The 121,896-nt window shown below is 38.3% G+C and overlaps 1 protein-coding gene across 3 annotated transcripts; it reads left to right on the top strand.

The window, feature by feature from the left end:
* The first annotated feature begins 275 nt into the window (after positions 1-275).
* Positions 276-105,567, top strand: LOC120523121 (cilia- and flagella-associated protein 44). Of its 3 annotated transcripts, XM_039744110.1 has the most exons (39): positions 276-306; positions 7,089-7,214; positions 8,330-8,455; positions 10,917-11,057; positions 16,766-16,864; positions 17,175-17,303; positions 17,422-17,529; positions 22,157-22,355; positions 26,210-26,372; positions 29,729-29,831; positions 31,669-31,885; positions 34,466-34,580; positions 35,779-35,943; positions 38,317-38,472; positions 39,539-39,586; positions 41,872-41,971; positions 46,478-46,572; positions 52,729-52,938; positions 54,171-54,281; positions 64,422-64,574; positions 64,806-65,033; positions 65,190-65,335; positions 67,665-67,944; positions 70,278-70,333; positions 70,420-70,582; positions 81,640-81,770; positions 82,284-82,480; positions 82,888-83,059; positions 87,668-87,845; positions 91,366-91,857; positions 93,609-93,812; positions 93,908-94,097; positions 95,994-96,104; positions 99,207-99,337; positions 99,427-99,543; positions 100,847-101,048; positions 102,029-102,189; positions 104,612-104,746; positions 104,842-105,567. In XM_039744110.1, the coding sequence occupies exons 2-39, from the start codon at positions 7,106-7,108 to the stop codon at positions 105,007-105,009; spliced, it is 6,009 nt and encodes a 2,002-aa protein (XP_039600044.1). In that variant the 5' UTR covers positions 276-306; positions 7,089-7,105; the 3' UTR covers positions 105,010-105,567. The 3 variants fall into 3 exon arrangements, with proteins under 3 accessions (XP_039600044.1, XP_039600045.1, XP_039600046.1); XM_039744111.1 differs by lacking the exon at positions 16,766-16,864; XM_039744112.1 differs by lacking the exon at positions 91,366-91,857.
* The last annotated feature ends 16,329 nt before the right edge of the window (positions 105,568-121,896 follow it).

Below are 121,896 nucleotides of genomic sequence, written 5' to 3'. Positions count from 1 at the left end.
AGGACCCACACGACCCAGTTTAGTTGCATTAAAGAACCTTTAAGTACAAGGTACAAAAAGAAGGGACTGTGTTTTTGATATTTTTTTTTTTTTTGCCCAGCTCTTTTGGAATTATCCAAGTCACTGAGCTCAGTAGCCATCCGTAATGTTAAAGCTATTGTAGGCTGCACGTTTTGCCCTACGAACTCCAATGACCAGCATGCTCCACTGCCGAGACGGAAGCGTCTTGCGCCGTTGCCTAGAAACGGGAGTAAACGCAGCGGGACTTAGTGAAACCGTGCAGAAAAAGGACGCTCGAAACTGAAGGTAAGTGGATACAAATGTTGAAAATCTTTTATAAACAAATCATTTGTGATTAATATATGATGTACCGAAATTTGTCTTCTGTGTTTGGAATGACAAACGGTGGAAGGGATGTGAGGAAGCTGAAGGTGTCTTCGATAATATTGCATGATGTGATGGTTCCTGCAACACAGCCAAGTGTGTAGTTGGTGTAGCGAGCACAGTAAGTCGGGGCAATGGGACATGGTTATGGGATTTCACTGCCGTTTGACTTTCATTGTTAGAGGTTAAATCTTTGAGAATCGTTGCAAACACGTTGTATTTTCTTGTCCTAAAAAAGTGATATTCCAAGTTGATCGAAATTGGAAATGCACAATGCGCAAGTTCTTACACTGTATTTTATAAAGGCTTATAATACACAAACATTTGTTTTATAAAAAGAATATATAGAATATGTATTAGAGCACCGCTCAGACCAGCATTTGTGCATCCGTCTTCTCCAGCCTTTTCCCCCTATCATGTGTTGCCTGCTCACGATGGAGTTGCCAGTGGGAGAAGGTGCACTAGTATGTCACAGTCTTTGGAGAAGTCCCAACAGGAGCTACACATGAGAGAAAGCCCACCCTGGTGAGCCGAGAGCCACTGCCAATGCTATTATTGATAGACAGGTGCTGCCCAGGGAGAGCCAGAAGGCAGAGAATACTTTAGAGGCAGATGTGTGTTGCATCTTCTGGTGGGAACACTCAGTGGCTGAATCATTACTGAATTAGTTTATTAAATCCAATAAGAAGTCTTAATCTCTTAAAGTGCATGCCACATTAGAACCTCCTGTCTCTCATATCCAACAAACTACCACCCACCCCTGTATCAAATTAGCTAGCATCACAACACCCGCTACTAATATCAGCTTGAACTGCAGATGGTTACATGGCTTACTTAAGTCTGTCCAGGATACTACACCCTGAGAGCACAGATGTGAGGGAGGTACCATGAGGACTGGCATGAAGCAAGAAAAAATAATTCAGCCTGACAAGCAAAGCAAAAGAGCACCTCCTGCGAAAGGTAGGAGCTGTGACCTGGTGGGCAAACATTGCTCTTTCTGCTCCAGTCTTTTAAAGCACATAAGGTCAGTCAGGAATATTGTGGTTCAGGAAGTCATCATGTGGAAGTGTAGACAGCCACCCCAGGGTGGCCTGGTGTTGGACAGTAAGAATAAAAGGGTATGGGGTCATTCTGAAGAAGGCGAAAAGTTGAGTGACAACCCCTGTAATACAGTCTGAGTAACCTAAGATATTTGATAGGCTCAGTTGGTTTTCTTTGTTTTTATTGGTTTCTGTATGTTTGCTTACTTTGATTATTCTTTCTTTTTATTTAATTAAGAAGTACTGTACGTTTGATATTTCATTTGTTAAGCCTTTTCTTCCAAGCTTGGGTGTCGCACAGACATTTTGGTCCATGTTTGCATTCTGCTGATTATGATTCTTTTTTTAGTTTGTCCCTTAACCTGTTTTGGATTGTCCCTAACCAGAGTTCAGTGGCACTGCCCCACCACCATTCCCCAGCAGATGGCATTGTTATGCAAGGAATAAAGAAGTCATAAATTTGCCTCAGTAATTCAGTGTATCGTTAAAATGTGTATGACAAACTAAACTTAATCACGATTTTCAATTTTTTCCCAATTTTCCACAATATTTTCAATGCAATATCTGATATAGGAAAATATTTTTTTTTGGAGTATATTAAATGCTCTTGGTGCCTGAGGCTGCTTGCCTATTTGTGGGTTGCTTGAGCAAGCCCTTCAATCCTGAGTCCTTTTACTTGCACATCTTGTTATTTTGGAGTAGTCATTGTCATCAACATGAATCGTGCTGATAACTTATGTACAACATGATTGAGCACTTTTGTCATTGAACAAAAACTGAAAATATATACCTTTATGCTTATTATTTGATGCTGGTGTTGAGATAGCTCTTAATAATTTTCTTTAGCGGTTGTATTGTATGACAAAATAATATGTTGATATATCATCATATTATGTTTTTTATGTAATATTATTTTGCTGTCATGTTATCATAACAGGTGCTGGCAGCCTAATAAATTGAGAAACACAGTGTCACTCCCTTTCTCCCTCACTTTAAACATTGTCTTTCTTGACCGACCACAACTCCCACCATCCACAGCTGCTTCTCTGTGGCTCCAGTGACCTTTTCTCTGCCCATATAGCCACTCTGCCAGCCCTGCTTTACTATGTCTACTCTGGGTCAGAGGCAGGGCCGGCACCTCCATTAAGCATTCACCGAGGGGACAGATCATAAGATGGGGAAAAACTCAGCCACACGGGTTAGCTACCGAACAGTTGATTGGCGCACTAATAAGCTTGGCCTAGGGTGCAAAATAACCTAGCACCGGCACTGGTCGGGGCAAAACCTTGTGCCCTCCATGCCTTCTAGACCTTGTCCCCTCTCTATCCTTCTAGAGCAGGGGTCCCCAACTCCGGTCCTGGAAGGCCCCAGTGGCTGCAGGTTTTCATCCTAACACTTTTCTTAATTAGTGACCTGTTTTTGCTGCTAATTCACTTCTTTTGAATTCATTTTATTTGAAGACTCAGACCACTTAATTGTTTCTTTTTCCTTAATTAGCAGCCAAACAATAATGAGATACAAAATGAACCAAAACAGACCAGCAAACTGTGACCATCATACAATATCTGAAAATAAAGAAAGGTGAGGGTCTTCAAAACATTTTACCAGTGCTCTTAGAACAGAGAATCGATATACTGTATATATAATTCACTAAGGCAAGACACCCATGGAAAGCTAAGCCACCGACAAGTAAGACACCTATGGCGCACACAGGAAGGAGCCACGCCGGAGGTGAGTCGCCATATGCAGCGTGTAAAACGGCTTGCGAGGGGTATCCCATGGGATCCTTAAAACAATCCTTTACAACTGAGGTTAAAACACAATGAAGTAAGCAGTCTTTAAAAACCGACTTTTCGGTTATGACGCACCATATGCACCATGTTTTACACGCTAAATACAGCAATTCGCATCCGCGACAAACATGCGTCTTCTTAGATGCTCCTGCAGGAACACGGAAAGTCTACGTGAGTCACAGGTGCATCTGGACTGTGCAAAGACGACAACGACTCAAGGGACGAGTTGGAGATGGGCACATGAGCAATGGCGGTCCGCCAGTTTTCAGTCACGGACGATTGTGTGTTGGTTCATTCCGTGCATTGTTACAATGTTGCTTTTGTTGCTGATTTATTACATTACCGATTTTTCAAATGTTAATTTTCTCCCTGTGCTTAAAAATCATTAAAAAACCGGCCTGATTACACACCGCGGATTGGCTAGTATCAACAATTTCGGTAATGTCTGCTATTGCACAACGAGAGCAGCAACAAGCCGTGGAATTAAAGAATGAGTTTAATTAACAACAAGAAGCAGTGCCAAATTAAGCAACTGGTTGGAGTGAAATTGGTTGGCGTTTGGTGCCCTGACTTAGTTGGTCTTCTGTTGGCTCACTCACTTCACGTTTCATTTCTGTGTGATTGCCATTTAAGGAAAGAAATGTTCAGAGGAACAGATGAAGAAATTCAGGGGAACAAATCTTAAAAAACAAATCAATTAAAATTAATTCAAAAGAAGTTAATCAGCAGCAAAAACTGGTCACTAATTAAGAAAAAGGTTAAAATGAAAACCTGCAGTCACTGGGGCACTTCAGGACCGGAGTTGTGGACCCCTGTACTAGAGACTTGCCTTGGCCATTTGTCCCGGTCAATGGATTTAAGTAGAGGAGTGGGCTTGCCGTTGTTTTAGTACTTAATGGGCTCCTTGTATTCCATTCACATACACACACAGACCCGCTGAACGGGTTCCTTTTATGGCTAATTTCCTCTCCCAACAAGCAGCAGACATCTTTGCAACATCTCTCCCCAACTCCATGTGGTTACAAATGCCACAGCCGGAGTTTAATTCACAAGTTGCTCTTTTCTTGTTTCGCTCCTTGTTAGGTGTGTTGAGGTATCTTATAGAGGCTGGTTCTGCAAACCTGGAGCTCAAGTATTTCTTGTATTTACTTCGTTTTATTCGAGATTTTGGCTTTCATCTCTGTTTTGGTGGAAGTTTTTCCAATTCAGTTTTAGGTTTTTCTCAATTGCAGTGTCAAAGGTGTAATAAAAGCTTTTCTTAAATTACGGGATTTTGCCAGTAGCCAAACCTCATGCATTTCAGAGCAGGCCATCCACCTGAAGCTACGCATGTTTGGGCCCAGTCAGTACTTGGATGGAGACCATCTAAGAAAAGCTTGGAAGAGACAAGCAGGTGGTCTTTTCCTGTGGCCTGAGTCTGGATCCCAATGCCCCAGCATAGTGATGGTTACGGTGTACTGAAAAAAATGCTCCGTCTTTCGGATGAGATGTAAATCTGAGGTCATGACTCTCTGTGGTCATAAATGATCTCTGGGCATCCTTAGTAATAAGTTCTGTGTCTCCCAATGTTCTACCTAAATTGCCCACCATTGTCTGGTCATTCTGGTCTCCTAATCACCCCCCTTCTCTAACTGTCTATCTCTCTCACTACTTCACCCCCTAATAGATAATGTGCGGTAAGCATACTGGCACAAAAATGGTTGCCATTGAATCATCCATGTGGATGTTGCACATTGGTGGTGGTTGAAGTGGCTTCCCCCTCTGTCTATGTAAGTGCATTGAGTGTCTTGAAAAGCGCTATATAAAAGCAATGTCTTCCTCTAATACAACAACAACAACAACATTTATTTATATAGCACATTTTCATACAAACAGTAGCTCAAAGTGCTTTACATATTAAAGAATAGAAAAATGAAAGACAATTATAAAACAAAATAAATCAACATTAACATCGAATAAGAGTAAGGTTCAATGGCCGGGGGGACAGAAAAAACAAAAAACAAAAAAACTCCAGACTCCTGGAGAAAAAAATAAAATCTGTAGGGATTCCAGACCATGAGACCGCCCAGTCCCCTCTGGGCATTCTGCCTAACATAAATGAAATGGATTTGAACCATTTGTAATTTCAGGTTTGCTTTGTCTTTTAGGGCAAAAATCTTCTGAAGTTTTAGTAATTAAGGTTTTGACATTATCCTTAAAGAAGTCTGTTTTATCTTGGTAGAGTAATATATATTGCTCTACTGTCCCCTATTGTATTATTAATATGTAGCCTTAGAATGCCTAATCTCACAGACTTACCACTGTATATAACTTATCCCCACCTTCCCTTCTATATCTATAACCTCAGGCAATTAGATGTAGTAAAAAGACAAGCAGGAGTTAAGTTACACATAAAATAATGTATTACTGATAATATTCATAAATAATAACAAAATGCAAAGTACATTTGAATATTGGCAACCATACAACCTGATAAAATGGTGATGTGTAATTCAGCTGGCACACAGACTTGTAGTTACTTAAAATGTCTCTAGTTAAGGCATCGTTGGTGCTCAGCTTTCAGCCACATGTCTGTTCAATATGGCTGCTGAGCTGTGCTCTTCATTGTGTTGTCTTCATCATCACAGGTTAGCAAGAGAGATGCTTCTTCGTCATATGTTGGTTAGAGAGAGAGAATGTGGTTGAGTAAGCACATTTATAGGTTCTCTCCAATTCCTAGAACCAATAGGAAATCATGGTACTTAAAGGCCTCTGAGACAAGCCAATTCCAAACAGCCATATCTCAGACCAATGAGAGAAATAGTACATTTTAACACCTCAACCCCCAAGACCATATGTTAAGCTAACCTGGCTTTGTATGGGGAATGAGACAAAGACTTTAGCAGAGAAATACTCATCAAACTGGTTTAAGACACATTCCCCCAAATCCTGTCATAAAATGACAAAGAGACAGTCGTAAAAAATGGGGGTGGGGACAAACACGAATACCTCTCACCACTTGGTTTGCCTAAATTATAAATAAAGGCATACAAAACATTTATCAAGTTATATGCAAAATCCCACATCACAACAAAGTCAAATTTCTTATAATGTTTCAGGATAGTCCAGCCTCATTTTTGCATTTATTTATGTTTTTATTTTTGTTCTAAACTGGAATAAAGGGAATTAAAGATTTGTTTTTAAATGCTACTTACTATATGTAGTTTCTAGTAAAGGGGCAAGAAAAACTTTTAATCTCGTGATTTCATGGAGAACAGACATAATAAAGTTTCTGATAGAATAGGATCCAATTGTGACCAATGCTGGATGGCAGCTAACAATTTTAAAAATGTCCACGAAAGAATCTCCTGTTACTGCTGTTACGTAATCCACATCAAGGAAATCTGATGGTATGCACATAACATGCAAAACACATGCATTTTTTGCTAAAATATTGTTAAATAAATAACTCTGGAAAAGGAAAGTAGTCTACAAACAGGAAACCCCCTCACACGGGGTCGCACTTTGAATTGAAGACAGGACTCTTGACCAATGAATGAGGGGAAGAGGTGAGTCTTCAATTCAAAAGCAACAAAAATGCATGCATTTTGCATGTTGTGAGCCTATGACTTGATGTGTAGATTACACAACATGAGTAAATTGAGATTCTTTCACAGATATTTTTGACATTGTTTGCTGTTGCCCAGTGTTGGTCATCATTGGGTATTACAGTAAGTAATACAGTAAGAGTCAATAATCTGAAATGTCTACAGTGCTAGACAAAGGGGCTGTGAAGAGCAATTTCCAAGCAGATGCTCATGTATGGAATTGCTTGCCTCTATCAAAGAAACCCCTGATTAGTAATGTTGGAACACATCCCTTTGTCATGCAGTATCAACAAAGGAATTTATGGAGAGCCAAGATCAAGATGCTGTTGAAAGTTCTGAACCTGCCTCAGTACCAGCTTCAGGAGAAGAGAACACTGAGTCTGCAAATATTCAAGAAGAAAATCCAGAAGGTGAGAATGTCTTAGTATTCTAAGTGGTGGCTCTGAGGCTAGGGATCTGCACTGGCAATCGGAAGGTTGCCGGTTCGAATCCCGTAAATGCCAATAGGGACTCTGCTCTGTTGGGCCCTTGAGCAAGGCCCTTAACCTGCAATTGCTGAGTGCTTTGAGTAGTGAGAAAAGCGCTATATAAATGCAAAGAATTATTATTATTCATGGAATGAACTGGCAGTGATGTAGAATATGTATGATATTTTTAAGAATATTATTTACTTTATTTTAATTTGAGCTTTATTCATTGGGTACAGTATATAGTAATATGTCTAAGTAGAGTCTAAGTCAGTTCTTGGCCAGCTTCTTTGTAACTGTTCAACAAAGAGTTAGTGGAGCTAAATGCCTTCTTCATTATTTAATGGGTATTACAAATAAGAGACTGCAGCAGTTAAAGTGTTGGGGTCCCAACATTGAGACCCTGTTTAATTTGATGGAAAAAAAAAGATTTGAAATAAAAAGGCAAATCAGGATGCATCTGGTCCAAAATATGGTTCCTCTTTGGTTGTTTTCATGTGCCTGGTAGATCAGACCAGGACATTCCCAGTGGTAAACTTTTGTGGTTTTGCTGTGTTGAGTTGTAATGGTGACCTCTTGACTCATATCATTATATAAACATATACATAAATAACCAGGTCAGCCAGAGATGTTTTTTTTGTGGCTGTTGGTACTTGCAGAATTGCAATATAAGTATGTTGTTTTATTTATTAATTACCTGATAATCATTAGCACTAATGTTTAATTGCCCTTTGTGCATATTGAGCAGTAAATCACTTGTGACTTTGCATTTCTCCTAAAACTCTGATCAGAAATGTGTGTGAATGGAGGAAAGTGGAACAGTGAGACGTCATAAATGTGATCTCTCTACACTTCGATAGCCAGTAAATGCAACCCTGTAATAAAAGGCAAGCTAGTTTATTCAGCTTGTTGCTTAACAGACCGCAGCCAGTAGTAAAGAACCCATAATCTGAAATGTCTGCACTGCTGGAAAAAGGGCAGGTGCTTGGGTATAGAATTGCTTGCCTCTTTCCAAGAGAATGTTGATTATTAATGTTGGAAAACATTTTATCATGCAGTATCTGCAAAAGAAGTGACGGAGACCCAAGATGAAGATGCTGTTGAAAATTCTGAACCTGCCTCAGCACCGGCTCCAGGAGAAGAGAACATTGAGTCTACAAGTATTCCAGACAAAACTCCCGAAGGTGAGAAAGTCATAATATTCCATAAGGATGCCGCTGTGTCAAACATACCCGAGATGAGCCGGCAGTGGTTTAGAGCAGCATGTTATCATCATCATCAGGAATGTGTAAAACATTTTTAAGATTATTTCTTATATTTTTGCTTTGTGCTCTCCCCCACCATAACCTATTGTCTATTGCGAGGAGCCAAAGCTTTGGATTCGTCAAACATTTTGATCTTCAGTTTGCAACGGATCTCGATGTTTTAGAGTCCCCTGATACTGAAAACATCGATATCTCCATGATGGGTGTGTTTCTGTGTGTCACAGTTTCTTGAGGACAGTCTAGAGGTAAAACGGCTGGATGGAAAAACACCAAATTTGAAACTTAAGCTTGTTATGAGATGATGACGTGCTAAATAGTTTTTGAGCCCAATCGTGCAAGAGAAAGATGCACTCTAGAGGAACCCTCAAATACAATAATTCTGCAATTAATGATGAGTTCTTCTCGTCACTTGCTATCGTATTGACATATTTTTGATAAGAAAGATCAGCATCAGAGCTGTAAATAATTACTGAAATATTATAGAATAGTTCAGCTAACTTGGTTCCTAAACAACAAAGTCTACTGACGCTCATATCCAAATTTTTAATTTCAGCTTTATTCAGTACTAGCACAGTGAAGTGCCCATTGAGTAAAATGGGCACCATGATAAGTCTGTTTCAATCACATCGTGTATTTAGTAACCTCTGTTTACCAGACATGTTAGCTCTTAAATCTGTCTTTGTGCATCTTGTTGCGTTTGTTCATCGGACATGCTGGCCCTTTTGTGGACGCCAGATGACATTATAGCCAGCCACAGACTGATGCCAGACACCATACATTTTGTCATTTTATATACAGTATGCAGTAATATATGTAATTAAGGTTAATTCTTGACCAATTCTCTTGTAATTACTCACCAAAGAATCAAAGGCGATCCATTCCTTCTCCATTATTTAACCTGTGTAACAAACAGAGACTATAACAGTTTAAAGGTTTGGATCTCAGCAGGGCTACACAGTGTATTTTGATGAAAAGAAAGCTAGGCATAGTGAAAATGCAGAGGTATGGGTCATCTGGTCCAAAATCTGTCCTTCTCTGTCATTAGGATTGTCATTGGTAGCAGGTCCCATCAGTGAATGGCAACTTCTTGTCTAAGTACTTCCTAAATAATGAATGGACCAGAAGGGAGTCTGGATGGACATTATAGCATAGGCCCCACAAGGCATCCACTTCCACTCTAAGGTAAAGGAGGAGAAGGAAGTTAATGACTGTGCTGCCATCTTATCATTTCCCCCATTTTCTTATCCAAACCAAGCCCTTCACATTCACATCTGCCATCACCTGCTTACATCATTTGAGTGTTCCGAGAGCAGACCCTCATTGTTGCTTTTGTTTAAAGTATTTCACAGTCACCATTCAAAGGAGTAAGTCATCTCATTTAATCACTTGACTGTCACCAATCCTCCATCAATCAGCAAGACATCATATTTACTACAGACCTGGTCTGTGGACACATGCCATAAATGTAGCAACAAATTATAAGTCCACCTAAACTTTTAAAATATAACATTTAGGACAGCAAGACCTGGAAATTGTCTACATGGAGCCTCTGTGTTCTCCTTGTGTCTGTGCAGGTCTTTCTTGAGGTATTTCCATTTTCCTCCCAGGCTCCGCAGACTTTAACTTGGCATAAATGAGTGAGTGTGGGTGTGTGTATGAGTGTAACATGGGGCCAGAACCAAGATGGGAACTCTATGACCCTGAATTGGATTTAGCAGGTTGATCATTAGTGGATGAGTAAGTGTACAAAATAGGATTAATTTGATTTGCTGCTCATGTAAAGAAGGAAATGCTCTTGATGTTGTTAGACATATTTAACTGTAAAGGCAAAAGATGTCAGCAGGAGGGGCACAAGAATAAAAACAAGAGGAAAAGGAAAGCTAGGACTGAAAAGTACAGCAGGCAAAGGACATGGCTTTTAGTCACAGGACATACGTCTGATTGTCTCTGTCGAACATTCAGTGCTACTTGTCTTGTTTTAGCGTAGTAATCAGTACCACACACAGTCCTTCAAATGTGGTCTCACTAGCACAGTGTAGAGTTAGAGCGTAACGTTCCTTGATATGTATTCAGCTGTTTTATAATGTGACTTAACATTTTAATATTGTTTTGCTTCTCTGCGTTGCAATTGCGTGGGTTGCTTGGTGGTCCATCTTTCAGTAGGTAATAATAATATATACAGAAAAAAGCTTGCTTCAAAATAAAATTGATAGTCTGCATCTTAGTATTATATACTGTATTTACACAGAACAGAAACGACCTTTAACAGATGTGTTTGACATAAAAGGATATATCACTGCTATTTCTTTGCTGGGTTTCTTGTAAGATTTTATTTTACCAAATAACAATATACACTGAGAACAATGTTTCTGGTATGAAGTTAAAGATACTGAGGAAGGTGAAGGGGAAACAAAACCTGATGAGACTCTTCCTAGTGCATCAGGAGATGAAGACTTGGCAGCTGTTGGAGAGGAGGAGAAAGTAAGCAGCCCAAAAGTAGAAGTCAAGGAGAGCCCGAGAGGTAAGCAATTCTGACATTGCAACATTACTTTATTTAACAATTTATGTAACAGAATTCTTTTTGTATGATTAAGTTATAAGTAGTAAATATGAATATATTATTATCCATATGTGTGGTATTTGCTATTAGGCCTATGGGCTTGTAGGTAGGAGTAACGTCTTTGTGGTGTTTGCATGTTGCTTGGTTATTAATGACTGCTCCTACTGGCTAGAAGAATAAGATCACACCCTGGGTTCTCAGCTTTCATGAATTCTTGTGACACGACTGCTGTGCAAGAACCTGATCAAAAGTCATGTGGCCAGAAGACTTTGCAAAATGTGTCATTCACACCCAAAATGTGCTGTGTTCACTGTGTGTGCTCAAAATGCACAATTTACACTTGCAGAATATATCACTCATACCCAGAATGCAACTTGCAAAACATGTCTTGTTCACTCCCAACTCCATATTTGTCTGTCACCGCTCTCGTGTGAGGGACTTCCTGTATGTGTCATCACACAATTTAAAACTGTTGTGTAGCTGAGAGCTGTAAATCTAAAAGAATCAACTTGCTCTCTCATGAGTTTAGCTTATCTATGAAATTTGAAGGGAAAAGTTTTTAAAACCTAATAATTTACAAGATGGTTAAGGTTATTACTTTCATTTAAGGTATTACCAACAATCAGAATTTCATATGTTAATACATTTAGTGGCTTTGCCCGCATTTCAAGAGCCTTGGAGCAAGAAAGACCAAAGCAGTATTATAACGGAAACAATCAAAAGATAATGTCAGCAGTTTAGGGTCCTTGGTAGCATCACGTTTAATCAACAACAAAATTTGTTGGCACATAAATTAAATGAAAGATAGGACAAATAATCTGTTGGAGACTCTACAAGTAACAGCTAGTTTCTCTAAGGTAACGTCCTCGTTGAGGCAATGGACTTTTCGACATGTCTCCTCTTATCTAGGTCCTGGGGCAGAATGGGCATATCTGGAATTAATGTCATTGTTCATCACAAAAGCGTTTTGAGGGAAAAAATAGAGGTTTAGTTAAGGATGGCGTACAACTAATATTTACTCTTTGTCTAGTTAGACAGACAGATAGATAGATAGATAGATAGATAGATAGATAGATAGATAGATAGATAGATAGATAGATAGATAGATAGATAGATAGATAGATAGAAATTCACAAACTCCAGCAGTAGCATACTGCTAAAAATCAGTATTAAATTAAAGAGTGATAAAAATGCAGGTATAACAGACAATAACTTTGTATAGTGTTAGCGTTTACCCCCCGGGTGGAATTGAACAGTCGCATAGTGTGGGGAAGGAGCGATCTACTCAGTCTGTCAGTGGAGCAGGACAGTAACAGCAGTCTGTCGCTGAAGCTGCTCCTCTGCCTGGAGATGATACTGTTCAGTGGATGCAGTGGATTCTCCATGATTGACAGGAGTCTGCTCAGTGCCCGTCGCTCTGCCATGGATGTCATACTGTCCAGCTCCATGTCTACAATAGAGCTTGCCTTCCTCATCAGTTTGTCCAGGCGTGAGGCGTCCTTCTTCTTTATGCTGCCTCCCCAGCACACAACTGCGTAGAAGAGGGCACTCGCCACAACCATCTGATAGAACATCTGCAGCATCTTATTGCAGATGTTGAAGTTCCTGTCATCTTAAGGGATGGAAGTGAGGTTTGTGTTGAGGTCTTCAGGTCTCACTGATAGAGATTTCATTGGCACATGCAGAAGAAGGGGACACGTTATGTTTCAGTGTCCAGATTTTTCTTCCTAAGTTTAGTCGCAACTTGCAGTGACCAGCAGCACTGAAGTTACAGTGTTTGAGGTTTCTCATGGTGATCCGCTCTTTCTAGCTGAGAGTTGAGATCAGTTAATACTTTTTCCCCAGCAAGACAAATGAATTTCTTTTATATATCATCTGTCCTTAAGCAAGGCTGGACTAAATGCGCCATCCATGCCAAACGATATGGGCAGCCCGCAGTCGCATTCCCCTTGAATGCGATGGGAAAGTTTGCACAGGGATGTTCAAACTTTCGTTGAGAGCCACATTCTAGGAAATTGGAGGAATTTCTCTCTGTAACTGAGTGAGCCCTTCCAGTATGCACATCTGGTTCTTCTTCTTCTTTCGTCTGCTCTTTTTAAGGGTTGCCACAGCGGATCATCTTTTCCCATATCTTTCTATCCTCTACATCTTGTTCTGTTACACCGATAACCTACATGTCCTCTCTCACCCCATCATATAAGGCAGTATCAATAACAAACAAATGAAACTCCCCCAAGAGTATCCTCAACACTCTGGCGCCTGGTCTTGGACTGTTTTATCACCTTGTTCAGCTAGAAGAGTTTTAATTTAGTGTCATTTGTTCTGTACATAGTGTATATAGTACAATGAAATTCTTATTTTCATGTGCATATACTCATCTATGACAAACATATTGGAAAAACCAACGTACCAATTGTCATCCAAAAGCCTGGACACATATGCACCAAAGAAAACAATGGCAAATGTCTGTTGCTTATTTTCTTTATAATCGAGTATAAGCCTTTAGCTCCCTGCTGTCACTTTGTCTTCCCAGTTAGAGCTCAGCATCTGCTCCCAGTTGTGGGCTCCTTTAGTTTTATTCTGGCTGAGAAGGGGATTTGATGTGAAGATTTCACCTCATATCTTCCAAAAAGAGGCCAATATCACTTTTTTCCTAATGAATTTTAAGTAAAGAGTGAAGCTAAATTTGTGATGTTTTAGTGTGGGAGTTTGTATGCGTGTGACCTTTGGGGTCTCAACACCTTGGCCAGGCGTACCTGTGACTTTGTTCTCTAGTGACTCTGACCTGTATTGTGTAGGTTTGAGAATGTTATGTGATGAAGTGTATAATTATTGTGCACTAATTGCATTGTGTATGAGTTGTATTAGTTGATCTGTTGCACTGTTGTGCCACCGTCATGTGCAATCTAATGTAGTTCCTACTCTATAAACCAATATTATATAACTCACGTCAACAAAAATATGTGTCCACATACTGTTAATGGTTCACATGTACAGTATAAGTCAATATAAGAAATTCATAAACCAAACGAGTAAATGCAATATGGATAAATTTTGCCCTAATAGTTATATAACCAATGTGTTTAGTCCAAATTCTCCATGCTGGTAATAAAAAAGAAGATTTTGGAAACACTGTGTTCTGCTGATAAAGCAAGTAAACATCATTCTGTCCTTTTGCCACTATTATAGTTAAACATTTTGATAAATATGTTATGGCATCACAAATTATGTTAATTGCTATCATAGCTCCTTGGTCAAATTTGATGACTTAATTGATGCCAACATTTACAAGTGAAATTCAACAAGTCAAATTTGCTGCAAGCATCTGACTGAGTAAAAAAGAAGCAGAGAGAGCAACAGATATGAAGCAGGTACTGAGCAGTATCCACAAAGAAAAATGTTTGTATTTCAGGACCAATTGCTTAGTTTATTGGCACAATGCTTTTTTTGAGTGCATGAACTGGATGATACCTTTTCAGATGTCCATAGCACCATCCGGAGCAAATGTGCTATGAAATTTCAGTCCCATCATTAATTTTTACACTATTACTGCGAGCAATTAAAATCCACCTCAATAAAAGGACAAGTGTCCGTGTGTCTGTGTACATATGTGTCTGTCTGGTGGCTTGGTGTTATATGCCATTCAGTATGGGAGTTGCAAAAGCAGTGCTAATGTGAGTGCTGCAACATCTGTTGGAATGACAAATGCAATGATAGATGATAGATAGATAGATAGATAGATAGATAGATAGATAGATAGATAGATAGATAGATAGATAGATAGATAGATACTTTATTAATTCCAAGGGGAAATTCACAAATGTAATGAATTATGTAATATATTACTTCAAATATTTGTGATGTGCTATCTATTGGAATGACAAATGCAATGCATTTTATTACTATTTGCATATCAAAAAATAAAATCCAATAGATTTTACACTACAAACCTTAATGCTGAGCTCTATGTTGATTACTTAGATTTCAGCCCTTTAAGATGGGTGGCACAGATAGTAGATGTCATATTTCATTACTACTATCACTCATTTTTCTAATTTATAATTTGGCCTTTGCCCCCTGCTCTCTTCGCTTGTCACCCCGTACCTTCGCTACACGAGAGCCTCTTTACGGTTCTGCCGCTCGTGTATGGAGATGCGGTTGTACAGTTTAAACAGATTTTTATTTTCATGGGAATTGTTACATATGCATAATAGAACTATTTTACATTACAGAAAGTAATTAACCATATTAAAAAATAGTAAAACGTAATTATTTGAAAGTAAATTATGTTTCATGTTGCGTTAGAGTTGTTCGTTGTGTAATACAATTTCATTCTGTTTGGCTTTGAAATTAATATGCAAATACTTTTTAAACTTACACTTTTACTGTAAAACTACAGTAAAAAAACACTGTTTTGAATTAAATTTTCGTCAATATCGCATTGAATTTTGATTCTGTGTTTGGACTTTCATCATAACAATGCAACGTATAACTGCCCATGAGTGAATTTCATTTCTTTCTTTCTATTGAATAAAATTACTTTTTCGAATGTTTGGCTCTGAGGTTTGTTAATTGTCTTTGCAAAAGCTATTGTAACAGGAAACTGTTAACATTTTAATACAAATGGCATATCAAGATCACCTTTGTTGTGTAATGTTATCTGTGGAAGATGTACTACATTACCTTTTTTAAATACATCCTTCTTTCTATAGTAATGTGTGCGATGGAAGACAGGATGGTGTTAACGGTTGTAGATATTCTTTGTGATATTGTAAGTTGATGTTTTCATCTTCCACACGATCACCACCAACTGTTTCAGCATAGTCTATTGATATGCATTTAACCAATTTGCTGTGTAACTGATCAACATTTTTGGCGAAAAATCGTTTGACTTCATCATTTCTTGGTGCTAGGATTGCCCGTGTATTCATTTTTCCTGTTGATAACTCTTTGTGATGAAATTCTTCAATAGGATTTGGACATAATACATCTTCTTTAATTGGGAACTTAAAGTGAGGAAAATGTTAAAATTTATAAGAGCTGAGAGAGCAGAAAATGTGTCTGTCAAAAGCATTTGCACGAATGAGAGGTGAGATTATTGTGGGCGTGGTTAAACATGGTTTAGAGGAGGGCGTGACTTGAAAAAATCTCATGGCCAAGGTCTGAACCGGCGGGACTTGAAAAAGTCTTCCAAAAAGTCTTGTCTCGTTGTAGGATTTTTTTTTTTATTATAATAGAGAGATAATCCTTGCACTTGTCTTTGATTATTGACAGTGTTTTTAATTGAAATGAAATGCAGTCTGCCCTTGACTCCTTTTAGTGTCCAGGAAGGCCACCTCTCTCATAGACTTTGAGATCAGGATTGAAGAAATCAGTTAGATTGGTCTTGTTACTGAACTTGAGGATTCTGTTGATCACAATTAAGGTGCCTTAAAGAGTTTTTAGAAACGGACTGAGGTAACAGTTTTCTGATATCCAGGACCTACAATCAGTATTACTTTTTTCTTCAAGTTATGTTTCTAAATTACATTAAAGAAATTAATATATTTTCTAATTATTTTAAACGAGAATAATTCCATTGGGTCACACTGTCAAAGTGCTAAGTGCTAATATTAAAATGGGGTCATCTTATGTTTTATATCGCTCACTTTTAATGCATGGGAGTATAGGTGAAGTCTTCAATGAAACTGAAGAGACAGCAGCTGATGGTGATGCAGATCTACAGCAGCCCCCCATTGATGGTGAGCCTCAGCCCAGCCCTGAGGCAGGTGGGTTTCATCTTTGTGACCCTCAGTTACTGTCTGCTGGGTGTATTTACTCTGCTGCGCTCTGTTATGCATGAACCTTTGATCAGTTGGTGGACTTTGTGACTTCAGTTGTGTTGGATCATTTCATTGCCTCTTGGGTCTTTCTGTAGAAGGTGTATGTAACTGTTAAATCTTCTAAGAATATGATGTGACATAGACTAATATAGATTTTGTTGGAGTACTCAAAGTAGTAACATGTAGGATAAAAAAATCTCTCCGTGTCTGTGGTGTTCTCTGTGCTAATGAATAATCTGTTTTTCATATGGTAAAGAAACAAAGGAATCAAAGGTTAATGCTGAAGAGCCTACTCCTGGTAAAACAGTGGAAGCAGATGTTGTGGCAGAGAATGAGGAGGACAATGAAGGCAGCATAAATTCAGAAGAAAACCAGAGCCAGAGGGGTAAGCCCTGAAGTAACAGTTATGTGTCCCTTTGTGTTCTGACTGCCCAGAGTTGTCAGTCTAATTTATAAAAAAAACATTTCTTTTATATTTAAAAATTTCAATTTCCATGGTTTAGGACAATCTGTTGAAGGAAAGGAAGATGCAGTAGCTGAGGATGATGAAGCTTCAGAGCAGCCCCCCAGTAAAAGTACAGAGGACCGGCCTAATTCTGAGCCTGAGACAGGTGTGTTGTGCTTTCATTTCAGTCTATTAGACTGCGTGGAGAGTTTGTCACTGAGTGGAAGCTTTGACAAAGAGTTTCCAGCGTGTGCAGGAATCAGCAACCACTCTTTGATGTTTTCACCATGCTGTCCTATTTTTCATTTACTGACTCTCCCAGTCTGTCTGGCATACAAATGGTGTCTGCTGTGCAGTTGCCAGTTCACTCTAAATGTAAAATTTACAGAATCTCCCTCTTCTGGTTTGTCACATTGCCGTGCTGTGGTTGAGATCCACTGAACTGCAGTATTTCTTTGATTATTTTATTTGACAGTGTTGACTTTAAGATCTGCTCTCTCTAACTGATAATTATTTTCAGTGTTCAATATGTAATCTGCTTTTGATTGGTTTCACTTGGCTGCTCTTACCCACTTGTCTTACATATGAAATGTATTTATTCTGAACAGAGGAAATTTGTTCATTTACTCTTCAGCAGGAAAGTCTAAGTGGGGACATAATCCAGGTCTTCAAAATTTTCAAAAGGCATTGATAACGTTTACCAAGTTAAACAGTGAATCAAAGACACTGATGGATATTGAAGGAAGACACATCTAAGACTGAAATCAGGAAGCACGTCTTCACACAAAGGGTGTGGAAATTCGAAACAAATGGTCATGTAGTTGAAGCAAACAGTTTTTAAACGGCATCTGAACGGGACATTCCAAGAACTTAAATAACCAAACGATATTGACAGACTGAGAGGTCTCCTCTTGTTTGTTAGACGTCTTATGTTTTTATGAACTATGCTTTGGTTATTTTACTATAATGGTTTTTGTGTGAAATATTCACTGACTGTTTCTTACAAGGCTGTCTTGAGTTTGAAATCCACCAACATTTATAGTTTATTCAGTCATATGTCCACTTTGTAAACTGTACTGAATCTCTTTTTTACTTTCTTGTATATGAAGAATAGGGAAAGTATTGTAATTGTCCAAAAATTTGATGTTGGGATTTTGATGAATCTCAACGTTTTAGACCTTTCCTTTCTCGTATACAAAGTATAGGGAAAGTATTGGAATCCTCCAAAAATTCCCTTTCGAGATTTTGATGAATCTTGACATTTTAGACCTCCTGAGTCCGAAAATACTATTTTTGGAATTAGGTCTGTGTGTCTGTCTATCTGTGTGCGTGTAAACACGATAACTTGAGTACGCTTTCACTTATGGCAACCAAATTTCGCACACAAGCATTAGGTACAAAACATAGATTTCTACTATTGTTTGGGCTATTTCTGCTAATCGAAGTGGTACTTTACGTTTTATTCATGCAACTGCTGAGTCAGATCTATTCACCTTTACTTTTGTAATAATTGTTCAATATATTATTAATTTGATTTGATTAGTTGTTGATGGTTCTTTAATGTACATAATATAAAAATATAGTCAATGTCTTGTGGTTTGATCCTCAAATATCTATCTTCATATCTGAGTATATAAGAAAGTCCAGTTTCTTCTATGTTGAGTGTTAAATGTTTTTTTTTTCACCCATTTCCTCTTCATCTGAGTACATACATTGACTCTCATTTAGTTTTTCCCAACTGTCCTGTGAGATTTAAGTAATCTAAACAGATTAGATTAAATTAGATTAAGTCCAATTTATTGTTATTTAACACTGTACATGTACCACGACAATGAAATGCATTTTTGCATCTAACTAGAATAACAGTTAATTGCAAATAATCTGATAAATATCAATATATGTATATACAGCAGTGAGGGTTTTGTACAGACAAGAGTAGGTCAAGAGTTTGTACAGAATGATTAGTTAGAATTTAAATATGATCAGGAATATACAGAGTCTACAGGTATACCTGTATGGTTTTAAGGCGAGGATGGAAGGATGGAGGTGGCATAGCAATCAGGTTTTGAGCTCGGTAGGAAGACAGCTTCAGGGTAGAAGCTGTTCTTGAGACGCTGGTGGTAGCATGTAGGCTCCTGTATTGCCTCCCAGGAAATGAAAGATTAAAGAGACCATAACTGTTGTAGGATGGGGCCCTGATGATGCCACATGTCCATTTGCAGTGGATGCCCTCAGTGGCAGGTAGTGAGGCTCCAATGATGTTATAGGCACTTTTCACCAACTGCTACAGACATTTCTGGTCTGAGAGTGTGCAAATGCTATCTATATTACTAAATGAAAGTTGTATATATACACGGATGCCAAATGCACCAAAAGCGCACGCGCACAGTGCCTCAGCACCCCAGAGTCAAACCCAGCGGCTTCCCAGAGTAGTAGGTGGCACCCAAATAACACAACACAATCTGTAAACTAAACTTCAGGTCACAATACAACCGCCGCCCAAACGCGAACATGCACACCACCGCATATACCTGTACAACCTTCGTTTAGTAATGTAGATCTCCAAGCTGATATCAGAGGCCAGAAGCAAGCCGTGCACAATACAACCGCCGTCCAAACACGAACATGCACACCACTACATATACAACCTATTGATATTGACCAGATAAATAACCAAGTGATTGGATTGCTTCCTGGAGAAAGCCACGTCTTTCTAAGTACTGGCAGTGTTGATTCTGAACACGAAACTGAGTATCTTAATTTCCTATATATTTAGAATATTTAAACACTATTAACCTGGCCGGATTACCACAGCACAATCTTAACCTTGTGTAGTCTCCTTCTGGGGACATAAAACTCTACAAACCTTAACCTTAAAGTAGGGACAATAGTCATTCTATTAAGAAACCTTAATACTAAACAAGGTTTATGTACACAGTTGGTCATGAACAGCATGAAAGAAAATGTTATTGAGGCACAAGTGCTTACAGGATCCCATACTGACAATACTGTTTTGATTCCCAGGATTGACCTTACAAGTTCTGACCTGGAATTAATTGCCTTTTAAACTTAAACGACACCAATTTCCCATTAAGACTGCATTTGCCATGACGATCAACAAATCCGAAGGATAAACCATGGACAAAGTAGGGATTTTCCTATCTGAGCCTATATTTGGACACGGACAACTTTATGTTGCCTTTTCAAGAGTCCGCCGTTCATGTGACATTAAAGTGAAGGTTTTAACTACTCCATACCAGAGAGAACTGATTCAACGACAGGAAACCATCTTTACCAAAAATGTTGTTTATAAGGACATTTTTGATTAACTATTTTGAATTTACTATTTTAAGAATTTTTTGTTTCCAATTTACTTAATTTAAAATTAATTCAACAACTCAAAGACATTTTGGACTTAAATGATATAACAATTAAATTTCAATTTTAGTTTTAATAAATTGACATGCAGGTTAGGTGGATTACTTACAAATAAGTTTGTTTGGCAGATGATTAAATAGAAGGCAATATAAAGATTAGTGGTGTGCTTATGCTAAGTGCAGCCATCCACAGAGAGTTGATAATCAATAAATAAATTATGCTTTTGTTAAATATGTCTTTTTAAAACAGGTCAAAGTTAGGACTGCTTTGCACTGAATTGCATTTTACACTCTTTCCCAGTTTCATTTTTGTCTGGCTTATCTTTGTATAATTACCCAATGCTCTCTCATGGCTGTGTTCACCTGGCTGTCTTTTGTGTAATGCAAAGCTATTGTTCTTCTCTCAGTCTGACCTTTTTATCTTTTTTTGCTTTGCGCCCTCCCCCAATATAACCTATCGTCTATGGGGGAGGAGTGAAAGCTTTAGATTCGTTAAAAATTTCGATCTCCAATTATCGACGGATATTAGTGTTTTAGGGTTCCCTAATGGCGAAAACATTGATATCATGGTGATGGCTATGTGTCTGTTTGTGTGTGTGTGTCTGTCTGTGTGTCACAATTTCTTGAGGACAGTCTAGAGCAAAAGCAGTTGCATGGAAAAATACCAAACTGAAAACTTAGGCCTGTTATGAGAGGACAATGTGCTCGAGAAAGAAGCACTCTAGAGGAACCTTCAAATACCGTAATTCTGCAATTAATTATGAATTCTTCTCATCAATTGCTATCATAAAGATCTATTTTATGATCAGAAAGATCAATATCTGAGCAGTAAATAATTGCTAAAATGTTATAGAAAAGTTTTGGTCAACTTGGTTTCTAAGGCGCAAAGCCTACTGACACTCATGTCCAAATTTTTTGATATCCTTTTTCTTTGTGTTGGATGTCTGCAGTGTCCAGGATTTTTAGATTATTTCTAAAAAATTGGTACTTTTGCACCATTTTATCAATGACTTCAAAAATATTGTTTTATTAGATTGTGGGCAATCAAATTTCCTTTGAAAACTTAAGATAATGTGTTCTTCCTTGGAAAATGATTTCAAATCTGTATTTTAACTTTATGGAATGTTAGATTTATAGCAAGCCAATGTTAAATTAAATCAGCTATTTCTTATAAAAAACAAATCAATAAGTCAGTTAGCAAGTGGCATACTCTGCAAAGCCAAAGAAATATACAATGAAGTCAACAGATTTCTGGGCGTCAATTATAGCTGATCAAAATAATAAATAACATATTACAGCGTAAAATGGCTAACCTATAGTCATTCCTTTGGCCTTTTTCCAGTACAGAGTCACAGGAGCCTAAACTTCATCCAACTGTGTAATATTTGTAGTGATATTTTTATTTTTTCCTTTAAGATTCTGCCAAAGCTGAACATAAAGATCAGGCTCAGAAGATGGAAGGAGATAATGAAGAAGATGAGGAAGAGGATGAGGAAACCAAGCAAGCAAAAAAGAAAAAAATTCCTGATGACTTTTATTATGAATATGAAAACCTTTGCTCCAAACCTTTTGTGACACCAGAGTCAGAAATACCCCAGAGCTTGTTACATATCACGTATCCTTTCTTCAAAAGCCAATATTTCCTTATTCTAGTAGATTGGAGGACAATAGTTTATACAGAGTAGTCTAAAATAGGTGTACAGTACAGCGTTAACACTTTGTTTTTAAAGGATAAGTTTGGTATTTTTCAAGTGGAACTAATTTCTTCACAGACATGCTATATATATATATATATATATATATATATATATATATATATATATATATATATATATATATATATATATATATATACATTTGCCACGTGAATTTGACTCCTAAAGTTAAAAAATATTTTGCCTGCACCAGCACTTCATATTGCAGTCTACAGGATTTGGAGGAAAAGCTTAAAATCTTACCAAACACAGTTTTGACAGTTGTCAAGTTTTGATTTGCAGCTTGTAACTACACACACATTGTAAATAGTTTATACATGTTATTTTTGAACAAAAAATGCCAATATTATGAGTTTAATCTATTTTAACAGAAGACCAGCCATGTTCATGATAGTTTTTCAGTGCAACAACCTTACACTTTCCCAGGCGTAGTTTCCACCCAGCAGACCAAATCACAATAAACGTTTTGTGCTACGTGGTTGGTTTTGTTTTGATTTACTTCCATTTTTACATGAGAATTTGCACACGCGAATAGAAAGCCATGAGAAACCTATCCTAACTATGAGAAAAACAGAATCCAGAATATGCAATAAAATTATTTCCATCACAAACATGTCTCGCAAACACAGAAGGTGCAAGTCAGTACTCAACAGCTGTATTGGTTAGAAAAGTTGACCTATTTAGTAAATTTTTAAGCTTTTCCTCCATGCCCCATACCCTCCATTTTAAAGTGCCAGAGTGGGCAAGAATTTTTTTGTTAAATTTATAGAAAGCACTTAACTTTAGAACACAATTCGTTGTGGCAAATGCATGTATACCACATTTGCAAAGAAATAACTTTGACCTGAAAAATACAGAACTTATGCTTTAATTTACTAAAACTGTTGCTATGACAAAAGTTATATTAAATTAAAGAGCAAATATTCAATTTTTAATAGTTATGTTGCAGTCCTGAAATGTCAGCTCCACACGTGAACCCAGATTCATCAAAGTGATAATTATTTTCTAACACACTTTCGCCAGTACATTATTTTTGTGTTTGGATAGCAACAAAATCTCCTTTTTTCTTTTTGCTGATAAATGTTAAAAGTAGATGCATTCAGTCTTTCATTTAATAACATTTTCATCACAATAACATTTGTAGTTAATTTATCATAACATGTTAAATTTTATCACAACATTTTCATTATCTATTTTCTTTTTTAATCCTTCTAGTCTAATATCATTTAGATCCACCAGGAGGCAGCAACACAACAAATTTGCAGACAACTGTAAGTTGACAGGAAGCCAATAGTATGAGTGCTAACAAAAATTAAAATCAGTTAAGGGAGATAGTAGTTAGGTAAATTTACACTTTTTACTACAAAGTACTGATTATGTGCTAATTATTGCTGGTAATAATAATTGCTGGCTTAAAATATCTCTTTATGGAAAATTAAATTTTTCAAAATTAACCATTGAATTTGCACATAGAAAAAGAGATATTCAACAGAGCTAGTAAAAAAATAAAGCATTAAAAACCAAGTTTCAATGGACTGGAGCCTGGTCAAGATTTATGTCCAGTGCTGCTAGACAGATTTTAGTTCTGATGATTCTGAATTGAAGTAAAAAATAAAAAGTGACTATTATATGATACAATTCCTCAATAGAGCGACACAGGAGAGCAGTGGTTAATGCTGGCTGCCTTTGATCCAGCATCATGGATTCAAACCCCATGGCTCTTTGTTAGTCTGCATGCTCTTCCCATGTCTCTATAGGTATTTTCTCCAGGTATCCTAGTTTACCTCCCTAACCCTAATGCCTAACCCTAATGCCTAACCCAATCAAAGTATTGTTTTTAAGTTAATTGAAAAGTCTAATTTAGTCCTGTGAGAGTGTAAGTATGTGAGTGTGCTCAGCAATGGACTGGCACCCACATGTCCCATGTTCGGTCCTACCTTGCATATGATGCTGTAGGAACAGATTTTGGCCTTCTTTCACTCTGAGCTGGATTAAACAGGTTTGAGAATGCTATATAAATGTCACAATAAGGAAAATATCACCTGATCAAAATAGATGAGGGCTTTAAAACTTTCCTTTTCACAGCTTTTAAACCTTCTTGTGAGCTAAATGTAAATTTGTGCATCCATGTAAAGCCCTTCGTTATGAAGCTTAAACAGTGCTTTAGATGGCAAAAATATTGGGTGAGCTAACCTTTAATATAACAATATCAATAAACCAGCTAGCACAATAGGCTTGAATTATAATGAAAGACCACTTTTTTTAAAGATCAAAACAATACTAATCTACTAAATCCTGTATAGGGGGCTGAGGCATTCCCTAGACTGGGTATTATATCACCCCTCAAATGGGTGTACCAGCCTCTTTTTAAAAATTCCATTAGAGTTATTGCACTGGGCACATTGTTGCACAGAGTACCTAGCTTGTCCACTAGCTTTAACCTCCTTGACGTTAACCCCAAGCATGACTCAAGCTCGAAACTCTATGTACGTAAATATGGTTATTCCTGAGTCAAACATGTGAAGATCTGCTTTACAGTGTTATGCCTGAATAACTCTCAGGACAGTATTCTTTTGACATCTGCTGGATGAAATAACATCATGCAACAAAAAAATCATGATTATATCCATGCCACTTTAAGATAACTCATCAATATTCACAAGTAGGGCTAAGTCTTCAACCAAAACACATTGGTGCATAAACGAGAAGCTGTAATGTCAGTTTTAGAATAAACTGAATGTGAACCATTACTTGAATCATTCAAAAGTGATGACTGTGTGAATCGGTCATCAGACTTTGACATGGATAGTGCAAGGAACAAGAAGCTGGTTTGGCTTTCAGAAATACCCCGCATGCTTGAAACTCAAAGAGTTCTCATTCTACGCATCTTCACATAAGCAGGTATTGTGAACCTTGTGTGCATCTATGCACCAACCCTAAAAGCCACTTCTGAAGTCTAAGACCAGTTCTATGAACAACTAGATATTGTTATTAACAGAATCCCATAGTCAGAGCACATTTACCTCTTGGGAGATTGCAACACTAGGGTGGGTGCAGATCGAGAATCCTGGCCAAGAGTGTTAGGTCATCACAACATACGAAAAATGAATGAGAATGGTCAGAGGTTACTTGACGTCTGCTGCCATCATAGTCTGTGCTCACAAATACTTATTTTCAGAACAAGGCATGGCGTAAAGCTTCCTGGAGACACCCAAGGTCAAAGCACTGGCACCAGCTGGACTTGGTCATCACTGAGACATGACTTCCTAAACAGCGTGTGCAATTCCAGAGTTTTCCATAGTGCAGACTGTGATACTGACCTTTCTCTGATTGTCCCAAAGGTAAAGCTCAAACCAAAGAAACTCCATATTTCTAAGAAGAAATGTTAACCAAAAATTAACATTAGCAAGATCGCCTACACAGAAGAGTTTTCTCATTAGCTGTTATATATGAGACAACTGGAAAGTTAGCATTATTGGCAGTAATTTCTTTAATAGAGTTTTGAAACTTATCATACAAGAAAAATAATCATTGTTTATGAATTAAGTTCAAAAAGTTACTGTTTTCTAAGCAAACTGATGGGCAGTTAGGTTCTCAGCACATTCTTTTATCTAGCATGGTATTATCTAGTGATGCTTGAAAGTTCATACCTATAGTACATTTCGTATAGCAAAAGTAAAAATTAATGTGCATTTTAGGCTCCGAGAAAGCAATGCTTATGTTGCTTGAATATCCTTGACTTTTCCCTACCAAGACATTCATTTGGGTATGACTGCACCAAAAGAGGCAATCTGCAGCTGCTAGATGATTCTACGCTGATGTTTGTGGCTGGAAATTTAGTGGTCATTTTAAACCTGAAGACGAAGGAGCAGAAGTATCTGCGGAGCAGCAGTGGAGGAGGAATTGCTACTGTGGTGGTAAATTAGAGACATAAGTGTTTTTAAACAGTACTTGTTTTGGTCAGGTTTGTTGAACATGGGGTCCAGGAGAAAAGAGACATGTCAGTATAAAAGAAGCTCACTAAATAAAAGACGTGACAGAGAGGATGACTCCATGGACATACTGAGTAGACAAATTTACAGAAAAGTCAAGACAAAAATTAATTGTAGAACAAATTTAAGGTCACTGAAATGGTTTCCAAAGTTCTGTACATGAAAATAGATAAATAAAATCAACAATTGATAAATTTAAAAAATTATTAAAAAATAAAAACAATAAACAATTGACAAATAACACATAGCAGCACATAAAAACACATCATGAGCGACTAAAAGCCAGGGGAAAAAAAAACATGTTTTCAGCAAAGATTTAAAAATTGACAGGGTTAGAGCTGCTCTTATCTGAAGCGATAGGCTGTTTTAGAGCAGTTGCAGCAAAAGCACAATCACCCTATTTCGTTTGTGTTGATCATAGTGAGGCCAGTAGCAACTGGTTAGACAATCTCAAGGATCGAGAAGGGGTATAAGAAACAAGGGGATTAGACAGCTAGGCCGCGGCCAGAATATTTAAACATTTCAAAGTATGCAATAAAAATGTAAAATTGATTCTAAGACTTAACAGGAAGCCAATGAAGTGAAATCAAAATAGGAGTGATGTGCTCAGCAGAGTTTTGTACCAACTGCGGTCGAAAGAGAAGAGTTTGACTGACACCACTGTACAATGAGTTACAGTAGTCAACACAGGATGAAGTAAGGGCATGAAGACCTTTTTCCAAATCAGCAAAACAAAGAACAGGCTAGATTTTTGAAATTATTCTTAACTGGTAAAAACAGTAACAGAGTTTATCTGCTGATCTAATTAAAGACTATTGTCGAGGATAACGCCCAGACTTTTAACAAATGTCTTGCAATGACACCCAGCACTTTATATCATCTAGGCAAGCCAAAAGAGACCCCAGGAAGTTGTTACTAAGCGGTAGATAAATTTGGGTGTCATCCACAGAAAAGTGGCAAGATACATTGTGCTTATGAAAAACAGAGTGAAAAGGAAGTATGTGCTGTATAATGAAAACATAATCAGCCCAAGTACAGAACCTTGTCGGATCCTGTATTTAAGTTGAGTGTGGGAAGATGACAATTCAACCAAATTAACTGAAAAAGACCTTTCACTAAAATATGAACAAAACCAACTTAGAGTAGTACCTCAAACGCAAATAACATGCTCTAGACGATATAATAAAATGTTTTGATCAATGGTGTCAAAACCTGCAGTCAAGTCTAAAAGTACAACAGGTAACCCAGAATCAGCAGACAATAAAATATCATTAAGAACTTTTAAAAGAGCCATTTCCGTACTGTTATATTGTTTAAAAAACAGATTGGAAAATTTAATGTAAATGATTATCCAATAAACATGTTTGCAATTGATCGAGCACAATCTTTTCCAGGATCTTTGACTTAAAAGGAAGCAGAGATATTGGTCTAAAGATTTGACAGTACATTTGGGTCAAGGTTTGTTTTTATTTAAGAGAAGACACACCACAGCATGTTTAGAATAGGCCGGGACTAAACCAGTTTTGACGGAGGTATTAATAATTCTTATAATAAAAAGCCCAAGCCCTCCTTTAACAATTGTGTAGGAATTACATCAGAGGGACAGGTTATGGACTAGAGATGGCTGACCAACTGGGACAAAGCTGGAAGAAAGACAGGTACAAGTTAATTTAAAATCACAGAACAGCTAGGGGAATTCAGTTCATCATAGGAGAGTGGTGTAAAACTAGATCTGATTACATTGACTTTATCCACAAAGAAATTTAAAAACAGTGAAAAGCAAGGGCTTTCTAGTAATTAGGAATTTTCAGAACAGGGAGGCCCATGCAACCATCAAATGGAGATCCATATAGAAAGAAAATGTAAACCAAGAAGTTCAAAAATATTGAAATGAATACATGAATTAGGTGTAAACACTTTGTTAATTCTCATTCATCAAACTTGTCACAAAAGTCCCCCTTGTACTGCTTTCATCTATAATGAAAGGTGACTTGTATGTATTCATTGTCCTCTAAGTGAAGAAACATTTTTTAGTAATTTCAAGAATGTGATTTTTCAACAGTGTATCTCTGTGCCTTTGTGCTATTCTTAATAACAAATTTTAAACAGCTAGCATCCATCTTACTTACCCCCATCATAATTTTAAACACAACACAATGATTGTGAATACAATACAATGTCGTAGCCAGTAGGCCATCCTTTTTACCTCATACACATTAAACAGAAGTTAGAAGTCCCAGAAAGAAAACACAGAGAGACCAGTACAAGGACATTTTCATGTTCCAAAGCCCATAAATTCCAATAAGTTCCAAAAACACTTCCAAATGTGCCCACAAAATATACCACAAAACCCTGGCTAGTGTATAAGGGCAACACATAATCTTTATAAAAATAAAAAGGTTTATTTCCACAAAAATGAACCTCAGTAGAGCATAAAAGGCAAAATGGAATTGCCTAAAACACAAGGTAATCCAGGCAAACAAGATCCCAATACAGATAAAGTAAAAAAAACGGATCGAAAAAGTCCAAGAAATCAAAGAAATATAAGAAAACTCACCAACTACCTTACATGCTCGAAATGAGCCACCGGGAACTGTGGGAGACCCTCCAGATTTATACGGCGGAAGGGCAGTTCCTGGTGATGATTGGTGAGACCATCCACAAAACACATGGAGAATAATACAGGCAGCTTATAGACAAGGGGAAAAATGCAAAATAATTCATATAATCAAGAAAAGCAACATTAACATTAATAAATGAACAAAAAAGACATGAACCCTAGCCAATATAGGAATCCTGGCTGAAACATGATAACAGCATGATCCTCCTGCAGATACATTCAATTGAAAAGCCTTCCAAAGGCAGACAAAACAGAGAGATGCATGCTGCTCTTGCTTTCATCAGCACCTATTTACTTTTTTATCCAAGCAGTACTATTTGAATTACATGCAGTGCAGTTTTTAAAGTTAAGGGGGACAATGGCAGACAGAGAGTTCCCATTGATGGGTTTAAAAAGATGAATATACAACTCTTAGAAGACATTAAAAGCAGAGTCTGTGGAAGCATCATTTCTTTATAAAGGCACACAAACGATTTTTTGCTCTTTTGAGTTTCTCAAATACTTAGTTTTGTTTGTGCAGGTCTTTTGTAGTTGTGTTATTTTACTCAATGCCATGCCTCAGTAGTGTTCCGTGTATGATGGCTGAGACATTGTTGTGAAAAGGGTCCCGCGTTATACAGTATGTGTTAACTGCTGAATGTGTTTCCCCCATTTTTTCCAGGTCCATCCTAGTAAAATGTATTTTGCAGTGGCAGAAAAAGGCATTATGCCCAACATCATTGTCTATGAGTACCCATCTCTGCGTCCATACAGAATCCTGAGAGGTAGGTTAACATTGTAGTTGTACTGTTTGGTTCTGCACAATTTGATTTAATTATCTAGGCAAGCACATCCCAAGTTTCTTATGGCTTTTTGCATGCATTCTCAGTTGGTGTATTTGTCATTCTGCTCTCCAGTTTATTAAAGAACATGTCAGCGTATTTGATTTGATCTGATTTGGCCCCTTTTCCTTTTCTATAACATTTGTATAATTCTAAAGTAAACGTTACACCATCTATACCATATATAAAAGAAGTATGGGAGATAACCTCCAAAAAAATGCCAAGAGTTCCTCTGACAGGTCTTTATTTTCATCAAGAGACATATGAATACTCACTCTTACTCATTCCAAGTGCTGTCTCTAGAATTAAATGGAATTGGGCAAAACTATAAACCTTTGTGGCCACCATGTTATACTGCGAGTGGGATCCCCTAAAATAAGGCTGCAAAGTTCAACTCATTTTAGAAGAGTAAGGTTTTCTGTCTTGGGTAACACGCATGTGGTAGGCTGCTTCCCTATGGCCTTCCTCCTTCCCAACACAGCAAAATCTTCTGTTAACTTAAAACTTTAAGTGTACCTGAGGGTCCACTCTTTCCATATATTTACTTTTAATGGTTACTTTGACATATCAGGTGTAATTCAATACTGAGGATTTTGCTGGGTAAAGTGTCCTAGAGGGATTTTCTAGGTTTTCTAATTTGATTCTCAAACCTTTATATTTCTGTGGTCCTTGCAAATAATACCTTACTATTATACTGGTTATCGCTCCATAGATGCCCCATTTTCCTATACTTCTATTTCCTACACCTGTTCAGTGCTACCCTGGTGCCACTTACTTCCTTTGCACCCATTTGTCATCCATGTAACTCTGACTACACCTAACCTGACTGTTATATTGCCACAATCATAGTATGTCTTCTTCAGAGTTTATCTAGACTGTGAGAATGAATTTGAGGTCCATCACATGTCTAAATAGTGTAGTCTGAATAGTGTGATGACTGGTATGATGACCAAGATGTGTCTTAATAACCGAGATTGTCTGCCATGACAATATGACAATAATAAAGATGACTTTGGTATGCCTTTGCAGCAGGGCCATCTTAACAGCATTATAGGCCCCCAGGCAAAGCAGTGGACTTGGACCCCTACCTACACAACCACTCAGCAAGTCACAACATACATAGGTTAGCATGGGGCCCCTGGACAACTGCCCAGCGTGACCATGCATTAAGATAGCCCTACTTTATAGTATAGCCTAACCATGAAGGTAATTATTGTGATTTATATAGTAATCCTTCTTAACCATGATGGTGGGCGTGATGGACATAGTATATTTTAAAAAGGAGACAAGATAAGCATACAAAGAGTTCAGGTGTCCTATTTAATGTCCTGGTGTGGTTGTAGTGAAAAAAGGCAAAAATAAAAAACATTACATTGACATGTAACGGCAGCAAGCCACAACTCATTTTGGGACCTGTAATTTTAGAAACCCTTATTTAGAGAGGTCCTCTTTTTTTGAGTCCTTAATTTGGTCTGACTATGATCTCCTGTTCAGGTGACCTTAAATAAAGTGGCAGAAGCAGAAGGGGTGTAGCATTCATCAGGTTGGGTGGAAGTGACAGGGTTCGTCTGGATTGTGCTCCTGCATTCTAGGGCTAACAGAACCCCATTTATTGTCAGTGTCACATCCAAATCCTTCCCTGACTGAAATGCCCCAAGGTCACATGTCTTACAATATGGTGTAGGAATCAATTTGAACTCACCTTATGTAGTGGCTCTTGGTTTTGGTCAATGAGGAGGATCTTTTTATGATTTTTATTTATTTGTTCATTTTTTTACAGAGGGCACAGAAGAGGCTTACAGCTCGGTGGCTTTTAATAACTCGGGCTTCCTTCTGGCTAGTGTGGGAAGTTCTCCAGACTACATGCTAACCATTTGGAACTGGAGCCAGGAGCAGACCCTTCTGCGTTCAAAGGCCTTCTCCCAGGATGTGTATAAGGTCACATTCTCCCCAGAAAATGAGGAGCAGCTTACGACATCAGGGACTGGACACATCAAGTGAGTGCATTTGCATATAAAAGAATCAGTGTGACGGAGGTGACACAATGACAGAAAATGCAGGCCTGTTGTTAATATGTTATGATACCTACTTAGGTCACAATCCCGAGAAACGTGACTTACAGTCATTTTAAGATTAGAATTTAAAATCTTTTGAAAAGCACTGACAAAGTGGTAAGGAAAAAAGAGGAACAACTCGGCCACCTGTGGATGCATTTTTTTGTAATTTGGCATACTTATTCTACAAGGAAATTTGTCAAGACAGTTTAATATTTGTTGAGATATCTTGAACAGGTCGCACTCTACACAGGTTTATAATTTTAAAATCTCCCATTGAAAAGCATTGAAGAATTTGCAAACTCATCTGTGTTAAAACGAAGAACCATTCTGTATGACTTTAATAACAAATTAGCTTACTATTTTAATTTTACTGACTTGTATATTTTGTATATTTTCCTCTTTGTACCTGTGATATCCACTGCTAACAGCAAACTACATGCATGGGTAGTAAGTTACTGACTGTCACTGGCAGCTTCAGCACCCTGAGATGGCAATCCTCTGTCTGCAAGTCCAGGGAGGTGGGCACAGCCTACTCTGTATCAGCAAGTTGTTTTAGCTTTATGAATGGCTTCCCAGTAGCATGAGCGCAAGCAACAGACAGAGAAAATTAATTTAACAATATTTTAGCAACAAATGCATGCATTTTACACTTTTGGAATATATGGTTGATTTGTTTCATGGATGCTTTAATACTGTTTGCTGCTGTCCAACGCTGGTCACTGCCTGCTTCCATTAAAGCATAAACATTGTTAGCTCTGTTCTACATTAAAACATGACATTACAAGAAATTCTCTGCCTTCATTACAGATCACATGGGGAAAGTAACATTTTAAAAATATCACTTTTGCATGGAATATTCTATATATGGGTTCATTCAAGTCAAAGAAATTGATATAAATGAGTTGAAACAACCAGAAATGCCAAAGTTTTCCTAAAGGAAAATTTTAATTTGTTATATCCTAATTTTCTTTTATGAATGCAAATCAAATTTTACCATAATGCAACGTTACGTTTTAGGTTAACTGCAACCTAAACATTCTTGGTATATCGAAATTGAAATTCGTAACTTGATTTGTACCCAAACGTTAAATTTCATGTGTTAACATCCAACGGTGTACTGTACTTGGAAAGTACACAATTAATTAACCTAAAACTAATGATAATTCATTGTTTTCAGATCAATATATTTTTGAAAAAAAGTTTTGTTTGATGTTAATAAAATTCTGTTTTTACCCAAAAATGAGACAAAAAAGTACAATACACAGGGTCATTTGTGGTGCAAAGTACAACACAGAAGTCATTCATTTGTGGTATTATTAACACTTAGAGGATAAGTTTGGTATTTTTCAAGTTGAAGTTATTTCTTCACAAACATGGTATATATGTATTTGCCATGTGAAATTGTGTTCCAAAGTTCAGTGTTTTAATATATTTTTAAAACTCCCTTGCCCACACTGGTGCTTTACATTGGAATCAATGGAGCCCAAGTACCAAAGGTAAACAAAAGTCTTAATAATACCAAATATATCTATTTTGCAAGCCAAGACAGCTGTCGAGTATTGATCCGCATTGTGTGATCACACACGCATTGTAAAATAGCTTATAGATATTATTTTTGAAAAAGTGAAAAAAAAATATTATGAGATTCAGTTATGTTGAAAGTAAACCAGCTGTGAGCAATACCTCCATATTTGTATTTGTAGTCATCTACCTCGCCATCCTGGGGAGTTGTTTCCTCTTGAGTGACAAAATCACAATACACTGTTCATGCACGTGGTTGGTTTTGTTTTGATTTACTATACTTCTGTATTTATGTGAGAACTCACAGACGCAAATAGAAAACGTATCCTCACCTCGAGAAAAATATTACTAGGAATGTGCAATTTCCAGATCCCTTTTGTTGTCACAAGCATGTGTTGGAAACACAGAAGGCGGGTTTTCTCTTATCGAAAATCAAAGATTTGGTAAGTTTTAAGCTTTTACTTTACGCCGGTGCTTCATGCCCCAATGCCTCCATTGTAAAGCGCCTGTGAAGGCAAGATATTTTTTTACATTTATAGAAAACACTGAACTTTGACACAAAATTTTGCATAGTTTGTGAAGAAAAAAATACTTTGAGTTGCAAAATATCAAACAACTTTTAACAATTTTCCATAATAAAACATGTTATGTGAATTGTTAGTAAAGGTAAGGTTTTCTGTAGTGCCATGCCCTTCTTCTTCTTGATTCTTGTAATAAAGTAGTGGGGAATCACAAAATCTCCAGAGATCTTCCCACTGATGAATCGAGACAATGTTTGTTTCCACATAATGAAGAGGAACAATAACTTGGACATTTCTTGTTCAAAGTAAAAAAAAAATATTGGTTAAACCAACTTGATTTATGCTGAATGCACTTCGCTGTATTAACTTACATCAATGAAAGTAATTACAAAGAGCCTGACCAAGCCTCTTTGAAGTAACTCTGGAGATTTCTGGTTGAAATGAAAGAAAATTTGATGAGTTTCTTGTTCCCTTGCAGATTTTGGAAGATAGCAACCACCTACACAGGCCTCAAGCTGCAGGGATTGCTGGGAAAATTTGGTAAAACTTCTCTGACAGATATTCAAGGCTATGTGGAGCTGCCGGATGGAAAGGTATGCCATGCCGCTTAGCGACTGTGTTATTTTGTGTGGTGGCATGTTTCATAAAAAGGGAACAGAAATCTTAAAAATGCTGAGTTCTTTAAAACAAGTCGGGAAAGTCAGGAGAATCCGTTATCAACACACACAGGCCACATTTTTCATAGTGGAGAAACTTTTGAAGAAGGGGTGTGAATGTGGAAAATATTGATGGCAACTAGAGCAAAAATACTCTTCAAATACTTCTGGAGGTAATCCTACAGGGGTCATTACATGATCCTAACTAAAATAAGAAGACATATAAACTCATCAGCCAACTGCACAGAGGTAGCCAGAGCACCCTGTGGTCAGATGATTTCATAGAAATGTGTATAGTGGAATCAGGAGGAATCCAAAAATGTGGTACAGGCACAAGTGAATAATGTCTGAAATATGTAATACAGCTTTCAAACATTCATAATGAAGGGAATGGAGAGTAACTGAACCAAAAGCAAATCATTGAGCAGATTCCTAATAAAGAGACTTCACTTTGTCTAGCATACTGTGAGTTAGTTTGTTGAGCTAAAGGACAGTTTTAGTAAACAGAAGGAAAGAAGTCAGCAATCTGTTTAGCATTAAGTGCATATTAACACAGAGTATGTTTTCTTTCTTTAGAGTGAAAATGTTGTACAGTACAGTGTAAGCCATATTTATACTGTATGTGCTCAGAGTAGAATTACAAAATGGTCAGGCTTCCAAATGTTGCAATATGGTACTACAAAGAGTCAAATCCCATGGCTGTCTCTCTCCCTACTCTGCATTTAGCACTCATAGTCAGGGCCGACTTAACGCATGGGCACACTGGGCAGCTGCCCAGGGGTCACACAAGTGTAGAGGCTCCATGCTAATCTATGTATGTTGTGACTTGCTGAGTGGTTATGTAAGTAGGGGCCCCAGTGCAGTGCTTAGCCCGGGGGCCTATAATGCTGTTAAGATGGCCCTGCTCATAGTTAATGTGAAGTTGTAAATGTGTGACCAGCCTACATAAATGAAATGTCAGACAGACCTCCGCTGGCAAACTAGGCAATTCAAAAATTTTGTTCCCTAGTTTTAATAATTTTAGGAAGCATTGATTTGCATCAGCTACTCTCCAACCTTAGTGCCCCTCAAGCCAGCCAACAGCAAACGTGGCATTTTTAAATTACTTACCCTTTCATATATTCTCTTGTTTCAGGTTGTGTCCGGATCTGAATGGGGCAATATGCTTCTCTGGGATGGTGGGCTGATCAAGGTGGAAATCTGCAGGAAAGGGGGCAAGACCTGCCATAATGGCCCCATTCATCAGTTTATGCTTGAAGAAGGAGAGCTCATTTCTGTTGGGGCTGATGGGGCAGTCAGAGTAAGCTGCAATTCCTGTTGTCTTTATGTTTGTGTTAATTTTTATTTATCTATTTATTTTTTAAATGAACTTCACCAGATCATATTCAATGCAGCCTACATATACTGTTTTGAGAAAAAGGTGCTTTACTTTTCATACTAATTAAATACCTTTAAAAATAAAGACATCCATTTGTATATAAAGTCTAATTTAAGCAAAGATGTAAGTTATATATGTATACAGTATTGTAAATATTAAGCTTAGTGACAAGTGAGAAGGAAAATCCAAAAACTCAAATTCTAGAAAAAAACGTACCCTTGTACAAACTAAATGGGCAATAGTCAATGCCTTCTGGCAGCCCAGCCACTCTGTGTAATTTCTCAGAGACATCTTGGCCATCCAATTAGTGATAGCCAGGAGAATAAGAAGGGGAAGAATGAACAAATACTGTTCCTTTCCTCTGGGATTTGTCAGACTTGTCATTTGTCATCTAAGATGGGAGTCTTTGGATTGCTCCTTTCTTCAAGGACCTCATGCACATTTATTTCTTAGCATTTAGTAGATTTCCATTGTACTGTAACCCCCCACACCAGCTCCACCAATCACTTTGCTATCTCCTTTTGACTCTTATTCAGGCTGCATGATGTTGAATGTAGAAGGGTGTTAACTGCTGCTGATTTTTATACAGTTTCACTTCCCAGTCCTGAAGTTGTGTCTTATACATCAAAACACCATGAACAATATTATATTCTGAACTAGTATGGCTTTAAAAATATAACTGCTGCTAGACCACTTGTTATTTTTTCTTGAGAGATGAAGATAAATAACAGTATACAACTGAGCTAATATATCTTTTGTTCATTATTCATACACTGATTCATAGCATTTATATTTGACGTTGAACTACTTATGTCATTAGTATCAGGTGAAGTTAAGTGCCTAACCCTCAGTCCAGGATATTGACATCTTGCATTGATCTCCTTGTATTTATTAGATACCAAACCAAACTGTTCTCACACTCAGTGGATGTAAGTCAACCCATTTTGATAAGGTTCCTCACACCTTAACCCTCTGCTTCCGGTGTTTTTGCCTATTCTGCACCCATCTACACACTACACCCTGATGTCCCATTTCTTTAAGTTTGATGCCCTACCACTCATGTGGTATCTTATCAAATCCTTTCTGAATGTCATCCATCTGTGGATAGAGCACCAGTACATCACACAGCATACATACACTGGGCTCAGCTTAGAGTTGCCAGTTAGCCTGACATGCATATGTTTTGGCACATGGGAGGAAAACCCATACAAATAGAGGACAATTGTGAAAACTCCATGTGGACAACACCAGGTGTGGATTTTGAAACTTGGGACACTGGCAAGTGGCAGCACCACTCACTGCACCTGGTTGTGGTGTTTTATCATGATGCTGTATGTACCAGTAGCTGTTAGATATTTCCTCTATGGGGTTCCCCTCTTAGCCTTATTTCAAGAGCCAGTCCAATATTTATATAATTTATATTTGAGGCACATACTGTATATATCATATTATGAAAATGGAAAAAGCTGATGTTTGTGTAGTAGCCATCAACATTTTTAATGCTTTTGTGTCTTTTACTGTGTTTTTGTTTCCTTTGTTGTTTAATATATATGGCTTTTATAAAAATAAAATTATATATGATTTCTATTCTGAGAACAGGTTACCAAGTCATCAGTGTGCAGTTAAGTCAGAGGTGGGCATGCTTGGCTCTGGATTGCAGAAAGTCACTTTGGGTTTCACAGTCCAACCAATCCAACAATCAGAAGTTAGATCATCCACGTTTCCTTGTTATGAACCTACTTAATACAGTTTTACAGGCACGAAGAGAAGAGAGAAACCAACCCTGAATTGCATGCCAAATTATCTTAGGGCCTAGTTGGTCATGCTAGGGCAATTTCGAGTTGCTGATCTTTGGGATACTGTAGGAAACCCCCATGTAGACCTGGGCAGAGCAGACAAATATCAAACAGACAGTTAAAGGGATGGGATTCAGTCTCCTGCAGCTGTAATGGAGTTCACTTCCCACCATTCCTCAGTGCCGCCCTTGGTTATCTGGACTGAATTTAGATGTCTCAAGTAATTTAAGTTCAGAAATAAATAAGTTACAAGTGGACATTGGCTGAAGTATTTATTATAGACACTGAATATTGGTGGATCATTAAATGAAAAGCAACAGAAACCTGCAACTACTGTAGACCTCCAGAGCAGTGCAAACCAGGCAAAGTGATATTGGTCAGAATAATCTCAGTGAAGTGTCTCATTATAAGTATAAAAACTTGTTTGAAAGGTCTTGTGGATGTCTGGTGCATACGCAGAGAGCAGTCCAATTCTAATGCTTTTTTGGTGTTCTTTCAGGTATGGGACTTTGAGGCTATTGACATTGCAGATTCAAAAGATGACAGTGGACTCTTTGAAATTGAACCAATGAATGAGCTGGTGGTGGGAAAGAATGTGAGCCTCTACTCCATGGTTAAGACTTCCAACACTGAGCAGTTCATGTGTTATGCTCAGGTACGTCCATATTTTGGTAAAGTGAAAAAATTTGGAATAAAAAGTAAAAAAAAAAATAGTGCTAACAGTTGTTTTGCTCTATCGGGTTTCTTTGATTTTTCTTAATTAGTTAATTAGTTAATTAGTTGTTACCAATGTTATGGATATCTGAAAAATCACGGGAGTAAGTAAAATAGTTTCCTATGAGCTGACCACCCTTAGAAAACCTCCAAGAAATCAGATCAGATCCTACATACTCTGCATATTGAGCTTCAAATTCTCACATCAAGCAAGCAACAATTATCCTACAAATATAAGTTAAATACGTGTAAGCATTCTTTTGTGCCAATGCTGAATGAACCGTTAATGCAAAAAAGTTCAGAGAATTCAAGGAGAAAGTTGTAGTCTTATATGTTTATTGTAAGATGGATGTTTGTTAGGTTTGGTTTATTTTACATGTCAGTCAATCAGTCATTATCCAACCCGCCATATCCTAACACAGGGTCACGGGGGTCTGCTGGAGCCAATCCCAGCCAGCATAGGGTGCCAGGCAGGAACAAACCCTGGGCAGACACACCCACACACCAGGCACACACTAGGGACAATTTAGGATCGCCAATGCACCTAACCTGCATGTCTTTGGACTGTGGGAGGAAACCCACGCAGATACAGGGAGAATATGCCAACTCCACTCCGGGAGGACCCGGGAAGTGAACCCTGCTCTTCTTACTGCAAGGCAGCAGCGCTACCACTGCGCCACCGTGCTGCCCTTGTTTTATATGTTGATTTGTTTAATGCAACTTTGTATCTGACATACTTCCCCCAAATAGAGATTTTAAACAGTTTACCTTATCGTATCTTATGTTATGTTGTCTTGTCTTGTCTTGTCTTACCTTATCGTATGTTTTTATGTTTGTTCAGTGTTTTTATTTATTCCCAGGATACTTACATTTTTTTTAATTCATTACATACCATAACATTGCCAACCAGTTACAGGGACACCATTGATCTGCTGTAGATACTGTAAGTCTGCCTTATTGGAAAATCTTTCAAGATTTAATGTGTATGTGTATGTGTTTCTTTTTAGGATGCTAATGGAGCAATTTGGAAACTAGATCTTTCATTTTCAAATATGGTAAGTAGTGTATGTTTTTAAAACATAAGTTAAAATTTGAAATTTTAACAAAGGTTTGAATTTGGAGGTTTCTGTTTTAGTTGGAAGCTAGCCACAGGTATTATTAAAAATGATATTTGAATAATTTATTTATTATTCATGCGTTATTTGATCAGTCTAACCAAGCATACATTTTTGACACATCTTGCCTTGGTATCTACGTCGGCAATTACCGGTTCAAATCTCATAAATGCCAGAAGTGACTCTACTCCATTAGGCCCTTGAGCAAGGCCCTTAACCTGCAATCGCTTTGTCCTGGGTATGACGTCCAGCCCTGCTAGCAGGTCCTTCAAGTTGCAGGGGAAACTGGGGGGGTTGGTGGCAGGACTGGCACTCTAACCTCTATAAAAAAAACTCACACTGTTCCATTGTGGTGCTGTGGTGTCACCCGCTGCATTAGGGTTCCAATCCAGGTGGTGTGGTGGGTGCAGTAACGTATTCTCCCATCCTCCTCTTCCCTTCCTTGCCCTGGTGAAATTCATAATATTAATAAACAGAGTAAGGTAGCCTAAACATTCTCCGTCAACTGCCTCCATCTCATGTACTCCTAAGAAACCTGCAAGATATAAATCTTCCATTATGTGTTGGGTCTACCTTTAAATTCACTTTCTGAAGGACATGTTCCTACAATCCCTATAGAAGGTACTCATAGTTACCTAATCAAATGTGTCTTAAACATGTAAGCTGGATCCACTTGGTCCAGAGAATCAGCATCACTATTCCAAAGTTATATCAGAAGAAAAACCTAATTTCTTCCTTCCCTGGCCACTAGGGGACTAGGTGGTCCACTATTCCCTTGCCCATTGCATAGTGTGTGTTACTCCTCTTTGACTTGAGGTTTAGTATTGAATGAAGTTTCATCTCTAGCCCACTGGGATAAGTGTAAGAATGTAAAGACCACAGCATTGAGAGTTTCCCTTGGTTAGTGCAGTACGTCTCAAGGGCCAGAGTAAAAGCAACCCAAGTGCTTGTATACTCAAGAGCCTCGGTCACTGTTGTTATTATGAATCATTTTATTTTTTTTACTTATGCAAACACTATTTTTAATAGAAAATAGGGAGTTACTAATAGTTTGAGCCAACAATTTTAATTTATATGTCTGTGTTGTTAACTTTTAAAAATAGTAAAGCTATAAAATGTGCATATTACATTCAGAACAAAATACTACACCAAAGCTCCCACATTCCCAGTGTTATTCTTGAGGTTGGGCTTTTATTTGGAGCCTTCAGCTGCTTTTTAACAATGAATGGGCTGTCAAGTTTGGCCACACCAGAAACATCATACAAAAGAGCATGTGGGTGGGTCAGAATTGTATTCCTTTGATTTGTCTCTTATGATAAAATATGAATTGGGGTATTTGGGGTATTTTCTGCTAAAGTACATGCACACATATGGCTGATGGTAATTTAAATATATGCAGTATTTAGGTGTTCCATCTATTGGAAATAAATAAGTTGGCTCCACTGACTAATGAATAGAGCAAATGTTATTTTTACTAGTTATAGGCATTTTATCTTTTGAAACACATTGCTTCACTTTGTTACTGAAGTGAACTGTAACAGATAAGGGTACAACTGAACAGGTTGCAGCGTTTGTTTAATGTGTTGAACAAAAGCCCATCTGGATGTGGTGAGACTTTTTCATGCTGAAGACTAAGAAAGACTCTGGCCACTTACCAGCCTCAATTAAACAAAGCAAGCTTAAAAATGTTTGAATGGTTAAATGAATTTTAGTATTAATTGCATAGTCTGCACAATCATTGATACATGTTTTTTGAGTTAAGGTTTTGGTGGCATATGTTTTCTGTAATTCTTCTGCATATTCCAATATAACTTTATGTAAATCAAATGTATCTGTTTTTAATGTCCATTTCATGGTGTTCTTCAAATGGAAAAAATATTAATGTCCATAACTTCATCAAGTCTGACATATGCATGCGTGCCACCCTGCATGTCATCAAAAGTAAAAAAATATGTTTTAGTTTACTGATTTACAATTTGTTCTTCACTAGTCAATCCACCAGAGGACATAAGAACTTTAACTACAGCATATGCATTATTTGATTATATATTATTGGAAAAGAACACTTTATTAGATGAAAAAGTGAATGAGATCAAATGAAATATATACCTTGTTGGCTTTTCTGATTTCATGTAATTTATATAAATGTGTTTATGAGCAAACTGTTTCAAACAAAGCCTCTTAATGTTCTTTGGTACATTCTAAAATCTCTGTCATCTTTTCAGACTCAAGATCCTGAGTGTCTGTTTTCATTCCATGCGGGGAATATCCAAGGAATTGATGTCTCCCCTTCCACCCACCTGATGGCTACCACTGCCCATGATCGTAAGCAGATTTCTCAAAAGTAAAACTTTCTAAGATTCAGTGAGAAGGCAATAGGTTGAGTGTGCTGCTACACACATACAACAACTAACAAATCCCATGTAATATACTTAGAAAAGAAAATTTAAGTAACTGAATTATTCTCAAATGGTTTACTTAAATATAACATCTTTACATTACTGAGTATTGACTCCCCTTTCAAGGTATTTTACACTATTACACTTATTTTTATTGAGAATATTTTTTGCATTTTTCTGCGATTGTGACACTGATGTTAAGTAAGCAGCTTTTGCTTTCCAAGTGGTGGGATTAATCTTATACTTTATAGTTCATCTCCAGTACTTGTGAGACCTAAACAGTAGGACCACTTACATTAATGCAGATATTGCTTGCAGTGATTAAACTTGTTCTTTTTTATCACTTTATTCAGATTCTTATTAGAGGATTAGCCCTTATCTTTACGATGTATGTATCTGTCCTCATCAGCAACTAAAATCAAGGAATTTTCAGTGGACATGTAATGCAGGAAAGGAATTTATACATGAGAGTTTGATGGAGAGGGCCTCATAGACCGTGATCGTGGTTTCTTTCTTGAAGGAGTGGTTCCCAAAGGCCTGCCAGTACAGTTTCCTGAAGGAGATGGTGACATAGGTTATGTAAAGTTGATTTTTTTGCTTTTTTGCCACACTATGAGGAAATGGTTCTTGTCCCATATTACAATGTTGCATCCCCCAAGAGTGTGAGGAAATTCAGTATTTTTCTGATCTTATGAGTGATTTCTTGACGCTGCCATATGATGCACACTTGAAAGAACTCTCTGAATCCTGTGAATGTTGGTAGGGACCATGTCTGGGACAAAGGCCTTTTTGTTTTTGCTCACTGCTAAATTATCTTGGTTTGGTGGTCCACCCATGGTTATATTTTCTGCCTACTATAAACTACCTAAATTCTGTCTTCTAACTTCCTCCTTTGTTATCGCAATATGGAATTGTCATTCTACAAAGATATTTACTTTTTGGACAAGAGAAGTGTGGGACCATTTGCAGCCAACCTGCCCTTACGGAACTGATTTCAGGGAGGTTTGCATGAGGGGCAGGTATGCAGTAAAATGACCAAGAAGCTGTGTGCAGGGACTGTTTTAAGAATTGCTGGTATCAAGGTTGTGGTCCCCCTTGGGATTTCCAGTCCGATGGGCACCTTGAGGGTGTGTGGCCTTGGAGTTTGCAGGAGGGATTTCTGGGAGATTGGGAAGAAGACGCTAATTTCTGAAGAGACTCCCAGAACTTCTGGGAGACGTGGTATTTGACCCACAAAGGTGGTTTTGTCATTTTATAGAAAATCAGCACACACATTTGTTCTTAATCTTCCTCCAGGCTTTAGATTTGGGATGTTGCTATGAAGCCCTAAATGTCTGCGCCATTTGGATGAAGCCAGTCAAAATGTTAAAGTGAGATAAGGCCAACTCACTCTGTGCTTGTCTAATGCTTTATGTATGTATGTGAGGGCCCTCCACTGCTTTTTAATACTGATATCAGTAGAGGATAGGTCTTTGAGCTTAGCTGAGCACTCAAAATGAAGTTTGATCCTTCTGGGGGTCCCACACTTTTTCCTTATCAGAACAACTCAGCTTATTTTCCATCCCAAATTCTTCAGTCTAAGTCATCCCATTATAATGTCCTTGTGTTTCATGGGTATAGCAGTCAGTGGCGCCTCTACGTTGGATTGAAATTCCATTTGATGTTTACATTGACAAGCAACTGATCGTCTTTGAGGTAAAGGTGAAAGGTGATATGCTGCCCTTTGATGCTAATAGGTAGACAAAGACGTTGGCCAAGGATTTAATCTTGAAAGCTAATTCACCTCAACAGATTCTCCATTAGCAGTATCCTTAGTGTTATGTCTACCCTCAGAAAAACAAGCCAAAAACTGAATTTCTTTCAACAAGAAAAATGTTATTATGTGTAACAGAAGCATGATAATACCAAATTTCAACATAAATATAATAGGAAAAGTATGTCTAGTGTCCAGTGAAGTACTAATACAGATCAAATGTCCTTAACATGATATGTTTTGAAACAATCACCAACACACAGCCTTGTGTTGCAGTCGGGACAGTAGAAATGTGTTTCTTTGGTCACTTTTCATGTAATATTTTTTTTGTTGTTTGAGCATGAGAAGGTAGAATGTCAGTGCCTGATCCACATAAACAATGCACCTATTGTGTTGTCATAGCACAAGGCTTAATGACTTCCCCATGTGACAGTTGTATTTTAAACAGGCTTCCGAGGCTAACATGTTTGTTGTGTTTCTTACCTTCTTGCCTCACTGAAGCTTCATTCAACCAAATTCACTAAGTCATGGCGGTTCGGTCGTACAGTGTCGTATGCAGCGTTTTCACTATCTGTGTCTAAGTCGGATGACCAATTCACATTGTCATTAGGGCTGAGTCAATGGTTGAAGATATCATCCATCACAGATTGGCTGGGTGTATTGTCAATGTACAGTAAATGAACATCATCGTCTCCAAACATTTACAGAAATTTCCTCAAAGCACCAAACTGCAGCAGTCACTTTTCTAACATCCTGCTCACTTCACAAGAAAGCTGCCAGGCACTCATATTCACAGCAGGAGGCACGTGATATTCCTGACTTTAACTCGTTTATCACTAATGCACTGTAGCTAAAAGACAGTAGACTGATCACTGCATTATGCACAAAGTTTGATTGGGAAGAGTGCATTTACAGTATGTGCTACTGTGGTGCTCACAGACTCCGACTGCCCAAGGTTTCTCTTTATTTGCAGCACTCTTTTAGGTAGATCACTGTCCTTAAATTAGTTGCTCACTGTCGCTGCATAGATTGGAATTATTTTGAGACTTTAGCTGGTTTGCCTATTTTAAATGGATCCCTAAAGCTGCTCATTTGCATGATGGAATGACAGCTCATATGGTGTCTGACTGATTCCCCAAGCTAATACAAATTCTCAGTAATGTTAGAGTATTTTTCATTCACTATCCGTTTTCCTAGCCTGCTTATCCTGTAAAGGGTCACAGGGCAGCTGGAGCCTATCCTTGCAGTGATATATATCACATAACCTGCGCAGTGGGATTCGGGTGCCAAACTAGGGAAGTTGCAGCGTGGTGGTGCTTGTTTGGTCTTGTGGGCAGTGTTAGTGTTAGTGGAAATTTTTACTGATGTCTGTAGATGAAGGCTTCTACCAATGGGAAGTTGGGGTCCACACTGAACATTTTCTGTAACAAAAAACACCCAACTGGCAATCACTGTCGGACTGCAGCCTTCTTCCACCATTACAGCCATCAATATCTTGTTGTACTTTATAAATTGGTCTTGGTCTGGAATATCTGCCTAAGCCAGTTTAACACTGGTGACCACTACAGAAATATAAGGTGGTGGCTTTATTAGCACTTGTAAGATTCTATACCACAGCAGGGTCATAAACCAAAAAAAGGTACTCAAAACTATAAATTAGTGTATTGGTGTGTTAAATAACATTCTCAAACTTGCTTAGCCTTCCTCAGGATCAGTATATAACAGGGCCCACTCACCCATATTTAGAGTTGGCAGCTAAGTGAACATGAAAATCTTTCAGATGTTAGAGAAAAGTGGAATTCCCAGTTAATAACCCAAACATACAGAAAAAGAACATGCAATGCAAATAAGGGCAACAACGAACCTCTGCATTTGGGATATTGGATCTGTTAGGCATCACTACTGACTATTGCTAACCATTATTCTGATCATTGAATTCCTTGTCATTAATAAACAAAGAGAAGAATAACATTTTCAGTTTACAGTACATTTTAAACTTCAGGATGGGCCGTGAGGTAACTGGTAGGAAGTGCAAGAATTTTAAACTTCAAAAGTAGAGACATGGTCCTTTGTCCCGAGGACTGTAGTTACTGAGATTATATTAAACCTTACCTTAAAATAGACATTTATGAGCATACTTTCAGAAGTACTCTATATTAGTTAATTGTGAGTTTATAAAAAAACAAGAATAATTTAAAGTGTTTATAAAATCTTTTTTATGAAAAAATATTATCACTGCTGCTTCACAGTTCCTGAGTCCCGGGTTCAAACCCTAGCCCAGTCTCTGTCTGTAAGTACTTTGCACATTTTCCCTGTATGTGTGTGTTGCCTCCTGTTTTCTTTCCACATCACACAAGTGTTTGGATTAGGTAACTGGTGCAACCAAAGTGGTCTTGTGCACGTGTTTGTGTAAGTGAAACCTAAAATGAGCTTGAGCTCAATCAGGGCTGAGTCCAGAATTGTGCCCAGTGCTGCCAGGAAGGGCAGCTCCTCACAACCCTGTGCTTAATAAGAGGGTTAGAAAATGAATGGATTCTAAAAAATAAAAATATTTAGGCTTGGGTGGAAAATAGTCATGTTTCGAAACCCTTTGCCACCGTAAACAGGAATAATCTGGTTTGCTAATGTAAAGTTGGATAAATGGCATATCCTAACAACATATCTTTTTGTTGACCTTAGGTTCAGTGAGAATCTATGACTATGTTGATAAAAGGGAAGTAACTCTTACTCGATTCAAGCAAGGTGGAACCTTTCTCACTTGGGCCCCTCGAGTGGTGAGTACCTCTGAAAGCCACCATATGAGTCAGATTCTCCTTTACAGGCTACATTAATTTGAAGATTAAATAAAAATGGTCAAGAATTTTTGATTTTTTTTTTCTGGATTTCTTAACGAATTTCTCCTTTATGTAGCCGTAATAACCAAGTAACAGTAACTAGTCACTTAGGGAAGCTCTCTTAGTGAAAGAAAATAAAGTGCCATTTCTTCCAGGCTACTAATAAAACTTGAGACTGCGACATGGAATTCTGTGTTCTAAGAATAACTTGACTCAATCAAGATGATATGAAGCCTAATCATTTACTGTATTTCTAACAATTGTCAACAGTTTTGCACCTTTATTAGTGATCTTAAGAATAAAGCACTCAATGCAAGGGGTTTTCAAGATATTAACCAGAATTCAATGTTTTTGGGAAATCTGCATAATCCCCTCTATCAGTTTGTTTTTTTTCTCCATGTACCTGTTTCCCTCCTAATTTTTAATTCGATCTGTAATTCTAAACTGAACCTGTGGCTGTCTCCTACAATTGAAGGGTAACCATTTTCATCGTTGGTTCCTGTCTTGCAGACTTCCCTACACTCAAATAGTGGAAATGTCAATTTCAGAATATGGAAGAACAGATGAATGAAATGCCCATGTAGATACAAGAACAACATGTAGAGTTTACATAAAGAGCAGCCCAGTCTAGACATGAGCCACTCCACCACCATGCCTCAATCAGATTAATGAAAGATAAAGGTGAAAAGACATTTAATCTGTCAGTACTGAAATTCCCACATGCATGTTGATTGTGGTTACAAAATAAAAAGGTTATAAAATTCAGAGGCCCTGCATTCTGATGATGCAGTTCAAACATTTTTTCAATATAATGGAAATAGTCACTTTCTCAGTGGTTAGGTTATTTCAGATCAGTATACAGGATAATTTCACAGTATGCTGTATAGTTCATTCATATTCTATTTGCATCCATGTCCAGTTTTTTATTTTTTTCTCCTTCAAAAGTTTCTAACACCTCACAGTTGACCGTGTGTAGTGTAGCTGCCACAGAAGCCGCCAAAGGCACCCCAAAAACCTTAACTAGTAGTAGCAGGGGATGTACTCCCAAGCGATCATGGACTGTTCACCTGCTATCCTTATATTTAAATGTGAACCCAACAAGTCAGTGGAGTTTACTTGTAATAATTCATTGACTGTGTAATAAAACACAAAGAAGTTCATAAAGTTTTTGAGGCACCCAAAGCCAAACCTTTTATATTATAAAGAGTGCAAAAGGCGCTTAGGAAAACGTGTGTTAACGCAAAGTCAAGACTAGTCCTGTTGTGTTGGTCGAGTCTACCCCAAATTGGCGGTGGTTTTGTTTATTGCAGGTTCTGGGAGGAAGAGGTGGACACAGGTGTGCTGACCCCGGACGTGATGTCATGGATGGTGGCACGTCATTCTTCCTTTCTGTAGAGGGGAAAGAAGAAGAGATACCACTATTGCTTAGCGCCCTCGGTTGGTCTGGGGTAACATTGTCATTATCCAAGCCCATACGTTGTTCCCCAAGCGCACACGTGTGACAACTTCTACAAAGCTCACAGCAATAGGTTTGGTAAATCTAGTGCTTCATGCAAGGACTTGGCTTTCCATGACTGCCTCTGACTTGTTTAGATTGAGTAAATGACGCCTGCAACTGAAAATCACTGGAGAAGTCATGTAATGTAACATGGCTTTTAGTTGTGTGCCAATTTAGTAAACTAACTGGACCCAAGTGTGTTAAATAATGACAGAACATTGCTGCAGACTGCATCACTCCGCACAATAAATAACATTTTTAAAGTTTTCTGTATTTAGAGACAAATTGTTGTCATCTACCTTTTTAATTCACGGACACAATCAGAGAAACATAATTTGGTCTAAAGCAAAAGGTGTAGCTGGGTATCATCTACAGTAACGTACAGATGAAAAGGAATGTTACAGTATGTTTTCTCTATGGAAGCATGAAAAGTGAAATCCACATTCTAAAAATTCAAAATAGGTTTTCTCAGGGATGCTGTGCAATATGACCTTAAGCCTATGGTATAATTAAACAGAAGCGTTTTATAGGCAAATAGTAGCATATGCCACTGGCTACTTTATTTTTTAATTTTCTGTCCTTTGTGTGTTTCTTAGCCTCTGCTTTGTTTCCTACTTTTGCTCTGCATTGCTGTAATAAGTGGAAGTAACTTCCTGGCCTCATACACTATGTACTGTATGTAAGCGGTTGTGAGGAATTGGCATCATCAGTAGTTTCTTGCTTGGATTCTCACAGACACATAATTTTACATTTGCCTCAACCTGCTTGCTAAAGTTATTTTTTAAAAGGTAGAGCTGACGAGTTTAGATATGTAATTTTTTTTATATAACAAATGATAATTGAGCTTGAGGTTCTTACCCAGCATGATGAGGTCAAGACAATCTCAAATGGCATGATTTCTTACTGCAGGCAGTCTGGATGTTTCTGCCAAAGCTGGACAACTCATTCTTTGTGGCTTTCCTCACACGCTAAAATATTTATCATCATAACCATCTATCAGCTCTGGCTTGTTTGGTGGAATGCAAACCCTAATTTAGATGAACAATTCTGTCTGTGCCTTAAAGCGCCCTCTTCTTGTACATGACATCAGTTCTTTATGAAGTGGACTTACTAAATGCTGTCTTGTGTAATGATCAGTAAATCTTAATTGATTTCTGTCTCAACTTTCACACATAATGTGCATATAAGGCAATAAAACCATTTAGACAGCGCATGCCTGTAGTTAAAATAGAATTCAGTTCAATTTGTTTTAATATTGCTTTATTTACTAACTATAGGCATATATTTGGATTATAATGCGCTGAAAGTAAATTAATAAACCAAATATCAATTACAGCCCCAACATAGAAAAAGTTGGGATAGTAGGTGAAATGCAAGTAAAAACAGATAGTGATTTCAAACTCCACTTTGAATTGTAATCCATCACAAGTAGTATAAAGACAAGATATTTAATGTTTAGTCTGGTTAACTTCATTTTTTATAGAAATAAATATGCATTCAATCTTACCACTGATGGTATGCAACACATTCCAAAAAAAGTTGGCTCGGGATGGGACAATTTAGGTCCATTAATGAGTTAAAAAGAGAAAATAATGATGTGAGCAGAAACAGATGCAGTTCAACAGGCAATTGTTATCATGCTTTGGTTTAAAATTTGCATCCAGGAATGGCCTTGTCTTTTAAGAGCAAAGATGGGCCAAAAACCACCAATTTTCCCACTATTGCATGAGGAAATAATTCAGAAGTTTAAAAGCAATATATCTCAAAGACAGATCTGAAGGGATATGGGTATGTCAACATCAACAGGACATAATATAATGAAAACATTCAAGGAATCTAAAGAAATTGGTGCATGAAAGGCAAGGGTGCAAGCCCAAGTTGACTGCCTGAGATCTCCATTCCCTCCATCAAGAACCACCATTCATCAATAAGTGATGTAATCAGATGGGCTCAGGACAAACTTTGACAAACCTTAATCAGGGTTCACAGTAAGGTACTGTATGTAGTTATATACTCAAATGGCAGTTACAACCATAATGCGCTTAAAACTTCTCTGGGTTCGCAGGCATTTCTAATGGACCACCACACAATGGAAATATGTTTTGTGGTTGGATGAATCAGTATTTCAGGTGTTTTTTGGAAGAAATGCATCTCATGTTTTCTGGGCCAAAGAAGAAAAGAACCAAGAGTTTCTTTCTGTGAAGAAACCAATAATGCTGAAAAGTACATATGGATTTTGGAGCAACATGTGCTGCCTTCAGTACGATATTTTGCATGCATTACAAAGCCACTACATGGCTGCATAGGATGAAGGTATGGGTGCTCGACTGGCCTGCCTGCAGTTCTGACCTGTTCTGAATTGAGAATGTATGGCACATTTTAAAATGCAAAATGTGACAACAAAGACCCTATAGTGTTGCACACCTATGGACTTATTTGCTAGACAATTGGGACGAAATTACACCTGAAATACTGAATAAATTGGTGTCTTCCATACCTAAAATTTTATTAAGTGTTGTGAGAAGTGTTGTAAGAAAGGCAATGTTGCCAAGTACATTCTTTACTGTCCAAGTGTTTTTTGGAATATGTTGCAAGTATGAAATCAAAATAATTATTTATTTTTGAAAAAAAAATTACAATTAATTAGCTGTAACATCAGATAATGCTCTGTTATATTATTTGTTTACTAATCACTGCTTTCTGTTTTTATTTGCATTTTCCATTCCATCCCAACTTCTTCCAACTTGGAGTTGTATATCCACTGATGTAATCCCTCATTTCATCCTTCACTGAAGCTTTTTCAGGTCTATAGTCCAAATCTAATATTAATAAAGGATGGCTATGCTAACATACATATACATTAAGTTTTTCTCATATGCCCATATATCTCATTTATCTAACATTAGATTTTGGTTGAAGATCTGAAAAACATTTAATGTCAAACATTGCAATACTACAAGAAATCAGGTTTTTTGTTAAAAAAAAAATCATATCACAAAATGCATTTCTGTCAATTTTTCTTACTTTTAGTTTCATTTTGAAGTTGATTTATTTTCATTCTTTACTACTGAGCCATTTTATTATCTGTGGGCTTTGCCAATTTGTCATCCAGTTGTTTAAGACTGCTATCGCGTTGCTTTATGGGAATGACCTGAATGATAAAAATCAGCATTGAGTACTTATTAGTTGTCCAAGATTATGGATATCATAAAATCCTTCTTGTGTGCTTTTTTGTGATTTAGTGTTCTGGTTCTCTGTCTTTCTGCTTTTTGTTTTCTGACTAGTGTAGTGTTTTGGTTTTTATGTCTCAATCTTTTGAACTTCCAGTTTTCACCCTTGGCTCATTTCTTGATAATGTTTTGTCTTCTGGTCCCTAATTGTTATATCCTGTTGTGTTTCCCTGGTTTGGCAGAATAATTTGAATATAGTGATAGGTATGCATAGTCTATTAAATTTTAAGAAAAAAAAATATTCAGTCTAATGAAGGTACAGCATCATGATCCCAGCAATGTCTAACATAGCAAATAATGCACTTACTTTCCGTCCCTTTCTCAGTCCACGGTTACAAACCTGTTACTTAAAAACTCCCAAGCACATTAGTGAAACAAATGAGGACATGCTCTCAATCTATCATGGTTTTCAGGTCAAAACCTCAAAACAACCAGCAGCCTCCCTAACCCTGGGTGTAATAAATTTCAAACATAGGCTTCTTTCTTAACTCAATTATAAATGGCCCCTGCATTTGTCTCAAGCATGTTCTTACTTTGAAGACAGTTGGTGTTAATCAAAAGGTCATTTAATTAGATGGCGCGATACTCCTATTCTTCAACCAGTACATGCTTTACTTTTCCAAAGAAATCAAAAAAAATGTTTTGTGAAGTGATGGGAAGTAGAACTCCTCAATTCCTTATCATTTTATCTTCAAGTATTTCTTTTCAAATATTTTATTCATACAGTTACTTTATGCTGAAAACAGAATAGTACAAATGGGACCAAGTTAGCTGCTCCACTGCTGGCTACCTTGTTATTTGTACATCACTATGGTTTAGTGGTTCATTAAGGAAAATGGAAATAAGGGTGCAGAATCTATTCAATAAGAAAATGGATGACATGAAGCAGAGAAAAGTAGGGACCAGATTGACTCCGTATCCTAAAAGCCATTGTTATTTACAGATAAGTGAAATGTTTGTTGAACTGCATGAATCCCAATATTTAAAAAAACTACAGATGAGCCTGGCTTCAAAATAAGACTTATTCTGAATGAAGGCCAGAATCCATGATTAGTTGGACCTCCGAACCAGGATAAACACTACAGTGTCAAGGAAAGTGCTCTCTGGTAAGTGTCTGAAATCATAATTAATCTTCAGTCATTTGATCTATAAATCACCTATTATCACAAACTCGCAAAGCACTTTATTGAAAATAAGAACTACAGTGGATATAGTGTATTAGGCAGCCTTGATGGCCCGGCAACAGTTACAAATATTTTCAGATCCCCCCTTCACAAGTTTTATATGGGAATACCTCCATATGCTATTCTTCTTTGTGGTCGACCTGCTTTTATAACCTATATTTGTCTTGTTCTTTTCCCTGCATAGGTAAACCCCAAAGGAGGCCTGATCACAGTGGGCTTTGATGATGGAGTTGTTAGGCTTCTGGAAGTCTACGATCCCAAAGGGCTCACACTTGTTGCTGGACGGAACAGCTCCAGTGATGCTGAAATTCGCCTCAAGCAGGCATTCAAGCCACACACTGCTGCTGTCACTGCTATAGCATATGAGAAGAATGGGGAAGTACTGGCCACAGGGGTAAACTGTTTCATTTCTTCCTTAATTAAAGCCAAAACATGTTAGATTTGAAATGCATCTCCTTAGCTGAACATTATTTAAGCTTAATGTAAAGCTTTACAGAACCACCAGTTTTGCAAAATATTAAAAAAAGGTCCTCTTGCAATGTCTATAACTGTGGCATTCAGTTGTTTTCATTCAAATGTAACTCATAACATCTAGACACATAGCCCAGAAAACTCACAGCAGGATCAGTTGAAAAGAGTGATAGGTCTGGATATACTCAGATTAGAGAAAAACATCTTCAAGAATATACAGTAAGTCGGTATACATACAGTATTGTTAGCATTAAAAGGATAACATAAAGAGGGCAGATGATGAAGATGGAGATGATCTACTGTGTTTGGGGGTCCTTGAGTTGAGGACAATAAGATAGCTGGGTAGGGTCTTGCACCTTCAATAATTTTTATTGCATAGGAAGACATACCAAATGCTGTATCTGCATCAAAGTGATTTTTCTTCTCCCAGTTTCAGGAAATATGATAATTTTGACATCCATTCTTGGGGTGGGTTCAAAAAAAGCTGAAACTTCCATAACCAAACTTAATTCTGGAATTAGTTTGAGTGGATCGCCTTACACAGTAAGACAAAAAGTTAATTAAAGAAGGGGAGAATTGAATAAACTAACAGATAAGTTTACTGCTAAAGCATCTGACAAGTGGCTTTGGTGACACAGGGACAGGCAGTTGATCTTGGAGGTAAATAAATTAGACCTAAAACCACAAGGTGACAGCTTCAAATTTTACTTCTGACTCAATGTGTTTTATAATGTAGAACTGCACATCGAACTATTCATTCTGTAAACCCTGTCATCCACGGTAGAGGTATCGGGAGCCGGAGCCTATCTTAGTGTCATCAGATGTAAAGCAGCAAGTAATCCTGGATCATAACCAATTTATTGCATGCCGCACTTGTACAGATATGTTAGAATTACTCTGGATTCATGGATGGTTAGGTTAGGTTCAGTGTGTGAGTTTAAACATGGCACACTGTATAATGTCTGAGGGAAACAAGTACCAGCTTGTTAATTATTATGAACTACTAACAGATTCAACAATCATGCAAACATATGGTGCTTCCCTGCTGGCAATAAAAAGTACAAATTTACTAGTCACATAATGCTACCATTTCTTTTTATTTATCGATGGAAGATTCATAGTGTTTGCCTGAAAGTTTCATTTATATTTTTTCAGAGCTTGGACAATACAGTATTTCTGTTCTCTGTGAGTGACAGATATGAAGCAATAGGATTTGTGAAAGTGCCAGGACCAGTGAGGGAACTGGTGTGGTCTCCACCAACTCATGTAAGTTACATTTATATCAGACTTTTTATCATTGATGATACTTTTTAACTCTCACCTAGTGAATACATATGTTTTTCTTTACTCATTTGAAAATGTCTTTAATGAAACAGTTCATGTTGAGAGCCATCAACCACCATGTAGAGTAGGTGTGATGTAGACACCTGGGGCCTCATGTATAACGCCGTGCGTAGAACTTGCACTATAACGTGGCGTAAGCACAAAAGCCGAAATGTGCTTACGCACAGAAAAATCCAGATGCAGGAATCTGTGCGTACTCCATCTTCCACGTTCTTCCGCTACATAAATCCCGGTCAGCATGAAAAGTAACGCTCGTGCACATGCTTTATGTAACGCCCCAACTCCTCCCAGAATTACACCTCTTTGAATATGCAAATCAATATAAATCGCCCTTAAGCGCAGCCTTCTGTGAAAAGACAATGGGAAAAGCACTGGGGAAAATATAAGAATTTCAGCGAATACCAAGTGGAGGCAAAGGAAAAGCATACTATTTGTTGATTTAAACAGTGGTATAATCAACAAAAGGAAGTTGATCGAGTGACATAGCGCGTTGGAGAAACTTGAAAGCTCACGTTCACAAGATCGCATAGTGCCGGAAATAAAAAAGAAGTCACATATCAAAGTCGCCGTGAAAAGGCGAGTTGTAGCCCACTGTCTGAGTGTCATATGAAAGCTTATTAGGGTACAGAGAAAAAAAAGGGAAAAAGCATGAAATGTCAACTTCAATCTCGAAATTTCCACTTTAATCATGTAGTTTATTTTGTCATTAAAGTAGAACATAATAAACTTCATCTTAAAATTGTTTAATTAACCAGTTTCTCAAATCATATCGTAATTAAAGTAGCACGTTACATGCTTTGTTTTGTATGTGATCTTCTATGTGCTCTATGTGTGTGAATCACTACGTGCTTCTTAAACCGGCTCTCTTCCTCCAACTGGACACAGAATCCATTACATTCATGATATTACAGCTCTCTGAATAACTAAAATACTGAGATGTATACGTGATATCATTTTCATGATGATAGGAGTTAAAGCACGTTATTAAACATGGGCTTCACGGCGCAGTGGTTGTGTGCGACCTTCGATGAAATAATTTATTGCAGCAGTAATAATGAGCGGCTCTTGGCTTGTGGTGGCACTGGGCAGAGAAAGAATCGGTGGCTCCTTCGCCCGCCAATGTCAGTAAGGTAGCTTATGCACGGTGGATGGCCACGTCCGCTGCAGACACTGAATAGCTGCCTCATGCTCATGACACAAGCATTTAACTTTTGCCGAAATTTGTCACTGCGTTTTTAGCTATGTTGTTATTTTCTCTTTCTGTTTTATATTCAATAAATATTGGCGTAGCCGCCCCTGCAGTCCTTGCTTTTCTTTCTCCAAGTAACCGATCGCCACACAATCAGCTCTGTAATAGACGTTAAGCCATCTGTAAGCTTATAGCACCGATTCTTCAAAACGTTTAAGGAACATTGAAATATCTTCGTAGTACATGTTTAATTATTCTATCCTTAACAACACTCCCAGTGAAGAATATAGATTATTTAAATGAAGTTAAAGTTTTATCTGTATAATATAATAAACATATTTTGCTGCATTTCATCTTAAAAATGATATCGTCATCATATGTAAATACACGCTTTATAAAGTGACTCAGGTTGTGCAATATTATAACTATAGTGCAAGTTTACAGTGGGGTGATTGTACTGTACTTATTAGTACAAACAGTAAAACTGAAAATATATATATATATAATTCTTTTTAAAAACCACACTTATGCTAAGTTAAAAAGTGTACTAAAAAGTAAAAAATAAGTCTCTCATACATCACTCGTAAAATAAAAGTGTGGGCGCTTTTGCTAAGATTTTATTGATTGATGAAAAGCGCCCATGCTTTTATTTTACGTGCGATGTATCAGAGACTTATTTTTTACTTTTTAGTACACTTTTTAACTTAATATAAGCATGGTTTTTAAAAAGCATTTTTTATATATATATTTTTGTCAACTTTTTAGTCTTGGGTTTGTTTTAGTATAATTTTGTAATCAATATTTTAACACTTCCTTTAATATTTCTATCTGTTACTAGCGCCATCTATTGGTGAAATCTTTAACTATTCTTAATATGAAAATTTCATTTCTTAATTAACATGGATTAATTTGATCAATCAGTGAAACTGATTATTGATTCATGTATTGTCATTGGAAGTAAGTGTGCAAAATTTAAGTCATTTGAACAATAGGAAGTGGGTTAAATATTGATTACAAGATTTGTGCCAGACAACAAACAGGTGAAGTTAAAAGAAGCGTGGTAATAATAAAAAACAGACTAGTTGACAGCTGTAAACAGAGTGCCCACTTGCATTAGTAATTCAAATATTATTTACTAAATATAAAAAAGTATTTAATTATGTCCTGATCTGATTTTAGCTAATCATTCTTAAATTTTGAAAAAAAAAATTAAAAATAATAATATAAATCATTCACCCATTTTTGGAATGTGCAGACATGACATTGTACATCTGATTTCATATATAGATTCATATATAGATTTATTATTTCTGTTTGTGCATTATGTAGCTGTATGGTAGCTGTATGGTAGATGAAAAATAAAATGAAAATTCCCAAATGGGAGGAATGTGCATGATACCACCTGAGATTCACAATTAACAATGGCCACCCGGAAACCAAAGTAAACACGTTATAATCCAGTAAGCCATTTTCATTAAATACATGTAAATAAATTAAAGTTAAAACTTCTAAAAGGTGGCTGAACAAAAATAAAAAACTCTGCACAGTAAGACCAGGGTTGTCGTCTATGTACCTTTTGGGGCGCCTGTGCTCCACTTATGGCACACTTCTAATTCATCTCTCTACTTTGGTTTCCTGGTTGCCATTGTTAATTGTGAATCTCAGGTGGTATCATGCACATTCCTCCCATTTGGGAATTTTCATTTTATTTTTCATCTACTATACATTGAGGTTATCCCCTGAACTTACCATATACTGTATTTCAGAACCACAGGTCACAAGCAGCAAGAAATATTACTACTGTTCATGAATGCCTTCCTGGTGTAAATCAATCGTTTACCCTACTGCCTAAATACATTTTTCCAGGACTATTTAGTAGGTTTAGTAACAACAAGATCTTGCACACCAAGTACAAGTGGGTGCAGCTAAATTGTTTTGAGGCGATCAAGTGAAACTGCTTAGCAAGAACTAAAGAGGAAAAACAATGGTGTTGAACCTTAAGAAATCAAGATTCACTTCTACTAGTACTCAGAGGCGGAAACAAGCACCTGCCTACGATAACCGGCTCCTGTGATGACAGAAAAATAATAACACCACACGCAGCAACAAACAGGAGCCCTAAGCTAAAAATACACTCAAATAAATGCTTTGCTTAAAGAGAAATAGCAATAAAAATCTTTCTTCTACAATGGCATAAGACCTTGACAGATTACCTTCTGGTCTAGCAATCTTATTTATTTAAGCAAAGCCATATCTAAACACACTGATGCATATGGGCTGCAGAGAACAACATGGAGGCATGCATAACAACTGACAGCTTAGAAAGAAGCACAGAGAAGATGCATGAAACTGCTGAGCCTGTAAGACCATTGTATCAAAATTAGTTCTTTCAGTTCTCAATAGTAGGACTCTAAACCTCCATTATGCCCAAAATACGTACCATGAATACCAATTATTATGATCATTTGCCCCAAACAGATAATTCCACAAGTAATACTTATTTACCATTCTGTAAACACCATTTTTACAAGGACATTGACATATTCCAGGCTTTGCCCTTACTTGCTTCACGAATTTCATTCTTTTTATACTATCTCCATTTTCAAATTTACTATGTAGCATTCAAGCCAATAGCACTGCTATTTGATTTACCCAGAAATATGCAAGCAATATAAAGTAATTAACTTGTGACTCCTAGATATCACTTGGCTAATTAAAGAAGAAGAAAAGACTGTTAATAATTACAGTAAAAGAAAATAAGGAGCAAAAGAATGCCAATTTCAATAAATTTTTTTTTTTTTGTATCTCAGTTCAAATGACTCTTTGATTATCACCTGGCTTTCCACATTGTACAAGCCATCTAACTATCTGTTTATCACCTAACTTACCACACTTTACACAGCATCTGTCTATTTATGTTCTGAACCAGGAAATTCTGTAATATCTGAAATCTATTCCAGAAGCTCTGAGCAAAAGGCAGAATTAATGCTCGATGAGACCCCGGCCCACCACTGCACACATTCATTCACCTCTGGGTACACTTTAGGATATGTTAAGAAACTGGGCTATCTGGAGAAAATGCAAACACAATGTAGATATTAACAAGGCTGGGATTTGAACCCAGTGCTACCAATTTTTAAAACTTTGTGCCACTTTCTTGAATTTCCTAAAAGAGAATTTAAACTGGTGCCCCATCTGGATGAATCGATTTTATTGTACAGATACATTGATTGGATGGAGGGATCCTCTTATTGGCCAGCTTTATAAACTGCAGTAAACTGTAGTAAAGTTGTAATATGATTATTTTTTAAACATAATTAACATCCACCATGCAGTACCCACATATTTTGGAGCATGTGATTTACTATGTATTTAGCAGATACAGTAAACATTTTATTTGTTTTGATAATAAATATTCACCAATTACAGTTAAAAATATAAATAATAATAATTACAATTATCATTATTATTATTTTTTTACAATTGGTATTTTTCTCTCCTGTATTTATTTTTCAATAAATTGGTTCAATCCCATTCACTCACGCACTTATACTGTTCCACTTAACCTGTCAATTCTCCAAATGTACTCTAAAAACAACGTGTTGTGTCTCCTTTTAGCATTTTCTGCTGCATAAATTGAAATGCTCCTCAAGAAACAAAGCACAATATTATTAATTCCATTCAAGCTCTGACTTGTTCCAATCCTTCATATCTATGATTATGATGCCTTCGGTCAGATGTGAAAAATGGGTTGTTTAATTTGTCAAGTCTGTGGTTTGCCCTTTAGAAACACTGCAGCAAGTTTCTTGTTCAAGCGGATACCCTGCTATCATTCAAGAAACAACAGGATGAGATAATTAGATCAGCTCACTGCTAGCTAGCCAATAAAAAGACGGACTGGATAGTCTCTTCTCGTTTGTTATGCCTCAAGCTTTTATTTTTTTATGATTTCTGTTCCTTTTAGAATTCCATTCATTCATAACAGGGTAACTGCTTGAAAAGCTGGAATTAGATTTTTAGCTTTCCCAAAAAGATTACCATACTGATTTTAGCCAAGTCTATCATTCATTATAAGTGATAGACAGTATGCAGAAAAGTTTTACAGGAAAGTTTTACTGTTCATTTCTGAGGAAAAACCACTCAACAGGTACTGCAATTTAACATCTACAGTAAGACAACACCATTAATGCACCAGTTTGAATGCCCATAGAGGTATCTGTGGCCTATTCGTCTGTCACCCTCTGACTTTGGTATTCCTAACAGATATGCTGTTCATACAGCAGTCTGTGAATGTGGGGCTCATTTCGACTTATAAGTAGGGCTGGGGAAATGAAAAGTAGACTTGAACAAATAAGAGTGGGAACCAGCATGGTGTGTGGAAACAGTCCACCATCTCTTGATGGTCGCAGCAAGTCGAATGAAACAAGTGTTGGGGTATCACCTCCTGGTGGTACCAGCAAGGTAAACTAGGCAAGTGTCTGTGCACCACCTTCTGGCAGTCCCAGCAGGACAGAAGGCTGGGCACCACCTCCTGGTGGTCTCAGCAGGGAAGATGAGGCAGGTGTCGGGGCACCACCCCCTGGAGGTCTCAGCAGGGCAGACAGGACATTAGTCTCACCCAGTAATACAGTATAACTGTAGGGTCAAAATAAATCATCATGACAGAGAATCATTTTCATTGCTGTGTTCCCATTGGTAGAGGGAGAAATATAAACATTAATAATAATGATGTAACTTATCTCCGTGGGCAAATAACATGGATGAATTCTAACAGCCAGAATTTCAATGTTCCAGTATTTTGAATATATTTCAGTACTTTACTATCCAACCATCCATCCATCCTCTTCCGCTTATCCGGGGTCGGGTCGCGGGGGTAGCAGCTTAAGCAGAGAGGCCCAGACTTCCCTCTCCCGGCCACTTCTTCCAGCTCTTCCGGAGAATCCCAAAGGCGTTCCCAGGCCAGCCGGGAGACATAGTCCCTCCAGCGTGTCCTGGGTCTTCCCGAGGGCCTCCTCCCGGTTGGGCGTGCCCGGAACACCTCACCAGGGAGGTGTCCAGGAGGCATCCTGATCAGATGCCCGAGCCACCTCATCTGACTCCTCTCGATGCGGAGGAGCAGCGGCTCTACTCTGAGCCCCTCCCGGATGACTGAGCTTCTCACCCTATCTTTAAGGGAAAGCCCAGACACCCTGTGGAGGAAACTCATTTCAGCCGCTTGTATTCGCGATCTCGTTCTTTCGGTCACTACCCATAGCTCATGACCATAGGTGAGGGTAGGAACGTAGATCGACTGGCAAATTGAGAGCTTTACGGCTCAGCTCCTTTTTCACCACGACAGACTGATGCAGAGCCCGCATCACTGCAGATGCCGCACCGATCCGCCTGTCAATCTCACGCTCCATTCTTCCCTCACTCGTGAACAAGACCCCGAGATACTTGAATTCCTCCACTTGGGGCAGGATCTCATCCCCAACCCTGAGAGGGCACTCCACCCTTTTCTGGCTGAGGACCATGGTCTCAGATTTGGAGGTGCTGATTCTCATCCCAGCCGCTTCACACTCAGCTGCGAACCGCTCCAGAGAGAGCTGAAGATCACGGCCTGATGAAGCAAACAGGACAACATCATCTGCAAAAAGCAGTGACCCAATCCTGAGTCCACCAAACTGGACCCCTTCAACACCCTGGCTGCGCTTAGAAATTCTGTCCATAAAAGTTATGAACAGAATGGTGACAAAGGGCAGCCCTAGACGAGTCCAACTCTCACTGGAAACGGGCTCGACTTACTGCCGGCAATGCGGACCAAGTTCTGACACCGGTTGTACAGGGACCGAACAGCTCTTATCAGGGGGTCCGGTACCCCATACTCCCGGAGCACCCCCCACAGGATTCCCGAGGGACACGGTCGAACGCCTTTTCCAAGTCCACAAAACACATGTAGACTGGTTGGGCAAACTCCCATGCACCCTCCAGGATCTGCTAAGGGTGAAGAGCTGGTCCACTGTTCCGCGACCAGGACGAAAACCACACTGTTCCTCCTGAATCCAAGGTTCGACTATCGGATGGACCCTCCTCTCCAGGACCCCCGAATAGACTTTTCCTGGGAGGCTGAGGAGTGTGATCCCTCTATAGTTGGAACACACCCCCGTCCCCTTTTAAAGAGGGGACCACCACCCGTCTGCCAATCCAGAGGCACTGTCCCGATGTCCATGCGATGTTGCAGAGGCGTGTCAACCAAGACAGTCCTACAACATCCAGAGCCTTAAGGAACTCGGGCGATCTCATCCACCCGGGGCCCTGCCACCAAGGAGTTTTTTGACCACCTCGGTGACTTCAGTCCCAGAGATGGGAGAGCCCACCTCAGAGTCCCCAGGCTCTGCTTCCTCATTGGAAGGCATGTTAGTGGGATTGAGGAGGTCTTCGAAGTACTCCCACCACGACCCAACGTCCCGAGTCGAGGTCAGCAGTGCACCATCCCCACCATATATGGTGTTGACACTGCACTGCTTCCCCCTCCTGAGACGCCGGACGGTGGACCAGAATCTCCTCGAAGCCGTCCGAAAGTCGTTCTCCATGGCCTCTCCAAACTCCTCCCATGCCCGAGTTTTTGCCTCAGCAACAACCGAAGCCGCGTTCCACTTGGCCTGCCGGTACCTATCAGCTGCCTCCAGAGACCCACAGGACAAAAAAGTCCTATAGGACTCCTTCTTCAGCTTGACAGCATCCCTCACCGCTGGTGTCCACCAACGGGTTCGAGGATTGCCGCCACGACAGGCACCGACCACCTTGCGGCCACAGCTCCAGTCAGCCGCCTCAACAATAGAGGCACGGAACATGGCCCATTTGGACTTAATGTCCCCCACCTCCCTCGGGACGTGGTTGAAGTTCTGCCAGAGGTGGGAGTTGAAGCTACTTCTGTTCCCAGCAGACCCTCACAACACGTTTGGGCCTACCAGGTCTGACCGGCATCTTCCCCCACCATCGAAGCCAACTCACCACCAGGTGGTGATCAGTTGACAGCTCCACCCCTCTCTTCACCCGAGTGTCAAAGACATATGGCCGCAAGTCCGACGACACGACCACAAAGTCGATCATCGAACTGAGGCCAAGGGTGTCCTGGTGCCAAGTGCAAATATGAACACCGTTATGCTTGAACATGGTGTTGAAATTTAAAATGAAGATAAAGTTTTTTGTATAGTTGAATCAACTCCATTTTCACTGAAATATCACTGTCCCCCTCAGAATTTCAAGTGTTCCCTTACAGAAAAAGTACCTGTCTATACCATAGGGCAAGAAAGATTCAAAAAACAATCTGGGTGCAAAATATGAGTTGCCCAATCAGAAGTACAGTACTTACTATGCCGGCGAATATTATATAATAAATGCTCGCATGCATCATATATAGACAAGCAAAAGCATGTTTATGCAAATACATAATTTGGGACCATTTCAAATGATGTAAAGCATAAAACATATATATGTTTAATATATGCATGTATAGTACATGAATTATGAGCTGTGATTATTGGGGTAATTAATCAGGAGCTTTGTCTTTACTTATATAAAATTATGACAGGGTGAAAAAATGAGCCATGTTTACTGACTGGAAGGTACAGATGCCAGCAAGTTAGGCAATGCGCTGAATGCAATACATACAATGAAAATCACAATATCAATTTAAGTCCACATTTCCCAGCCCTACTTACAAGTATTTCACCCCCTCAGTAGCCACCTTTTGACTGATGCTCCACTGATAAGATGTAGCCGTTACAGCAATATAGAGATATTATTCATACATCACATGATTTATTCATCCATAAGAAGTTGCTATCTGTGGAATTTTCTGACCTCTGTAACTATAGTCCTTTATTATAGAATATATAATTAGTAAAAGAAAATCTAACAGTCTAGAACTGTTTTTCTCTGTGGAGCTGCCAAGAGTAGTGAGGTTTTTGACTTATTTACTCTTACAGAGTGATCATTAGTTAAAAGGCCTGACATGGGGCAATTTGGGTTCTATTACAGATGAACCAATACTCAGCAGCTCAAGACCCCATACTTAATGGACCTCTTTTTAGACATCATTATACAGCACAGTGAGTCTCTATGACACCTAAATACTGGAAATTAAGCAATTTATAGAGAAAAGTAACTCAGCAGAGTTTCCAACTCAATAATGTATGACTGCTTAGTGCAGCAGTCTTCTAATGTATGATTCATTTAGTTCTCCTCGGAGACTTCAGCACAGAAATTCAAGTTTTTCCTGTATTTTCACTTTCTGAAATGCAATGACCCATATGACCCATTTATCCTATTACTCCTCTGACTTTCATTTGACCCTGCAACATATTTATAGTATATCTCACATACCATTAGTTCTACCAAGTGGATATTATGAGACTCGCTTTCTGTTATACAGATAATGTTAGTATGGCACCATGACTTACTGAGGCACAATTAGTGCTCTAGTCTGCCACCTCCCTTTGAAAAATCTTGACTTCCACATACCTACAGAATCTATAAGGTCAACAATTTAATGTTCTGGTGTTTATCTGTCCCTAAGAATTAGCCAAAAACGAAGCAGTAGGAGGCACAGAGGTTTAGGCTTATCTGCAGAGCAACAAACCCTGGGTCCATCGCCAGGTGAACACATTTCCAGGGGCCAGTTTAGCAATACCAGTTCACCTAATCTGTATGGCTTCGTAGTATGACATTCAAAGTTTCGTTTGCTCAGGTACACCATTATTATAATAAATTACGGAACCCATAAGGTACAGGCAGCATTACCTACAGTAGGTACAAGTTGCAGTCACTCAGCTGTTTCCATATTATTTTTATGGGATCTTATGTTACTGTTGTGTATTTGTTTTGTTTAGGAAAAGAGCACGCTACTTATCCTCTGTGAAAATGGCCATGTTGTGGAGATCATACCTCCTGACCCAGAGAAACAGGACACAGTCTCTACATTCGAGCTCAAGAACATCTCCATGAAGCATTTTGGCTTCCGCAGTATCAAGTCAAAGATTAAGGTATGAACTAAAACCCTAAAAACAGAAAAATCATGTTTCTTTTGACAGAAAGGGACACTTTCTTGGTTAATTAATGACACTCAACTGCAGCCAGAAAGTGCAGTGGCAACCTGATGCCTTTGAATTCATGAACACTGCCTCTGGGAGCACCACTCTAAGCAGCAGTGCACGTAATGCCTTACTTTTAGCTCTCCTGCTTTTCACAACTTTCTGCATATTTTGCCTTTTTAGAGAGAGAGAGCTATTATCCAACGAGAGCAGGCCAGAGAGCAGAGGGAGAAGGAAAAGAAAGAGCGACTGAGGAAGATGGAACAACTGGGCCAGGAAATTACAGAGAAAGACCTGCAGGATGACCCGGAAGTTGAAGAAGAGCCACTTCCTGATATCTACATCCCTGAGAAACCCAGTCCCATCTTGTGTGGTTTCTATTCTGAGCCTGGCCAGTTCTGGCTTTGCTTGGTACGGTGTCTACAAACCACTTGTACAGCTTTTCATCCAAACTCACCCCCACACAGGCCACCCTTGCATCTAGTGTCTGAATTGTGAATTTCTTCCTTACCCAGCTCTACTACCGTGCCACTTTCCTCACTGATCTCAGATTTTTCATGTTTTCAGGGGGAGTATGACTGTGGATTCTTGTATCACTGCAAGTTTTCTGAGCAACGGGATGATGTGGATCCATCCAAAAGGCAGGATGAACCTTTCACGTACATTGAGCTTGACAATGCCTATGATGATCCCATCAGGAACTTTCATTTCAGGTGTGTGTCTTTGGTTTATTCTTTTATTATTTATTCACTGTCTGGAGCCTAGTGCTTTCACAAAAGGCTCTTTCCAAAGGTACACCTTTTTCTGGCTTCATTAGCAGTGGCACAGAAAGAAATGTGTTTTGTATCTTTTGAATATTATCCTGTTATACTGATTTAGTTCTGCTATCGGGATTTAGGCGGAAGCATGTGCCAGCAGGCAGGCAGGTAACGATCTTAGATGAAATGATAAACACAGTGATACTTAAGTAATTTAGGGACACCAGTCAACCTATCAACTAGTCTTTATATTGTGGAAGAAAATCCTTAGAATTATGAACGAACTGCATAAAAAGCACATAGTTTCATGGTTAGATACTGAAATAGAGCTCAGCCCCCTAGATAGTAATAATTTTGTGTGTTTTTTCACAGATATGACAACTTTCATTGAGGTCAGTCAGTCATTTTCCAACCCGCTATATCCTAACACAGCATCACGGGGGTCTGCTGGAGCCAATCCCAGCCAGCACAGGGTGCAAGGCAGGAGCAAACCCCAGGCAGGGAGCCAGCCCACCACAGGGCACACACACACCCACACACCAAGCACACACTAGGGACAATTTAGGATCGCCAATGCACCTAACCTGCATGTCTTTGGACTGTGGGAGGAAACCCATGCAGAAAAACTCCACACAGGGAGGGCCTGGGAAGTGAACCCAGGTCTCCTTACTGCGAGGCAGCAGCGTGCTGCCCCTTCATTGAGGTATTAGAGCAATTCTCACTGCTGTCTCATAACTCTGAAGACCAGAGTTAAAATTCATGCCAACTGGCTGTTTACATTTTCTTCTCTTGGCCATGTGAATTTGGATCAGAAGCTTCTTTTTGATTCCTACACGGCAAAGTTGGGCAGGCTGAGTTGATCGGTGACTTAGAATTGAGCTAGTGTGTGAGAATGTCAGTGTGTGAGCAAGTGAGATGGACTGCATTCCCACAATATATTACTGAGATTTACTTTCAGTAACCAAATGGAATGTATTAAACAAGACTGTTGCTGGTCAGGCCTCTTATTAGCTTTGAGAATCAGCAGCATTAGTATTAACAGTAGTTGCCAAATGTGTAGAGTACAGTTAAATTGTTAATGGCATTTCCAACCAACATACAAGCACTATATTGCTAAAAGGAACATCATTCCAATTTACCATTCATCTTTTTCAGTATTTTAACAAATCCTTCTTTGGTGAATTAACTTGGAATTTTTGCTATGTGAAAGCTGCATAGTGTTCTATTTGTTTGTTTATATAAAAAAATTTATATGTTAGGAGATCAGGTAGATGGTCTATACATTCATCATGGCAACATACATTCTTATGTAGCCTGAAGAGTTTTAAATGCATATTTATATATGTATTTTCAAAAAGAACTTTTTGTGAAACATTCTATTCTCAACAGTCGTACATAAGTGCTCATCTCACAAGCCTGATTATTAACAGCTTAGATTTGATTGCTATAAATGAACGTTTGCCCTCCTGGCAGAGCTTATTGTCTTTCCCGGCCTGTGCCATACACTGGCATGGAGGGCCATGAAGGTGACCTTCAAACCATCAAGTAGCTCCAGTAGCACATAATGTCTCTTTGAACACTGTAAGCACTTGCTCTTTTATAAACATCAAAGTTACCATTAAATGTTGCTTTTCCCTGCCTTGCAATGTGATGAAAACATTTCTGAGTATATAGTTTAGGAAGTGGCAGCCATGCACACTTTGTGGAAACTATAGCTGATCAGTTTGTGAAGAATGAAGAAATTTCAAGAGGCAGTATGACTATTTTTTTAGTAATCACTAACGATTGCTATGTGGCATTTTAAGGAAGGTTCGGAAAGCCCTGATATACACTGTCTATGGGGCAATCACGAGCTAAGTGAAAGAGGGCACATTTATAAACTCATGTGTATATCGTGTTGGAGACACTGGGAAATCCCAAATGTGTGCATGAAAGGAGAATTTAGTGGCACTAGGGTCCATAAAATCTTTAAAAGTTCAGATTATTAAAGTAATAAACTGCTGCTTATCTCCAACTGTGCCTTTAGATATCCCTGACTCCAGTGCATGTGTTGGAATGCAGCACATTTCCTTTGTTCTGTCCTTTGTAGTTTATGCTTCTTCCTTTTTATCACACACTAGTGTTGCAAAATGGATTTAATTGTTCCTTGTAAAAATCTTATTGCTCTCTAATTTCAATATGTCTTAGCTAAAATTATGTCATTGCAGGTTACTGATTGAAAACTAATATATATAATATATAATATCTCGATGTTAAATTCTCCTTTTCTGTCTCCATCTTGCAGCTCTAACAGGCAGCTGCTCTTTTGTGGGATGTACAGTGGTGCAGTGAGGGTGTACACCCTTGAAGCTAGTGACGTCACTCTAAAATCCTTGCACTGTTACTGGCAACTGAGCCTGCATGACAACCACTATGGTCACATCCAGAGGCTGCGCTGTAGCTTTGATGACCAGTTTGTTGTGACCACTGGAGAGGACGGGAATATTTTCATCTTAAGCCTTTTGCCACAAGAGGACATTGACAGAGCCTTACAAAAAAGAAAAGCAAAAATCCCTTCACCAAGGGTGAGTAAGTGTAGACTGGAATAACAATTTCATTTTTAAAACTGTCCTGATATGAGTTTATTTTCAAGATAATGTTACATTTAACCCTGTGGTGCTGCAGCCAATCCATTAGCTATTCAAAGAGTCTGGCCTGATTGTTGGATGTAGAGAATTTGTTACAATATGGTTTTTGAGATCATTAAAACTTCCTCTAGAAACCCAGACTATCAGTACATGCAATTTAGAGATTACACAAGAAAATATTTTTTTACTAAGTATGGCCAATTCGTTGGAATGTCATTTTTGTCCATCTAGAGCTCCTGGCATCTTCCTCCACACCTTTCATTTATTAAAACATCTAGTTTGATGTGGAAAAACCCCATTTATCTTTTCGACACTGGAAAATTTCATTTTATAACGTAATGCTTCTTCAAAAATTAACGATGCATCAGTTAATAGCATTGAAAAGTCAGAGGCTATCATGAAAAAAATAAAGTCAGTCAAGTCAGTAATTGTCCAACTCGCTATATCCTAACACAGGGTCATGGGGATCTGCTGGAGCCAATCTCAGCCAACACAGGTCACAAGGCAGGAACAAATTCCAGGCAGGGTGCCAGCCCACCACAGGGCACACACACACCAAGCACACACTAGGGACAATTTATAATCACCAATGCACCTAACCTGCATGTCTTTGGACTGTGGGAGGAAACCAGAGTACTTGGAGGAAACCCACACAGACATGGGGAGAACATGCAAACTCGACGTAGGGAGGACCTGGGAAGCAAACCCAGGTCTCCTAACTGTAAGGCAGCAGTGCTACCACTGTGCCACTGCACCGCCCTATTTATAATTGTATACTGCGCCTTTTCACCTTATTGGTATATAGTTTTTCTTTATGTTAATTTCAATTTCAGTAAATAATTAATCGCAAAAAAATTCTGACTCACTAAATCTAATTCAGAGGTACAGCCTATCCTGGTAGCATCAATGAAAAGTAGGAATCAACACTGAACAGAGCATTAGTCCACGGTAGGTCTGACACACATAAACACCTACACGTGCACTGGCTCAGTTTAGAATCATCAGTTAACCTAAAGCATACAAATACACAGGGAGAACGTGCAAATTTTACATAAATAGTAACCATCTATGAAATAAGAAGTGACAGTGTTTAGCACAACATCACCATGTCACCCTCCTCACAAGGTGTATTACAGCATTCTCTTTTGAGAATTTGATCCATGTTGTAATTATTTCCATTTAAATGTTGTTAACACTTTAGTTAAAAAATGCATCTATTATTCATTTATTCTTATGTAACTGGAGCTTAATAAAGGCTTCTGTTAGTCTGAAGTATGTGTTCAGATTATTCCCAAAATATAGAATGTCATATTGTGAAGATGTTCGTTCTGATTATTTTTATATTAGATTCCTTTTTTCCATTTTCAGACCTGCTTATTGTTAGATTTTAGGGGTGCAAAAGTTATTAATGCAATGTCAGGCATAAACCAAAATTCAACCTTGGGCAGGCTGACAGTTGAAATTATTTGGTGTTTATTACCTTTTTCAGATTAAGACACTGTATACAAATTGAATTAAGTGGATATGGGAAATGGATGGATAATTTATGAAGGTGTTCTGTGTTTCTCCTTCTCTTTTTAGCAATGTAACTTTATTTATGTCTGTTTTCATGTTATTTCCACATTAATTTCACATTAATTTATTTAATTAATTTATTGATTTATTAATTAGTAAATTCACATATTTTTGTGTGAATGCATTTTGCATTCTTAGTATTTTTAGAATTATTTGTAGGCTGTGTTTCTAGATTTTGTTTTTAGGTACTTCCATTTATTGCATTTTTTTGGGAAGTTGATGTCTGTTGCAACATTTCTGGAAGAAGTTTCTTCATGCTCAAGTGGATTGTCAGGTTACAATACAGGGCATCATTTCTTGAAGTTGATCCATATTTCAATTATATCTAGATTACATTATCAGACATCTTTGAAATTTATCTGTATTCATACTTTTTCTACACAAGATTATTAACCATTTTGGCAAAAGATGTTTTATCAAAGGGTTTGTATCCACATTAATTGTATAGTCCTGTTTGTTAAACGTATTTATTTCTGAATTACTTTCCTAACTAAATTTGGAATTATGGCAGATTATTTTCAAAATAAAAGATCATCTAATATCTCTAATCTAAAATAGTTTTGGTTTTCTGAATTAATCCTTTACCATTACCATAAAACTAATCAATGTTTTTTACTAAGATGCAATACAATTCTTATTTATGCTTAGAAGAGCCACTCGGCTTTTGCCTGATGAGATATTCTAATCTGTTTCAGAGCGACTTAGAGAAGGACAGGATTGTTGATGATATCGAGGATCCTAATGCTTACAGGTGAGAATAAATGCTGCCTCTGACAAGTGAGAAACAAAAACACAATTCTGCCAGTTCTGAGCTTATATTCTTTCTGTCACAACTAGCATTGAAAATGCAAAACAGAAGATGGAAATGGACCGGATGATAAAGGAGGCAGAAGAAAAGAAAGCAATCAAAAGGAAACTGCTAGCAGAGCTCCAGAAAGAGTTTAAACAGCTACTCCTGAAGAACAAAGAACTTCCTGAGCATGTGCAGTTTCACAGAGTGGTATGTCAGAAAACAAAGTGAAAGTGGGTTGAATGTCCTTGTGTTGCTTTAATAATAGAATATTCAGACACTTCTAATAAGAGTCACTTTTGCGCCACATAGTGTCTAGTCTTGAGCCTTTATGTTTCAGTCTCTATTACGCTCTAAGAAAACATTGTTTTGTATAAGTAGTGTGTTAGTGACAGAATGACACCAAGAAAAATGTCCATGGTGGTGCTTTTATTGCTTTATAGCTGCACTGTACACTTTTAGACTCTGGCTGGCGTAAGTAACCAATCGGTGCCAATGCAATGTTTAGCAGGGTGTATAGTGTAATGACACTAGCATTTTGTGCCTCTTAATCATCTTCTCTGACATTTGGTTGTCTTATACCCTTGAAATCAGTTGATCAACATGACCTCTTTTGATTATCAGTCTTCCCATAAAGCATCAAAATTGTAATAAACAAGGTGGTCTATTAAGGATTTATTTTTCTATCTAATGAGACACCAGTTGCTTTAGGAAGATGCAATCTCTTCCTGGCTTTGTCCTAGGATTATAACTTGTACCTGTTATCTCACAGAATCTCCTCATATTACATAGCTACTTTTGTAAGTAATATAATAGCTGATAACTTTACAAAGCCACTAAATCTTTAAATCAAGTCAAGATTGATTTATGCTTATGCACAGGTGAATTGCTCAGCCCATGCTGAAGAAGAAACCAGACTGCTGCCCCCTTGGCCCTTGGCGATGAGCAGTATTTTCTGCCAAAGAATACTTTGCAAAATATGTCAACTGTCAGAATCTGTAACTGAAGGAAATGAGCCAAACATTTACTTTCAAGTTCAAGTCTATAATCATGTATGTTCAATGCAATGATATTTTTACTTGCATGTATCCCACAGACCAGTGAAGGTACTATAATATGAACAGCAGACAATGAAAACAACACTATAATACTGGGTTTCAGGTTATGGCAACATAAGGTAATGGCAATTTTGCAGATATAAACAAGCACATAAAACCTCCAATTTTTTCAATTTCAATAATTTCCATCTACCAGCTGCCATTTTTTTAATTAAAAAAGAAAAAAACTAGTTATGACACCGAGCAACATGTGAGGAATAGCACTACACACTACGGACCTTTCCCCATTTTCTGTCATTTTGTGCAGACATGGCACTGTATGTACCCAGAAAACATGCATCAAGCTCAGTGACAGGTAAGCAGCTGATCGGTGACTGGCTGTTTAGTTACAGTAGCGAAACCTGCTGTTTGTAATACACAGCATCCTAAGTATGTATCCCAGAAGTGCTGTCTCAGGGAGTACAGATGCTTGTTCTCATTGATCCCTCAGAAAAGAAAGCACATCTACGATGAGGAATCCATTGTTAGCTAGTGATCGATTTTCATGCCATCATAATGTTTTTCCCCAACTCTCTGAGGTACTGCATCATTATTAAAAACTGTATGCATAAGGTCAACATACCGTATTTTAATTATTTTAGTTTAAATTACTTATGTTTATTTGTATTTTTATTTGTTTCATGATTTAAATTATTGTAATATTGCTTCACTATTTTTTTGCTAATAAGTTTGAAATGTTTGTTTTGTAAAATAAGTAATAAGGCATCATGCATTTTTAAAATTTCCATTAGCGGGTATTTTCAGTGCATGTTGCATCTTATATACAAGACTGGGTTACCAACGTTGGAATTGAACACATTTGTAACCTGTTAGTGCCCTGTACGCTAAATACAATATCAGACAGTACACATTAAAAGACACACAAAGAGGTGTATTTGTGGCTGTTGTGTAGTTTGTTTCTGATCTCTTTGATTGAGTGCTAATGGTCCTGCAGCATTTGTCAGAACAGGATGAAAAATGACTGTGCAGGATCACTGGGATCTTTAATAATGCTGTTTGCCTTTCTAAGGCAGCATGAGTTATGCGTGTACTGAACAGATGGCTATTGTTCTCCAGAAATATTCTGAGTAGACTTAACTAAGAATACGCTGCCATCTTAAGCTGAATTGATGCTGTACCAGGATGTTATGCAACCAGTGAGGCTAAAAGTTGTTGCACAATCTATACATCTTACAAAAGATTACATCTTGCCTGAAGAAGGGGCCTGAGTTGCCTCAAAAGCTTGCATATTGTAATCTTTTTAGTTAGCCAATAAAAGGTGTCATTTTGCTTGGCTTCTCACTACATTCATAATGGCTAACACGGTACAACACCCTAGTACTGCACAATCTATAGAAATTGTTAACGATAAATGGAGATATCCATGCTTTCCTCAGAGGTCTGACTAAGTAAAGATGTCAGTAAGCCTTCCTGATGATGTGTTGTGCTCATGTTAGATCACCAGTGATGGTGACTCAATGAAATTTAAAATGGTTCACACTCTCAATTGCATCCTTTCAGATAAAGATGGAAGTTTGGTCTACCTCTCTCAGGAGATGTCAGTGTTAGCAAATCATGTTGAGGAAGTGATTCTAGTATCTGGTAGTTAGGAGGTCCAAAATCCACTTGCAAAGGGTTTCATTAAGTGACAGGTCTAGGAACTTGTTGACTAGTCTTGATTGATTAGCAGTATTTATTACTGAGCTTTAGTCTATAAATAACAGCATTTGTTATTCAGGTGTGCCAGAATGGTATGACAAGGACATGCCATCCTCTGTGAGCCAGTTGTGGCAATAAGCAAACTGGAAGTGCTTCATTATGTTTGGGATATTACATCTAATATAACCCAGCAACAGGCAGCATTTTTTTTAAATAAGTGTGAGTGCCACTGGTCAATAATTATTAAGAGGGTCTACATTTTTGGGTAGAGGGCTCATTAAAGTCATTTTATAAAATTTGTATTCTAGCTATATTCTGGCTTTCTTATTTAAGTCTTAGTTCTTATCAGATATGATTTTTTCTTTAGAAGTCTTATAAATAGCCAGTAAGATAATTAATATTTTTTATCTTCACTAATAGCAACATCTCTGTATATATAAAATCCAACATCTGTCTGTCTGTCCACTTTTCACGAGAGAACTACTTAACAGATTTAAATCTGATTTTTTTCAATAATCTATACTAATAAAAGGCAAAGCCCTCACTCGGTCACTGACTCACTCACTCACTGACTCACTCATCATTAATTATCCAACTTCCCGTGTAGGTAGAAGGCTGAAATTTGGCAGGCTCATTCCTTACAGCTTACTTACAAAAGTTGGGTAGGTTTCATTTTGAAATTCTACGCGTGATGGTCATAACTGGAACGTATTTTCGTCCATATATACTGTAATAGAATGCAGCTTGATAGCCGTGGGAGGTGGAGTTTCGTATTAAAATATTTAAGCAATCACATTTCAGCCATCATTTGTTGCCAGGCAGAGAGAATAGAGAGCAGCACGCTGGCCGTGGGAGGCGGAGTTTCGTATTAAAGCACTTAACCAATCACATTTCAGCCATCATTTGTTGCCAGGCAGAGAGGCTTTCACAATCTGTTGTGGAGGCACTCTAACACAGAATAAATGTCGAATAACCGGTTGCTTCAACCAATCAGATTTTGAGTTGGTGTCAGTAGGGCCCTTTAGCAGGCATACGGCAACGTCACCGTATTCAGACCAATTGACTGGATAGAAGCTGATATGAGGAACTCTACAAGGCCATTGAACGCACCGCAAACGCTCCGAGCGAAAGATCGTCACGTGCACTACGGCCAACTCCATGGCAGGATTCTGGACAATATTATTTGCCAGACACAGACCAGATTTCAAGACAATGAAAACCTGATGTTTGTCATGCTCCTCGAGCCCCAGAAGTTTCGGGAATACAAGAAAAATTTCACGCATGCAGCCTTCTCCACTTAACACAATAGCCACGGAGCGCTTTTTGATCTGTCTTGGCTAAAAACAGAACTGACTGTAATGTATGCCATGGATGATTTTGCAGGAGAATCTCCCACTGATCTCCTTGACTTCCTTCATCAGAAAAATCTGAATGAGAGCATGGGGCAGCTGTTCACATTGCTATATTTGGCGGTGAGCATTCCTGTGTACACTGCTTCTGTCGAGCGGACATTTTCAGCCGTAAAGCAAAATTAAACTTATGCCAGAAGTACCATGGGGCGGGTTCGCCTTTCAGCATTAGCGATAGAAAGTGAGGTTTTGATGGAACTGAAGCGCACAGTATTGAACTGTTTTTGAGGAAAGAGAGGACGATGGATTTTGTTTACAAATAATCCAAATTTTTAGTGAGTAAAATGTTGCGATTTTCCTAAATAATATTGCAAGTTTATGAGTTATTATTGATGTTTTTTATGTGTGTCGCAGCTGTGGCTGCAGTAGAAAGGAACTTGTCCATCCCTGGTTTGTCTATAAAATAAAGGCATTTATTGTGGCTACAGGAGTGTATATATATATATATTGTGGTCCCCGGCCGGGCTCCGGAGGGCTTGTGCCTCCTCCAGACCGCAAGGGGGCGTCCGTCCTGGTTATGTTGGGGGCCTCGGGTAGAGGGCTTGGAAGCCCAGCCCTGTAGGGACCCGTGGCCACCGCCAGGTGGCGCCCCGATGCCGGTTTATCCCGTGTGGTCCTCAGCCGGGGCGGGAGCCCGGCCGGGACGCCTTGGAGCACCAGAGGAGGGCGTGTGCCTCCTCCAGACCGAGAGGGGGCGTCCGTCCTGGTTATGCAGGAGGCCTCGGGTAGGGGGTTTGGAAGCCCAGCCCTGTAGGGACCCGTGGCCACCGCCAGGCGGAGCCCCAGTGCCTTATCATCCCGGGAGCCCAGCACTTCCGCCACAGCAGGAAGTGCTGGGGGGAAGACGACTGGGGACACCCGGACGGCTTCCGGGTGCGCAGCCGGCATTTCTGCCACACAGGGGTGTGGCCAAGACTAATTGCCGGGAAGCAGCTGGAGCCCATCCAGGTTCCTATAAGAGGGGCCGCCTCCCTCCAGTCATTGGTGGATGTCGGGAGGTAGTTGGCAGAGCTGGAGAGAGGACAGGAGGCAGCCAGAGGAAAGGCACAAGGACTGTGAGCCCTGGACTTTGGGGGAATCGGTGCAAGAGGCACTGGGGCTGAGTGCACATAATTATTGTAAATATTGTAAATAAACGGTGTGTTGGGTGAAACTATGTTGTCCGTCTGTCTGTGTCCGGGCCAGCGTTCACAATATATACACACCACGATCTACATACTGTCAAATAAATGAACCACACACCATGGCGCAACATGAGAGGCTTCGCCCGTAGCGCTGACGTTCGAGGTTCGATTCCCGAGAGGGGGTGCAGTGCTTGTGTATGCCTGATGAGCCCAGAATTAGGGCGAAACATGTGCCGCGTACTGTTTGCATTATTTGACAGTAAAACTATTTCAGTATATTCAATATATATATATATCAGCGCTTCCCGATTCATTTTACCCTCGCACCACCTTGGTTTCAGAAGAACTACGAAAAAATATGAGGTTAACGCAGAAAAACAGATCACCAATTGAAGCTTTATGAATAATGGATACTTTATTCGCCATCAATAATTGTTTTGGTAAAGCCATACTCAGTGTAATCCTCCTTCCATGTTCTAATTTTTTCGCGACTAACCATGATTAAATGAACGGTAAAAAAGTAAGAGCAAAGCGAGGGTGACTTATCCAGGCAGGCAGGTGACAGCTCAATAGCTCGAATTTGGATATAAGTAGGTTCTATTTAGTCGACAAGAAATATCTTTGGTAGGAATGTAAGTTGAATTTAGTCTTTAAATTTCTATGGTGAAGAAAAATTTATGCAATGATGGCTAAATTTAACTTACATTCCTACCAAACATATTTCTGTCGACTAAATAAAAATTACTTATATTTAAAATTTTAAATAGAACTTGAACAGATAAGATAGTTCATGATACCTACGCAGCACTACAGTAAGTGCACGTAAGAGCAGGAGTCATCTGTTTTAACAAGCAGCATATTGCACTGATACGAAATAGCCTGCCCATTTAATTATTTAGGAATGGATTGATAAATTAAGATTTTGTACAAATAATGTTTTTCATTTTTCTTCCTCGATGGATTCTGGCACCCCCAGCAACAGCTGCTCACACCCCAAAGGAGATATATATACAGTATATAGATATAGATAACAGTGACAAAACAATTACATTGATTACATTGACAATCATGTTACGTTATTTTTAAAATGTTTCCTTTTCTTTTTCATAACTTCTTTAACACACTACTTCTCCGCTGCGAAGCGCGGGTATTTTGCTAGTCTATATATATAATTCACTAAGGCAAGACACCCATGGAAAGCACGCGGAAGGGCGTGGATTCACTAAGCCGCCGACAAGTAAGACACCTATGGCGCACGCAGGATGGAGCCACGCCCACTAACTCCAAGACCATTGGATACGATGACAACTCGTAGAGCCACGCCCACCAACTCGAATGCGAAAACACAGAAAAAACGGCGTCATTTATATTCGTCTGTCGTAGAGGCCACATGCTACTCTGAGCCACGTTGACTGTTCATAGAGGCGTATTTCTCGCGGAGATGAATCGCCATATGCAGCGTGTAAAACGGTTTGCGAGGGGTATCCCATGGGATCCTTAAAACATTCCTTTACAACTGAGGTTAAAACACAATGAAGTGAGCAGTCTTTAAAAAACGAGTTTTCAGTTACAACACACGACCACGTGCACCATAGCAAACTGTTTTACACGCTACATACAGCAATTCGCATCCGCGACAAACATGCATCTTCTTAGATGCTCCTGCATTTTGTACACACCCCCCTCCCACCTCGCTACTACTGTGGTCAGGTGTCTTGGTGGATTATATATAGAAAGGCAGCCAAAACCGCACAGAGCAATGAAAAGTCTACGTGAGTCACAGGTGCATCTGGACTGTGCAAAGACGACAACGACTCGAGTGACGAGTTGGAGGTGGGCACATGAGCAGGCAGTGCATACTGAACGAGAAATCAGCACACTAGCATGACGGAGGGAGCGGAATGGACGTCCTTCTCCTCTCCTCCCGTTCCACCCTCCGCGCCTGAGCGCCTCACGGACGATTGTGTGTTGGTTTGTTCCGTGCATTGTTACAATGTTGCTTTTCTTACTGATTTAATACATTACTGATTTTTCAAATGTTCATTTTCTCCCTGTGCTTAAAAATCATTAAAAAAACAGCCTGATTATGTGGCGTATGGTATGCCACGGGTTGGCTAGTTTTCTTTTAACATTCCGGATGATTTTGCGACTTCTCTCATTGAGCTAAGTATCATTGTTCGCTTGCAGGAGCGATTTATTCATGCTAATCCGAGACAGAGGCTGCAGGCCGAGGGTCGGGGGAAGCATAACATCAGGAGTGGGGAGCCATGTGGAGCCCTCCTCACTCATGTGCCAGTTTCCGTTCGAGTCGGTCTACCTGTCACCATGTTTTGGAGCGTACCTTGCCTCCGCTTAGCTAGCAATACATGTTTGTTTATTGATTTTTAAAGTTTGTCCAGTTTCACTATTACGCAGGCGGAGCTGTGGTGGACAGCTAGTAAAAAATAAAAACTAAATTATAAAAAGACAAATTAAGAACATTAGAAATGGTTTTCGATATGTTTGCCTTTGTCCAGTGTTTATTACCATTCTATCAGAAGCTTTGTTAGGTCCTTTCTCTACGAAAACATGAGATTAAACATTTTTCATGGCCATCATTACAAACTACATGAGGAACTAACATATAAAAATAACATTTCTGGGTTGAGCACTCCTTTAGAATTGCCATTATTAAACCTATTTGTATAATAAGGAAAGAAAGCAAGAAACAGAAGAATAAGAAAGTTAAGGAAACATTGAAAAGAGATCAACTTTAAGTCTTTCTGAAAGTACAAAGCATTTATCCAGTATACTTTGCAGATGCCAGAACTATCTTCACTGAACACCTCTGTCCAAAGTACCTTCTCAGAAGTTGTTTCAACAAACCAATAAAGAACTAAATACTAGCAAAAACCTGCTTTTGATTATAAATCTTTTATTACTATTATTATCCTTGTAAAACTGTAACCTTCCCTGGGTTCCTGACTTTCCTCAAAAAGGAGACTTGAGTTGGTGAAGAGCCCTTTGTCACCACCGTCCATGACACAAGACTTCTCGGAGTCAACCACTGGTATCCTTCACTACCGTATGTTTCAGTTTGTGCTGATTCCTTATTACTGGAGCTGGCTAAGTCGCCAGCTATTAGCTAAACAAATGACCTTGATGGACGGAATAGTCTCCTCTCATTTGTCAAATTTCTTATATTCTTGTGTTCAAAATCTGGGCAGTTTTTTACTACGTATCCCCTGCTCAAACATTTAAAGCATTTCAACGCTTCAGAATTAATCAGTATGAAATATTGTCAACCTTAAACATCAGTGCAACATTTAGTTCTTCATTAGCTTTACTCAGAAGACTTTTCTTCTGAATGAAACAACACATCTGAGCTCTGGAGCATTGCAGCCCAATGGAATCCTCCTTATTTTAGAGACTACTTGTCCATATTGGGCGCACTCACTCTGTAAGGCATCATTCAACAGAATAACTTACTTAACTGGAGTAAAAAATAGCAGGTCAGAAACAGGGACATCTCTGATGACAATTCTGTGTTCCACAATAAGATTTACTGAATTAGTAGAGTCCAAGATAGTGAAGCTGGCTAAATGTGCTCACATCCTGCCAACTTTTCCCACTGGCAATACACAATCTTCTAGAAAGCAAAAAAACTGAAGTGTGAAATTTTTTTAAGTGAAGGCAACGTGCTGTATCAGTGCATGCTCCCAACCATGCACTCTGAGTGAAGTCATAAATTCTCCTTTAAGGCAGGGGTGCTTAAAGTGTTTTGGATGACTTTGCTAAAGTTAAATCTAACAGCATTCCACTTGAGTCTGACAGACACAAGTTCCCCTAATATGTGTTACATTTCCCGGATTTATTTGACAAAATGCACTTATGTACAAAAATACCAAAATGGCTAGACTGGTGTCTAAAAGTCACAGATTTCAGCCTATGATCCATAAATACCCCATTCGCCACAGTAATAAATTAGACGTAGTATCACCAGCAGAGATTAGAAGGGAGACTTGCACAGTGAACAAAATCAGCTAAACCGGAGAGAGTCTGAGACTGAAGAAGTGTTGAACGTAAGAGAGAGCCATCTACAACAAGCAAATAGGAGCAGGGCAGGAAGGCATGGAAATGAAGCAAAAGTTGTTACCGTCCACAAGAAAGTTAGACAGTGTGTTCCATTATGGTAATTTTAGATCCATTCCTCATGTACTGTATCTACTGGATGTATACTGATGTAGTAGTGCTAATTGTTACAAATAAATACTTAAGTATGTACCAGACTAACATATCTCTCTTTGCCCTGATGACTGTCAGCTTGTGGAAAACTTGTCTTACATTTGGGAACCACTGCAGGTCTGCAGACTGCTTGAAAGGAAGAGGCACTCCCAGAGGAGGCTATCCTGGCCAACCTCAGGGTACTATGTCCTTATGATTTTGTAAACAACAATGAAACTGTAAAAATGAAATAACAAAAAATAGAGGCATAAGAAAAAGCCTTAAACATAATTAAGGAGGATTTTATGATGTTATCATTCAAAGACAATGAAATGTCCAAATGTTACCGGTGGTTCAGCATGATCAGTTAATTAATGACAATGTTAATAAGTCCCAGCCAAATCTGAAACATCATATGAATTGTTTATCACAAAGTGATTTAATTTTTTCTAACTTCAGTGAAATAGAAGATTCTCTTTTCATTGTGTTTTGGTAGTTGGGTGGGAGTTTTTTCAGTTGACGAAGATAAGATGATTTATCAGAAGCCACATAACAGCAGATTAATCTGTAAGCAGTAATGTGTTACCTCAGACAGCACTGTTACAGAGTTGGAAATTATTGGGAACTCAAGGCTATTTAATAAATAAGCAAATATTTTATTCTAATGAGGTCTGAGCAGGGGAAATTTTCAAAGCATGTGACCTAGTGAAGAAGCCATGTGATGACTTCAGATCTTGACCAAGGGGCATTCTGGATAGTCTGGATTGACAAATTGAGTGTACATGCTTCAGCATTTAAAAGTTCTTAAGTGGATGTTGAATTATCTGGCATGTTGTACTATATATGTTGTATTTTACTGAGGGCTGACTGTTTCCTTTTCTTTAAATTCTTTTTCCATTTTCTTTTCAGATTTCAGTTACTTGATTAGACATTTTCAATATTATTTTAGCCCCATTGTAATTTCATACATTTAGCTCTTCATCTAGAAATGCATTTAAATCGGTTCTTAATCTGCTGAGATTGGTTTAAGCAGGTTTCAGAATTTTGATGGACAGCACTGTCATCCCAGGAGGCTCTGCAGCACTGCACCTAAAATTAAAGTATTAATTTTGATTTCTTTCATGTTGGGTTTCAAACAGTTGTGTTTAATGTTGGTTTATAGCTTTTGGCAATTAGTGTTTTATTGAAGTTTAAAAGGGGGGGGTTTGAATTTGCCTACCACCACTAATTGATGCTGCCTGGTGTATGAGTCCCAGAATTGGGACTAAAGAAAGGGCATAATTTGAATATTGCCATTTTTTGTGATTGTATTACAACATTACCAGCATTAAGAAAAGAGTAAAGAAAAAGTGTTTTCTTGATAAATCAAATGTGTCTGTTTATCACATTATATTATGTTATAGAGGAAGAAGTGCACCAAGGAAAACATGTTTTGTGAATGTGTAGTAGGAAAGTGTTTCGACTTTCAGAGACACATACAGCATGTCCTCTGTTTAATCATCGTCTAAAGAATCTGGAGTCCACTCACAATGCAGCTTAGAGTTGACATTTTCTTATACTGTGCAGTTGAATTCACACAAGCCAAACCATAAGTCTTCTTATAAACTGGAGCACATCATAAATGAGAAGGACGGTCAGATCTGATTAGTAGACCAATCAGTTCTGTTGTGTTACATCACAAGCCTTCTTGTACGTCTTATCTTAGATTTTGGTGCACCGTGATTTTAAGGGGCTGCCGTCAAACTGGACTGAATTGTTTTTTCATATTGATTCAGGAGTTTGAGCTGGATCCAAGGATTCGAGAAGAGACAGAGAAGTCCACTGCTCAAAGAATTCGCCTAGTGCGTAAAGAACTGGCATGGGAACAGGAGAAGCAAAGGATTGGGCTGCAGAAGTTACAAGAAAAGTAACTGATATCATGATTTTAGTGGTCTATACAATAAGATTGATTTAATAAGAAGAGTTTCTTAATAAAACAACATACTGTTAGGAAATACAGATTAAGATGTGCTGTGTGTTCAAAGAAGGATAATCCGATGTCAGATATTTCAGATCTCTTTAATGCCATTACTGTATGTGCACAGTCAGGTGCTGAGGCTCAGATGTCTTTACTGATAACCAAACCAAAGCTCTTTATTTTATTTATGATTATAATACATGTGTTTAGTATTTTGCAACTGCTGTGTCATTCTACCATATGCTGTAATTTCACTATTACTGATAATAGCAACAAGTACTTTTCATTATATGGTGAGCAAATGACCATGAGAGATGCTTATCAAAATCCATGAAATTTCACCCAAAAGAAAAAAATAGCCCAGGATATATGCATATAGAACAGTAGATAGTGACAAAAAACTCCAGAGAATTCTACTTTTTTTTCTAACCTTTGTTTTGTGATTTGCATTTTTACTTTTAGGTTTTTAAATAAAGTAAAGTGGAATACTATAGTAGTGACAGCATTTAAGAGCCAACACCAAGTGACTACTTACCGCCTAATGGCCCTCTCAGAAAAATACCATACGATGAAGAACAAAGTCCTACACAAAGGCTTGGATGACCTGGACCGCAGGAAAAGTAAACTTGGAGAGGCAGCCAAGGAGAGCGGAGGTTCAGGTGAGCAAAATGACTTGCCCTTATTGTTGGCTTTGACGCAAGACTTGTTTACAAGTTGCTAACAGTTTTTACTTTGGCTCTGGCTTTCTGAATAATGTGATTTTGTTGTTGGTTTTCTTGTAATTAGTTGGCATGCTGGCATTGAAGAATGGAGGCTACATTACAGTTTGTGTTGAGCAATCCTTTCAGTGTTTCTGACTTCCTTCTGTTATTACAGAGACATTGTTTCCTGATGCACTCGTGATTGCATATGTTGCCTATGTCACATTGCACATTGTTAATGGAAAAGCAGAGTCTGTTCCATTAGTATCTTGCTCTGAATGAAGCCAACAGAGGTGACCATTTAAGGAGACTATGTGTGCTAATCATAAATCTGCTATGCTGAGTCCTATATTATGCCTTTTCAGATGCAACAGGTGAGAGGCACCAGGCCAATGAAGACTTGCTTCTGAAACCAGGCCCACATATTTCTGGAGTGCAGTTAGTCGGCCGGCAGGCGGAGAAGCTACAGAAAGCCATTGAAAAAGCAGAGAAAGCCAAGGCTAAAATTGAAAGAAGGAAAAAGGAATGGGAAGCACTGTAAGTACAAAACCTTGCCCTTCTATGTGTGTTTCTTTATGGCATCTTTAATCAGAAAATGTCTCTTTGCTGCACCTCAGCTGTAACTCTTTTACCCATTTCTGTACTCATTTTATTTTTTGCCAAGAGCTTGATAACCAGCAAACTACCTAAGTGCCTGTTAAAGTGCATAAGATGTTTGTGGCCATCTGCCGAACCCACTGATTTGAGGAGCTGCGTCATAAAGAATAGTCCAATTTAGAGTACCAAAAACATCAAAGTAGATTCTTAAGCAAAGTATTATAAATGTTCTTGGACTACAGGGATGCATTCTTGAGACTGCTATTAACTGTTTGCATATTCAGCCTAAACTCCTCATTGAAAGTAGCGTGATTATGAAATACAGCCCCCAATATATAGGTGAGATGTCCTCCACTCACTGGTTTAGTTTTAGGACACTGTTTTCCCCTGTTTTATATTTATAAATGCTTTACATTTCAGATGCTGTCAACTCAAATTGTGCCTTCCAAAGAATAATTCTAGGGGAAGGCCAATTCTGTTGTGAAAACAGTAAAGTTGATTTCTAGATGTTGTTTAATTCCTGCCCAGATTTCTTCATCATCATATAAACCATGGATGACACTGACCAGTTCTCAATGAGATCACTTAATGCTGTACGAGTAACAGGAGCTGTTACAGTGTCCAACTAGAACAGTGGTTCCCAAACTAGATCCTGGGGACCCACTTTTGTGGCAGGTTTTTGTTCCAACCAACTTCCGTTTTTCTGTTGGACTCTTAGCCTAATTAAGTTATTATTATTATTTCCCAGTGTCTGTGTTTTGGAATCAATGTAGAAATTACAAACTAAGTTTGGTAAGTTTTTATTAAAATGTAATAAGCAGTTATATGGCAAATATGTACTTTTTTTTTAAAGTCGTTAACAGTGTTTTCAACCTAATTTTCATTCTACTTTTCCAGGAGTTCTGGTTATCTAATTGATTATTTACTAATTATTGAGTCTGACACTGAAGTCATTGCTGTTTTCATCATCCTGGGTGTCTGATGTGCTGGTTGTTAGTTGTCATTATTAGGGTTAAATGAAGGGAGCAAACTACACAGGAAAAGGGGAAAATAATAGGAAAACAACAATAGAGAGTTAAGCAATTATAACTTTAGAAAAACACAAAAATATTTCTAAATATCTTATTTATTTAAAAAACCATACTGTTGTGTTTTTCTGAATGCAGAATAAGAGAACAGTAAAAAAAAGATCAGCTAATTAAATGAGATCAGTTGTTATCGGTTATTATCACCGATTATGAATCTGGTTGGAACAAAAACCGGCAGCCACAGTGGGTCCCCAGGACTGAGTTTGGAAACCACTGAACTAGAACATTGTGCCCAACCAGTCAGTCATGATCGAGTAGTCAAAACTGAAGTGCAAGTATTATTATCGTTGATAATCCTCCACTCATCCCTGGACTAGGCCATTGTAGGATGACATTGATTCCTACCTAGAATGCAGTACATCAGCAAACCAAACATTTCTAAGAGGGATAAGATTGCCTGCTGGCTCTGCTTCCCTTTCTTGTTTCACAAGACAAGCAAATCAAGAACGACATAGAACATGAAAGGAGCAGAAAGTAATGATTCAAAAACATTTTCTATGGGTATAGAGTGCAGAGTACACTTCTTTTAATAGATAATGGGATTTGTAAAATTATTTTATTTTAGCGAAATGTTAATCTTAACGTGATAGGGTTTGACTTCCATATGCGTACTATTTAATGGATTATTCTTGGTTTAATGTGTGAATTATTGTGTTCATAAGAATTACCTGTGGACACTTTGAAATCAACTCAGTTTTTTTTCCAGCACCTTCTGACTGAGAAAAACCATACTGCTGATATAACTGTACAGTTGATATATGATATTCAACTCATCTTGATGTCTAGTTATGCAAGATGTCAAACATTTTGGGGTTCACCCCAATTTTTGGCCCTCTAGATCCAAAAAATGCGAATTTGTACCGCATTGTGTGCAAAAAGTTACACCCATATGATAAACAGTAAACCAATGGCAATCTTCAGAGCAAGGCTGCTGTAAAACTGAAGGGTATCCCAGCAAACATCAGCCTCAAGGGAGGAACAATCCCTGGACAGAGCACCAGTCCATATATAAAAAACAGAAAAAAGATAAACATTTGTGAGTATTCTGCCCACATCTTCCTAGATACGGCAGAAAGTGAAATGATTTGGAAGCCCTGTGAAGCTTCCCAGAGGCAGACAATGAGGGAAACCCAAGCACTACTTAATTCATCATCTCTATGAATATAAAATCCAACGTCTGTCTGTCTATCCATTTTTCATTATCATAGTTAAGTATCATAGTTCGCTTCTGGTACCAATTTATTTGCGGAAATCTGAGAGACACATAGCAGGCCAAGGGAAGGGGGACGGGGCCCTCCTCACTCACGCGCCAGCCTCGGGGAGTACCTTATCTCCGCTTAGCTAGCAAACAAGAAAATTACTTAACAGAGTTAGATCGGGTTTTTTTTCTATAATTTGCTTGAACGTTACAGTTGAGTTTGTGATATCTCTCATTGCACTAAGAATTATAGTTCGCTTGCAGGAGCGATATATTCGCACTAATCCGAGACAGAGGCTGCAGGTCGAAGGGAGGAGGAAGCGTGGCATCAGGAGTAGGGAGCCAGGGTCCTCCTCGCTGTTTCACTACTACGCGGGCAGAGCCACAGGGGACGGCTACTTCTTAAATATTTTGAAGTTTACTCCCAGGTATGGGATGTGCTTGATTTTATTTATGGCAACCAGTCATCTAGATTCTGAAATATTATATAACATTTTTGGTGTCATCAATTGTCTTTCTCTAGTGGTTACTTTGGTTTATCCCTACATTGTAGACTGGGAAGCAGAACATTACTTGTATTCTGGCGAGTGGGACCATTCATTTTTTTGCTATATTTCAAGGATTTTTATTTTTACTGGCTTTTAGATATTGTTTTTCAATGTTCCTAATTTAATCCATTTTTAATACTGAAATGATAAATGTCTTTCTTCAGTCTCATCTACTTGTTTTGCTTTGTAATTTACATTCCCTGTTTTTTTTGTATTTCAAACAGACCTTTCAACCTTACTAATAGCCTACATTCCTTCATGCTATGATCTGGCTGATAATAATACATATTTAAACCTACATACTATTTTGGTAACAGTCCAATTGTGTTTTTTCAAATGGAACTTCTATAATAGGTAATGAAACTAAAGTACATGTAAGTCTAGTACAAGACAGTAACTCAAAATCACAGCATTACTCCCAGTACTCACCTGGCCACTGTCCTGAAGTTTAGTCTTTCCTTCTCTAGTGACTTCCTAACATTTATGTTGACATCTGCGTAGTTCCAGTGAATGGATTGGACACTCATTACATTTTTCTAAAGTGTATTTTCTTTTCTTCATTTTATTTATGATAATCACTAAAACTAGAAAAAAACAGGAAAAAATTTCCCTATGCTTTATACAAGTTCTCCCTCCATTACCTGAACACCGGTTTGTGTATTTTACAGTGGCTCTTAGTACTCCTATTGGGCTATACCAAAATTTTCTTTTTTGGGATTGACCTACCACAATATTTTCATTTCATATTTAATCCATAGTATTTTTGTAGTCTTCCTGGTTCAACTGGGGGCGGCACGGTGGCGCAGTGGTAGCACTGCTGCCTCGCAGTTAGGGGACCTAGGTTCGCTTCCCGGGTCCTCCCTGCGTGGAGTTTGCATGTTCTCCCCGTGTCTGCGTGGGTTTCCTCCGGGTACTCCGGTTTCCTCCCACAATCCAAAGACATGCAGGTTAGGTGGATTGGCGATTCTGAATTGGCCCTAGTGTGTGATTGGTGTGTGGGTGTGTTTGTGTGCATCCTGCGGTAGGTTGGCACCCTGCCCAGGATTGGTTCCTGCCTTGTGCCCTGTGTTGGCTGGGATTGGCTCCGGCAGACCCCCGTGACCCTGTCTTCGGATTCAGCGGGTTAGAAAATGGATGGATGGATGGTTCAACTGTATGCTCTTGAACTAACTATCTGTTCTTGTTGGTGTAGTAATTTATCCTTTTTGGTATTGCCAGGTATCTTTTGCTTGACCTTCTGCATTATTGAAAACAACAGCCAGACTCATGCAGTTGTAACAGGATATGATAGATTGTCATTCGCCATCATGTTATGCTCATACTGTCCCTATTGTATAAGAATATTTACGTGATTACTGTAGCTTTTACAAGCTAATGGGTTTGTAATTAACAGAATTAACAGAAACATGAACAGGTGCTTTGTCTTTCAAGGTGGTCTCAGTTTTAACCAGCTTCAAATCAATTAAGACATCCACTTTACTATCACATGACACAATTTAGGTAGGCAAAAGTACTTCACATGTAGACACAGCAAAGAGAACCTGCAACTCCACACAGAGAAGAAACAATGCCATCTTGTCACCCATGCTTTATGTGTGTGAGTAACCATGCCATCCACAAGATGGCGTCTGCAACCAGCTCACGTTTCTGTGTAGATGAGTTTGGAACTTTGTAAGAACAATGTCTTAGCAATAACTTCGGAACTTATTGGCAGATACGCGAGGAAGCCAGATGAAAACTACGAGGATCCGGCAGATGTTCAGGCAATAAAGGAAGCCTACGACAGCATGGGGGACTTCAAATTGAAGACAGCAAAAGATTTCACAGTCCCAGAGCACCTGCGCATGACACCTGAGAAGAAGAGGCGGCAGCTTGTCATTCTTGAGCAGCAGGTATGCGTAAGCAGTTTACTCTCTGGGGTGTCTCATTTGTAAAACTTTGCATAGATTTGAGGGTCATAATATGCTTACACTAAAAAACAGGACAATGCATGTGACAAAGAAAAAATTTATAAAACCCAGTGTAGGCTCTCTTCTATGCAGTTTAGTCTATCACAATCATCTTGTAAATGTACGCACCCAGTTGCCACCCTGAAACAACCATACTGTATATGGACTATGCTAATGAACCTCATGCATATGAAATCACAGTGCTGCAGACCTTCTTTGGCAGGCAGAGCAGCCTCACACATGATGCACCCAGCCATCATTTGGCATTGAAGCAAATCTTCTCTGCGCTCTACGGTTGAGGAAAGGTTTATGGTGCCAGCATCTGAGAGGATAGCCACTATCACCTGTCTCATTTAATGACATGACTGCTGTTATAATGAATAGTATGAGCCATATGAAACACTGAGGGTTTAGCCTGTTACCTTCCCATCAAGCCAGTCATTATATGTATAGCATCTTCAGCAGATTGTCTGCCAATGCTACATTGCCTCAAAATAAATGAATCATGGGTTGATACAGGTCACCAAGGCACAAAGCTTGTCAGTATTATCTTGGCATGACAGATGGCCTATGTGTTAATAGAATGTAACACCTTAACAAAAGAAAATTAACAAAGATGTTAACAAAGAGATTTATCCTAACTAGGTGCCCTTATTGCAATGAGTGCTATCAGTTTCCCTGATTATGTTAGGAAAACCAGGCACTGTTGCATAATCCCTGTTTATGTTGGCATATACAACCATACCATACAGAAACTGAATGTAGTGCCTCTTCAAATGGTGGCACAACAGGCATGATGGAGGTGAAGCATGGTTGAGATATTCTGACATGTTAGCCAGTGACCTCTGTTAGGTGCCTGTTGCCAGAAACACAATCATTGTTAAACCTGAACAGGTAGATACAGATTTTGGACAATCTATTTTTCTAATCACAGGGAAAACTCAGCACATAGTACAAATAGAATGGCTCTTGAAACTCTAAATCAGCTCATAAGCCAGTCATCATCATATACACAAATATCTGACTGGTCTCTAAAAGCTTGTTCCTTTTATACATGACTGTTTAAATAGTTTTGAGTTGTAATTTAGCTTGTTTGTCTGCATTTACGTACTTGACCAAATCTGTTGTCATTTCCCACTTTTTCCAAAATAAGTGTGTATGGATGGGTCAGAGTTACAATAAATATACTTAAATATTCTTTTATAAAGACCAGCATCTGCATAGAACATGGCTAATGGATATTTCAAGCCCTTTTTAGTTCATATGCATGTTTTATAAATCTGATCCCTGGTACTTGTAACTCGCCACCAGGAAGCTGTAACAGCCATTTTGGCTTTTTGCAAATATCACAGTTCTGCTTTTGTGTGGCCTTCCAGTTGTCTCACTGTCTGCCATAAATTTATCAATAGTCCCCTAGCAAAGCAGCTTGAAGCCCATTTTATATAAGACATGAAAATAACTAAGCAATGTGCCTGTCTCTTTCCTCTCCAGTTCAGTTTTAAGGTCTTCCTTCCACACATTCATAAATCTTTACAAACCAGAGAGTTCTTTTGATGCTAGTATTATATGGGCTTCATGCAAATCCCTCTTAAGCCACTGCCGCCTAGTATGGTTAACAAATCCCATTTTGCACCTCTCACTCATATTGCTATCAGTAAACAAGTATCAATAGGGCAGGCAAATACGTAGATTATAGGTTGGGGCACCTGAGAGAGGTTTGTGTGATCTTGATCTAATTGTTGAAAGAACATTCAATTCATCCTGCACATTGGGTATTAAAAGCTTCAATAGAAAAGTGGGAACATCCAGTGGATATACTGCTCTTTGGTGATATGAGCTCACAATTGGCTGCATTTGTTATATTATATTATAAAAAAAAATCTTTGGAGGGAGACGAGACGTGATCTTCTCGGAAGACACTTTAATATCCTGTGAGACAAAGCAGTGAGGCAAAAGGACAGCTGCTGTACAGGCTTTTAAATGATTGACGTGCAGTGCGACAAGCAGAACACGCAGCTCACCAGCAGCAGCAGCAAGCCAGCAGATGATCCGACCGCATCTCCTTAGCTTGCGTTCAGCCCCCCCTTCACAACGCGAGCAGCGTTATATGTCCTGCAAGAAAGAGATTTAACCACGTCCAGGGCCGGAAATAAAGGACAACGAGTAGATGACAAAGTAGAACGTCATAAATAATTCAAAAATGTTGGTGCGGTATACATGCACAGCAGGTTAAAGATAATGGAAGTACGAAAATTCGAAAGTCTCAAAAAAAGGATAGGAAAGATTGTATTAGCGCTAACAAATGGAAATTATTACTCGGTGAAATAACGGAACAGCGAAAAGAGATTGAATATATTGTTTGGATTTAAACTTTAAGTTGGAGACTTTTAGATCATCTAATTCATGTTGCCAGTGAGAATTAAAAGATTCCAAAAACGCTGTTGCAGTATGAAGTCCCGTGAGACGGAGACTTTTAACATGAGATTCTTTCAAATCACGCCCTAACTACAACTATTTTCAAACAAGACCACGGTCATCTAACCTCAGTCGTGTGAATGCCTTTGTCAGACACACTTCCTGCACTCCCAGCTCTTATAAATTTTAACAGGACAATAATTTTATACGTTCTAGATGACACGTCAACGAAAAAGCAAAGAAGAAAAAGCATGGACAAACATTTGAGAAAGTCGTTTTATTTATTAGAGAGAAAGAAAAGATATTCACTCACAGGCAGATATACAGTATGTTGCATTGCCACAATGTAAGTCCAAACACGGAATGAAAATTCAATGCGATCTTAAAGAAAAGTTAATTATAAAAATATTTTTTACAAAAGTTTTAAAGTAAAACTGAAAATAATAAATATGTAACAATTCGCAGGAAAATAACAATCTCTTTAAATTGTATATCCGGTAAACCAAACCTGGGGGTGAGCGAGCGAAGCGAGCAGGGGGCAGAGCCTCCTAGTTTTGTTAAAAAATGTGTGTTTTTTGATTGTCACAATAGCACCTCTACTGGTGTCTTTGATTTCTCTATAATGTTCTTTTGCCCTTGTGATGCCCACCAACTGCTTCCCACTTTGTGTCCTGATATCTTTTACAGTATTAACAAGTTTCTTGCCAAAACTTAAAAATATTTCAGATTGGCAGTGTCTGTGTAGCCTGGAAGGTTTCCCTATGTTATTCTGTGGATTCTGATTTCTTCCCACAGTTCAAAAGCATGCAGTTAGGTTGACTAGTATTTTTAAATCAACACTGGCATGAGTGAATATCGGTATGTGTGTCAATGTACATATAATAAACTAGCATTCTATCCAGGATAGTGGATTTTTGTGCCCACTACTACCCCCCCATGACCTTTATTTATGGACTGATGTCCTTCATGAAAATGTACTAAATTAAAAAAAAGGTTTATTATTTTTGAAACCAACTTTCAAAATATGTTCCTGTTCTTCTTTCCTTAGATGTATGATGCAAAATCAGAGATAAACAGTAAGGTTTTGGCTCTCCGGGACAATAAAATTGCCTGCATAGATCAAATCCGTCGACATGTTGAAGAACTAAAAAATATGCAAGCAAATATGGAGCCCTCAAAGCGTCTACCTCTACCTCAAGTGCCTAGCCTTCTTCCTCAGGAGGTTCCAGAGCGCAAAATGCAGTATACTGAAAAGACACTGATTGCTTACAAGGAGACACTCTCCAAAAAAAAAGAACATTCAACCAATGCAGAGACTTCAGAACATTTCTCTGGGTTTGGTGGATTTGCTGGTGGGAAAACAGAACATACTGAAGGAGTTCCAACACCGGACACAGCCGAAACAGAAGAAGGCTCCCAGTTATCCTCACTCCAGACACCTTCAGAGCCACAGGAGTCTACACTAACTAACTTGGAGATAGAAATTTTACAAGCAGAGGAAATTAAGAATCTTTACATGCAGAAGCATTTGCTAGAAAAGGTGTGTTTAATTGGGGTGGTATAGAGGGCTGTGCTTGTGAGGCCTATCAAGCATTTTTTTATTCCACATTACATCCATTATAACTAATTATGAGTTCTAATGAACCTCTTTCTTCACCACTGTTTTCTTCAAGTATTTATTGGTGGATTGTAATCTGTCTGAAACTCTGCACAAGTCATGCCAGATTTTGTCGTCCCCTTTCATATATATTGGCTGAATGGATGGTCCATTCTGTAATGTGCCTGTGACCTCGCCATGTGTATTACTGATGTACTCATTCCATTAATTTATGGTAGATACTTAAAATCTACCTGAACCTCCCTACTTTTCTTGCCCTGTCACTAACAGAGCATTCAGTTACGTGGAACAGCCAGGTGTACCTAATAAATTGGCTACTTAGTATACATTGTATCAGGTTGCCCAAATGGCATTGAGGTACGAAAAAGAAACAGAAATATGCAAGGCAGGACAATAACACTAACGGGGTTATAATTCTTAAGAAACTGGTGTGGTCAGTGGGTTGTGTTTCACTGAGACGGATGAAGAGGCTTTAGAGTGGTCACCAGAATCATAAACATCTGTTGTGTGTTTGATTCAAAGCCAGCCTTGATCCTTCATCAATTATTAGCATAAGAAGTAACACATACAATCTTTGTGGCTATGCAGCACTTTAAACAGCAGAATTTTCTTTTAATGTATTCCTTTTTCCAAAGATTGAAGGTAGTGGGGTTTAATAATGGACAGGACCCTTATGAGGCTGCAGTGTATGATGTATTTTATCCTTGTGGGTAACATTTGTCCCATAGGACAGCTTTCATGCTTAACCACTTACCCTTTTCCTACAGGTACTGTATGTGTTTTATGATGCCAATGATAATAGGACCACTTTTAACGTACAATTAAATAAAGTGAACATCTCTGAGAGCATTTTGCCACTATACATATACAACGCTTGACAAAAATGGTTTAAAAAAGATATATAAGGGTTTTACACAAGATAATACAGTATATTATACAATCACTATAACAGAAATGTAAAACTAAAGAAAAACTAATGTAGTATAAATAAGGAAAAGTGAAGTATAAAAAATATTGTTATTTACAAAGAATCAAATAATAATAATAATATAAATAAAAAATAATATAGTTTATAACATCAGCTCCATCTAAACAAAATTTCATGTTAATCTTCATATTGGCCCCCTTGAATGAAGTTTTTAGGAAAACCAAGAGATTTGAACTGCTGACGAGTTTTGGGATTGTTTAAGTAATGTGACCAGATAACTAGAGTTGAGAAGGTGAAAATGAGAGTAAGAAGCCATTAGTATTCTGTGTGTGTGAGCTGGCTGTTGAAGAGTTGGGCACTCAGAGTCCAATAATTTTGTTATTTTATATGCTACTCCATTTGGAATTATTGCATCACTCTAGAATAATGAGCCCTTTTATGTGGTATTCAGTGGAAAATACTTTTGGTTTGGATCAAGCACTGAATCCATTGTAACATTTATACAAGAACATTGCATTGCACTTACGTTATGCATACATTTCCCATAGACTGCTCGTAAAGTTCTCATAGGTTGCCCGAGTTTATTTTCTACTTATTTTATACAATTTAATTAACAATAAACTTGTATTTATGGTAATCTCTAGTGCTTTCAGGGGAAAGGCATTCCTTTGCTGTCCCTCACTGCATGTTCCCTAACCCCCTATGGTGCCTTTTATACTGTATAATCCTACTCCTTTCTTGGCAGGTGGAGGACATTATGATGAAGTTTGATGCAGAACTGCGTCTCCTTAGACACCAAAAGATGCAGCTGGACATTGGTGTGAAGATGGCTGACCTGCGTCATTTGACTCTGTATGAGGAGTTGCTACTGCTCAAGGATTTTGAAAGGAGAGAGAACACTCTCCAGGAAAAGGTCAACAGTCGCATTGAGGAGAGCACGCTGATGACGGTTAGTATGTGCTAGTCGCAGAGCAGCTGCCTTAATTTCAGTAATTCTGGATATGCTGCTCATTCTCCTTTTGTGTATTCTGTCTCCCTATCCAGAGAAAGCTAGAGGAGTGCAGTGCACTGATGGATGTGAAAAAACGAGACATTGCTAAATTGCTGGAGCGTGAGAAGATGGTCCATGCTTCATTTCAATCACAGCTTGGAGAGAACAACAAATTTGTAAAATTTCTGACCAAGGTGTTTAAGCTGAAGGTGAAGAGAGTAAAAAAAGAGGTGTCTGAAGAAGGTTTGTTTTCTGCAATGAACCAGTGACAAGTGTGTGTCAGATTTGGACCATATTTATGCTCAGAATGTTTATTTACAATATTAATATATCAGCCACAGCATAACCATATGCTTACAACCACTTATGAAAGGTTTGCAATAAAAATTGAGAGTCTGATGGAGGAGCCCTTCTTATAATTTCATACTTGTTCATATTGTCATCATAGTACACTGCATCTACAGCATCCATGTGCCTCTTTTTTTTTGGTACTTTCCTGTTGCAAACAAATTTCTGTCTGGGATAATAAAGTCTACCATACCTAACCTAGCCTAATATCCATTTATATATACAGTACTGTAATTGGGCACTACTAATATGTTTCATAGTCAGCATGGCCACAAAACAAATATCCTTTAACTACATTTTGTTCTGTTATGTTTTTGTTATTTTTTCCTCCCTAAAATGAAAGTGTTCTACCCTTTTTATCTTCTCTATTCATTTTGACCTTTCCCTGACATAAAACAGACTCAACTTGTTTATGAGAGATGTCAGATTTATAACTCTGGCATCCTAAATTCCCAGCCTGTGCAAGACAGAGATTAATGTCTTATAAAATATACAATGATAATGTTTATAAAATGTAACAGATACAGTCTTTATCTTGAAAATGTCACACCCACACAAATATGTATCCATTCGTGCATTTTCTGTACCAGCATATTCCTAATGTGGTAAGCCAAGGCCTAACAGAGCAGGAACTCAACCTCAGTAGGTTGCCAGAAATATCAGGGCAGTTTAGCTTCAACTGTCAGCTCAAGTGCATGTCTTTGCACAGTGGGATGAATCTGAAATAAAAGTATTAATACTAGAGTCTCCAAACCTGATACAAAATAGCCAAACAACTTTAATAAATCTATAAACAGTAGGTTTACTTAATAGATACAAATGAGGAATAACTAATCTATCAAATAAACAGACAAGGAAAGCAAAACCCCTGCTACCTGGTTAGGCCTACCTATTATGATGTGTTCCCTCCATAACTTAGTGGGTTGACTCACCAACTTGCCATGCTCCATACAGTATATCATTCTGATGCCCTTGTCTCTCACCAGTCTTTATTAACATCGTGCCAATCGTGCATTTCTCCCAGATTACTTCTGTAGTTCAAACTCAATGTGGTATTGCAGGAAACTGCCATTTAAAAAGCAGCTTTGGGTATTTTTTTTCATCCACCTACATAATACTAGAACTACACATTCTAAACTTCCCCTGAGCATGGAGGGCTCTGGCCAATCAGTTTGCTCTAGCAATAAGCAGCAGGGTTCAAAGTACCTTTCTTCCAGGAATCCTTGTATCTTCAAGTGCCTGGTGCTGATGTAGCTTGCCCCCTCTACAGGCACCCAGTATGCTCCTGTTTGCAGCCTGCACTTTAGGTTATAGTACATTTTTTTATCAGAGGATTTTTCCTTCCCTCGTGGAGTTTGCATGTTCTCCCCATGTCTGTGTGGGTTTCCACCGGGTACTCCGGTTTCTTCCCACAGTCCAAAGACATGCAGGTTAGGTGCACTGGCAATTCTAAATTGTCCCTAGGGTGTGCTTGATGTGTGTGTGTGTGTGTGTGCCCTGCGGTGGGCTGGTGCCCTGCCCAGGATTTGTTCCTGCTTTGTGCTCTGTGTTGGCTGGGATTGGCCCCAGCAAACCCCTGTGACCATGTGTTACAACAACAACAACAGCATTTATTTATATAGCACATTTTCATACAAAAAAATGTAGCTCAAAGTGCTTTGTTAGGATATAGCGGGTTCGACAATGACGGACCGACTGACTTTTCTCTGCTTACAACTGTCCCTTAAAATATGTTTTTTTGTTTGTACATGCTCTGTTGAAAAACTAAGATACAATTTTACTTTTCTTCAGATGAGGATGAAGAGAGTGATGATGAGTCACTTGAAGAGTCATCCTGGGGCAGTGAGGAAGACGACTCAGAGTCAGAAACAGGAGCTTTGGATTTGAGTACCTGTCCACCTAGTAAGTGCTATTCAACATCACAAGTTAATAATGGAAAATTAGGCTTTTTAATTGAAACACTACAACCACTAACCACTCCATCTTGTGCACCACTGGGACCAGTCAGAGCCCTTCATATGTTAGCTTTTACTGTGGTGTTACACTTATTAATAAAAAAATATCCCTAGCTGTTAACCAAATATCCCATGTTTTAGCCCCTATACCCTCTGATAACTGTACTGCCTAAAATACTGATTAGCTGTCCTAAATATTTTTAAATGTCAGTCAGAATTCAATCGCTGGTAATGAATTACATTTTTAAAGGTAAGTGGCAGAATCTTACTTCATTTATTATAAATTTGATGTACAGTATTAAAGCAGAAGCATTCACTGTTTGTTTACAACAAAGTCCTCATTCTTCTTGAATATGTAAATATTTTAAATAATTAGTTGAGTTACTTACTGTCCTTCATGAAACTGAAACATATCTATCTTACTGAATTGTAATTGCAATGCAATGGAATACACATTTATTTTTATTATAGAATTATGAACAAACACACACAAAAAAAATATTCTTTTCTAAGCTTATACAGTATTTTTTTTTTTTTTGCCAGTTCTGAAAATATCCGAAACATTAGCTGTCCTAGTTAGAATAATAAGAAGTGTACATAGTATATAAATTGAATTGAGGTTTTATTTGAAATTCTTTCATATTCTGTAACTTTTTCTGAATTTCTTTATTAACTTTGTAAGTCCAAAAAGCTCTGTTTAGTGTAACATATAACAAGTGTTATAAATGTATGGCATTCTGACAAATACATTTTCTTAGGCCAAACATTTTCTGAACTCCGCAGTCTGGGAGGAAATTACAAAAAAAACCCCAAGAAGAAAAGAAAACCCCTTAGCACACTCAAAATCAAGCTCAGTTTGGCTGAACTGCAAAGCAGCACCATTAAAAATTGTGCCTCTATTCACCAAAGGAACACTACACCCAAAAATGATCATTTTTAGCTATTATTCATCCTGTGTTGTGTGCAGCAAACAATATCAAAGCATCCACAAGTAAAATCTCAATGTACTCGTGTCACATGATCCATATGTCAGGTATGCAGTTGTATTTTTTAACATCCTAAACACATGTCTTCTTCTTCTTGCTGCTCCTGTTAGGGATCGCCACAGCGGATTATCTTCTTTCATATCTTTCTGTCCTCTGCATCTTGTTCTGTTACACCCATCACCTGCATGTCCTCTCTAGCCACATCCATAAATCTTCTCTTAGGCCTTCCTGTTTTCCTCTTACCTGGCAGCTCTATCCTTAACATACTTCTCCCAATATACTCAGCATCTTTCCTCTGCACATGTCCAAACCAACACAATCTCGTCTCTCTGACTTTGTCTCTCAGCTGTCCAACTTGAGCTCTAATGTATTCATTTCTAATCCTAAACATCCTGAACACATGTATTTTTATTCAAATATTATTAGATAAACCTCATCCAGAAAAATCTCTCATTAACAGCTGGGGAGCATGCTCAGAAAGGAATGTACTATTGAACTGACCCCTCTTCCTTAAATATAATAGATACAAAAAACACACAAAAATATGTAAACCTATAGTATATTCACAAAGCAATACTAGCAATAATAAAAAGAAACACAATATATACATGTTCTGTATATACATATGTGAAGTAGGTCTATATATATATTTCTATTTATACCTAATATGTCATAGTAGCCGGAATTGAACACACTATTGAATAGATATGCAGATAAAATAAAAGTGCCCAAAAAACGATAACACACCAATAATATGGCACTGGCACAATTAAACAGCTTCTATTATTGTTTGATGTCATAAATTCGACCACTGCAATCATTCTTCCAAGACAAAGTCAAGTGAGTAGTCAAGCAAAATGAAACCTTTTATTAGCTAACTAAAAAGATTACAACATGCAAGCTTTTGAGGCAACTCAGACAAGATGTCTCAGAAGGAGCCTGAGTTGCCTCAAAAGCTTGCATGTTGTAATCTTTTTAGTTAGCCAATGAAAGGTGTCATTTTGCTTGACTTCTCACTACATTCATAATGGCTAACACGGTACAACACCCTAGTACTAAAGACAAAGTCAGGCAATTCATGCCTTAGTGACATACAATAGGTGAAAATTGATTTCTGCAGTCTTGTTCTAAGATCCTTCATAGAAATGGTGCATAAGAGTCGAAGTCTGGGGAATCAGAAGGTCGTGTCAATCTAGATGGTGTTATTGCCGATGTGTAACACACATGCGCTGTATATAAGAACATTTTCATCCTGGAAGACATTCCTCCCAATAGCATGAAAGTAATGCATTGAAGGATGGAGAGCAAACAGAATGCTAAAGGAGCGTTATCATCGACCTTGTCTTCTAAAGACATGAGTAATATGTCAGAGCAGACAGGTCTTCAATTCCAACACTCCTTTTTGTTTGAGCATGCACCCCTGCCATTCACTACAAGATTTTTCTGGAAGTGGTTCATTTAACAAGATATTAGCCAAAATATATGTCTTTGGAACATTGTAGGCATACTACTGGGTATATGGATCCTGTAACACAAATAATTTGTGATTTTTAATGGATATCTTGATAATGATTGCTGTTTGTTTATTTTTGGTCCCTATAAAAACCTATTGTATCAGGATGTTTGTTATGTCTGCTCTCCAGTAAAACATTTTTCTCAGCCATTACTACAAATAACACAGTGTAAAGTAACAGATGGAAAAACATTTTTTGATGGAATATTCCTTTAAAGTACCTGAAGTCTCTTTTCCTTTTTACTACCCTTAAATTAATGACATCAGGCCTGCTCAGTATTTTTATTTATGACTTTGAGCAATGTACAACATGATTTAATGAATTAATATAGGACCCAGGTGCTTTCAGTGTACAGTATTTTATGTCCCTCAGGTATTTCTGTACCTTTTTGTTTGAGACCTGTAATTCATACAGTAAAATAAAGTGTTATAAATGTATGCTGAATATACGGTATATGTAGATATATATATACCCCCTGTGCTGTAGTATAATTTCCAAGAGTGGTTTTCATCTCTTATGGACTTTATTCCTGTTCTTCATTTGTTATAGACTGTGATCCAGACATTTTTGAAAATACAATCCAGCTGAGAGAAAAACGAATGGACATTGAGGAAGCATTGGCAGAAGAAAAGAAAATTGCAGATAACTTAAAGAAAGAGAACGACTCTATTGCTAAAAAGGTTTTTTTTCCTTGAACTTTCAAAATATCAAAATACCTGTGCAAACAAGTTAACGTAAAACATGACATTCAGTGCTTTCTGTTTTTTAGCTGAAGGTTATCAATGCCAGCTTGAAAGCTGCAGAAGCTGAACTGGAGCTCTTTCAGCGGGAGAAGCAGCAAAAACTCAATGAGCTGATTGTTGTGGTTCCATTAAGGCTGCATCAAGTGAGTCAAGAATCTATACATGTTGACAAGCTTTAGCTGTATGTTGTAAGCCATAGTGTCTTTTATGTGTGGCAATGGTTAAGCTGCTGCTGCACTGATCCAGCATTCTGGGGTTGAATCCCACATGATGGTCACAAAACAAAAACAGTCGACTTTTCTTTTTTCCTCTGTTATTAATCTATCCTTTTTCTACTGTTTTTGTGAAACTGAAGTATATCCTTAGATGTGGTGGGGTTGCAGAACACTTACTACATTATATTTCATCTTGAGTGTTGCATGCGCATGCTTTTTACTTTCAGATACTATCAAAGGAAGAATTGTATAATAATACAAGAAAAGATCCAGGAGTAACCCTTTTCACAAAAATGGCAACTAGAAGTTGTGATTAATAATAAGATAAAGCAAACTTGTAGCGGTAAATGAAAGCCCATTCCAAAGAGTGTCTCTAATGATCATGATTTCTTTGACTGTATATGGACAACATGCTGCGGTGGGTTGGCACCCTGCCCAGGATTGGTTCCTGCCTTGTGCCCTGTGTTGGCTGGGATTGGCTCCAGCAGACCCCTGTGACCCTGTATTCGGATTCAGCGAGTTAGAAAATGGATGGATGGATGGATAGACAACATGACATAATATTCTCAAACCCATTTAATCCATTTCATGATCGTTGGGGGGGACAGAGCCTATCCTGGCAGCACTTGGCACAAGGTCAGAAACAGCCAGGGTTCCATTCTAGAACAGGCCACAATCACACACAAACCCACATTCACACTCATACTGAAGGCAATTTAGAATTGCCATGTAACATAGTATGCATATGTTTAGAGATGTACCCGAGGAAAACTCTAACACAGGGTGAACATGCAGACCCCACACAAACAGTGACCAGGCACAAGTCTCATACCTAGAATGGAGGATCCATGAGGTGGCAGCTTTACAGTAGCACCCACCTGTCCATAGATAATAATATTAAAAGACCCAGAATGTCAATATCTATTTGGTCACATCTATTACAAGAGAATTATGAAAAATCTGTAAAATAATTAATGAGCCTTGAGTAATGAGCAACTCATCAAAGCGCATACAAACTATGAAACAATCACTGCTTTTAATTTAACTGAAATATTAAACAATACTGCAAAATGGAATGGGCTATACCATCTTGTAGATTAACTTCTGCCCTATAAATATAAAGTGACGGTCTCAATGTATCCAAGGCTTTCCTGATTAGTTGGCTTCTATCCTTTTTAATGTTTGTCATTTTCTATTCTCTCTGCCTCTGATTCTTGAACTTTTTCTGCAGATCGAGTTTGTGAATAATGTCAGCCTTCCTAACGACCTCTCCCAGGCCCTCATATTCACCAATCAAGCACTGACACAACTGCAGCAGAGAATTCAGGAGCTGCATGTGGAAAAAGTCAATCAGTGGGACCTCTACAAGAAAGCAAGACAGCAACATGTTCAGCTCAACAGAGACAGAAGAGATATGGAGGCCAAGATTCAGAGTCAGTTAATAAGAAACTTTTTAAAAGCACACTTAGGGTTTGAGAATTTGAATTGAGCATTGACTTACATCCTATACTGGGGAAAGATGCTTGTTCAGCCTGGAATGTTTATAGCTTGGTAAAGTTAAAATAATAACCAATACAGCAGAGAGAGAGTCGCTACCAATATAAAGCTAAAATGGTGCAACAGTTCAGTATTTCCTGAACCTTGCCCATTACAGTATTAGTAGGCAATAAATTGTTCAATTTCCCATGTAATGAGTAAGTTCCAAAAAGGATTGGATTGTCACTGAAATATATATACTAGAAAGTAAAAATACAATATTCCTTATCCAGGAAGGACCAGTTACCCTGCTCTTACACCTTGCTCACACCAAAAATATTTTCACCTCCTCCTTTATTTCCAATCACAATTCTCACTACAGTGTCCTCTACCACCTATCTCCATGTTGCTGGGGTCAATTTGGAGATCAGAGGTTGCACCAAACACTTGTAGCCCATAGAAATCAGTGCCTCCTAGTGGCTTATTTGTCTACCCCAACTAATAGTGATGTCAAGGCTCCAGCTTGCAGCAAAGTTTAGCGGAGCATCTGCATGAGTCCCTCTGCTCATGATACTGCAGGCATCTTTCTTGCTCTGTTTAGAACTGACCTTAGGTTCCACGACAGGGCAACAGCAGAGCTTTAGGCGATCAGTCCCTATTTTGTGTTGAGCCTTATCGAGTCTTCTCTATGTAGTACAATGAAATTCCTACTTGTACATCTGCTCAGAACATTTGACAGAAATGCAATACAATAGTTAAATAAAAAATGTAAATAGTATGCATTACACATATACAGTAGAATATTGCAATATTTGATGTTATTCATGTCTGTTCAGCAGGTATGTGAGGATACTCCAGAGATGCCCTAGACAGTCCAACTATTGAATGTCAAAGAATCATTGTGTCTGCTCTTTCAGCCTCTTTCTTTTTGTTTTAGTACTGCAAGAAAAGTGCAAGCAGCTGATGCAGATGAAATTTGGCAGGGTGGTGGATCTGCAAGCTTTGCAGGTTGTGTCTGTCAACCGGAATGTGGAGGAAATGAAAGAAAAGGCCAGAGTGAATGAAGTCATATTCGCCAGAGAAATGGATGCCTGGGAGGTAAGTACTGGTATTGCACAAAGTAACGGGATGAGCTTGGGTAGATCTCAGTATGTTCCCTGTGGGAGATAAGAGTAAGGAAAGTGTTTGACTTAATATTATATTTGCATCTTACTCATGGTAACAAAGAAAGAAAAGCACTGGGAAAAACAGTAAAAATTTGCATAGAAATTCTTTGATCTGCCTATCACTCACAGTCCAAAATTAGTACACCCTCGCTAATTTGACTCACTTTGGCAGAAAGGATTTTAGCCATGTAAAGTTAAAGTGTTGTGTATGCTCTCAGGTTAAATATACCTATCCTTGGGATGTTTGAGCAGTCTTTCAACTAACAAAAGCTACATAATAAAGGCCAAGGAACCAAAGAAAATCCAAGAAACATTTTGTTTTGGAAAATTTCAATCAGTGGAGTGTTCAAGAGAATTTGTAAACCATTGAAAGCCCAAAAACACAGCAGTGATCATTTTAAAGAAAGGAACAGACATATAATTTTTTGGCTACAAAGCTAAGTTCTTAATTTTAAGCTCAAAACAAGGCATCATCCTGAAAAAACACCCCCATCCACAAAGCATGATGTTGGCTACATTGTCCAATTAGAACATTTTTCTATATCAGAGCCTAAAAGACTTATGAGGATATACTGGAGGAATATATATTCACTAGTAGTTAACACAAAAGTTCGTAATTATAAATTGTAATGACACATTTAATGACTAACCATTGTATTGTGAAGGTTCCTGCAACCAGGGTATCAGTAACTACTCTACCATTCACCTGAAGCTATTTCAGTCATTATGCCATGTATTGTCCTTGGAAGGCTCTCTCATTTATTTACATTTTTTCTCATTTTTATTTCCTTAACTTTAAGGTATTTTGACCTAACCACTTTCACATCAGTATAATGAAGGCAGTGGGCAGCCTACTAAATTTAAGCTCATCTTTCTTAGATTTACAGTTAACAACTCTCTATTATAATAAAAAAATCTTGGGGGACGAGACTTTTTATCCTGCAACGAAACGTGATCTTTTGAAGAGAGACACTTTCACGTCCCGCGAGAAGTGACTTTGTGCCAAGAGATTTAACCACGCCTGGGGCCAGAAATAAAAGAAAATGAGTAGATGACAAAGAAGAACGTCGTAAAGAATTCAAAAACGTTGGCGCGATACACATGCAGAGCAGGTTAGAGATATGGAAGAATGAAAATTCAAAGTTTCAAATAAATAATAGTAAAGATCTCATTAGCGCAAACAAATGGAAATTATTACTCTGTGAAATAATGGAACAGCAAAAAGAGATTGAATATATTGTTCGGATTTCAACTTTAAGTCAGAGACTTGTAGATCATCTAATTTATGTTGCCATCAGGGAAAAGTCATGTTTCTTCCCAATAAAAAGGCATATCCGCGAGAATTAAAAGATTGGTTGTTTGGTGAAAGTGAAATCCCGCAAGAGAAAATTTCAAGCCCCGCGAGACAAGATTTTATGCAAAGAGATTTGGAAAAGTCCTGCCCAAATCTAAAACATTTAAAACCATGTACACGGTTCAATCATTTCTCATTTGTGTGAATGCTATTGTTAGACACAGTTCGTGTAGAGAGAAAGAAATGGGCATTTATACGTTGCGTTGTTACGATGCAATTCCAAACACGGAATTAAAATTCAATGTGACATAAAGGTAAAAGCAAAAGGAGGTTGAATATATGGACATAGGTGATATGACAGAAGTACGTAGATATTGTTTGGCTTTAAACTTTAAGTTGGAGACTTGTAGATCATCTAATTTGTGTTGCCATCAGGGAAAAGTAGTGTTTCTTCCCAATGAAGAGTCCTATCCGCGAGAATTACAAGTTTTGTTGTTTGCGAGTGGCAGAGATGCAAAGTTGCTGGCACATAGCACAGGCATGGGGGTTGGCGAGTGAAGCCCCCTAGTTATTTAGATAATGAGGAATTCCTGTTTATCATATGTCACTGAATCTGCAAGACATACTCATAATCTCAATGTATTTCCAAAATAACCCAGTAGATGGTGCTGTATACATCCTTACTCTGATGTGTACTCACCTGTGCTTCAATCTTTGGCACCCACAGTTATCCTATCATTTCCTAATTTGCTGGTTAGCTTTGACATAACACTCCAAACACATGTCCAGGTCCAAATAATACTAAAGTGGTATAATTTTGTCTCATGTGTGTGCAAAAAATGGAAAGGGTAGATTAAATAAAAAAAACAAAATAATATGTATATTAAATAGCAAGACTGGATCGGATGGTTTGATGAATTCATGTCCTGAATTGTTAATTGTTTTAAAGTCCTGGGGTCTGGCTTATGGTCAGAGGCTCATCTAATGTTTATGGTAGAGGTTAATTAGGTTTAAACCAAAAAGTAGGTTTTATTTCTAAACTAAAAGTCTGCTTTTCCAGAAAAAGGTATGGGAAATGAAGGTGCAACAGGCTGAGGTGACCCGTGCCAACACTCAAAAACTGGACGAGCTCAACTCCATGCTGATGCAGAAGGCACAGCTTGAGGAGCGGCTGGATGCCAGGCAGAAGTCACTGGTAAGCCTCTCTCTCACTATCGGCTTCTTTGTTTCTCAAACCAAGGAATATTAACCTGTACAGGAATGAAGGAGGCTTTTAAATTTCGTCCACAGGGCAAGCAGTTCCATGGGAAGCCACAAGCTGAGATAGAGGAGAGGCAAAGATTGATCGAATTGGTAGAGATGCAGGCCCAAGAGATTGAAATCCTGCAGGACGAGATTGACATTCTCTCCAGAAAAGGGGGACACATTCTTCCCCCAGCTCAGCCACCCAATATGTAGGATGCTAAGGAGGGTAGTGCTGAGAGAATGCTCCAGAACAAAACATGTTATATTTCTCTGTTTCTCACAGCTCCCATTCCTTTGCCAAATGATTTTAATTTTGAACGTTTTCTGTTTTGCCAAAGAATAACAACATCACCTCAATGGCTGCTGTTTAAATAAATTTTAGCTCTCTCTATATATATATTTGTCTGAGGGAGTTGGGCCCTTTCCAGATTCAGTGGCGTCTGGCTTGCAGAGACAGAGCTTGCCGTTTTAAAGCCTGGTAACTGATCTGTTTAATTTCCTCCTTTATATGGATGGGCTCACAGGCTAGGTCTGCTGCCAGGCAGCTTGTTTTTAAAAGGGGTTTTCTATCATTTACATCAGTAGGTGGCACTGTTTCCTCTTGTTATGCTCGAGGAGTGTTAACAGTGTAACTCAATTCCCATATTCAACACATAACCTTCCCACTCACCACCACCCCCATCATACCCCACCCCCCAAACTCCAAATGGTTTAAATTGGGAAAGAAACAACTTATCTTTGTGCAAAATAAATCTTATGATAATAAATGGCTCCAGCTCTTTCTCTTCTCCGTCTTTTTCAATTTGAGTTCATTGGATGCTTGGTTTTCTTTTACTTGCTTATTTTCCTTTTGGGTGTCAGGGCTCTTTTACCAATCACTGTACCCTAAATGAGCAGTTTGATAGTTTGTCTGTTTGTTGCTTTTAGTTGCTAATGTGTGTGAAGCCATCACCTCTAGGCTGTGACATTAGTTCACATAACTTCTCCTTCAGGGTCTTAAGGGTCAGAAGTTTTCCCAAAAAGTAATTTTTCACACTAGGCTGCGATTTAATTACTGATTTTAGAGCTGTCTGCCACAATAGCAGGGTGTTGGCAGCACTAACTCAACATTAGCATTTCTTAATTGGCTAATTAAATAAACCCAAGGCTAACTTGTTAAAGAAAAAAAAAAAGCGGTATGCGTGAGTGAGCAATTATAGTAGATTACAGCCAGGGACGCTGATGGTTGTCTCTTTCCCCCTCCTATCTAACAAAAAAAAGCAAACAATTCCTCAGCATTTAGTATCCCCAAAATAATTCCCACCAACTACAATGACTCCCCTGGTATACCTTCCCTAGTAATCACTCCAAAGTGATTACTCCATCTACAATTACAATTCCCTGAGGAAATTCTTCCCAAATAATTGCTCACTGCCTCCCTCTTCTGAAGATTGATGACCTACCATGATTTCTAAAAATATTTTCGCTAGAAAATGCCCCCTAGAAATCCTTTCTGATCAATTTATTTTGTTTCTGAGACCAGAACATTTAGGATAATTAGCAGTGAGCACAAAGCAGGAACCAACCTCTGATAGGGTGTTACTGAACAATGAACGCTCTCCTTTTTCACACACCCACGGTTTATAATCAACCAAACATACACATTTTTGGGAGGACAAGAACACTGGGAGAATTTGCAGTCTCCAACCCAACTATTAACAAGCTAGGATTTGAATGTAGGTTTCTGTTGTAATGACAGTAGTGATAATTCCATATACCAGAGCCAATCATTGTTTTATCCATTGCCAAACCATATTTTTACCTGCAGTGACTGGGTACCAGTTTTATGCAGTGCACACATACACACACACAAAGCCAGTTTAGAGAGACCTGTTGACCTAACACTCATGAGCATGAAGACTTCACACAAACAGTGACCAGGCATTAGAGTCAAACTCTAAGGCACAAGTACCACTGTGTCACCGCTAATGCCACCAAACCCCTCCAAATCAGCCCCAAAAAAATGTTCTTTATTGTCTTTTTTAAAATTGGATGCACATTTCTGAAATGCAATTTATTCCAGAAACTGGTTTTAGTAGAACCCCATTCTCCTCCTCAAGACACCATTCTCATAGTAGCCTTTGCTCCGATCAGCTGCCAATGATCCTCAATCCAAATGTAAATGGAAAGCCTGCAGTTGAGAGCCACAGCAAATCTCAAAAATTAGAAGTTTAGCTTAAAAGATCCTGAAAATGTATCCAAATCAAAGACCAAGACCTTTTTACATTAGATTTATGAACCTAATGGATGCTTTTATCCTTTGTTCAAAGTGACTTACAAATCACAAGGACATAGCACAGTTCTTTACCTATTTCTGTGAGATCACAGACAATTTAAGGGACTTGCTCAGGTTCACAGGGAGTCAATGGTGGTGACCGAAATAGAATCTCTGTTGTATAATGAACAGATCCTTAGCCACTAAGTCACATGTCTTGTTTTTTCATTTTTAAAAGATATTTTAGAAGCACATGGCCAGTACCCAAACTCGCCATAGGGAAAACATGTATGTTTGTCTTTTTGCTAATCTTGTATTCCACCCATTCAGGGCTGGATGTCTCAGTTCAACGTCTCACTCACTCTAAGCCAAGCCACTACATCATTTGTGCAGTCCGTCCGGAACCTGATCTCACAGCTCTGCATCCACCCCACTAATCCAACTCTATTACAAAGCTGCCTCAACCTTTTGCATCTTCTAGAGAAAGCTTTGTTTACACAATGAACCTGTGTGAGTCTGTGTGGTTCATTCAGGACGTGGGGTCCCCGTTCAGCTGTGCACTCACCCATTGACACCCTGTATTACTGTACAGCATGTGGCTGCACCTCCTTGTGTTTTCCTGTGGAAGTCCATTTGGGACCTGATTTCACAGTTCAACTCCTTTCTTAACCAATGCTCCAAATACATGTCCGTGCCAATCCACCACACCTCTTTGTGAAAGTGATGTGATTTAGAAGCCAAGGCATTGGATCTTAAAACTCAAAGTCTATCAGTTCAATTCTTGCTTGTAACTCATTGTGCAACTTTGAGCAAGGTGTTGTATCTGCAAAATAGATAATAGTTTTTGAAAATATCAAAAGTTCCTTGAGGTTTTCCAGATGAGTTCATGTCATATTCAGGACCTGATCTCCCAGCTGAGTTAGCTATTTGCCCCCGTACATCCTTACACCGAGCCACCACACCTCCTTGTGTTTTCCATTGGAGGGAGCACAACCCATTCAGGACAAAATCTCACACTTATACTTTTTCCTCAGCCCCTGAGCCCCAATGCATCTCTGCACTATGCTGCCACACCTCCTTGTGTTTTCCAGAGGCAGCTGTGTGGTCCATTGGTTAAAAAATTTAAAAAGTGAATGCTCCTGGGTCCGCCACCAACTTCCAATTTCTTAGCCTTCTTTGCCCTGTTCAGAGGAAATAAGCCACTGAGACTTTGTATATGCCCAGCTTTACTTTGTAGGTTCACCTGATGTACTGTCCTACATCTCTTAAGTATTAAATATGAGACACTACATACGTACAACTAAGTATACGTTTTCATAACCGATGGCCGCCGAAGGGCAGGTGCTATCAGCATTCTACATGGTTATTTGCTGAAGATACATTTCGTGGGGGTGATACAATGCAGTTTGGTGAGAACAATGAGCAGTAAGGATATCAAAGGGAGTAAATATTACACATAATAACTGTGCATGCTTATAAAGAGGCCTGGAATAGCAGAGGTAAATGCGGGGCGAGAGGTTGTCTCAGAGACCATTAATTATACAGCCTGGTCTTTTGTGAGGGCCTGGCCACAGCTGATGAGACTCTGAATGAGGATTTAACCTGATCCAGTGATTCTGAAAGGACCCTAAGCTCACTCAGCAGCCAAAGCAGTAGGGCCTGAATAGCACCGCGCCAGCAGCAGAAAAGAGGATAATAATGGGAACCAGGAACAGGGCTATTGCTCTCTCCATTCTGCCGACATTTCCCATGTGGTCCCCTTTATCTGGCTCATTCAGGAGTCAATAGAGCCTGCCTTTTTCTTTCCTTCTGCTGCTATACCCCTCCTCTCCGGAAAAATTTTGCCTGACAAGAAATGGGCATTAAAGGACTTGGAGGGCAGTCACTCATTGGAGTGTTTGCTTAACTCTCATTTAAATGTGCTTCTACTTAACCATAATGAGAGTTACCACTGCTGGGAGGGGACAGTGCTGTTTAAATTCACACACACAAGCACGTGCACCCACACAGACATGGCAGAACCAGGACAGCTTGTGCTCTCACTGTTGCAAAGATACACATTAGCATGTACTGTACATGAGCAAAATGCACTTGATGTATACCGAAAAAAGACGCATACTTTAAACACGGGTATGACAAAATCTTCATATTAAGCATGCTTTGCTGTAGATCTATGCATTTAAAATCACAAACATCCGCTAGACATTTGCACATGCACAGTCATCCTGGCAGACATTTATGTAACAGATTTCCCTAATGGTTACACATACAAATAACATCCATCAATTAACAAATCTGGGTCATTTCCCTGGAGCATATCCCACCAACATGTACACAAGGCAGGAGCCAAACTTGGACAGGGTGACAGTCCATCACAGGGCATACACAGTCACAGATGCTGGGCCAATTTAAAGTCTCCAAATAACTTAACACTGATGCTGGTAGAATGTGCATACTTGATACAGACAGCGCTGAGGATTTTGGAGGCAGCAGTGGCAAAACCTCTGTGTCATTGTATCACATATATGAATATACAATGAACATGAATTGTTATATCTGTTGTTGCCATATGCATATTTCTACAGGTGTTGCACTTGCACACACAATGACACCACACCAACACTAACACATGAATGCCCACGGCATATAATGCTAGAACAAAACACAGTAAAGTTCTGCCATTGGAAAACCATTCTCATATGCTATATAGGACATGTTATGTTCTTTCTACTTGCAATGATTTTCTCTACTTTTGCTTTTTTATGGCAAAAATGGAATTATTCATTTTGTATAGCTATAGATGTGCTAATGTGTTGCTTTAAAGATCCAAATTGTCTCATTAATTAATACCATCTACCACCTTGTAGCCAAAATATCTACAAAGTAAATTACAGGGAACAAAGTGTGGTGTTTGTTTGTAAGATATCATTTACATTTACATCACAAAGGTAAGATAATGAGGTGTCCTGATTCTCACACTCTCCTCAACATGGTGGAACTTTAAGGAAGCTCAGAGCTTTGTATCCTTTTATTGAACATCAAATGATTCTGTGATCTTAAAATAGTGGTACGTTAGGTGACAGTTTTACAAAAATCTGATCAGAATGACTTCTTTTAAAAGGGAGCAAAAGGGTAATTTGTTGGAAATCGTAGGCCCTAAAATGCACACCCACAGTCTGTACTCAGAGTAGAACTAGCATTAAGCCACAACAATGTTGAAGAGGGATCACCTCCTCCAAGCTTGGACCCACAACATTACGCGTTGATTCAAACCTCCCTGAAATCAAGGTCTAAGTTGCGCTGACGCTTTGAAGCATTTCAACCAATCTCTATTTTATTGAGTACTTTACAAAGCAACTAAGTAAATTCCTTTATAGGACCTTCAAAAGGGAGGGTCAAGAGGAAGAATAACCCACAATCAGTTAAGCCGCAACTGCTTAAAACTGGCAAGACCTTCTCCACATTGGTTTGCATTTTCATGTAGCCCCTCCTCCAGTCTCATCACTGCAGCTAGGACAAAGACGGTCTGAATGGCCTGGCCTCCAACCAGGCAAGCCGCTCCTTCTTGATCAGTATAGTGCTGTTCTGAGCCTACTGAACAAGCAGCAGGAAGTTAATTATTCTCATAATTTCTGACTATGGGGGTAATGTTGAAATGCTTTGCGAATTAGTCTTGGGTCATGTTATATGGTGGACTTACCTATCCACACAAGACAAGCTCTTTAATAGGTTTTTTTTTTTTGCTTAGTGTGACATTTCCGCTTTCCTCATTTTTCCTTAAACAGGCTTTTTTCTAAACTGTGTCATGATGTTGGAAATCAGCTTGAGTAGTACTCCTGCTCACCATATAGCATGTCCACACTGACTTACATTGAGCAGATTTTGGGTTGTCATGCCAACTAATAATATGTCTGTGGTCACAGGAGGAAACTGAATATGTATCTGAGCACAGGGAGAACGGAAATGACCTCACCTTGGAACTAAACTGAACTGATGTGTCACCACACCAGCCCAAATCTGAGAATAACAAAAAAAATATTTTATTTCAGAGACAAAGTGTGTGTAAAACAACACTGTGATCTCTGTAGTTCAAAGAGCAACAAATTGACTTTATTTCCCAGTTCAAGTTTACTTCAACTCTTGGAATTGTCTTATCATCAGGGAGGAAATGATAATCTAGGACCACTTTAGAAAAAAATCCTTTTAATCTGCCTTCAGTGCCAGCAGCTCAGAGTTTAACAAAGAGACCCAAAGTGCTTGGCATGGTCCAGAAAATAAAATGAGTCTTGACACTGTTATGCGTACATATACATGAGGGCCTGCTACTTATGGCTTACATTTCAAAATCAAGGTATATTTTGGAGTAAGTGTTTTAACAATGTTTTCCTCCTTCCTTTCTGTGTTTCAGTGCATTACTACATGGTTATCAGTAGAAAAAGATGGAATATGTATGCTTTGGGCAATTGTACTTGTGATGTGTATCCTTATATGTGATGTATACAAGCAGGTTAGCTTCATTTTAGATTTATGCAAAGAAGTGGACAAAGATTCTTGGTTTTCCTCATGTACTCAGATAAGATAAGACTCTTTGATGATTCCAGGGATCTTCCTACTCACAAAAGCTTCCTTTATCATCTCAATAGCGTATATGTTTCCCACACCTAGTTACCAGGGTGGTGTCTGACACATCTGTGTGAATTTTGTTTCAAAAACAGCCAACTAGGTTTGATTAGGATCTGCTGGGATGGCTGATCAGTAAAGGTGTCTTTGTGTTTTCCTGACCCACTATAAATATCTAAGCAGTATTTTCTATATGCAAGCCATTTTCTGCATCCTCAATATGCCTGATAATTGTTCAGAAGTTGGAGATCTAATTAAAATAGACTATAGGAGACACCAAAATAGCAATATCTCTCCCTAAAATAACCCCATCTAATTTCTTTTTTTTATTTAAAAATTATTTAGCTATTGTTGCATTGTTGCCTCATCTTTAAATTAATTAAAAAAATTATACCCTCTGATTGTCTATATAAAGGAAGGAAACTCAACCTGTAAATGAAATATATTTTTACAAAAATGCATTAATTCATTGTTTGTCTGTTGCAGCAAAACAACAGCAGGCATGTTGAACTTAGGCTGAGTTACCTTAAGGATTGCACTGATATGGTAGCAGCATGGGAAGCAAAATGTTTTCTTATGCACATTTTAACTCATTGGTGATACTTATAGAAATTAGTATCAAATTGTTTGAGATCAACAAGGACAACTCACTACATTATATTGTAACTACATCAATTAAAATGAAATGGCCTGATATGAACACAATTAAAGTCTAAGTTTTAATTTTCATTTACCCTGTTAATAAAGAAGATCAGCACAATAAAAACTTTGTTTTAAATAACACCTTAGTCAGTTAGCACCATCACAAGGTTCTTTGCAATGCAATCAAAAGCAACATCTCAGAAAGTGGAATAAGGATCTCTTCCAATTTCCAGCCTTCCTCACTGGGCTCCCAGGACACTACTTGGTTACTTAGGGTGAAAATAAACCAATTTAATCCTGTAAGCCAAAGGAGAAGTCTGTTAATGCAAGTGACTAATTGAACTTCTGTCTCTGAGAATGTCTTTTCCTCACAGTAGGCCCATTCCATCTGAACCCTGATACATCAGCTGGATTGCTAAATCATTCAAACTTAAGATAAACCAAATAAAAACAGATATTGTACAGTATAAAGTATAAAGACAAGCATGAAACCTTGAAATCAATGGGTATGTGAGTTGATTGGCTGTAATGATTCATCAATACCACTAAAAAGTCACATCAATCAATAAATCATCCATCTGTTATCAAACCTGACTAATCCAGTACAGGGTCTCAGGTCAGAGCATCTCATAGAAGCATTATGTTCAAAGCAGGAACCCAGCACTGGGCATGGCTGCAACTCCACACTCACACTGGTCCAATTTAGAGTAAACAATTAACTCACTATGCCTTTGGGGTGTAGGAGGAAAAACATGAAGCAAATAGAGTTCCAAGTGAAAAAGCCACAAAGACACAGGGAGAATGTTCAAACACCCACATAGATAATTACCAAACCCAGATATGAGCCCAGGATTCCGAAGCTGTCAGAAAACAATGCTAACCACTGCATAATTATATCAATAAATCAATCAATCACTGTTTCACATCATGCAATGTAAGAGGTAAATCAGGGAAGCTGATTTGCACTTTCTGTATTTTAATACAATCTTGTTTTTTTCAATTTAAATGTATTCTTTTTTTGATGACGTGTTGCATCTTGGTCAGACATGCAAGTAAGACTTTCATTGTACTATGTACTGCTACTACATATCATAGTGTGCATGATCAGAAAATACTTTTTTCTGTAGAAAACCTAACTAGTTTACATTACATTATATAATACAAATAAAAAAAACAAAATAAGAGTACCTCAGTACATGGTTTTCATAAGAGAACTTAACATAAGAACACACAGTCGATCTAACAGTTTTATGGCTCACGGTGTCTACTAGACAAAGCACATAGGCAGCACCACAGACGGCACGCCACAAAGGTGAATGACAGGGGATTTGAGACCTGACATAGATGTCAGTTAGTCTCAGCTATCTTTCATATGATATACATACTGTGCAATGACGACAGGGGTGTTGAGAGGTTTGAATCTATAGATTTTAAGTTAGTGTAGTGAGCCATTTGAGGGGTGCATGATAAGCAGCCATTAACAAATAGCATTCATTCTTAATTTTATTTTCAATCTTTTCCATATTTTATGTGATCATTGTTTTATAACATGACTACTGTATCGGGGGGCAGAGAGGTTATTCCCAGCCCAAGGAGACAGGGTTCAAATGCCAGCATCTTCCCTATGTACCAAAACTACATTGAATATGGAAGATTTGTACGTTATTTGTTAACATGTTCATGGTCTGAATGATTTCACTGTGTCTGTGTAGGTTTTTCTTTTCCATATTCCAAAGGCATGCACCTTAGATTAATGGTAGCTGGCTCAATTTGAATGTTTAAGACTGGGTTGTGCTTTTTGATGGGTTGGTTTGCTACCTTGTGCCCTTAATATCAGCTCCAGCGCCCTGTAACTCTGAATTAGATATAGTGATTACAGAAAATATTCTACTATTGAAAGATGGATGGATGGATTACTGCAATACATAGCCAGCAGCTTAAGTTTTAAAACTGTCATTTAGGACGTGTATTTGTAATTTAAACAGATGTAGCCATTAATGCTGCAAGCTGATCAAGCAACATTGCAAATAACAAGAAATCTTGAGTCTTTGTTCAGACTGACTCTATTTTTGGTTCATGTTGGTGCTATTGCTCAGCATCTTTTCTGAACTAACAGAACTGAATGCCCCATTCTAAAGGCTACAACCAGGCAACATGTTAGATAATGCACATTCTGTTGTGATGAGCTCATCATAAATACAAGTCTGCTATTAAAGGCTTACTCATGTCTACGATATAGGAGTTCATAAAGCATTTTTATACAACAGTTACAATACAGAAGAATATTTTTTATACAGTGTGTCAATGCACTATAACAGAATGATTTATACAAATAATTAACAGCAATAATGTACACTGTAGTCAGTGAAATAGCATAGATGTCAGCACCATCTGAATGATCTCATTTCACTTCTCATCCTATTGTGATTTCAAAAGGAACTTGATCTGCTTTCTGTCTCAACCAAATTAAAACAAGAGGTTTGGTAAGAGTGTTTCATGACAAACATGACCTGTAGACTGATCAAATTCTGCTCCATCAGACTGATCCAGACCCAGATCACTTCCACCGCCTCCAGAGGAATGTTTCATCTGAATCTGCAGTGGTTTCCTACTGAAAGGGTCCTACTTGAAGCATCTGGTTCAGATTCAAAGTTGAATTGCAATTACAGCCAGCATCCCTACTGCAAGTCATGCCCCCCCAATCTGAGAAACCAGTCAGGGTCATATTTGCAGAAAGCAAAAAATATGACATCAAACATTTGAGCAAGAAATTATATGAGATTTTGACTGTCAGGCTTACTTCACTTGAGCTCTGCTCCCCTTAATAATAATAATTCTCAACTGACTAGCTCTTCCAGCAGACAGTACGAATGACCTTCATTGTTAAAATGCTGTTGCCACGTCTCTCTGCACCAACATGAGTAGAAAACATTGCTTTCCACATTGTTTCTGACAGTGTCTGATACTTCTTAGCTATTGAACTCTGCCTTCTTGTCACTTGAGACCAATACATAGTTTAACTGCTGGGAGCTACAGTCCTCCCTAGAAATATTTAAATGGAGTAAGGTAAAAAAATAGCTGATGTCGACTCTGGCAGTCTTAAACATTAGAACAATCTAGATGAGAACAGGCCATTCAGCCCAACAAAGCTCACCAGTCCTATCCACTTATTTCTTCCAAAAGAACATTGTCGAGTTTTGAAAGTCCCTAAAGTCTTACTGTCTACCACACTACTTGGTAGCCTATTCCAAGTGTCTATCGTTCTTTGTGTAAAGAAAAACTTCCTAATGTTTGTGTGAAATTTACCCTTAACAAGTTTCCATCAGTGGATTAAACTCAGATGTTTTTCTTCTCTTTTAATTTTCTGGTCTCAGGTGAACACTGTTTCTGACTTTACCACCTCCTTTCAGTGGTTATTACTGCTGCCTGATAGCGCCAGGAAATTTAGTCTACATGTCCCAGAGCTTGTGGGTTTTCTCCGGGCTGTTCCTGAATCCCAAGTATCCGCATGTTTAGGCTGATTGGCAATTCTGAACTGACCTGCAGAACGTTTTATGTGTGCAGGAATATGCTTGGCAGTGGACTGCTGCTTCAACCAATTTTGATTCCTGCCTTGACCTGATTCAGCTCCAGTTCCAAGTGATATTGTTTCAAAATAAGAACTTTAAGTGAAAAAAATATTCTGCCAACTTGATCACACAAGTTGCTGTTGTAATGAAATGAGGTATTTATAATAGTGTAAGTGTGAACTGGCACCATATGAAATGTTATCTGAACAGCTTCCAGTACCACATCTTTAAGCATGTAACGTCGAGAGTGTGTGTCTTTAGGTGTGTTCAAGCTTTAAGAATTTTGACCGCGTCACTCCCTTTACATATTTAGGAATGCATTCCATTTAAAATCACAAGCAGCTCAGTATGTAAACACAGGCTCATAAAAGCCTGTTTTATGTTTATTAATAAAAGATTTATTACTGTCAAAATGTTCCAAAAAGTGAAAATAGCAAAGGCATTTCATGTATTTCAAAGAAGAGAGAGACCCTCTAAGAAGTGTAGAATTTTGGCATGAAACATTTCAAAGCCTAATCATATAATTGTTTCTATTGTGCTCTTTTATTTCCTTCCAGTTCTTTTTTTTTAAATTGATCAGCCAGAACAGCTGCAGGCTGGAGAATTGCACTGCTGGTGGAGGTGAGGGCACTGGGCTGAGGCGCCCTGGGTCCCAAGATGCCTTGGTACTCTGCTATAGAAGTGTCACCAAAGGTCACAGCTCCTGACCTTGGTGGAGGGAGGCTTCTGTTCTGTCAAGTGGACCATTATCCTCACTTACTTACCGCCATTCACTGATAGTTTAATTCCCCTCCGTTCATAAGGGAGTGGGGGAGACAAAGCTATAATTAGGACTTGCCCCACAAATCATTACTAGACTGAAAGCTTGGCGACAACTGTAATTTCAAACTAATTTATCGTGTACCCAAATGCTGGGGGTGTATTATGTAATTTCTAATTATTTGTTAAGTCACCATTTTTGTTAAGATATTTTATATCTTACTTCCACATTCTCCTCATAAAAGTGGCTGTTGCCACCATCCCATTCAGGATTACCTTTTACCTTCTTCTTAATGCTGCTATGATAGACGTTGACTGCCTGTTACACTCTGCTGAAAAAACACAAATACAGTAGTCAGATAAATGGATGTATCTTACTTTTCACAGTTAATAAATATCCATATCTGTCATTGTCTGGGTGGAGTCTGCATGCTCTACCCAAGTCTGTTTGATATTCCTCTCAACTGGCACCACAAAAATGGCTGTGTGTGTGGGTGTCTGACTCTTCTGGGGATGGCTCCCGCATTGCACTCTGTGCTGTCAGTACAGGCTCTGGTGTCCTGCATCTATATGATGGAACTGGGCAAGTCACAAAATTAATGCTTAAATGATGGACACATTTGTCAGTCTTTCTTTTGAACTGATTGGTTTATGAACATAATGAAGTAAAGATATTTTGCTGTTGATATGTTTATTTTGTTTCTTACATAGGGTATACAACTACAAAATCAACTATTAATAATACCTATTTCTGTGTGTGTGATTTATTGCAGTAAATACATATTCACAAATACAAGCTTTGTTTTTACACAGTACCTCTGTGGAGTGCACATCATCTTTAAGAGCTGCACAGGTATGTTCAAGTGCAACTGTCAATTTATTTTGAATTCTGACATGTTAATTGAACTCTTCAAGATTTCATAGAGGGTTGGGGACAGAACAGGCAACTTTGTGATCTGTATTTCAATGCTTTTTCCACTAGGAGGCCATTTTGAACCAATTTATATGTTACGTTAACTTTTGAGCCATTGTCTATAAACTGATGCCAGTGCAACAAGCCATGACAGTCAGTCACACCACTGGGCCTCACTTTTCCAAAATTAGACTCTTTTACAATACTCACATAAATACCAACCACGGCAGGGCACACAAGTGAAAGATAAATTATGTAAATTATACAGCTTCAACTAATACAGAGAGCAGTGATGAGCAGGTTGTGATAATGCAGTAATGTAAGTGTCCTAATTATCCCTCTACCATCACAAATGTGTGGCGCTGTTTCTCTGCTCTTAGCTTATACTGTAGTATTTTTTTGCCAGTTTTAGGTACCCAAGCCACTGAAAGATATTTGTCAAAATGAGAAATACCTGTGTACCAAATTACAATTAGGGCCCAAAGTTAAGCCTCTGGAATTCATACTCTGAGGCTGAGGGTTTAAATCCCAAAACTGACACTGTGTGACCCAGAGCAAGTCATGTGACATGAATGTGCTCCAATTGGAATACCTATAAGAAATGTAGCCAATTGTATCATAAATGTAAGTCACCTTGGATAAAGCCGTCAGCCAAATAATAAATGTAAATTTAAAAACAAAGCTGTGCGTAAGAAACAAATAATTAGAGATTGTTTTAAGATCAAGATATGCTACAGTTGCTTAAGGGATTTTATTTTACTGTTAGAGCACAAAGAGGTTAAGTGGCTTTCTTTATTATCAGCTGGCCTTAGGTTTGGTGATGTGTACAGAACACTGGACTAGTTACCCACATAAAAAAATAGTTGCATTTGCTGACAGACCACTGTACTACTTTACCTTACACTCCTCTGGGTGGGTTTATGAAAAAGGAGCTGATGTGAAACACTTTATTACAGTAACAGTATTGTCGGACTCCATGTGCTTCATTTGATTTTTAGACAGAATAAGTTTTGGACCCTGAACTAGATAAAGCAGGTCATTATTATAAGGCACTGTCAGACTGCTACGTTAAGTTTCAAACTAGCATTTTAACAAATGGTAACATAACATCAGGTTACAGCATTTAATTAATTTGGCTTCTTTGACTAAATCTTTATTAGATTATGTTCTGTTATGTTTTTCATATGTTTCCAGTAATTCTTATTTTTGAAAATTCCAACTTGCATTTCGTAAAAATAACAACACAATAATACAATAATGTTATATTTACTGTACAGGTATATTCTTCCTTTTTTAAATGAGTGTTTACCATAAATACATTACTTACTTTGGCTGTTCACCTGTGGACACAGGTTGGATCATGCCTTTAATTCTTTCATTTACTTGTGATATTACAAGACACACTTTATTTGATTTTTTTTTTTTTGTAAATGTTCACTTTTTTCAGACTGAAAGCTACATATCTATCTAGCTATCTATATAAAAATGATTCTTTTTAAGTATCTAAATAAATCACAAATTAGCAGGAAAGTAAGTGGCACATTTTCTGTACTTAACACATGTTATAAGTTGGTTTATCTATAGTATCTACAAATAGGTTTGCTTGACAATGGATGCTTAATGAGGGTGGCACAGTAGTTGTGCTGCTACCTTTTAGCATGTTTAAGATGTTCCCAGCATGGAGTTTGAATGTTCTACCCACATCTGTGTAGGTTTCCACAAGACATACAGGTTAGATAAATTGGTGGTGTTAAATTGATCCCAGTGTATTTGTGTGTTCAGCCTGAAATAGACTGCATGTTTCCTATATTTACAACCCTGCCCTGGATAAGTGGGTTTGAAAAATAGATACAGTAGATGTTTAAATGCATGTGACTGCAGTATATTCACACAGCAATAGTTAACAACATTGTTGTATATAAAAGAATGTGTTTTAGTCAACTAGGGGGCTCTGTCCCCTGCTCGCTTCACTCGCCCACCCCCGTGTTTGGTTTACTGGGTATACAATTTAAAGAGATTGTTATTTTCATGGGAATTCTTACATATGTATTATTTTCACTTTTACTTTAAAAACTTTTGTAAAAAAACAATACTTGTCCTTTATTTCCGGCCCCATGCGTGGTTACATCTCTTCCTCGCCAGACGTATAATGCTGCTCACATTGTTAAGGGGGGGGGGGGCGGCTGAACGTATGCTAAGGATATGCCATTGGATCATCTGCTGTCTTTCTGCTGCTTGCGAGCTGCCTGTCCTGCTTGTCGCATGTTGTTGTTTTAAGAGCTGGGAGCACATTATGCTTGTCTGCCAAAAGCAATCCAACAACTGTTAGGTTAGATGTCTTTGGACTTGTTTTAACTGATGGCTTTGTGCCTTGTCTCGCGTGACGTTGTAAAAACAATAATTGTCCTTTATTTCCAGCCCAGGGCATGGTTAAATCTCTTTCTTGCAGGACGTATAATGCTGCTCGCATTGTGATTGGGGTGAGCTGCTGTCACGCTGCCCTTCGATCATTTTAAAGCCGCTGTCCTTTTTGCCTCTTCATGTCTCTGCTACTCGTGTTGTGATCGCTTCTCTGTGATCATAAATATATACCTGACCGAATTGTGTTTTCTTTGAAATTAAACTTGTTGTTGCTTTAACTGTTGCGGGACCACAGATTCTCATAGCATATGGTACATTATTGTGTAAATCTATGTTTTATGCATTGAATGATGCGAATGCGAAAAGACTTTGTTTTCTGCTCTTTGCCTTTTATTTCTGACCTCACTTTGTCCTGCTATTTTTTCAATTACACCTGGTCCTGATGAATAATTTCTTTTTGTTTGCGCTAATGCGATCTTTTAGTCGTCAACGTTTCATTTATAATGTATTGTCCTTTATACACTACATATGTACTAAGACCCCTGTATCTGTGTGCTGTGTGCCTTTACACTACTGATTTTTTTTGATGGCTGTGCTCTGATATTGCTTGTAAGTAGGGCGTGTCTTGCAAGAATCTCATGTTCTATATCCCCGCCAGATGCTGTGTGGCCAATCTCTTTCGTCTCGTGGGTCTTTTAATTGTCTTCCGTGATCTTAATGTGAAGATCACATATTGTCTCCTAGTCATTCCCTCCCACAGGAATTTTTTTTATAATAGAGAGATTTGTTCTTTCATTAAACCTCCTTGGCCAAGAGTGTAGTTAAATCAGGTGCTCTTTTTTGTTAAGATGCAAATATTAGGTTTTATCATTCAAGAATCAGTCTCTATTCCCAGATAAGCAGATTATAATGTCATTGCTTAGTGGTTTCTTTTCTAGATGGTGTTATGTACATATGAAATTTTTCAAACAGTGAACTACCATTAAGTTCATAAGGCACCTTTCATTGATTAATATCTATATTGCTTCAAAATCCCATACAGGAATTTTTTTAAAGTCAGCAAGGTCCATTCTTCAAGCATGTGGCTTGCTCTTTTGTGCTTATTGCTTTTTGCATGAGGCAAAGCCTCCTGTTTTGCATTTTGCTTGAGAATGAGAATGTTGAAAACCTGGATTAAGTTCCAGATAACCTTCTCCATTCAAGTTTACAGGGGTTTTAATTCCATTTGCATATCAGAGTAGGACATGTCTCTAGTGCTGCAATAGCTACCTGCTGATTATATATTTTTGAGAGTAACATTCTTGGGTTTAAACAACTTCTATCAGTAAAGATGGACCACTCAGCTGAAATAGCATGATAATATGCCACTCATCTATTTGTTTTGCTGTTTTGCTCTATCATAGGTCAAGCAGTGTTAAGTAGTAGTTGACATTGGACTGGATGGGAAGATGGACATAAAACTAATTTAACAATTTCTAACTCTGGTGCACCCTGTGTCAATAGCTTGAGCTTAATTACACAGTGTCTTAACAACATTCAGAAAAATTTAATCCAATTTAATGTATTAAGCATCTGACATTTTTACACCCTGTCACTTAAATGTTGCAGTCATACTGCTATCTCATATTCAAGGCTGTATATGGAAGACTAGCTCAAAGGTGATGCAGTCAAACCATAAACAATGACACCACACTCCTGGGAAATTATTTTAAACATAAAAGATTAAGATGTTTTTCAAATGGCAGCCAAAGAACCTGCACTTCAGAACAGGTAATCCACCTGAAGCTAAGCGTGTTTTGGCTTGGCCAGTACATGGAAGGGAGACCATCTAAGAAAAGCTTAGGTTGGTGCTAGAAATGGTGTTGGTCAGACCATCAGTTGGTACGTACCCTGTAGTATGTGTGTAGATCCCAGTGCCCAAGTGCAATAATATAGACACACTGTGCTGTAAAAACTGGCACCACTCTTTGGATGAGAAGTAA

The sequence above is a fragment of the Polypterus senegalus genome, chromosome 2, assembly GCF_016835505.1.
Source record: "Polypterus senegalus isolate Bchr_013 chromosome 2, ASM1683550v1, whole genome shotgun sequence".
NCBI lineage: Eukaryota > Metazoa > Chordata > Cladistia > Polypteriformes > Polypteridae > Polypterus > Polypterus senegalus.
The sequence above is the reverse complement of the archived record's forward strand: the minus strand, read 5'-3'. Positions and strand labels throughout refer to the sequence as shown.

Coding starts and splice junctions, on each gene's coding strand:
- LOC120523121 (XM_039744110.1), top strand. CDS start 7,106: ATGGAGAGCCAAGATCAAGATGCTGTTGAAAGTTCTGAACCTGCCTCA. Junction 8,456..10,916: donor TCCAGACAAAACTCCCGAAG/GTGAGAAAGTCA, acceptor TCTGGTATGAAG/TTAAAGATACTGAGGAAGGT. Junction 99,544..100,846: donor TTCCATTAAGGCTGCATCAA/GTGAGTCAAGAA, acceptor CTTTTTCTGCAG/ATCGAGTTTGTGAATAATGT.